At 46.0% G+C, this 124,347-nt stretch overlaps 1 protein-coding gene across 2 annotated transcripts; it reads right to left on the bottom strand.

Annotated features, from left to right (window-relative positions):
• Window positions 1-16,704: 16,704 nt before the first annotated feature.
• Window positions 16,705-120,903, bottom strand: MAPK4 (mitogen-activated protein kinase 4). Of its 2 annotated transcripts, XM_084832021.1 has the most exons (8): window positions 120,690-120,873; window positions 95,841-95,988; window positions 92,558-92,712; window positions 64,121-65,471; window positions 35,361-35,505; window positions 22,075-22,236; window positions 19,966-20,167; window positions 16,705-18,135 (listed from the first exon to the last, which is right to left on the bottom strand). In XM_084832021.1, the coding sequence occupies exons 4-8, from the start codon at window positions 64,664-64,666 to the stop codon at window positions 17,448-17,450; spliced, it is 1,743 nt and encodes a 580-aa protein (XP_084688147.1). In that variant the 5' UTR covers window positions 64,667-65,471; window positions 92,558-92,712; window positions 95,841-95,988; window positions 120,690-120,873; the 3' UTR covers window positions 16,705-17,447. The 2 variants fall into 2 exon arrangements, with proteins under 2 accessions (XP_084688147.1, XP_084688148.1); XM_084832022.1 differs by lacking the exons at window positions 92,558-92,712; window positions 95,841-95,988 and having other exon boundaries at window positions 120,690-120,903.
• Between the last annotated feature and the right edge of the window lie 3,444 nt (window positions 120,904-124,347).

Genomic DNA, 124,347 nt, shown 5'->3' with positions numbered 1-124,347 from the left:
TAAGCCTGGGTGAATTGCACGGGGCAGGGTTTTCCAGAGGGTGGGCACCGCCACCAAGAATGACTTTCTGTTTCCACATGCTCATCTATTTCCAATCCAATTCGACTTTGGTGATGTGTTCCCAGTGGTGCAGCTATGGCTGCAGCCCAGGAGGGGACCAAATTCCCCCCTAGAGAAAAGCAGGTGATGAGGGCATCAGCAAACAAGCCTGGCTTCGGCTCCTGGGCCAGCTGTTTGTCCTAGCAGCCTTCCTTAGTCCTTATTTTTTAAAAAAATATTTTATAATAATGGGGTGACCAGATGGGCATTTACATTACAGATGCTTGTTTTTTTTATTTTTTACTTTAAATAGATATTAACTGTTCCTGCAATGAAATGGTGCTCATTCCCAAATAAATGTGTTCAGCATCATGGTGGCAGAAGCAAACTCCAATTTACTCCCATAGTCATGATGATGCCATGGTTTAAGTGAGTTTAAAATGTGAAAAGAAACATGCTCAGAGTCTATCCTTTTTTTAAAATCACAGTTGGCAAACTTTTCTTCTTCTACTTTTGCTCTAACATATCAGAAATGTAAAAGCAGTTGTAAAGCATGGAATGGATGGAGCATGGATGGGGGATAAATGGCGTTGTGTACTTCACAACCAAAGGAATACACATGGTTGTCTAAAGAGGAGAGGGAAGAAGACCATTACGTCTTAGGAAACTATTTGGGGGATAGGGATCAGCACCTTGGATAGCTCCTTTATAGTTCTGGCTAGTCCTGACTAAAACCCAGAATGGAATCACAGCCCCTCTGAAACTGGAGCCACCAGCCTCACCTGGGTCTGCTGTCTGCTTTTTTAAAAGTCCCATGTGTATATTTATGCAATTCTATGTACATTCATCCCCTTCTATTACCACTCCCCAAAAATGACTGCTCCAAAGAAAGGGGGAAAGGTGAATGCCCTTTCAAAGCTTCTCCAACACTGAAGGTAGATCCTTTTAAGTGCCATATTATATATGCATTTGTTTGTTTGTTTAAAATATCTTTATGCCACTTCTCTGCCAAAAAGGCTTACATATAATCAATTAAACATGGCTGTTGTTGCCTGCAGGCTTACAATCTAAAAAGACATGACACACAAGGAAAAAGGAATGGGGAGGGAAGAGGAACCAAAATGAAGTCTTTCTTTGGGGCCCTGCTGTCTCTCTCACCTCTCTCAGCAAAAATTGCTGGAATAGCTGGAATGCCATCTTTAGAGGGGTGCCCAACCTACTCTACCCCTCCCCATACTAGCCTCCCCACTGCTTCCTGTAAAAGTGCACATGACCCCACTTAATCCTAAAGATCGCTCTCACCACTTTGGGTTTGACAGTTGTCAAATTCGAAGCAGCGAGAGCAATCTTTATGGAGAAGGGGAACTGCATGTGGGGCAGCCAGAAAAATGGGCACTGTGGACTAAATACAGGCTATCCCTGACTGCAACCCTGTATGATTGCTAAGCACAACATACAGGGCTGCAAGCGGGGCAAGCTGATATTCTCCATTAACCCGCTATTGCGCACGTGTGCACCAGCACAAAAACTGAGGAAAAAAAAATATCAATAGGCAGACATTAGCACACATTCCCAAGGAATGGGGAAGTGTGGGGGGAAATTCCTGGCTCCATTTTTGTGCAAAAACAGGGCTGGGAAAAAAAAAAATTTAAAGGTTCTGACCACAATTGTGATCAGAGCTGCGGCAGGGGGATCGGCTGGGGTGAAGGGGACACCACCATTGGAGGGGCTGTCAGTGGCAAGGGGGAAGGGACACTGGCAGCAGCTTGGCCACAATCACAAAGAGCGATTGCAGCTGCACTCAGCAAGAGCGGCAGGGCTTTCTGCTGCTCTTGCCAAGCGGCTCACTGCCTGATGCCCTCTACCCACGATGGGTTGGCCTGTCTGGGTTCGGATGACACACCGACCCACTGTAGGAAAAGCAACCCCTCCTGCGTATTGTTGGTTATCAGGGTGGCTTGTTTTGGAAAAGCAAACCTCCCTGATCAAACCGATCTGGGTTCGCACAACATGCTAACCCGCCATGGGCAGTCACCCACGATGGGTTAGTGATTCATGCGAACCCGGTGCCTACCTGTCCTCTGGGGCATCCAGTGCTGCTGACCAGTGGAAACAGATGGAACATTGGAAAGCAAATGTGAAAAGCAAGGGCTTGGCTGATGTCAGTCTTCCCCAACCTGGTGCTCTGCATGTGTGTTGAACTACAATGCCCACGATCTGCAGCCGATAACCCACCACCACAAGTAGCTGTTCCTTCTGAGTGCCCTTCCCCACAACACGGATAGGACCGGTCTGCACAAGTAATTCCTCATGGGTAAGCACAGCAGAGGCACACATACAATGGGACAAAGCATGCATGAACCCATAGGATCACTGCTGGCTCCAGGTTCTGGAGGACCCTTGGCCAAGACACCCTCAGTGGGCCTCCTCCCTCAGTGTGTCAACCTCCTCACCGCCATGGCCTCCAGCTGCTTTTGCTCCTCCTCCTCTTTCCCCTCATTGCTACCACTTGCTTGCTTGAGAGGCAGAGAGCCAGGGAACAAGGAGGCCGTGGCACCTTCCGCTCCTCCTTACCACCACCGATGTCTGGGCCAGAGCAAGAGGCAGGTGAACCAGCAGCTTGCAATGGTGAAGCGGAAGAACAACTCCAGGGGGACTCTTGTCAATGGTCCCCTGCTGCGGGGTGGGCCTTCAACAGGCGCCCAGCCATGCCTTCCTTCGACGCCAGCCCTGGCAGCCGGCTTGCTTAGGGGATGCGGAGCAGGCTGTGTGGCACATCCAGCGCTGTCCTTCTGAGTGGACTCAGGCGCAACAGCTGGGGCGACTGCCACCACTGCCCCCCATCCAGTATCAGCTGCCCAAGGAGGACACCTCCGTCTGCCTAGTTTAGAGGGTCAGCCCTCTAAACAGTTTCAATTCCTAGGGTGGCCATGTGCCCTACTTTACAGAGGACAGTCCTCTGTTTGAAGGTCTCCTCTAGTTTAAAGATAAGGGTCCATAAGAAGGGAGAGCTGGGCACAAGTCTCTTGGCCACAGTCTTCCCCACTGTGAAAAGATGCATTGCATTCCTATTTACCTTACAGTCATTATTTCGAGATCTGCATCTAAACATACAAATTAGCACACGTAAATCCTATATGAATCTGTGGCCTCTTTTGCCCCCTTTTTTGGTCATGAATTCTCTTCTTTTTGGTGATGCACAAATGGCCACTTTACTCCCCATCCTTGCCAAACCAAACTGCTTTTAAAAGTTACTACTTTTGAAAAGAGGGATTGCAGATTGCTATGGTGTGGGGAGAACTGCCAAAACAAGAATGAAAGCTGCACACCCAGATCCGTCTCATACGAACACTGGAAGCTGACTCATAGTGAGCCAGACCATTGGTCTATCTGGCCCAGTAGTGTCAACACCGACTGGCAGTGCCTCTCCAGAGTTTCAGGTGGGATTCTTTCTTAGCCCCACCTGGAGGTGCCTGGGGATCAAACCTGGAACCTTCTGCATGCAAAGGAGGGGCTCTTCCACTGAGCGACAGTCGCTCTCCTGGAGCTTCTTCAGATGGGGAAACATTTCCCTGTAGGGGTTTGCATGAAATTCACATACAGAACATCTCACTGCCCATGTATGTACATGAAATGAAATGCACACCACATCACAGAAATTAATACCTCCAGGGAAAGACTTCACCTTGCTTTAGCCATCAGGAGATAATGGAAATCATTGTATTATAGTGCAAATTACTAGAGATGCGAAGGCCTGGGGGAGAAAACCCAGAAATAGTGGGGGGGGGGGAACTAGAAAAATGTAGGGGGAAACGCCAAATTTGGGAGAAAAAAAATTGAGGGGGAAATAGGTTTCCCCCAATTTTTCCCTTGTGTATGTGTGTGTTTCCAAGTTTTTTCCAAGCCTTCACATCTCTACAAATAACACAGACTTGAAATGGGCTAACCAGTGAGTGAACACAACCAAAATTATGGTTTAAAATGGTCATTTACAACAGATGACCAGGAGAGGGCACTCATACCTTACATCATTCTCTGTTTAAGGGCAATATTTCAATATATGTATTTTTTCCCCTTAAAATTGCTTTCTTTTCTTGAACATCCAGGACGAGAATGAGTCCTATGCAATCCAAAAGCTTGCATGCTGCCTTCTGAATGGCGTCTGGTCTTAGCGAAAGCTATTATTTCACTGGCACTGCGCTTTACATTCAGCGGGGGCCACGTTCTTTTGATGTTATTCTTTACTCTGTGTTCACATCCAGTTAGTTTGTGGCAGAACTCAGAAGCGAATGAAGGCTTCCCAGCTCACAGTTCAGACGTCATTCTTAGCATGAGCCCTATGGAACAAGCAACAGCAGCATGAAAGCTAGCTAAGCCACATGCCAAATTCTTCTTTTGCAAGGGGAATCAACTTCTTAAGAGGGCAGTTCTACCATTCTCCATACCAATGCTGCTCTCTCTGCATGAATGGAATGCTGGACTAAATAGGCCTTTGGTCTGATGCTAATTAAAATGAATGGGAAAGAAAAGATTGGGTGATGCCTTTGCTCAAGTGTTTTTATCCAGCTTCCACAAACCTCCTCGGTGGGCCCCCTGACAGCCTCAGAGTCCCAGCAGTCTGCCCTACCATACCGCCTTCTGTAGTCAACCCAACTTGCAACTAGTGTGTCTATGTGCCCTACTTGACAGACGACTAGTTTCTGCAAATATGTGTCCTCTTTTCTCTCTTTTTTAGGTAATGCCTCCGTGGCCGGGGTGCTTATAACACTTTGTTGTGTTGGATTAGATATCTATTGAGAGCTCTCCCACTGCTTCTCCGAATAGCTTTTGGCTGGACCATTTGCATACTACCCACCCCCAGACCAGCCTTCCCCAACCCGGCGCCCTTCAGAAGTGGTGGGACTACAACTCCCATCATCCCCAGCCAGCACAGCCATTGGCTGTCCCAGACCAATGTATGTGGCACGCGTCTCTGTGTTACAACAGAAAACAACTTTTTTTTACAGAGAGGCGAAATTGCGGGCAACATTTTTCCTGCCCTTGCTTAAAACTATAATTTGCTAGAGTGGCCAGATCCAATTGCCTTATACTTGGGCTGCCATAGTATCATTCTGATTTCTTATCAGCAGACGCAAACCGTGACCTCAGCCCTATTATGGAGGAGATGCTGAAGAGATTGCCCATTTGGCAATGACTGTGCAGACCAAGGTTGGTGAACCTTTTCAGACCAGTGACCGTATTCCAACTTGGAAAGGGTCTCAGAGGAGGGGTACACATTCCAGCAGTGGGTGGGGCTAAGGGAGCGCCTTCTCCCCTGTGTAGCAGTCCGCCACCTAAGGTCCTCTGAGCGCTATCTGCTGCGGCTGCTTAATGTGAGACTGGCAGCCACACGCAAGAGGACCTTTTGCTTTGCCGCTCCTCAGTTGCGGAATGACCCGCCGGTTGAAATGCGCCTGCTGACCGCATTGAGGTTCTTTAAGCAGGCATTAAAGACGCTGTTATTTCAGCAGGCCTTCCCTGTTTGGAACTCTTGGGGTTTTTTTTTTTTTGCTGATTATACTGTTTTTAAGCTGTGTGGTTTTAAGCTGTGTGGTTTTATTGTTATTGTTTATTTTTATTGTTTGTTAAATTGTTTTTAGTTCAAAGTTGTTTTAGTTATATGTTGTTTGTATATATTGTCCTGTGCTTTTATGTAAATGGCTTTTAAACTTTGTATATTGTACTTTAATGTTTTAACTTTTGTAAACCGCCCAGAGAGATTTGGCTATGGAGCAGTATAGAAATGTAATAAATAAAATAAAAATAATAAAAAATGAGGGCACAGGGCGGAGCCAAGGACTGAGAAAGCAAAGAAGGCAGGGCCAGATGTAATTCTTACTAAACACAACTCACTTTTCTGGAACCAGCTTTCATGGCTGGAAAACACAGCTCCATTTTATGCAGGATAAGAGTAGCAGGATAAAATCTCAGTGAGTTTTTTCTCAGATAAAATCTCAGTGAGTAATCTCAGTAGCAGGATAAAAGCTCCGTGTGAAGAAGTCCATCATATAAAGCCCTCAACAACTTGGGACCAAGATATCTAGCTGGCCGCCTTCCCTTATATATACCCAGGCAACATCTAAGTTCATCAGAGGAGGCCTTGATGGTCATTCCAAAACAAAAGGAATGTCTCCATGAAGACCGTCAATGGCGGGCCTTCTCTGTAGTGGCACCCACCCGCTGGGAAACCCTCCCCTGTGCAGTTCGGGAGGCAGAAAATGTGGCATCTTTCAAGCGCCTCCTAAAGATGCACCTTTTCACCTAGGCTTTCCCTGGGCTGTAGCTGCTGTTGGGTTTTACTTTGGTTTTACATACTACTTTTAAACTTTTAAGTTCTATATTATGTTTTATTGTGCTGTATTTTATGGTTTTAATTGTTGTGAACTGTGCAGGGAGCCTCAGCTGTTGGGCAGTGTAGAAATGTAATTAATAAATAAATAAATCATAAATGTCTCATCTGGAAGCACCTGTTGCTTTTCAGGAAAGCAAGTCCATCATTTCTGTTCTTCTAACAGGGAAATCCCAATCAGCTTCCAGGGAGCTGCATGGAACATAGTTCGAAATCACTGGTTCATACCAAAGATATTGATCTGCAAACAGAAACAGTTATTTGTTTGTCGAGGAGGGAGAGGAAGCATCAAAAGGAGGAAGTCCAGGCTCATTTCAATTTCCTTTATTGTTGCTTATATACATGAGAAAATCCTGACTTGTGGTTTGCTGAAAACAATCAAGCGACCCATTAGAGCTTTCCGTTCTCCTTTTAAAATTGCTTTGATAATACTGGAATTTGAAACAGTGTGAACTGGTGATGTATCAGAGCAGAAGCAGAGAATCCCATGAAAATGATTAAGTATTATGAAATAAATAGATGGTGTTGTGATTCCTTTCTGGTCTGCCAACTGAATTTCCTCATCACAATGGCAGTTTCAAAGACAAAAACAAAAATGTTATCTTATTGACTGACATTCATAGCCACAGTGATCATTCTCAAGATATATCTATGATGACATTCAGACTGTATAATTGGAAGAAAAGAAAAAGCATAAATATTGACTTCTTGTTGTAGGCAGATTATTATTATTATCATTATCATTATCATTTTCCTAGAGAACTCCTCTAGGAGAGGAAGGGAAGATATAACTTCACATTGCATGTGACGGTGAACGTACGCTATCTTTTATTGTACTAATCCCTCAAAAGAAGGCAAGAGAAAAAGCAGGAACGGCTCTGTGGTTTCTCTCTGTTTTAAAGGCATACATCAGAGGAGGGGAGTTGAACCTCTTTCAGCCTGAAAGCTGAATTCAATTTTGGGGAAGGTTTTAGGGGCTGCTTTCCAGTGGTAGGTGGAAACAAAGGCAAAAGATGGGCAAAACCAAAAATACCAACAGTACCAGCATATTTTAGCTTAAAGCCCTCACTGCCAGTCACTAAGTCTCAGAAAAGACATTTCAACCTTTTAGAATTGGGCTGGGGGTGTGGGGTTGCACAAAAGCCAAGAAACCACCAAACAATTGGCCATCTGGGAAAAGGAGGCGTGGCCTGGGGAAAGGGCCTGTGTCAAGGGTAGGCATGGTTGGGTGCCTGCCGAGGGCCCATACACCAGCAGGGGCCCACTGACAACAACCCCCTGGAGTTGCTCTTCCTCTTCACCCTTGCAGCCTGCTTGCTCACCTGCCTCTCGCTCTGGCCCAGACAACAACAGTGGTGAGAAGGAGGAGCAGGAGATGCCATGGCCTACTTGCTCACTGGCTCTCTTCTTGTCAAGCAAGCGAGTGGTAGCAATGAGGAGAAAGAGGATAAGGAGCAACAGCAGCTGGTGACAATGGTGGCGATAAGGTAGACTCACTGAGGGAGGGGCCCATTGAGGGTGCCTTGCCCTAGGAACCTCAAAAACCTAGAACTGGCACTGTGCAGCCACCTGGGGAATCCAGGAGGGCCAGATTTGGCCCACGGGCCTGGGGTTCAACAACCCTGCATTAGAGCCAAAGCAAACTTAAATACACCCATTTCAAATCTGACAGCAAAATAATTCCAAATATTCACACGTCCACTTCCCAGGTGCAGATGTTAAAACATTAAAAATGCGGGATCCATTTTTCATATTTTGAATGTGACTGAGAAATCCCACAATGCGGCGGCAGATCTGAGATACTGGTCACTGGATGTTGGAACTGACAACATTTTAAAGACTCATGCCAACACACACTGACATTCTTCATTTATGCAATACGTTTCCGATGGAGGCTGGTGGCTCTGATGTCAGCTGGCTGGCAAATCCTCTCCGGGTTTCAGGAAGAACCAGTCAGAACTCTAGAGGAGATCTCCAAGGTGCGGAAGCACCTTGGAGAGCTCCTCTAGAGTTCTGACTGGTTCTGCCTGAAACTCAGAGCGGATTCGCCAGCCAGCTGACATCAGAGCCACCAGCTTCCACTGTACATTTCTACCCAACCTTTCTTCTTTGGAACGCAAGGCAGTGTTCATAGAGTTTTGAGGAAGGCGTCCACCCACGTGCTGATCAGACCCAGATCTACTTGCCTTCAACTATGTGAATTTGGTGCCTCCAGAGCATGCTTTGACACAAAAGGTCAACTGGGAAAATATGGTTTTGAAACTTAATTTGTACAAAGTTCCACTTAGGTTTATTTAGAACATTGCCCCTAACTTTGTGTTAATTGTATGCCTGCCTTATTCATTCTTCTTTTGCGTATTGCACAGTGATGTCCAGAAAGCCCAATGGTGGACATGGCTGGCCACAGAGACGGATGTAACACATCCAGGGGTTTCAAGAGGCCACCACATACTCAACAGTAGCTGAAATTGGCCTTAAGCCTAAGAGTACACTATTTTTACAGGGAAATGTCACTTTGAGGCGACAACTTACTATAACTTATTTGTGGTTATGTATGATTAGAAATAAGGGGCCAGCAACTGGACGCCCATGAGCCAAATCTAGCTCTCAGAGCTGTGCTATCTAGACCTCCGGTTGTCACTCTAGAAGCAAAAGATGGGTATGGAAGCTTCACTGGATATATAAATGGGATTTGCCAACAAGTCACTTTGATTATGGATAGGACATTGAGGCCTTCTCCCACCACCATCCACATCCTCATAGTTGCCACTTACAGAACTTGTTGTCGTTCAGTCGTGTCCGACTCTTCGTGACCCCATGGACCACGGCACGCCAGGCCTTCCTGTCCTCCGCTCTCTCCCGGAGTGTGCTCAAGTTCATATTCATTGCATCCGTGATGCTATCTAGCCATCACTTACAGAACTAGCTGCCAACAAACTATGGTGAAACAGCCAGAATCACATGAAATCCTCCCATTGTAGGTCCGTTTTTCATAGTGGTAAACTTTGTTTCATTTCACTGTTAATAAAGATGGGGTGTAATACAGAGCAGCCTTTCCCCAACCTGATGCCCTCCAGATGTTTTGGACTTCAACTCCAGTCAGCCCCAGCCAGCATGGCTAATGGTTGGGGAATGCTGGGAGTTGTAATCCAAAACATGTGGAGGGCACCAGGTTGGAGAAGACTAGGTTAGAGTGCCAGACCAGGACCAGATAGACCCAGGTTCAAATCTCCACTCAACCATAAAGCTGTCTGGATCAGGAGTCCCCAAACTTTTTGGACCTGTGGGCACATTTGGAAATTTGAGAAACTGCTGTGGGCACCACCACAAAATAGCTCCCACGGAGGATGTGGCTAGTCACATAAGGGCTGCTGTGGGAGCCTGGCTAGTCAAAAGTGAGCTAAAGAGGTGGATGGGGGGGGGAGAAATAGTGAGGCTAGAGGCTGGGAGGAAGAGGGAAATAGCAAAGTGAAGGGGTAGAGGAGAGAGAAAGAGCAAGGCTCGAGGCGAGAAAGGGAGAGAAAGAAGACCAATATTTTCTGAGGTTTTTATTAAAAAAAATATGTTTTTTGAAGAGGGCAGGGAATGGAGAGCTTCGCAGGCCCTTTTGGAGGTCCCTGTGGTTGCTGGAACACCTGCTCTGGATGACTCTCTCTAACCTACCTCAGAGGATGCTATGAGGATACATGGAGGAGGGAGAGAACCTTGTGCGCCACCCTGCGTTTCTTGGAGGGCAGAAGGGATTTAAATGCAACAAATACATCCCTCCTTCCTCTTAGCCTCTTATTTCACAAAGATGTCCTCTGTGGGCTCCTCTCTCTGAGTAGTTCCACCTTCTCCTTGCTGCTGGTCTCTTCCTCTAGGCCAAGGGTGCAGAACTTCAGGCCCAGAGGCCAAATTCTGAGCCTCCAGGGTTCCCTAGAAGGCCACGCCCCTCTCCCTGGCGCTACCCCTTCCCCTCAAATACCCATAGTTTGGTGGTTTCCCGGCTTTTTTGCAGCTTCCCCCCCCCCACACACACACACATTCTAAAACTGCCTCTCCTTAGGCTTGGTGGCTGGCTGCAAGAGCGTTAAACTAAAGTGTGCTGGCATTGGGGGGGCGGTGTCCTTCCCCTTTTGCCTTTGCCCCCGCCCACCACTGGAATGTGATCCTGAGAGCTTCTCTGAGACTGAATTCAGTCCTTGGGCTGAAAGAGGTTCTGCCTCCCTGCTGTGGAGCCAATCTGCACAACCCCCCAGAGAGAGAGAGAGAGAGCGCACAAGGCAAGGGAGGTATCCTGTCCCCATCTCCTCTTGTCACTGTTTGCATGCTTGGCGAGGGCAGCTGAACAAGCAGCACCAGGAGGAGAAGCAGGGGTGTGGGGCCTTGGTAGCTGCCCGGCCGTGCCAACCCAGGACAGACAAATGAGAACCACCAAACGAGCAGAGGAGGAGGAGGAAAGGGCAAGCAAGGAACAAAGCACGCGCATCAAGAGAGCAGTTGCCATCTGGTCTCGGATCACCATCAGATTCCTCAAAGAGGTGAAAAGGGGAGGAGCTAGTAGGGCCATATGTCCTTCGACCGATAGAAAAATCACAAAAACCATGGAAAAATCACAAATTCATTGTGGGTTATAGGTGAATAAATACATAAATACCGTTTTTAATGCCTGTCGCAGGGCGGTTTAAGGATATAAATATATACTGTTCCTAAGCTCTGCATAGGTAGAAGTCATCCTTTCATTGAATCAAAGCGAGACTAGGGCCTATTTCATCAAAGGCTCTTGGGCTCAAGAAAGTGCAGCACTTCTGCTTTTGTTGTAGCTGAGGTATATCAGTCGTTTGGAATAATTGTTTGTGGTTCTTTCATTCTGCCCTTTCTAGACAATAGTCCAAGTACCTGAAAGTACTACATTTTTTTTTAATGTTCCTTTACATCAAAAATTCCCTGTCTATGGAAAGCTAGCATGGCAGGGAGAAAGGAGACATTTAGATATGCAATTCTGCATCTTTCTTCATTAAAGACTGTACTACATATTGACCCAGTTCACACATCACAACAACCCACAGTTGACAAACAGCATGTTGTTGAAAAGATAGGCACGAGCAAGCGAGGGAGCAAGCATGCTGGTTCCTGGGAATGGTTTAACCACCTGAGAATGGTGTAACCATGGATTCTAGCTCTGGGGTGTCTCTCTCTGAATAACCCAAAGTTTCAGGTTCAGACATCCCTGGGTAGTTTAGCTCCATCTGGCTGCAGAAGGAGCAGGCGGGCAGGAACCAACACTCTCATTCACACTGCATGTTCCAGTGTGTAGCTTTTCTGAACACACAGTTCAGCTATGAAGGCCGGTGGTTTAAGTTTTGCAAAACTAAATGCTGTAGAAACACTGGTTACTAGTATTAAATAGCATAAAATGGTTTTGTTTGTTCCCCTTCGCTTACGTGAGTGTTATTTTCTTTTTCACAATATATAATGAGACTTTTGTTGTTGCTGTTGTTGTTGTTGCTGTTAAAAGATAGCAAATTATCTTGGGAGGCAAGATCTTGGGAACAGGTTAAAAAAAACAAAGTCACATAGCAAACCATCTTTTATAAGGACCCGCCAGTGTTCAAAATACAGTATGCATTTTAAAAGAGTTATGTGGAACTCGAACGCTTGCACACTTCATTTTGAACTCTCCTATTAAAGATACTAACTCAGTTATGGATGCAGCAGAAGTACTATACGAGCGTTTCAGAAGTTAAATAATAAGCAGGATACATTTTCAGTTGCAAGTGGAAGAAATAACATCATCCAATGATCAAAATGCTGCAAAGAAGGTAATACCTTTTTTTTTTTTTTAGAAAACCGCATACTATTTACACATTTTCAATATTTCCTTTAAAAAAAAACATTGATCAGGCAGATTAAATAGAAGTATATAACATTTCTTCTTCAATATAAATGAAACTCAACTGATTAATTAGTAAGGTGCTCAGAAATGTGAATGAAAATAGAGCCTACAGCAGAGCCATTGTGTGTATATTTATGTATTTACAATGTTTCTTTGAAATTTCACTTGATTCCTTTACCTTCCAAGGACACTTCAGTGCAAAATATCTGGCAAAAGAGCTTGAGTTGGGTCTTCGCTAATCCTGGGAAACTCTTATAAGTGGATTTTTTATATATATTGGTAAGCTCTAGAGCCGCTGTCTTGAAAGCAAAAATTATTATCATTCTTTTACAGGATTATTTTCCCTCCTGATATATGCGCAAGGGATCATTACTTACATTCATGCCCCTGGCTTAATCCAGCTTTTCCGAAAATGGTGCCCTCCAGAAGTTTTGAACTACAACTCCCACCATTCATGATCATTGCCAATGCTAGCTGGGGCTGATAGGAAGTCCAAAGCATCTGGAGGGCACCAGGTTTGGGGGGAAGGTCGGCTTAATCACTGATATTGAACAGCTGGTTCAGTGGTAGAGTCGAAATAACATTCCACACCAGTTCAAAATTTGGTAGCATTTCAGAGTTCAAATGCCATTTTTAAAAAGTCTCACCTCTTCTCATTTTGCTTTTGAAATCTGACTTTGCTGGATACTAGAAACAAAACAAAAAGCTAACTCTTGTTGATGAACTTTAAGGCAACAGTAATATCAACTTGCTATAGGCAATACTTGCTAAGGCGCTGGCTGGGAAGCATCTTGAACTGCGGTCCCCAGCAGTCAGATTCCAGGGCCTTACCTCCTAAGCACCGCTAGTATTCTTCCTTTGCTGTGAGCCTGGCAGGCTGCACTCTGAGCTTCAGGGGCACCATCTAAGCTACAATACCAGCCTGCCTGAGCATCCAATCAGCTGACCCTGGAAGCCAAACCCTGTTCACCAGACTCTATAATACCCCTGCTTCAAAGCTTCTTCTTCAACTGAGTAACTTGTCTCCTGGGTGAAAGTATAGTCCTGGTTCACACATAACCCAGAGTATAGGTTTCAGAATGGGCTGAGTATGGGCTCTTATTGAATCATGGGTTATCACTACGTGCAAACCTTGCACTATATTTTCACTATGGGTTGTTAACCAAGAAAAACCCAGGAAGAGAACCCATGGTTTGTTGTTAGGTTGTGAACTCTGGGTTATTCGCGGTTAACAACCCATAGTTAAACAACAGCGCAGGGTTGGCACATAACAACAATTCAATGACAACCCACGATTCAATGACAACCCATACTCAACCCATACTCTGAGGGCATCTCTACACCAGTCTAAAATCCTGCATTTAAAACGGGGCTTTCTGCTTCCGTTTTAAATGCAGGATCACAACGACTGCCTTTTTCACCCACTTCCTTTTCCCCTCCCCCTTTCCCCCTCCTTCTTCCCATATCTGAGTCTTCCATTATCTTTCATTGATTTCACTCCTCTTCTAGCCACTTTTCTTCTTTTCGGGGAGGGAAGTCAAGCAGAACACAATGGGGTAAATCGGATAGTTCATTATCTGCAATCTGTTTAAAAATAGAACAAAGGGCACTTAGTGTAGGAGATGCCTTGGACGTTCACGGCATCATGTGAAGAGCCCGCAAACTTCTGTGAAGGAGCCATCTCAATCGCAGGATAAAAGCTTCATGTGAAGAAAGCCTGAGTTGTCGTTACGTGCAAACCAGGCCATGGTTTGAACCGGGGATGGGCAGAAGGTAGATCTCCAGATATTTTGGACTTCAGCTCCCATAAGGAGGTCAGGAGTGCTGGGAGCTGAAGCTGAAAACGTCTGAAGGTCCACTTTCTGCCTGGTCTAAACATCTGCTCTCTTCTCTGATTTCTGCCTTTGATTGTGACTCCTGCTTGGTTTTAGCGGCACACCTGCCTCTGACCTGTCTGAGGTTTGTTTGCTCCTCTGGAACAAATTCAGCCCTTGACTATTTTGGACTTCACACCTGCTTGTGGCCCATTGGGACTGACAGCCAGCTCTTCTGGGGCCCAGAACCGGACAGCGTGGCGCCTGATCCTGGATAACCCTGATAACGTTTTACACCTTTGCCCTGATCCAACAAAGGAAAAAGGACGAAGAGGTTTCATACGTGCATTCCTTAGGGTTGGAACATACAAGCTGTTCATACTGTCTTGAAAAGCACCTATCATCAGTTCAGCGTGTGGGAGGGATGGTGACTTGACTAAGGCTGCACAGACTCCCAGGTTTTTTTTCAGCCCTGGTAAACATGTGCATGACATCCACGTTTCCTCTTGTTGGAGTGAGGCCCTTGTTTTTCCTAAAACCTCTAAATGCAACAGGATGTGTATTTGTGATCCAGTTGTTGTTTCGGTGGCAAAATGTAAGCAGAAAAGCAAAGAATGCCGCCCCCGCCCCCCTGGTGAAAAAGAACCTTGTGATCCAGTTGTTGTTTCGGTGGCAAAATGTAAGCAGAAAAGCAAAGAATATTTGCTTTTCACAAATACTGAAAATATTCAATATTTCACAAGTCTCCAGAATATTTTCCTCCAGAATTTATGTCGCGGTTCTGAAAAATCAGGTTTCAACATTTGAATGTGGAGTTCAGTTTTCGGTGACTTTGAATCTGGTGGTTTTAAATTCAGGAGACGTGTGGCATCATCCTTGCATTCTTACACTTTTCACAAGCCATGCTTATCTGGGGAGGGCTACTTTAAATTATTTCACTGACCTGGTTCACATGTAATGGTGAACTAATTTGTAGTTAGGTTAACTGTGGGCTGAATCGATCCGTGGCTGAAAATGCAAAATGGCCGTGGAATGTGGCTAGCATTAATTAACCCATGATTTCCTGCCATTATGTGTGAATGAGCACTTTGTTTCATTTACATCCTGCCTTTCTTCCTTTATGCAGCTCAAAGCAGTATACTTGGATTTCAGGCAGTCTCCCATCCAGGCACTGACCAGACCCAGACCTGCTTAGCTTCACCAAGGTGGCTGTACCTCGCACCTTCAAACTCACTGGTTTCAATGGGTTTTGCACCTGCAAAGCTTTGGGTAAAGTATAGGAAGCTGGTGTGTACCAGGTCAGACTATTTGTCCATTTATCCCAGTACTGTCTAATCCGGGGTAGGCAACGTAGTGCCCGTGGGTGTCAATGCCCCCTCAGACACCTTTCTTGGTGCCTGGCAAGGTACTCTACTCCTCTCACTTTATATATATATTGCTGTGAAATAGGTTTCTGATGATACTGAAAACCATGGGTTCAAACGAGTTCTTTAGTGTGCTGGGCAGGTTACTTTCCCTTTGCCATACTTCCTATGGCAGCCATTTTGTGGAGGTGCCCAGGACAGTTTCTCAAACTGCCAAATGTGCCCACAGCTCAAAAAGGTTACCTAACCCTGGTCTACTCTGACATGGAATGGCTCCCCAGGATCTGAGACAGAGCTCTTTCCCATCACCTGCTACATAATTCCTCCTAACTGAAGACGCCAGGGACAGAACCTGAGGCCTTCCGCATGCAAAGCATGCCTCTTCCACTGAGCTATGGCCCCTCCTAAAAACCAGTGTTGCAAGCACGAGTTACAGACCAGAAGTCCCCATTTCTCCCATACGAGCCTGCCCAGGTTTAAAGATCTTTCAGGGAGACCTTTCTTACATTTGGTGGGGGCACTGTTGGGAATATTGCAACCTTGCCTGCAAGTTACAGGAAGGGGGCAGCGTTGCAGTTAGCTATTTAATGCATGGGAATTTTGGGCATAGCTGGCCGTAGGGTCTCTATAGCTTACGTGTGGTTTCCTGCTCCTCCCCTTCCTTCCCCTGTCTTCTGCCTTGTCTGTTGCTGGAAGTGCACGTGCTCTCTCGCCCTCTCTCCTGCCAGTGTTATAGAACACAAAGAAATGGACTGAACAAACAAAGAAAAGGGTTTCTTTTGAAACCCTACGCTGTACCTGCATGTATATGCAAGAATATTTGTGAGTTGTGAGTGAATATTTTACCTTCTCTCACACTGAAGAAAAGTGTGATCTCTCTTTTATTGTGCGCACGTGCGGGACTGATAAGCGCTCATTCTGTTATACCTTTTGTTTTTCTCTGCTATCTGCCTTTTTAACAGGAGGCAGCAATACCGAATAATCCCATCAGGCGCAAGAGAGGTCCTTCTCCCTGGCTGCTCCCTGGCTGTGGAACTCCCTGCGGAGGGAGGCTAGGTTGGCTCCCTCTCTGCTGTCCTTCCGCCACCAAGCAAAGACATTTTTATTCAAGCTGGCATGTAAGCTGTTGCTGAAGCAGGTTCTATTGGGTTGGGCGCTGTTTTCATTTCTTTTACTGTTGTGTTTTTAATTGTGTTTTTATTCTAGTCCCTTTTTAATGATATATTTAACTAAGTTTGTTTTAATCTTGGTTTTTATGACTGTTAGCATCATTTTGTTTGGTGGAAAGGCTGGGTACAAATCAAATAAGTACATTTTAACTCTTGCCTCTGCCATCAACTAACAGCCAGGTGAAATCACAGTCTTGAAGTCCCATCCCCAGTCTGCAATGCCATGCAGGGAAAGTAATACCGCCCTGCCTTACCAACATAGTGGTGGTAAGAATGATGAAGAAACTATATGCAAAATGCTTTGGGCTCTTGGGAAAAGTGCCATACTAATGTGAATCACGATGTCACTAAAAACAGGGGTGCCCCATTATCTAAAGGAGGATTCCTCCAACCTCATGACTTGCAAAACAAAGCGGATTTGAATCCTCTCTCAGTTGAGCATCCTTTGAATCTAGGACTCTTCTGTACTGGAGACTGCTGTCCAAAACATACCGCTGAAGGTAAAAGGCAAGACTGTTAAGGCAGCATAAGAACCCCCAACATTTCATTCACACCTCTGGATTCCTTTTAAGATTACTTCCAAGGCATCAAAAGGGGATCTTGGTTTGTGCTTGTCCTTAACATGAAGGCATTTCACTAGCATCAGATAAAGAGCTGACGTGTTTCCTGTGTGATCCAACCTTGGTTGCTATTCAGCATTGGGTAATTAGTGTATAAAATCAGAAGAATTTTTAAGGAGATTACCACGAATACCAGAAGCCTGGTTCATTTTTCTTTTTTTCTTTTTTTCTTTTTTTACCACCTCTCTTTATGATACACCTCTGTCTGTACAATCTCATTTGGGTGTTCTGCAAGACATGCGCCATTGATGTCTTTGAGCTTGTTGTCCGGCAGATCCTCGGGCTTTGTGCAAAGCTTTAACGCCCTGGAAATGAAGACGTCCAAGTCAAACTGAGGGTCGCCTTTGCTGTCGACCTCCTTGGATTCTTTGTGGAGATGGTGAGGAGAAGACGGCAAACTCCGCTCTTGAATCTCCGGAAGGGGGTTGGGGCATTCAAGGCCTGTCTGGGTACTTGTCACCCACTGTGCTATTTCTAGGAAAAGGTTCGACGGTTCCTCTTCCAAAGCTAATTCTGCTGTGGGTGCAATGGATGCTCTTTTCCAGTGGGACAAGTCCAAGATGAGCTTGGGCTCCGAATAATGGTGGAGTTTGTTGTCTCTCCACAGCAGCTTGTCTAAGTAGGAAGGCGAGCCCACTTTGTAATCGCACGAGCGCCCATAATCCCCTTCGAATGCTCGGTCCATCGAAGAATGTGACTGTTCCAGGAATCTCTCCGAGCTGCTCTGGGAGTATTTGCGTGGATCCACTTGAGCTTCCTCAGCAATGGATTCCGATCCTGCACGGGGATCGCGTTGCACCTCGTCCAAATCGTGGCACTTCTCATGTCGCCATTCCAGATCCGAGGATAAGCTCACTTGGTACCTGTTTTGTTCAAAATGACTATGATGTTAGACACACAGTTAAAGATTTCATGTGCCAGTTACATCTTTCCATTATCAGCTGTGGGCCCTTGTCTTTTAATTCTTTATTTCAAATTTATTGTTTAAATTTTGCCTTATGTTTTCCAGAAATTTTCAGGTCACTTACATAAAAAGTATATCAAACATTAAGAATCTCTTAAATCAGTCTTAATAACAAGATCAGGATCTCCTGGTGAAGCTATGCATGTAACTGGACCTATAAATGGACTGAATGCATGTTTTTCCTTGCGTGCCTTTCTCTCCACCTTCCTTGCCACCCTCTTTTGGCTCTGCACTCCCCATGTTGAATTTTAGATTGCAAACCCCTTGGGGCAGGGAATTGCCTTTTTTGTTACTCTGTTAGGCAGCATGCACATTAATGACATATATTCAATAATAACTATTCACTCCTTCTGTTTTTTATCCTATCCTTCCTCTCCAAAGGTGGTTTGGAGAGGACAGCAGCTCCCTAACTTCTGATGACAGAAGATGACAATAATAATTCTTCTTATTCTGTTTCGTCCCCATCCCCTACTGCCTACGTACATATAACTAGACTGCATGCATATTCCCTTTACTTGCTCTGGGGAATTGGGGCATATCTAGATCTTGGCATAGCTCCACATCAAGAGAAAAAAAAATCAAGAGAAGCTGAATTCTGTGATCTGCATAAGTCATCTAAATTAAGCACATCTGCATACATGGTCTTGAAGAGTGCCAAAGAACTATGCAAAGCAACCAACCCTCAGGTTCTAACTACTGGAACTCCTGTTCTGCTCATGCTCTGGCTTCAGATCTTTCACTAGGCATTTGCAGCCTTAAGGCCTAGCAACTTTCTGAGGCTGATGAATTCGGCACTCTCAACCTAGATGGCAACAGAAACTTTGGCTGAAGAGTATGAAGTGGTGCCTCATCTTGTAAAAATTCAGACACTCAGGGTTGTTTCTACTCTGTGCTGAACAAAAAATAATTAAAATTCTGTATGAAACAAACCCAAGTATAACACTAAATGTTGTGACCACTCTACATTATGCAAATTATGCATGGTGTGGAGAATGTGAATAGGGAGATATTTTCTCCCTCTCTCAAAATACTAGAACCTGGGGTCATCCCATGAAGCTGATTGGTGGGAGATTCAGGACAGATAAAAGGAAGGACTCCTTTCACACAGTGCATAGTTAAACTATGGAATTTGCTACCACAGGATGTAGTGATGGCCCCCCGTTTGGATGGCTTTAAAAGGGTGTTAGACAAATTCCTGGAGAAGGCTACCAATGGCTACTAGTCCTGATGGCTATGTGCTACCTACAGTACCAGAGGCAGTGAGCCTATGTACGCCTGTTGCTGGGGAACATGGATGGGAGGGTACTGTTGTGTCCTACTTGTGGGTTTCCCACAGGCAGCTGGTTGGCCACTGTGTAAACAGAATGCTGGACTAGATGGACCCTTGGTCTGATCCAGCAGGGCTCTTCTTATGTTCTTAAATAGGGTGTTTTTGCATAATTTATCTTATTTTGCATAATCTAGTCTACATTGTTTACTGTTTGTTTTTGCTAGTCATAAAAGGGACAAGCCTAATTCTCAACCACTGGAAATCTTATACAGCAACTCCTTTGGCTTCTAAGGGTTCACCAGGCTTTGCCATAAACTTTTAAGCAAATTGTAGCATCAATAAGGACTAGAAACATTTTTTTAAACTCAACGCTTAAATTCTCAGGGAGTGGAATTCTGCTCCCACATTCTATGTTCCTACAGAATTGTGGTTTATAGACAATCTATTGAAACAATGTACCTCTCCCAATTGGACATCTGGCTTTGGTTGGCTTCCATCAGCAAAATATCATCAATCTCATCTTCAATTCGGAAAGGGTGTTGAGAAATGGGCTCATCTTCGGGACAATAATATGGACTCATATAAGGATGCTGCAGCCCCACCTCTGCAGTCAAACGGTCCATGGGATTGAATGTTAGTATCTTCTCCAGAAAATCGATAGCTATGAGACGCAGAGAATAAATAATCAGGCCAGCTGTATGTATGCACAAGCAGTTCTTGTTCCTAAAGGAAGAGTCTCGCAAGACTATACATGATAAGAACGGTCACCCCTGAAATCAGATAGAGACCTAACCTTTAAGCTCTCTTTCTATTTAATTATAGGCTGTAATTGTACTTGATTCAAAAGTAGAACTCTAATTATACTTAATGGGAATGACGTGCACGCTTTGGAAGAATGGTGAGTCCTATGAATTTTAGGACAGGAGTCAAAGCAGAGACAGGTAAATAGAGCCAGGTCTAGAAAACATGACTGGGAGCTCAACCCTATGCATTTCTACCCTGAAATAAGCCCTACTGTATTCAATGGGGCTCACTTCCTAATACATTGGAAGGGAACCTCTGGCTGGCAGACCGAATCCAGCCAGCAGGGGTTCGCCATCCAGCCCACAAAACCTTGGATTCTTCCAAGGGGTGAGGCTTGGTCTCCAAGCCACACCCCCTGGAGGAATCTCTGCTATTATCTCCAGTCTCATATTGGAGATAACAGTAGGGATGTGGGTGGCAGGGAACTCGTCAAGCACAGGGAGGAATGGCAGGGGGTGATGATGTCAGTGGCTATGGGCATACCCACTAATGTCAACCAGCCCTCATAGGGCCCAGTGAGAGGCAAATTGCCCCCTCCCCCCAAAACAGGTTGCCAACTCCTGCCCTAATAAGTGTGTTTAGGATTACATGCTAATTCTAGTGCAATCCTAGACATGTTTACTCAGAAGTAAATGGCACTATATTCAATGGGGCTTACTCCCAGGTAAGCGGGCATAGGATTCCAGCCATATCCTTCCATCTTCCCCAGCTACAACCAGACTAGCACAATTAACTTAAATCACAATTAGTGATTTAATATTTCCAAACGTTTTAAAGGAGCAAACAAAAATTTAGGGTTTTCCCTCTCCCCACAGGGAAAGAAAGGGAAATTTGAGGAGGGTGAGGGAGAAAATGAAATACTTCCAGTATTTGCTATTGACATCAACTATGTTTTTATTGTTAAGGCATACACAGATATAATGCCAAAAACAGATCTTTGCTTTCTGACAGGTACAACATGCAGACATAACATTGTTTTTAAGCAAAATAATTTTTAAGCAAAATAATTAGGCAAAAGAAATATATTCTGGTTTTGGTTGTGAAAGTATTAGAGAGTGGTTTCTTGTCCATTTTTGCACATTTGCCCAGGCCCACCAAAGCGTGAGTCAGTGGTTACCTAAAAATATATATTTCTTGTATTGATTTTTATCCCACCTTTCCTTCAAAAAAATCCTCAAAACAGCATGCACAGTTCTTTTTATCCTCAGAGCAACCCACTGAGGTAGGTTAGGCTAAGAGATTATGACTGGCCCAAGATCACCCTGTGAGCATCATGGCTGAATGGGGATTTCAACACCGGTCTCCCCAGTTTCAGTCTGACACTGTAACCACTACACCACCATCCATTTATCATATATTACATAGAGTTCCCAGTAGTCTCCCTTCCATAGGTGTGACCAGGTTCACACTCGCTTATCTTTAGCAGTGCTACAGAATGAGATTCACCTATACCAGCCTTCCCTAATGTGGTGCCCTCCAGATGTTTTGGACTTCAACTCCCATCAGCCACAGCCAGCATGGCCAGTGGCCAGGAATGCTGGGAGCTGCAGTCCAAAAAAGTTAGGCTGGGCAAGGCTGAGGTAGAGCAATCACTGGGCCCAGAATATATTCTTTATAGAAACTCAAATTACCTGGTTGTTGACTGGCAACAAGATGTATTGCTGATGTACAGAAAGGATACAACCTGATCTCCACTGAGTGTGATGCTTATGCAACCTCATATTTTCCAACAAAGGATCCCACTAGATGCTGAACTAACTGTACCTTTGCTGTTCACTTCAGGAAGAAGTTTCCGCAATGGCTTCTTCACCTCCCAGGTGCTGTTGACAAATGTTGGCATCACTTTCAGCAGTTCCTCTTTGTCCTCTTCACGCAAAACAGGGATGGTCTCCAAAATGAGCTGCATCTGTTCTAGCTCGTGGCTTCCTAAACAAACGAGGACAATGCTGTTTATGGAGGTGTCTTTCGGGCTCAAAGAGCTTTAGACCATTTCTATACGAGGCTGTTAATCAGATGTATCTACTTTGAGATTCATTGCAGAATTGAGATCCGAGTGCTACAGGAGGAGTGTTTCCTGTTCTGCTTTTCCACTACGTAACCTCTAAATGGTACTGTGGTATACTGGAATGGCACAAATACACAAGTGAAAAAGCGGGGGGGGGGGGGCTTTCACAATTAAATGCTATATTTTCCCTGCTCTAAAAGGACTTTTCTACACAAAGCTTTTATCATATGCTTGTCATTTCCTACTTCTGGTTGTTTATGAGTTCTTTAGACAACATCATGAGCCTCCAGTTTCGTTCTGTATCTAACAAGCACTTTCTGTGAGTTTTTTGAGAGCAGAGAAAATGCAGAATTTAATTGTGAAAGCAAAAAAAACTGCTTTTTCACTTATGCATTTGCACTAATCCACTGTACCACACTACAACCTAGAGGTTATGTAGTGGAAAAGCAGAAAAGGAAATGTTCTGCATAGTGGTTGGTTATCAATTCTGTAACGAAACCAAAAGTAGATACAGTGAATTAACAGCCGATTAACAGCCTTGTATAAAAAAGCTCAAAAATCTTGCCAAAAAGTTAGATGCTGAAGTGAAACTGGAGGGTCACAATGTTGTCTAAAGAACCCATAAACAACTCCAAGTAGAGAATAATGAGTGCACGATAAATGCCACATGTAGAAAAGCCCCAAAGCTTTGTTCATTCATGCATTTCATCACAGTTATGGCATGTGTGAACGAGCCACCACAGATCAGACATGACAGGATTTTATCTCCTCAGAACACAGTGCTTTCTTCAATTAAATCATCAAATGATGGGCAATCAAGCGATGCACATGTATTTGTGAGCTGGCCTGGCACTGATCGTAGGCAATAGGGTGGCTACTTACACATCACCACAAAAAAGGACAGATATTCATACAATTTGCACATGCTAATCTATATGTATAGATGCAAGCTTAGACATGATTACTATAACTCAAAAGAGAAATACGATACAGTACCAGAGTGGGGAATACTGTGACCAGTTTGACCTGTGTGCCTGGCCACCGTCTGCTATTTCAGTGCTAACTGTTGATGGGCAACTTCAAGGCTTCTGCTCTCCCTTCTGAGGGCTATTTGGGCAGTATCCAATGGGGTGCTTTTGCCCCCACTGCTTCTCTTCTGCCCCACCAATTCTGTCCCACTAGCGGTGGATCCCGCCAATTCCGCTTACACAAGGGAGATTTAGCACTTCCTAGAGGAAGCCCCAAAACAAGGCAAAATGCTGATTTCTGGAAGGAGGCAGGTCAGCAGAGCTCCCTTATGTGAGCTCTGTTGACCTGCCTCCTTCCAGAAATGAGCATTACTGCTTGTTCAGGTTGTCTCCAGAAGTGCTAAATCGTGGTTCTGCAAGTGTTGCGGGCCGCTCGTGCAACGAAATCGGCAGGGCGCAGGAGAATCGGCAAGGGTGTAAGTGCTGCCTTGGATACTGGCCTTTATCTTATAGTCAGGTTTGGACTGGACAGCCATTCATAGAGAGGATGCTTAGAATAGAGGACTGTCCTCTGTGAGCTAAGATGTATGGCCACCCTATTAGGCAAGTGTGATGTTTTCTGGGTTGAGCATCTGGCTAGAGCAATAGCTGCTTCCCCATACATAAATGCAAGGGGCAAAAGTGTAAAGCAGCTTTCTGCAATGTGATGCCCTCCAGATGTTTTGGGCTTCACTTCCCATCACCCCTAGCTGGCATGGCAAGAGGTCATGAATGCTGGGAGCTGTAGTCTAAAATATCTGGAGGGCACCAGATTGGGAAAGGCTGGTGTATACCACCACGTGTGAGAATCATGCTGCATATCGATGTATTTGGGAACCACTGCTCACGCCACTGAAATGAATGGTAAATCCTACTTGCTCAGTCCCTTATGGCACATCTACCCTGCAAACATAAAACAGATTTAATAGTGATTCCTTCTCTCCTGGGAACGGTAGAACTGTAAGGGGGTGGGGGGAGAGGCTGGTAATCTCTCAGAGAAAATCTTCAGCAGCCCCACCACGGTACAACTATCGAGATACTTGGGCTGGGGTTCATGATGGTTAAACTGGGATAAATCAGATATAAAACTTGTGTAGATGTGCCCAAACCTACAGTGTTAAAAATGCCAAATTTCACCACTAGGTGGAAGAAGCCTTTCATGCTCATGATAATAGCCAACAGATCTGTTCAAATCCCCCAGTTGCCCATACAATTAAACTTTCCCTAACAATTCACTGAATGACTTGTTTACTGGGATGTTTCTATGATAAATGGCAAGCTGCACAGTGAGGTTGGCAGTGAGTTAAATTTCGACTGGTCAGCAGTTTTTATAGTCAAACACTAAGGGCGCAAACCTGTGCATGTTTAGACAGAAAAAAGTCCTACAACTCCCAGCACTGGGTGGCTGGGGATTGCTGAGAGATGTAGGGCTTTTTTTCCTATCTAAACATCCATAGGATTGCACCCTAATATGGGATGGTGGCAGGTCTGCTCCAGTCTCAAAATCAGTGGGTGCAGAAGGGTCTATTTTTAATAGGAAAGGGGGTGGATGGGTAAGGAATACAGAAACAGCTTCCCATCTACAGCTTACCCTCCTGTGGGAGCAAAGGGCGGGGAGAAAGGCTGTAGGATGATAAGCCACAGGCAGGGGTGGGGGCTCTGCATTCCTCACCCACACACTCCTGCTATTAAAATGAACCCCCATACCTCCTTTCTAAACATGTAGAACTGCCATTGTCATGTCTGGTTTGGCTGAAGACAGGATCAGAGAAATGAATTCATTTTGTTCAGATCCTTTTTTCCCCGGTCTTGGGGGGGGGGTGGATTGAATCTTTTGCAGAGGGGATTGGAAATATCTGGGAGAGGCCCTTCTTTCGCGACTGCCACCTTCAGAGGCTTGTTTGGTAGAGACACAAAAGAGGGTCTTCTCGGCAGCTGCTCCCAGACTGTGGAACTCCCTGCTGAGGGAGGCTAGGTTCGCTCCTGCTCTGCTGTCCTTCCGCAGACAGGACAAGACCTTTTTATTCAAGCAGGCCTTTGGCATCTAAACAGGTATGTTGGGTCAGATGCTGTTTTTACTCTGTGGTTGTTTTATTTTTAACTGTTTTAGGGCATAACCCTATGCATGTTTAGACAGAGAAAAGGCCTACAACTCCCAGCATTCCCCAGGCAGCCTTGCTGGAAGTTGTAGGCCTTTTCTTTGTCTAAACATGCATAGCATTGTGCCCTTAATGCATTTGTTCTATTACTGTTTTGATCAACTTTAATTCATGATTGTAAACCGCCTTGAGTGCCATTTTTCTTGGTAGAAAAGCAGGGTACAAATCAAATCAATTTCAGATGGATGTCTTCTTCTCCAATGAACCCTCACTTCCTTTTCGGGTGATTCCTATAACCTGTTAAAGAGCCTATACTGACAGCTGACGTCCAAGTTGGGGAGTGAGAATATGGCCCATGGTCAGCCACCACCTTTAAAATAGTCCTCCTGTAAAACTAGCTGCTAACCAAGACTATAGGCAGAGCTAATGACTGGAGTCTGGAAAATGGTGCTTCTCTCTGAAATCTGCTATCTGAGCTAAGGCCAAACTAAACATGAGGTTAATTGCATGAAAGCAATTAAGATGCACTTTAAAAAGAAGAAGAAAATAACTACCCCGGGAGGAGGGGGCATGACTGGGACAGTGGCATGTGAGTTTGAGTCTTTTCCCCCATGCCTGGAACCATATAAAAAGTCATCCCCTAGAACTGCCATGAGTTCCGGAAGTAAAGGCTCCATACTGAGCTTGGCTGAAGGTGGCTTTAAAAGGGGGGCTTTGTTAAGGGAGATGACAAACAGGGCATGGGTGAGAGGAGGTCCCCCAGGCATACTCCCCACCAAGCTTTTCAAATCAGCTCCCAATGCAAATAAATAAGAATCATAGTTGAAGGACAAATGTAAGGCAAGGAGGTTTCATTAGTCTTCTTTATAGTTATTTATTTCTGAGGACCATTAGCTAGAGATGTCCTGGGTTGACTGAGAGGAGAACTATGACAATAGGGTTTTGTTTTTTGCTAAAATCTCATTAATGTTGTGTAAATAATTAACAAACTCAGATCTGCATTCATGATTATTTTAGCAGCTGAAATTGCCTACTTCTAAGAGCTACGCAGGAATTAGATGGAAGTTTCATCTCTTGGAACTGGCTCACCCCTCCCAAATGCTGAGACATGAGGACTCAAAAACAAAATGGATTGTATGGCTTAACCAGTTGTGGAGCACCAGAGTCTGAAGAGGGGATTGGAACTGATAATCTTCTAGTCCCTTCAAACTCTATGATTCCATGGGGCTCATTCAAAAGCGCTTTAAATTTGACTCATTTCCATAAGCTGTGAGGGCGGGACCTCAAGGCTGAGGTCAGTGGGCGCACCTAGATAATTTTAGACCCTGGACTTAATGGTCTTATGGGAGGCTCTTTAGATGACCATGGCTGAGTTCACACAACACGCTAACCCACACTCAGTGGTTGAGTGCGTGTTGTTGTTGAACTGTGGGTTATCGTGTTGTCTGAACACAGCACACTTTCCACTGGGTGGTTTGTTGACCATGCAGTGTGGCTTATTTTTCTCTAAACAAGCCACGCTGAGAACCCATGGGTTGTTCAGGGTGGTTAACAAGCCACACTGCATGGTTAACAAGCTACCCTGTGGAAGACGCGCTGCGTTCAGGCAACACGATAACCCACGGTTCAACGACAACCCACAGTTCAAGTGCAACCCACACTCAACTAATGAGTGTGGATTAGCGTGTTGTGTTAACCCAGCCATTGTGTATTTCTTCAGTTGTGACATACGCAGCTAAGATTTCTCTTCTTCCCCTGCCCCACTGCCATTTCATGCCTTATAACTGCCTCTGCCTGCTGGATATCATAGAATGGTAGGGTTGGAAGGGGCCTATAAGACCATCAAGTCCATCCAGACCACTGAGTCCAACCACTATGTTAGCGGAAGGAAAACTGCCACCCCTGATTTTTAAAATAAATATTCTGAGCAGGTGCAGTTTTGCATTTTAAACTCACTTAAATCACAGCACCATCATGACTGCAGGAATACAATGGAGTTTGCTTCTGCTGCCCTAATGCGAAACACATTTACTTGGGAATATGTCCAGTTTTGTTGTAGAAAAGATAATATATTATTAAAGTAAAAACAATAGCATTAGCATCGGCTACTGGGGCAATTAGGGCTGAACTTCAGAGCATTAGCACCTTATAGTGCCTTTGGCCAACTTTGGCTAGTTTGCCAGCTGTCGCCCTTTCTGGACAGGGATAACCTGGCCACAGTGATCTGGTCATCTCCAGGTTAGATTACTGCAATGAACTGTATGTGGGGCTGCCCTTGAAGACAACTAGGAAGCTCCAGCTGAAACAGAACGCAGCCACCAGGGCGTTGGCTGGTATGGCCAAGGTTATGCATATAACACCAATTCTGAAAGAAGCCCAGTGACTGCCTATTTGCTTCCAGGCCCAGTTTAAGGTGCTGGCACTTAGTTTTGGAGCCCTAAACGACTTAGGACCCAAATCCTGTATCAACAGGCCCACGCCAGGAGATCTTTCACTATAACCCTCCTTCAGATGCCTCCTTTACTGGAAATACAGTATTTAACCACAAAAGAGAAGGCTTTCTCAGTGGTGGCCTCCAGCTATGGAATACCCTCCCTAGAGAGGTCCATTTGCAGTGGCCATGCTGGCTGGGGATGATGGGATTGATAGCCCAACATCTGGAGGGCACCGGGAGGCTGATTTACACAGTCCCAGGATCCAGCCAGTTCATCGTTTTGGTACATAAGCTGGTGCTTTGCCTTGTTATGTCCTGCATTCTTTCCCCTCTTGTTCACAGGAGGAAGCCAATGTTGTGTTCAAAGAATCATTTGACTCCGTATGAAAGAGCACTTTCCATCCCTACACGCCTCCCCCCACCCTCCTTCCCATAGCTTACTTGGGTGGAGAAGTGCATCCTCAGTGTGTTTTGAAAGCATTTCACTGTTTATTTTAAAACAACAGCTCTCAGTGTACAAGTCCTAGTTGCTGGGAGAGGTATGGAAGAATGCATGCACATGCTGGGTCCCACTCCCCGAGAGGCCCCAAACAAACCTTCCCACCCAAAATTGAGTCAGCGGCAATTTGTTTTTGGTCTTTATTCCCTATCTCAAAACCATGTAGTCAAATTGGGAAGTAGCGAGGCAGTCACAACTCTGACCTACCACTCCAGAAGCCATTGTCACCTGTGCTGCACAGAACACTGCTTCCAGTGGTGTGTCTGGGCTGCACCACTTAAAACAGCGGGGTTTATATGACTGAACATTCCTTCATACAAAATAACCAAGATCCCTGCACACAGAAAATTAGATGTCAGGGGAAAGGGTTCTAGCCTAGCTGCAAAGCTACTTTTCTATGTGCAGGTAATTTTTGTATGAAGACAGATGAAGTTTGAAATGGTATAGTGCAGACACAGATTTACTACCTGAGTGAGAACTGTACCTAAGAGGGAGGCCTTCCAGGGTATGGGTTTTTCTCCCAGACAGATGTAGCTTTCTGTAAAAGAAAGATGTAATTGAGGCCTATTTCTCACTGAGGTGGTAAACTTGAGTCTGGGCTATATCACTTCAAACTCACATGACTGAATGTTATACAAAAATCATTTTTTAAAAAAATCCCTGTACCTGGAAAGCTAGCATGTCAAGGAGAAGAGTTCTTCTCCCTGACAGGCTAGTTTTCTATATTTAGGAATGGTTGTTATTATTTTATATGAGAGCATTCCATCATGTAAGCCTCCAGCTGCAGATTGAACTGGTACAATTGAGATTCAGGTTTACCACCTCATTGAGAACTAGACCTATGTTTCAGGCAAACCAAGCAGTCTTCACCTTCCCAGCCCTGATTGCTCCAACAAGAAATTCCCCATTTTCCTTTGTGTTAATTGGCAGTGCTTGTCCAAGACATTTTGGCACCTGAGGTACCAGTGGATCAGTGGCAGAAGGTAGCTTCCCGTGAGGTTGAAAACAATCTTCCCACCCAGGCAAAGAAGGTATGAATAATAAATGTGGAACCATGCTCCTGGTGGTTCCACATGGACCTATGGCCTGACTGGAGTCCACTCGAGAAGAGCCTTCAGTGTGGTGGCCCCTTTTCTTTGGAACTCCCTGCCCCTGGAGGTCAGGCAGGCGCCAACACTGTGCTTCTGGTGCCTCCTGAAAACAGTTCTCTTCCAAGAAGCATTCCTTACATGACCAGCCATGATTTTAATCGGTGCTCTGTTTTTAATAATTTTAATATAGTGTTTTAATCTTTTATCTTTTTTTTTACTATCGTACCTCTTACGTTCGCTGCTCCAGAATCAGTTTTAGATGGGGAGCAGTATACAAATGTTGTAAATTAAATAAATAAATAAGATAAATGACCATTTTCCCCATTTATTCCAAAATCTGCTGTGTGAGTCAGCTCTTCACTCTGCTCAATGGTAGGTCCAACCTTGCTAATCTATGAACAAAATAGAGAGAAGGACATTTTTCTCCCCACTCATAATACTAGAACTCAATGTCTCCTAATGAAGTTGACTGGCAGTAGATTCAGGTCTATCAGTGGGCAGAACAGGGCATTCTGCATGGCCAAGCCTAATCGCTGGAACTCCCTGCCAAGAGAGGTTTACCTCCCCCCACTTTAGCTTCCACCATCAGGTGGAAGTTTTTCTCATCCAGGGAGGTTTCCAAAGCCTCTCTTTGCTGATGGCACTGGTGCTCCGTGTTTCTGTTTATCTTCTTGTTGGTTTTATGGCTTATTGTAATTGTCTGTGTTTTTTAAATGTAGCTATTGATTTCTCTCTGTACTGATTTATGTCGCTCTGGGCGCCTTTTAAAACTGAGATCAACAAGCCAGACAGAGAGCGAAAGGAAGTGCGTTAGTAACTTACAGAAATCCCTGTCACAAGATGCAGTGATAGCCAGTAGCTTAGACAAATTCATGGAGGAGAGGCTTTTTGACAATTATTACCCATGATAGGTAAATAGAACCTGCATCTGGAGGGCACCAGGCTGAGGAAGGCTGATCTAGAGTGATGGTGGGCTCTCCTTCATTGGAGGTCTTCAAGCAGAAGCTAGACAGCCATCGGCGGGGGGGATGCTCTAGCTCTGAATGTCCTGCCTTGAGCAAGGGTTAGACTAGCTGGCCCTACCATGAAGCAGATGTCAGGGTGGACACTGAGCCCATAGAATCCCAGAGTAGTTCTGATTCTGAGGAAGAGGAGTCGCTCCTGGGAGAGGAGCGCGCTCCTCTTTCCCAGGGCCAACAGCTGACGGAGATTCCTCCCACCAGCATTCCTAGCTTAGATAGCAGTCCTGGGAGTGACAGAGCGCGGGAAGCAGACTTGATGGATGCGCGACACCGACGCAGAGAGCGGCGCCAAATGGAGGGCGCAGAAAGGAGGCGTAGTACCCGGTTGGCGGCAAACAACGGCTGCACCCAGAGGATCCAAGGGAAAAGGGGAGGGACTCTCCCTAGTCCTTAAGTTCAGGGGTCTGCCAGTAATTCCCTTTCAAACGGGGACCATCTGTTCCAACGTAGGGCATAGGTACTCTGCTACTCATATCTAGTTGCTAACGGTAGAGTTATTAAGTTATAAAAGAAGAATAAAGCTTTGAAAAAAATCCCTTTGTCTGTGTCTGGACTTGGCTACTGGATTAGACTGAGAAAGGCCTCCAAGGAGCCCTTGACAGCAGCCTGATATGGGCACGTCAGGCGGCGGGATATGGGAAGAGCGGCAAATTGCACCGCTCTTCCCCTCCAAAGTTCCCGCTGTGTCTTGGTCCTGCCTGCGCCTGCCAGCCTGCCAGCTGATCTGCCACTCCCACCTTGTCCCCAAGCCATGGGGCTCTTGGAAGATGTTGGGCAAAGTATTGCAAGAGTTCCCGAAGTACCGCAGGAGTGCCGGGACCTCTAGCAAGAGTTCCGGGCCTCTCACGATGCTTCAGCTGACATCTTCCAGAAGCCCTGCAGCTCGGGGACAACGTTCACTCGCACCTGCCTGCCCAACCTGCAGGCCGATTTGCCACTCCCGCCTCATCCCCATGCTGCGGGGCTTCTGGAAGATGTCAGCTGAGGTATTGCGAGAGACCCAGAACTTTCGCGAGAGGTCCCAGCTCTGTTGCGATACTTAGGGTACTCCCATGATTGTTTTGCCGAGCGCTCTCAGGTGCCCTGTGGGTCCTGTACAAAATGGGATCAGCAGGAGGCGAGTGGGCTAGGTTAGCTGGCCACCAAGCAGGTCAGGTGGGAGGGTGGGTATGAAGTGGCAGCAGCACAGCTGCCACCGCCAGAAGAAAATAGTGGGGCAGCGGCGGCTCACTTCAGGTGGCAACATGCCTCGGGTCGGGCCTGCCTACAAGGACCCCTCCAACTCTATGATTCTATGTACAAAGACAATATTACTCCCTCTATTTCTGATGTTCAGGTGTGAGTGCCATTCATTATGTAGCCAAAACAACACCTACATACAAGACAGTGGTATCAGCAGAGTCAGGGGGAACTACTTGCAGAAGTACAAAAATCTTGACCAACACCCCCCTCCCCGGGCAACAGAATATTGACTGGCTGTTTTGGTGTGTGTCTGTGGGGGGAGAGAACTGGGCAAGCGGGGGGGGGGAACGGAATGGAGTATCATGGACAAGGGCATGGCTGATTCAGTAGTTAATGGTGAACAGAAGTACTGTAGCACTTGGCTGCAGGCCCTACATGTAACCTGAATCGCAGATGGCCATCACAACCGCCCATTGTGTTCTCCCATTTTCTACCAGAAGAGGCACCAAACTGGAAAGCTGAGCTCTCTTCTTTCCTAGGGGGCAGGGGGAAACTAAGACCCCCAAAGAGCTTGTCTTGGGGAGAGGGTGGCTAAAGATGTTGGCCATCACTGGCCTACAAAGAGGTGATGCTACCAGGTCTTCTTGGGTGAAATTAGTTTTGAAGTCCAATAGTTAGAATCCATTATTAATTATGCTGATTATTTATTGAGAGAAAGCTGTGCACAGCCACTTTCCAGAGTGTCAGAATCCTGCAGTCTTGCAAAATAAGTAATGGGCAATGATGGTATAATAATAATAATAAGAGCAAAGAAGAAAGACAGGCAGTTGGGTCAAACTGAAAAGGAGGGATGCTTATTTGTTCAGGAGCATCAGGGGGTGCGCTTGCTTCCTGAATAAATATTCGCGGCCCCTTTTCCAGCTGTTGCTGAAGGTCTCTGCCAGCAGCCATCCAACAGGTGAGACAACCTCTTGTTCTTGCAGGCATATTCTTTTTTATAAGCGCTTTAAGAGAAGATGCTATGCTGAACATGCATCGGGATGTTTTCCCAGGCTTTTACTCGGATAAGGTTTCTCACGGGAGGTACGAAATCCACAGGTTTTGTGGCCTCCTTTGTCTTGCACCTTGATATTTCAAGTAATTTCCTTCCCTGGCAGAACTCAAGGGGCTGCTTTGCTTGCAGGTGCTGCGTTCGGCTTGCTTGTATGGAAAGGCACACAACAGCAACGTCAGCAATAGGCACAGGGGAGAGCGATACGGATTGGTGAGGCACTGTCCAAGATTTCTTACTGAAGCCTCTGGCGTTTGAGATATCCTAATTCAGAGATGGATGCAGTATGGAATAGGAGTCCAAGCAGGAAAGCTCGTGAGTCAAAAGGCAATCAAGCTGGCCGGTGGGTTAGAAGGGACAGTCATTCTGTACATGAGTGACAAGTTACTCAGACTGAGGAATCAGGCCAGAGATAGCAGCTTTATAGGATCAGGTGGCGCCCTGATTGGCCGCTTGTGTCACCTGTCCCTCGTAGCTGCAGTGACGCTCTCCGGCCATCTGCACTGGTGGGGCTGCAGTGCAGCAAAAGGCAGACCAGCAGCTCCCTTCTCTGACAAGCCATCGCGATGGCCCATGAGATTCACTAGTCTGAGACATCCAGCACTTTACACTCAGCCTAGGTCAGGGATGGGGAACCTCAGGCCTGTGGGCCAAATCTGGCCCTCCTGGGGTCTCCAGTTCGCCACACTGAGTTGCTGAGTTCCAAACCTGTTTACAAAACACATTTCAACAGTTCAAGGCAACTCTCTTCCACTAACTGTTTCCATTGCACACCACCACCATGGGTTTGTGTTAGCGATGCACATTTCTGGGTGGACTTGTGACTATTAAAACACCTGCTTCAGGCCAACAAACGGAGCAGCATCCACAGAGTATGCCATCAGCATTTTTAATGTGCCAATGGACATCTTGATTGCTATGCATCAGCATTATAATCCTCAACATGGTGGTGGGCAGGTGGAAAGTATGAATACTGAGGAGCAATGAGGGTAGCAAATGGGATCAGAGGTAGGAGCAGAAGTTATGAGGGCAGGTGTGACGTATCACCTTCCCCCACCAGTGATTATTATAACATCACCACTCCTCATAAATATGTTTACAACACCATGTACTGATTCTAGCTCCAGAATTTCAGTACTTCTATAATCTCTCAACCTCTTCCTTGAGGTAATACCTTAGACCAAGTATGTGTGGAAGGAATAAATCAGCTATAACCTAAGCAACCACTTTATTAGGGCGCTGCCACCACCCTCCTCCTCGTGAGGAGAGAACCTTCGATTTCTTTGTGTGTGTGGGTGTAGATTCAAAGACCATGGCTTACTTCTTTTCTAGCTTCATATAAACCTTTTACTGGTAACAAATGAAACCGAGAATGGCGTGGTTTGAAAGAGCAAATTAAAAATGAAACTTTATTTACATGGTACAAAATGTTTCAATGCAGTGTGCGTTTTATGTGGTAAAATTCTTGTTTCAGGTTTTTATTAATTTGTTACCTACTCTACCCTTTCTAGTAATAATACATCAAAATAATAAATATGCCTTCCTCCACCAACCAGGGGAATCTAAGCACCCCCAAAGCTAGAGCCCAGTGCCCTAATCCTACCCCCCAGAACGCCAAACTCTCTCGCCCCCGCTAAAGAAAACCGAGTGGCTCTTATTCCCTCTCTCTCCCAATGGAAAAAGCAGCAGCCAATCAGGAGACACCATTTAAAACTGAACATTCTAACTCCCCCATCCCCACTACTTACTATAGCTTTTAGGAGAAAGGCTATGTTAGAACACATCAATCAATCAAGGAAACACCAAAATATACAATTAAACAACAGAACAAAATACCATTTCATCACAGCAGGCCTCTGTCTTTTCGCATTTGACTCTGGCTATATCAGCCGCGCTGAATAACCTTGTTACTCTGCAAACTTTGTATTGTAAAGGACTGATTTTATGAATCAGTGCGTCTGCTGTTGAGAAGCCTAGGACTGGGTAAACATTCCTCTATTGCCTCTTAGGGCTTTTCTACAGGAGGCTTTTAACCCACCACTTTACTGAGGCTTCTGCTTCTGGATTCTTTGTGGGATTAAGATCAGTTCCTTTACATGTGTTTTTTTCTGAGGGTTTTCTTTCTCTGCATTTCTATATGATCCATTATACAACCACTAGGAGGTGCTGTGGTATGGCAGAATTGCACAAATACACAAGGGTTTCATGCTACCATTGAAGGAAATACAAGACTTTCCTCGTTAGAAAAAAAAATGCTATAACGCTTGCCAAGGATGGGAGACGCCCTGGAGGACGACGATGTTGTGTAAAGCACCTGCAAACTACCATGAGTGAGGAATCACAAGTGCACAATAAATGCCTCATGTAGAAAGGCTCTTAGTTTCTGAATTTATTTCCAAAATCATGGGGATCAAAAAATTGCTTTTTGATTCCTTTTTTTTTTTTAAACAACCACCATAAATAGGATGTCAAGATTCCTAGCAGTGCCTGCAGGCCACAAACAAACAGATTGCAGGTTTGCAGAAGGTTCACTTCACATCTTCCCTGTTCCCGAGTACTGTCTTAAACAAATACGTGTATATAGAGGAAGCTTCCACAAGCATTTAAAGCTCTATCAGGGAGAGAAGTAAAAAAGGGGGGGGGAAGACTTGGAGACATACCAGCAAAGAGCATCTTTCCCGTAAGCATCTCTGCTAGAATACAACCAGCTGCCCACATGTCAATCGCTTTGGTGTAGTTGTTAGGTGAGAGGAGCAAGCGAGGAGATCGATACCATTTTGTTACCAAGCCTTCTGAGAGGTAACCCTGAAAGAGAAAAAGAAATATTTCCGTTATCTGTCATGTCCATATTTGCATAAATAATTATGGAATTGAATTAATGCCTTGTACATACAATGTACCCATAACAGGAGCCTGCAGCCAAAGAATTAGCTAGCTCAAATCCATATGTAAATTACATCTCCACCCCTCCATCTTGGCCTTTTAGCCCTTTTAGGATTGCTAGCTCACAAAGCTGAAGTGACAGTAGAAACCATAGCTGGAAGGATTCCCCTTCTATGCAATGCAAGAGTCTTCCTCTAGTGCTGGCCCTTCCATTAGGCACAGTGAGGCAGCCACCTTAGGCAGCAGATGTTGAGTGTCTTGAAATCCTAGGGTACTATGCACCTTAAATTTCGGGATGAGCCTGCTCCACCTCAGGCTCTGTCCTCTATCTAGTATTCCCTCAGGTTTCTGTTTTACAGTCCATTGCCTACTCTGCACTCTTTCTTCAGCTCGACATCTTAGTTTCCCTATCTCTTGAAGCCTCTGCCCAATCCTCAGCAAGCCCCCTAAACCTGGCCTTATCCCTAGGACCTGGGCACGGTTTCCAGCCAAACTGAGAACTTTTCTTTCTCTCATAGAAGCTCAGCTACAGACATTCTGACAGCTTTATTCCTTGAGCAAATGGAATGTTCATGAACTTTCCATGACATAACACCAGCTCAGCCAACCAGTGTTAAAGGCTTCAGTATCACAAGTGCAATCTGATTATCTGAAGGTTATCTGAAGGATTGTCTCCTCCCATATGAATCAGCCAAGACCCTAAGATCATCTTCAGTGGTCCTTCTCCGGGAGCCCCTCCCAAAGCAAGTGAGGCAGGTGACTACCAGGAAGAGGGCCTTTTCTGCTGCGGTACCCTGGCTGTGGAATTAGCTCCCCATAGAGAGGAGCCTGGCATAGCCTGGCACATACATTGTGCTCTTTCCAACACCAGGTGAAGACCTTTTTATTTTCCAGGCATTTTAGCCTTGTAGCTCTGTTGTTTTAAATCTGTTACTGTATTTTAAATCTGTGCATTGCTGCTAGGTTTTATTGTGGGTTATACTTTATATAATAGTTTTAAGCTTTTACATTTTATATTGTATTTTATTATGCATTTTGTGGTTTTCTGTGAACCACTCAGAGAGCTTCAGCTATTGGGCGGTACAGAAATGTAATAAATAAATAAATGAAATGAAATGATGTGGATTGGATATATTTTTAAAAGGATAATTCATTCGCATAGAGTTGGAAATGCATCACATACAGAATGCTTACAACATCTCACTCTAAAGTACATCAAGATAATCATCCCCGTAAGGGAGGGGGCACTGAGTGTCTGAGAGCTTTCCGAAGGCCATCTCCATGGCAGAAGCTACATTTGAATCAAGGGCCTCTTGATTCATAGTCTATGAGCTACAGTGCTACACTAGCCCTCCAGAAGACAGAAGATCGTGTAGATCTCAGTCTTGTAGCACCACTTTTCCCATATTTAGCTTTATATACCTTCTCTTAAGAAACTGACATTTCAAGTTTCGGGCTATTTAATTCCCACATAAAATATTTAGGCTCAGCTTAGGTCTAATTTCTACATACAGCAGAATCAAGAGATGGTTAATGTTTTCCTTGGATTGTCTCACTTCAGACCAGGGCTGGCCCAAGACATTTTGCTGCCTGAGGCAAATAACAAGATGGTGGCCCCTCCCATTCCATGTACAAAAACCAACTGGATTGGTAGATGAACCTGTCTTCAGCACTGATGATGGGACAGCATCCTCCACTGCACCTGAAGGCAGCAAGCTAACTCAGGCGGTGCACAGTAGGCTGCATGGCACACAGGTCTCTCCTCCAACACCTTGCTGCCACCTCCCATCTGCCGCCTGAGGCAACTGCTTCACTCTGCTTAACAGTAGGGCCAGCCCTGCTTCAGACTACAGATGGGAGATGCATTAAAAAACAAACACCAGCACACAAGGGAGAAGGCTAGACTGAACCTTATATCTGACACAGTTGTTTCCTACCTGCAAAGGGGTGTGTGTGTTTGAGGTGGGCATGCGTGCATGCGGTGAAACATTAAAATATACAATTCCTCACCTGCAGCTTGAAGTGGCACTACTGTCCTGAAACATTTGGTGCTCCTTACTTTATAAGTTCAGTCACTTCCAAATTCTAATGAATGTCTCAAAAGCATGGGCTTCACACAAAATGCTCTGAAAGGTCTGTAAGGGTAGGAAGCAGGGCCCTTTCAGCTGTGGCACCCTGACTGTGGAATTCTCTCTCCCTTAGAGAAATTTATAGCTCAGCCTTTGCCTCCTGTGCTAGCTTGTTTATTTCCAGGGAGTTTTCGCCATTACAAAGGGCCATTACAACTGAGATCATCTCTGCAGTCTGACGGGGTATGTTCACTACATTCTGCCACCTTATTCTGCTATATGTGTAGACCAGGCCTCAGAAGGTGGACATAAGTAAGCTACTTGTGTAGATAGTGTCATACAGTTTACTCCAACTTTCTCCAACCTGGTGCCCTCCAGATGTTTTTGGATGACAACTACCAGAATTCCTGATCATTAGCCATGCTGGACTGGATTGATGGGAATTCAAGTCCAAAACTTCTAGAGGGAACCAGATTCGGGAAGGGTGGTTTAGCCCCTAGGCAGCACTGGACTTAGTTATATCTGGATAGAGTCTCCCCCAACCTGGTGCCCTCCAGTTGTGCTGGACAACTCCCATAAATTCCAGCCAGCATGCCCATTGGCCATGCTAGCTGGGGATTATGGGAGTTGCAATCCAACACATCTGGAGGGCACCAGGTTAGGGAAGGTTAGCTGCTCTGATCTTGTGATAGATCTTGTTGTAGAGAGGCAATAAAGTTCTTGTCAAACTTCCTGACTGGTGTGTCCTCTAAAAGGCTTCCATAACACCGCTATTCTATTCCACTCCTACATTTGGAGATAACAATAGTGACCATCCTTACAGAGTCGTTGTAAGATTTACCAGAACTGCTTTCAACACTCAAAAGCACTAAGTATTATTATTATTATTATTATTATTATTATTATTATTATTATCTTTGTTGTGTTGTTGTTGTTGTTGTTGCTGCTGCTGTATTCATTTGGGTACAAGAGTAGGTGCTCAAATAAGATTTTCTCCTTCTGTTCTTCCACAAAGCTTTAGGGCATCTGCTAAGATAATACCTCTTGTATCTTTACTTTCTTGCAGAATTATAATGATTATTCTAGCGTGCATAATGCCCTTTCGTTATTAATTGCTAAACAGCATGGCTATCTGTTGTCTTATGATGAATAACTAATTCAGTTCAACGGCTGGCTGGAGGCATCCTCTTTCACGCACCAGTGCCTTCGCAAAAGGAGCAAGTATAGTCGGACTCCTGACTCATACTAGATATCAAGTCCGTAAAGGAACACCGACACAGCTTTAAATGCAGGAACACTCCAGCCCAAGAGGATCTTCTCAGCATGCGCTGAGAGATATTGCGCATCAGGGTCCAGCTCAGCCATTGGGCAAGTTAGACAAACTATCCTGGGAAATTTGTCATTGGCAGGATTAGAAAATGCTGCCAAAAAGTTGAAAGCAACTATTGCCAGAGCTCAGCGGCAATACCATCTTGTGGCAACAAGGCAGGTGGGGGAAAGGGTGTCTGAAGCAGCATCTCCCTTTCCATGTTTGTTATTTTTTAAAACGTGGTGCGGTGGTTAGAATTTTGGACTGAGAGTCGAGAGATCCAGTTCTAGTCCTCACTCAGCAGTGAAGCTCACTGGGTGACTTTGGGCCAGTCACTGACTCTCAGCTTAACCTACCTCGCAGGGTTGTTGGAAAAGAAGAGGACCACGTAAGCTCCCTTGGGTTCCTTGCAAGAGGGAGGAAAGGTGGGATATAAATGTAACAATAAATACAATAAAAATGTATATCCCACATTTCTTGGAGGGGGGGGAAGAGAGAGAGAAAGGGACTATAAGTAGTAAGTAAAAAATATTCAAATGTTTCAAATAAAACAGATTAAAGAAACAAGGATGCAGCAGTAATGAAACAAACAAACCCACAAACAGCCATTACAAAGGCAACCAGCCATCAGCAAAAGCCTTCCAGAAATTCCAGGGCTTCACCATGTGATGAAAAGTGGGCAGTTATGGGAGTAAATGAAGGTATTGTCACTTATAATGTGTCGGACACCGAGAGAGGGCTTGCACATCATAATGTATGAGCAGCGTGCTTGTAAATGCTGCCCCATCACTCCCACTGCGAGCAGAAGCGGCTAAACAAACTGCTTGAATTTGGGTGCAGTTTCTGCAGGAAAGGGCCAAGGAGGTTGAGGGCATAGGGAGGGACGAGGCAAGGATCTTTTTGGCACCACAGTTCAAAGTGTAGAGGGGAGAGGGAAGTATGGCGGCCAGAGTAGAACATTCCATTATGGGAGAAGGGAAGCTAGACGCTAGAGTTCTGTCGGCCTAGCTGTAATAACTTGGGGTCAAAACAGTTGTGATCTCAAATGCATGAATGCATGAATGCATTTACTATGTCTGTTTTTCCACTTACCAATATCAGCCATGGGGGGGGGGCAATGGGCAGGATTGGGGCTAGGGCACCTGGGAAATGAGGTTTAAGCCACATGCCAAGGTCCAGCCCCCCCCCCCCCATCACCCTGCAAAGCTGCTGTTAGCCCTGGGAGGGAAGCTTCAGCAGAACCACGGGGTGGGGTGGGAGATGGGGAAGGTTTAACCTCCTTCCCCATGCACTATAGTCCTAATTCTGCTCCCCCACCCCAAACTGCTATTGAGTGGGTTCATATAACACGATAAGCCACAGTGGGTTGTGAGCCATGTTTGTTTCAGAGTGGCTTGTTGTGTTGTCTGAACCCAACAGGGTGGCTTCAGCGTAGTTTGTTAACCACACACAAGCCAGCCTGAGAACCCATGGCTTGTTGTTGGGTTGTTCAGGGTGGCTTGTTTTCAGGGTGGCTTGCTGTGATGTTCAAACCTGGCAGGGTGGCTTCAGCATGGTTTCTTCAAAAGGGCTGCAGTGTCACCTGGCAAGAGCGGCGAAAAACCCGACTTCCCCTCGCGATCTTGGTTGTCAAACTCCGCCTGGCAACAGCACGTGCTACTGTTGCCTCCGTCCCTCCCTCGTCAGTGCCCTCTGCCCTCTCCTCCTCCAGTTCAGCAGTGACCAGCTTTTTCCCCTTGTGAGTCAAGGTGATCCTATTCCTAGCAAAGCTGTGTGTGTGTGTGTGTGTGTGTGTGTGTGTGTGTGATTGACTTACTTTTTGGGTATGCGTGTGCAGCCCCAACTTGAGACTATGGCAATTTGGGAGGGGGGATTTAAGCTCCCCCCTCCAGTTTTCATGCTGAAATCCCCCACCACACACACACCGGGGGCGGGGGGATTAAGAAAGGAAAAGATGTCTCAAAACACGGGAGGGGGGGAAATTTGTCATCTTGTACTACTTAAACTGCCATGACCTGTTCATGATACTATATTAATACTAATGATGACGTAAAACACATCCCCAAGCCCTGATTCAAGAAACATAGACGCACACACACCCACAGTACCAAAAAGCAATACCCTTTTGTGAGGCACAGCCATTCAGGCACTGGCTATCTGCCTATGCAATTGAGATCCGAGTTTACCATCAGCAGAGAGCAGATACACTGCTTAAACAGCCAATAGCTTAAGATCACTCATATAACAGCCAGGCTATTTGCTGCTGGAAAAGGTACTCCTCTCTGCTTTGCTTCTAACTCTGAATATAGAAAATAGCTGGACCCTGACCAAAATTATCATTTCACCAAATCATTTGAAGGGAATTTCAGTGGGTAAACCTGAGTTCTCCACACCTGCCCTAGACTGTGATAATCCTGGGGAAACTGGCAGGGGGAAAGCAAGATATTACTATTTAATACATTTTTATCCCACGCATCCTCCAAGGAGTTCAGGCTGGGGTACATGATTCGTTCACACACATATATTTTATCTTCACAACAACCCAGAGAGGTAGGTTAGGCTGAAAGATAATGACTGACCTAAGGTCCCTGCGTGAGCTTCCTGGCTGAGTGGGGATTTGAACTCAGGTCTCCCTGAGTCCAGCAAGACTCTCTAACCACTAGACCACACTGCCCTTCAATAAGCAAAAAGGCAAAAACTTTTTCCTGAAAGGTTGATAACAGAAATATCCTGAATTTATGGCAGTTTAATGTCCACTTGTGCCAATTGTTCTCAAATCCTTTTTCACAGATAGCAAAGCTACAAGTGTCTGGATTTCTGCTGCACAGAAGAGCCCACCACGTTCTGCATGCAGAAGGAGCAAGCACGCAGGTCTCGTGGGAAGAGAGCGTTGGCTGATGAGCAAACAGTCACCAATCTCTCGCTGCTCATAGACAGTGTTGCAGTTGCTCTCGAGAGAAACTGGTCCCCAAGCTAATGCAAACTGCCAGTTGCTATGTGACCCAACCAATTGTTGTTCAGTCGTTAAGTCGTGTCCAACTCTTCGTGACCCCATGGACCATAGCACGCCAGGCCTTCCTGTCCTGCGCTCTCTCCCGGAGCGTGCTCAAGTTCATATTCATTGCATCGGTGATGCTATCTAGCCATCTCATCCTCTGCCGTCCCCTTCTCCTTTTGCCTTCAGTCTTTCCCAGCATCAGGGTCTTTTCCAGAGAGTTTTCTCTTTGCATTAGGTGGCCAAAATATTTGAGCTTCAGCTTCAGTATCTGTCCTTCCAATGAGCGCTCAGGGTTGATTTCCTTTAGGATGGACAGATTTGACCTCCTTGCAGTCCAGGGGGCTCGTAAGAGTCTTCTCTAGCACCACAGTTTGAAAGCAGACCCAACCAATACCATTGGTAAAAAAAAAAAATGCGTTGAACTTTCCTTTCCCTCTCTCTGTACTTTTCCAGAATCCACAGCCAACTCCCCAATGGTATCATCATACTGGGAACTGAGGTGACACAGTAAAAAGCACCCAGCAACTGCAGCACACTAATACCTCCCCATCGGATTCTCAGTATGATTATGGCAGAAGACCATATGCCCTGCTGGATCAGACCAAGGATCCATCTAGTCCAGCATTCTGTTCATACAGTGGCCAACCAGCTGTCAATGGGAAGCCCACAAGCAGGGCATGAGTACAATGCACCCTCCTGCCCATGTTCCCCAGCAACTGGTGTCCATAGGCTCACTGCCTCTGGTACTGGAGGGGGCACACAGCCATCAACTATTCAATAGCCACTGATAGCCTTCTCCAGGAATTTGTCCCACCCCCTTTTAAAGCCATCCAAATTGGGGGCCATTACTACATCTTGTGGAGGCAAGTTCCATAGTTTAACTACGCGCTGTGTGAAGGAGTCCTTCCTTTTATCTGTCCTGAATCTCCCACCAATCAGCTTTATGGGATGACCCCAGGTTCTAGTATTATGAGAGAGGAGGAAAAATGTCTCCCTCTCCACATTCTCCACATCAAGCATAATTTTGTACAGCTCTGTCATGTCTCCCCTTATCCTCCTTTTCCCCAAGCTAAACAATCCCAGGTGTTGTAACCTTCCCTCATAGGGGAGATGTTCCAGGAACCTGATCCTTGTAGCTCAGGAGTGCAGAACCTCTTTCAGCGCAAGGGCTGAATTCCATTGCAGCAAAGCTCTTGGGGGCTACATTTCAGTGGTGGGTGGGACTGAAGGCAAAAGGGGCGGGGCAAAAATCCCAACAATACCAGAATATTTTAGCATAAAACTCTCACTGGCAGTAATTAAGCTTTAGGGGAGTAATTTCAGCCTTTTATAATGTGGAAAAAACTGCACAAAAGCCAGGAAACCACCAAATGATTGAGCGTTGAGGGGGAAATGGGAGGGGCCAGGGGGAACTGGCATGGCCATCTGGAAGACCCAGGAGGACTGGATTGAGACCCCAAGAGGGTCAGATCTGGCTCCTGGACCTAATGCTCTGCACCCCTGTTGTAGCAAGATTTACAAATTAAAATGAATTGAAGCCCTACTTTAGGGGCTTGTCCACATGGGGCTTTTATCCTGCTATTGAGATTGGTTACTCATGGAAGTTTTCAGGTCCTTTCCACGATGTTGTCAACCCCCATGGCATCTGCCATGCTAAATGACCTTTATCTCATTTTTTTAAAGATCGGAGATAATGAGCTATCAAATTACATCGTGTTGAGTTCCCTCATAAAAAGAGGAAAACCTGCAATAAGAGGAGCTAGACCACAGCACCATCTAGTGGCTGTATAATGAAACACATGGAAGGCTCAGGTAAGAGGGGAAAGGGTGGGCAGAAGGGAAGCGCATGTAAACGGAGCCTGTGATGATCCTGCATTTAAAATGGAAGCAGGAAGCCCTGGTACAGTTGTGGGATTTTAGCCTGGTGTAGAAATGCTCTAGGTCTAGTTGGGCCCAAAACTTTACTGCAAACTCGGAGTGGCTGAGTGTCTGGTTCCTCCCTCAACTGCAAATGTGTATTGTCTGAATGTAGGCCATATGCTCAGAGACCGCTTTCAGCAGACAAACAGAATCCCAAATCCCAGCTGGTTAGGATCTATTTGTTCTGCAGTGATCAGCAATGCTGGTTACCTCAAGGCTGGATTACCTAAGACAACATTACCAGAATATATAACAGAGGGAGGACAGAAACTGAAAACTCAAGTGTTCTTTTCAAGTGTTCTATTTCTTTTAAGCCATCTCTCTGGCCGAAATTCTAAGCCACTTAAGGGATGCTTTTCACTTGACCTTTGATACCTGGGCACACAGATACCCGATACAAACGCCATGTACCTTGCATCAGTTCTGGATGGCACCTGCATGATGAAGTAGCTGCTTTTCTTGACAAAGTGCACAGAAGCACCAGTGCAAAGCGGGCCTTCTGTGGCCATTTTAACATGTGTGCGTCAATCAGAATAGATGTGAAGAACATGGATTTCGCACTGTGAAGCGAACAACTGAAAAAGCTGCATATGAAGAGAAGATTAAGGGGAGACATGGTAGCTGATATCTGAAAGGCTGAATATCTGAAAGGCTGCCATGTAGCAGATGGAGCGGAGATGTTCTTAGTTGCTCCACAGGGGAGGACTAGAACGAATGGATTGAAACTGCAAGGAAGCAGATTTGCCTAAAAATTAGGAGAAGCCTCCTACTGGTGAGAGCTGATCAACAGCAGAACAGACTACTTTGAGTGGTGGTAGGCCAGTGCCAGTTCCAGGTTCCTGAAGGCCCTTTGGCAAGGCCCCCTCCATGGGCCCCTCCCTCTGCAAATCGGCCTTCTCACCACCATTGTGACCAGCTGCTATTCTTCTCCTCTTCTTTCTCATCATTGCCGCCACTTGTTTGCTTAATAGGCAGAGAGCCACTGAGCAAGCAGACAGTGGCACCTCCTGCCTCCTTCTCACCACCATCGTTGTCTGGACCAGAGGAAGAGGCAGGTGAACATGCCGTCTGCAATAGCGAGGAGGAGCGGCACCTCCAGCGAGCTCTTCAAGTGCCCAATCATGCCTACCCTTGACGCCATCCTTGTGGTGGGCTCTCCTTCGCTTGAGGTATTTAAGCAGAAATTGGATGGCCATCTGTCATGGATGCTGTAGTTGCAAGATTTCTGCACTGAGGAGGGGGTTTGGTTCATATCTGCCAGGGTCCTTCCAATTCAACAGTTCTATGATATTTGGCCACCTGTATCCCTGTGGTTCACACAGCAAGATGCACTGGGGACAAATAACTGAAGATGGCCAAGTCCTTCCCTTCACGCCCTGCTTGCAAGGTTCCAGGAACACCTGGCTGGTCACTAGCAGAAACCGCATGCTGAACTATTATTTATTTATTTATTGCATTTGTATCCCACCTTTTTCACTCTTGCAAGGAACCCAAGGCAGCTTACATTCTCCTCCTCCTTCCCTCAATTTTACCCTCACAACTACAACCCTGTGAGGTGGATTGGGCTGAGAGTCTGTGACAGGCCCAAGGTCACCCAGTGAGCTTCCATGGCCGAGTGGGGACTAGAGCCCGGATCTCCCAGCTCCCAGTCCAGCACTCTTGCCACTCCACTATGCTGGCTCTCCCAGAGGGACCTTTCCCTGATCTGTCAAAGACCATTCAAAGATGTGTATCTATACTACGAACTTAGACCATATCTTCTCACGCAGTTTAACTGGAATGGCTTCTGCAGAAAAGCAGTGTGGTGAGGGCACCAAGACTTTGTCCTTAGGGATTTCTAGCTCTCCTCACAGTAAAATCCTGATAGGCAAGGGCATGGCTACTACACTTGCTTAAACCTGTAATGTAAACATGCCCCTCAGGCAGTTCCTAACAGTAGCTTGTAGAGAAGTCATTCACCCTATAACAATGGAGGCTGTTGGCTCCAATGTCCATGGGGCGGTGAATCCACTCTGGTTTTCAGTCAGAACCAGTCAGAACTCTAAAGGAGCTCTCCAAGGTGTGAACTGAACTATCCAAGATTCTGATTGAAACCTGGAGTGGATTCACCACCCCATCACCAGCCTCCACTGCCCTATGATCATTATAGGGGGAATTACTTCTCTAAAAGCTACTGTTAAGATTCTTGCAAATCCCATCATCCGAGACCATTGGCCATGCTGGCTGGGGCTGATGGGAAATGGAGTCTAACAACATCTGAAGGACTGCAGGATGCCCACCCTTGCCATAAAGTGTGGATGCATTATGTTGTTGTTGTTTATTCACTCAGTCGCTTCCGACTCTTCATGACTTCATGGACCAGCCCACGCCAGAGCTTCCTGTCAGCCGTCGCCAACCCCAGCTCCCCCAAGGTTGAGTCCGTTACCTCCAGAATATCATCCATCCATCTTGCCCTTGGTCGGCCCCTCTCCCTTTTGCCTTCCACTTTCCCTAGCATCAGCATCTTCTCCAGGGTCTCCTGCCTTCTCATTGTGTGGCCAAAGTACTTCAGTTTTGCCTTTAATATCATTCCCTCAAGTGAGCAGTCTGGCTTTATTTCCTGGAATATGGACTGGTTTGATCTTCTTGCAGTCCAAGGTACCCTCAGAATTTTCCTCCAACACCACAGTTCAAACGCATCTATCTTCCTTCGCTCAGCCTTCCTTATGGTCCAGCTCTCGCAGCCATAGGTCACTGCAGGGAAGGATGCATTATACCCATGGAAAAAACTGGCTCACTCTGCTCTCTTGCCTCAGCTCCGTTCAGCTTGGAAAGCAGACGCTCTTTTCAATCATGAGCGTGGGGAGTGAGCCTCCAGCATAAGTCAGGATTGGAGCATTCTCCCTTCCCAAGTACAATTATCTTAATTAGGTGGCTGATCCCTGTAGCTTACACATATAAACAATATGCAGAATGCCTGTTATTAAGTCTAATATGACTTTTTAAAACGAAAACAGAAAAGGCACCAGCAGCCTCAATCAGAGCCAGAAACCTCCTTTCAGTCCCAAGGCATCACCCTGGAGAAGAGAAAATGTTCCACTAAGAACAGAAGCTAGCCTTCCCATAACCTTGTGTCCTCCAGATGTTACGGACTACAGCTCCCAGCAGCCTCAGCTAGCATAGCCAATGATCCGAAATGAGAGCTGTAGTCCAAAACATCTTACGGGTGGGCGCTGGGTTGGAGAAAGCTGATCTAAGCTGTTTCCAAAGCTTGTGGCAATTGTAATTGTAATTGTAATTGTGGCAAAATAGTCAGAAGAGTGCACAGAAGTACACTTCTCTCTCGCTAGGCAACTCAGAGTATGGCGGGCCAGGTTTGCAATCTGCCCTCCAACATGGCCAGGGATTGCAAGAGCAATGAGGAGTCTTGTGGAACCTTAAAGATGAACCAATTTATCGTGACATGAGCTTTCATGGACACTGTCCACAGTGGACAATCTCCATGAAAGTTTATGTCAGAATAAATGAGCCAGATTTGGTCTGTGGACCTGAAGTTCAACATCCCTGATCTCAATTATGTTATTTATCTATCTATCTATCTATCTATCTATCACATTTCTATACCGCCCAATAGCCAAAGCTCTCTGGGCTGTTTACAAAGATTAAAACATTTAAAAATACAATATACAGATTTTAAAACCGATTCCATTAAAAAACACACAGACACTATACACAAGAACATATATCTAAAACAACTTCAAACAAGCCATTCCAGGATCAATTAAACTTATCATATGCTGCCAAATGCCTGGGAGAAGAGAAAGGTCTTAACCTGGCACCAAAAAAATAATAATGTTGGCACCAGGTGGGCCTTGTCAGGGAGATCGTTCCATAATTTCGGGGCCAACACCAAGAAGGCCCTCTCCCTTGTCTCCATCTTCTGAGCTTCCCTCGGAGCAGGCAGCCAGAGGAGGGCATTAGATGTTGAGCACGGTGTATGGGTAGGTTCATGTCGGGAGAGGCACGCCGTCAGGTATTGTGGTCCCAAGCCATGTAAGGCTTTATAGGTTATAACCAGCACCTTGAATCGGGCTTGGAAACATACAGGATAACATACAGTTGTTTATTATTTTTATTCTTATTATTATTCCATAAACACCCTTGATTTATTCAGCATTTTAAAATACTAGGGATGACATGTCTTTTCTCAAATTAAGCAAGACAGAAAATTGGGACACCCTCTTGCTAACTTGGTACATCTGGCTGTGTAGGAGGGAAAGAGCTGAAGCTACAAACTGGGAACTCCCCTGCCAGATGGCAAGAAATGTATTCAGAGCTGCACCCTCCCCACACTCTACAGTAACAGTTCCCCCTTGCATTCCTTGTGCCCATTACTCACATCTCCCATATACTTAGCGGGTGGTGGTAGGTGTTAAAGGTCTTTGCTAGTGACTCTTTGGTGGGTGGATTAGTAATGCTCAGCATGGTTAAAGTCACGAATATTTGTTTATGGGAGCATGGTTTTCTCAGGTTTCACATGGGCGCCTCCCTCACAACCCCCATTCCTCATTTGTGCTTTAGACTCTGTGTACTGCAAGCTATGTGCAACATGTAACCTTCTGCTGTTCTGGAGTCTTGCTTGATACCACCCCTCAGACAACTATGCTGAGCAGTTCACTTGTATAAGAGGATCACCAGTTGGACAGAACTGCCACCAAAAACGTCTCATCATAAGGAGGCAGTTGACAAAGGGAGAATTTTCAGCTGTGCCCCTGTGTAGTGGCCATTTTGTACACACAAGAGGCTGTTCCATGCTCCCCGATTTTAGGAATACTGCCAGACCAAACACCGATAGTTTCATGGTTCCAGCTATCATCTCCAGCAGACATTAGGCCAGGGGTGGACAACTTATGGCTCTTCAGATGTTTTGGCCTAAAACTTTCATCGGCCCTAGCCAGCATATAGGATAGCCACTTAATGAACAATGGCGACTGGTGGCTCCGATCTCAGTGGGGCAGTAAATCCGCTCCAGGTTTCAGTCAGAACTCTAGAGGAGCTATCCAAGGTACTTCACATCTTGGATAGTTCCTTTAGAATGCTGACAGGTTCTGACTGAAACCCGGAGTGGATTTACCACCCCACTAACATCAGAGCCACCAGCGCCCACTGCTCACGAATCACCCAAAAAGGAGGAAATGCAACACCAAAGCAGTGGACAGTGATTTGCATAACATTTGTATTTACTAATGAAGAGGTATATATGCACATTTAGAAATAACTATTATAATTTAAATAGAACTACAGTACATCTCACCATAGTGTAGAAGACTGAGAGAGGAAGGCCAGGATCTTCCACAGAAAGGAAGGCCAGGATCTCTTCTCAATCATCCCAGAGTGCAGGACATGGAATAGTGGGCTCAAGTGACAGGAAGCCAGATTCCGGCTGAACCTCAGGAAAAACTTCCTGACTGTTAGAGCAATACAACAATGGAACCAGTTGCCTGGGGAGGTGGTGGGCTCTCCCACACTGGAGGCCTTCAAGACGAGGCTGGACAGCCATCTGTCAGGGATGCTTTGACTTGGATTCCTGCATTGAGCAGGGGGTTGGACTCGATGGCCCTGTAGTCCCCTTCCAACCCTACTATTCTATTCTACTGTGACCAGGTGACCTGTGTCTGTCTGCTGTTCAGGTGCTAACTGTGAATGAGCAACTGTTCTTATGGGTCATTATCTTTAAACTGAAATTGGACAGGCCAGACCTTCAAATAGAGGATGCCTTCAAATAGAGGACCGGCTTCTGGCAGCCCTTCAAATAGAGGATTGTCCTCTGTAAAAGGGGACACCTGGTCACCCTACCAGCATAGCCAATAGCGAGGGCTGATGAGAGTTGTAGGCTGATGGATTTAACCACAGGATGCACAACCTTTTCACAATAAACATGCAATGCAAGGCAGGTGGTGGAGGGGGAAACAACACAGTCCAGGACCGACTGCATTCTGCAAAAGGTGCCCCCCACATCCGGTTGGCAGCAATTCCTGACCATTCCGAGCTGACTTCTCTCTTGCAGCACTAACAGTTAATCCAATGGACAAGCACCCTGGAAATAGCAGTAATTTCCTGACAGGAGTGGGTAGATATTTCCTATCATTATCTTGTCCTCCCTGATGAGAAGATGATATTCTTTAATGCCATTATTTTCTATGCCCCATGCAGCAAAGTTGGGATTGTTTTGCTGCTGTTAAAAAAAACAAAACCCTTTACTCTTCCGACTGCTTTCTTAAGAAGCACAATGTGTGCAGCTGTTTTCTGAATTATGTGACAGCTCCACCTATATACTAATTCATTCTGCAAGTGCAAATTCTTATATAGCCAAAACAGTACCATTCACACACAAGAGGGAGGTAGTAGCAGCGCTGGGAAGCAAAAGCCTAAGGAGGCACAACCCCCCACCCCCATGCGCACACACAGACAGCCCAATGAGCAGAGGAGTAGAGGTGAATTCTGAAGTGCCGGCGCTCTTCATTACAGTCCCCATAGGCACACCTCCAAGGAGAATCCAAAACTGCAGGCAACTGAGTTGATCCATATCAGCAAAACAGCTCTCGCAGTTTTTCACCTGCTACGAGCAGGTCTTTTGCAAAGTTACCGGGTCATCATTTCCTTTTCAAGACCAATGAAGCCCCGGTTAATTTTCATTCCAACAAAGAACAATATTTTGTTGCTGGGAAAATCCCTTTCACCCCAGCTGCTGTGACGACTGCAGCTAAGCTCAGAGGGAACAGGGGACTCTGAAGGGGGTGGCAGAGGACGTGAGCGTCCCTGCTAATAAAAGAGCGCCAGCACTGTGTACCTGTGAGCCCTGACTCCATCACACCACGGCTGATGAGGACTGAGCATGCTCAATGGCTGCGGAATGCTGTGTGTCTATTGGTGGTGGTGGGAACAGGTGTTGTTGTTGGTGGTGGAATGGAGCGTCCTGAAAAGGGGCAGGTCCAGCACCTTGAACATGAACACTCTGCAATATCACATGTTGTTGTGGGTCCGGGTCCCACTAGTGTGCTCTACCACTGGGTTAACCCAGAAAAGGCATAGGGAAGCAGTGGCGTCATTTTGCTTCTACTGTGCCTCAGGTTGACACTGAGCATTCATAGCTTTTTGGTGTGTGTGTTTTAATTAAAGGATTAGACATATTCATAGAGGATAGGTCTATCAATAGGCAATAGCCAATATAGTTAAAAATAGAGCCCCCATGTTCCAAAGCAATCTGTCTCTCATGATTAGATGTCGAGGACCAGCAATAATGGATGGCCATCTTCACCAAGCGTTTGCTTGTGACCTTCCGGCTGGCCACAGCGGGACCTTTGGGCTGACCAGCAAGCCAATTCTCATGTTTTAAAGTTCTTCAAATGATTGCAGGATGTCAAACTGAACTCACAGAATGATATGGCCAGCCTGTTTCTGTGCTCCTCTGAAGAAATGTGTGTCTTGTCAGAGGAAATAATGAATGGAAGGTACATCTTGATGTACTATCAGGGGAGCAAAAGTGGAGTAGCATGTACCATACAGCCCACGCAAACTCAGCAGCAATCAGCAACCAAAAATCTGATCGCTCAGCATTTCAGAAAGCAAACGTTAATTAGGCTTTACTGGAAGAACAACAGACTTCTGACAGAGTTGGGGAAAAACACCAAAGCAGACCTAGTTCCCACTGAAATTAATTAGCATGGTATAGTAACCACATCACTCTAGCAAGTGCCTCGTGTTGTCATTCGACTGCAGGACGACCTCAGCATTCTGTGTGCAAAAGGTAAGACGAGCATTAATTAGAAAAAAGAGGCCAGGCTTTGGCCATGCAGAGTTGCAAATCATGCAGCAGATCTACAGAACCACAAGGGAGTCTCTATTTAACAGCATTAAGTGGAATCTTATCTTATAATATTAAATATTTACTCATATTTTTCTCTTTTTAAATTTGCACCAAATTGGCAGCTGTGTGTTTTTGAGCTCTTCTACTTGTTATAACTGCACTCTGCACTTTAGTACACTGATCTGTCTTGTTGTTGTTGCTGTGCGATTCTATATGTGTGATATGCCAGCTGAATCACATAGGATATGGCGGAAGCGCCACTATGCCAATGGAGTCAAGCGACATCAGTGCAACGGTGAGCACACACTGATGCACCCCAATGCCGGCCTATCTGCTTGGCGCTGCCTGCATAAGGCCAAAAAGGGGCAGAGAACTGGGCAGGACAAAGGAGGAGTGGGCTTACAGCAAATCTTATCCCTCTTTGGACTCCATCCCCACCTCCAGCAATGCCACAACTTTACACCGTTGACAGAGCTGGCGTAAGGAAAACATAACATTTACTGGAATGAAAAATTAATGAGAAAACCACTGTTCCCTCACTGTCCCATTCTGTGGTCTCTTGAGGCTGGCAGGGGAAGCTGGTAGCAAGATCAAGGCAGGAAGGAACTGGGACCTTGGATAGCTCTGAAGGCCTTTTTTATTTTCCCAGGCGTTTCAGGAACTGTTTTTCGTGCTTTTAGATCTGTTTAAAACAGGGGTACTGTTTTACCCCTGTTGCTGGTTTAATTTTTCATTTTACCATTTTCTGCTGCTGGTTTTATCCTGTTTTTATCTGACTTGTTTTATTATAATTGTTTTACTGTTACTCTGTATGTTATGTTTTTAATGTGTGCGTGCATTACACCTTGGGTAGCTCCTTCGCACCTTGGATAGCTCCTTTAGAATGCTGACTGGTTCTGACTGAAACCTGGAGCAGATTCACTGCCCCACTGACATCGGAGCCACCAGCCTCCACGGCCCAATCCTATGCAGACCACAAGGGATGAAGAGCCACTGCATGAATGGCAGCAGTGCCAGCTGTTCCCCTGTGAGGTTCTTCCAAGCAGGTTCCTGCACCTTTGCAAGCTCTGTGACAGAGTTACGGAACAGGCAATGGTGTGATGGAAGACATTTGCTTTCTGTTGCAACTGAGATGGGACACAAACCCATGGGTACCAATCACAAGAAGGGATTTCAATGAAATGTTTGGAAGATGGATAGATGGATAGTTCATTTAAAATGACTCCACAGACCACTGGAGGCATTCAAGATGAAGCTGGACAGCCGTCTGTCAGGGATGCTTTGACTTCAATTCCTGCACTGAGCAGGGGGTTGGACTCGATGGTCTTATAAGCCCCTTCCAACCCTACTATTCTATGATTTATGTTTCTTTACCCATAAAAGGAAAATGCACACACAAACAAAACTACACACTCTAGGAAGAACTTTCTGATGGAACAAGCTGCTTGACAGGGAACAGAATGCTTCAGAAGGTGATGGTCACTCCTTCATTAGAGGTTTTTAAGCAGAGGTTGGGTGGCAACCTATCAGGGTTGCTGTAGTAGTGGATTTTTTGCATCGGCAGGGGGTTGGACTAGATGACCTTTGCAGTCCCTTCCAACTCTATAATGCTATGAGAATGTCCCCAGCAGGGAAAGGGAGCCCTGAAGGACACTGCACCTGGTACCAACTGCTTTTCATGTAACCATCAAAGCACAGGAACCCTGCAGGGATAACTGGCTGGCAACCCCCTACATGTCTTTTTTACTTTCACAACTCACTCCATGCCTGATACTGTTCCGTGAAGGCTGAAACTGTGTCTTGTCAGAAAAAGAACAACGGAAAATCAAATAAAGGCAACAAAAGTTGTTTCATTTCTTGTCAAGCCATTAACTAGGTTCTCTGATCAAAATCACTGTTTTAAAATGGCTCCTATTGCAAATGCAACAGCTACATTTGATTTTTCTTCCCGTTCTGAATTATTTCCTATATGAACAGAATCTGACCATGACACAAAAAGTGTGAGAGAGGCTCAAAATATACTAGTGTCATTCATGTATACATATGCCTTCTTGGCTACTCTTTCTTTCTGCAGATTCTTGTGAAAAATCCATTGGAATTCAGCAATAATTTGATAGATCAGAAGATAAAATTATACCATTACAGCAGAGATCAGGATCTAGGATTGCTACCCACCGGGACAGCTTACCTGCCAAGATACTGCCAGGCTGAATTAAGTGTGCCTGAAGCAGAAACGCAGCCGCAGCTTCCCCCAAGTGCTGCATTTTTGCCCAAATACGGGATGAGCTTCAGTTACCTTAAATAAAAATTACTACGCCTAGCTGTAAACATAGGTTTGTGAACAGAAGAGGTGCCCCCAGCATTGCTTTATAACAGGGAATGGACATCTTGGAGGCCCTCAAGGTGTTGCTGGACTGCAACTCCCATCTCCCTAGCCAGCGTCGCCAAGAATGAGAAATGATGGGAGCTGTAGTCCAACAACATCTGGTCGGCCACAAATTGCCCACCCCTGCTTTATAAGAACAGCCTCGCCCCAACCTGGAGCCCTTCCAGATGTGTTAGACTACAACTCCCAGCATGCTGGCTGGGGATGCTGGGAGCCATAGTCCCATCTATCTGGAGGGGCGCCAGGTTGGGGAAGGCTGAGAAGAACAAGGTATTGTGCAGTTTGCACCACAGAAAGAGGCAAGGGTTGGATACAAGGAACCATTGGAAGACAGTATCAGGAGCTGCCTGCAGTTGCCCTCTGTGTCCAAGCACCAAAGTACAGGTGGCAGCTTCCCCCTGAAATGCCTTCAGGCCCTGGACTGACTCCACCCACCCAGACTGGCCATTGGATCCTCCTAAAGAAGGAGGAATATAAGAGGGCTCCCTATTCCATTTCAGCATTACTTGAGCAAAGATCTTCCTGATGTGTCCCTGTATCCTTGGTTATGCTTTGGTTCTGGCTTGCTCCTCCCTCCTGGTTTGTCCTTGGGCTCCATTTCTCTCTTTGGTCCTGACTACTGGTTTCTCCCATGCCTCCTGGTTACCGGCTCCTGGCTCACCTCAGACTGCGGCTGCCCAAGTCCCAGCCCTGGCCGCACACCAGACAGCTTGCTGCATCCGTATCTGAGGGGGCTTGTGTACCTTCACAAGTTGCAGAGAAGCGAACATTGCACCAGGTGGGCCTTTCCCCAGCACTAGCATGGGGACAATCCAGAACTGTTGTCATTCTCATTGCTTGTGCAACTCTTAAAGGCACAGAGAGCTTTTATAAGGCTCTGGACCTAGTAGGTAGGAACGCCCACGAAATGTTGAAAAAGAAGCTGAATTTCATAGAGTGGTTCCAGCTAGAACTGCTGTGAAAGCGGGGAAGTGCAGTAACGTGGGCTAGTACGTTCTAGGGAGGTTCTCAATACAGGAGCCAGCAGAATGGCTGCTGCCAGAAATACCAAACATTGCTTCACCCAATAGCAGTGATAGCATTGTCTTCTGGGAGATCAAAGCCTCTCGCTGATAGTATGATGTGGTAATGATGCCTCCTGTTAGAAAAGCAATTAGCAGAGAAAAGACAAAACAGAATGAGCATTTACCAGTCCCACATGCACACAGTACTTAGAATAAAGGAGACCACACCCTTCTTCAGTGAAGGAAATAAAACAGCTTTACTCACAAATGTTCTTGCATAAAAATGCAGGTACAGCATAGCGTTTCAAAAAAGAGTTTGTTCAGCCTATTTTGTGTTCCATTACACAGGCAGGAGCAAGAGAGAAAACACAAGTGCTCCCAGCAATGAAGGAAGTCCAGGGGGTGGGGAGAGGAAGGGGAGGAGCAAAAGGAAGACATCACAGGAAACCACATTGTAGGCTATAGAGATCCTAGGGCTAGCTGTGGTCAAAATTCCCATAAACTAACTGCAACACTGCCCCCTTCCAGTAACTTGCAGACGAGGTTGCAATATTCCCAACGTGCACCTCCCTCTGGCCCACAGACATGCATGCGAACAGATGAAACTGGCCATCAGTCCACCTAGCTCTGTAGTGTCTCCTCTGACTGGCAGCAGAAACTCAGGATCTTGGGCCTTTCCATCACCTGCTACCTAAATGGAGCTGCCGCCGGGGACTGAACCTGAGACCTTCGTGCATGCGTAGCAGCTGGTCTGCCCTTGAGCTAGGGTCCTGCTCATAAGCCAGTGGTTGGAGCTATGCCAAACACTGAGATGTCGCACTCTCTCAATAGGTTTGGTGCGAGAGCTTAAAGATTTGCTCCCCCAGGGTTACGACTCTGCAATGGCATCTTTCATATTCCTTGTGCACCTCATCATTGCTAACCAACCGGGGGGGGGGAAGTGTCCCAGGCTGGGTTTTTTTTCCCCCAACCTTGTCTCAGAAGTCAGTCCACTGGTTGACTGAGCTCAATATTGCCTACAAAAGCCTTCCCCAACCTGGTGCCCTCCGGATGTGTTGGAGGCTGGGGGATTCTGGGAGTTGCAGTCCAACACATCTGGAGGGCACCAGGTTGGGGAACATTGGCCTATACTGACCGGCAGCCGCTCTCCAGGTTTTGAGACATGAGTCCATCCCAGCCATGTATGGAGATGCTAGGAACTGAATGTGGAACCCAGAGCATGGGAAGCATATGCCATACCACTGGGCTCCTGCCACTCGCCTTCTTTAAATAACGTAGCCGGTGCCTCCATCATCAGGTACAAGCTTGGCCTTAGTTTCTATAACCAATGCGAGGGGCCACAGCTCAGTGACAGGAATCCTGAACAAGTCCCAGGTTCCATTCCCAGCATATCAAACTAAAAGGATCTCTAGGAGAAGGACTGGAAAAAGGCCTCTCTCTCTCAATCTCTCTCTGCCCAAGATTTTGGCGAGCCACCACCAACTGGAGAAGACAACACCAGCCTAAATACACAGAACGATGGTCTGATTTCGTTTCACACATTGCCTCAAGGGAGACTTCTGATGTCATAATGTGTGTCAGGGGTGCAGGACCTCAGGCTCACAGGCCAAATCTGGCCTTCCAAGGCTGCCCCAGATGGTTCTTCCCTGTTCCCACAATCACGCTGCAATCATTTGGTGGCTTCCCAGCTTTTGTGCAGTTTCCCCCCCGGCCCCCATTCTAAAAGGTTGAAATATCTCTTCTAAAACTTAGTTCCTGGCAGTAAGAACATTAAGCTAAAATATGCTGGTATTTTAGCCCCTGCCCACTAAAAGCTTCTCTGAAATGAAATTCAGCCCTTGAGCTGAAAGAGTTTCTGCACCTTTGATATATGTGGTTCCTTTAAAGCCATACTGATGGGATTATTTAGTATTGTTGATGCCTCCTGTTAGAAAGGCAGTTTGCAGAAAAAACAAAACAAAAAAGGCAGAACAGAATTAGCATTTACCAATCCCACATGCACACAGGCTATTTTAGCACAATAAAGGGAGACCACACCCTTTTTGGATGAAGAAAAGGTAAAATGATTTTACTCATAAATAATCTTGCATATAAAATGCAGGAACAAGGTAGAGTTTCAGAAAGGGTTTGTTCAGTCCGTTGTGTGTTCCATTACACAGGCAGGCGCAAGAGAGCAAACAGAAGTGCTCCCAGCAATGGTGAAAGTCAGAGAGAGAGAGAGAGAGAGAGGAGTGGAGAAAGGGAAAGAAAGAAAGGGAGGAGTAAAACGAAGATGATCAGGGGACTGGAAACAAAGCCCTATGAAGAGAGACTGAAAGAACTGGGCATGTTTACCCTTGAGAAGAGAAGACTGAGGGGAGATATGACAGCGCTCTTCAAGTACTTGAAAGGTTGTCACAGAGAGGAAGGCCAGGATCTCTTCTTGATCATCCCAGAGTGCAGGACACGGAATAATGGGCTGAAGTTCCAGGAAGCCAGATTCTGGCTGAACATCAGGAAAAACTTCCTGACAGTTAGAGCAATATGACAATGGAACCAATGACCCAGGGAGGTGGTGGGCTCTCCCACACTGGAGGCATTCAAGACGAGGCTGGACAGCCATCTGTCAGGGATGCTCTGACTTGGATTCCTGCATTGAGCAGGGGGCTGGACTCGATGGCCTTGTAGGACCCTTCCAACCCCACTATTCTATGATTCTATGAAATCACAGCAAACCACAGTGTAGGTTATAGAGATCCTAGGGCAAAATTCCCATGAATTAACTTCAACACTGTCCCCTTCCAGTAACTTGCAGATGAGGTTGCAATATTCCCAACACATACTCCACAGACTGCTGGCCCAAGGAGGCACCGTGGCCGAGCTGTGAAGATTGCTCTCACATTAACTTCCAACTGTAGCCCTAGTCTTGGCATGTTCATGGGTCTGCTCCTCAGCCCTGCCCAGCTAGCAAGATTCACAAAACAAAAGCAGCTGGCAATTGTCACCCTTAGTGGTTGCCCTGTTCTGTTAACATCTCCTCCCTTAATCCCGTCTGGTAGGCTAGGACAAAGAAGGTGATCTTGACCTTTTGTCGGTCTTGATCCCCGCCTGGATGGTGTAGATTTAGACTCCTCTGGTTTCAATTCATCTTAAGCCAGTTACAAAAGAGACAGATTATTTGGGTTTTTGTAGTGCAGTTCAAGACAAATTACCCTCAGCTGCTCAAGTGGAATTAACTCCCCCTCCATTCACCTGCAGGGCAGCATCATGCAATGCCAAATAGGTATCCTTTATCTGATTCTACAGCATATCACCTTTAAAAAAAAACACCAAGAGGAGTGGAAGGCTTTAAATGTCACTTAGCCCTTAACCTTAAGACCCTGTGCAATTGGATCAAAACAGAAGCACCAGAAGACTCTCCCTTTTGCTGGAGACAGATAAAAGTTTGTGAGAGTTGAAAGGAGTTTGAGAGAGACATCACTTCCCGGCACAGTGTAAACACATTTCTTTAGTCCTTCTGTTGCCTCTGGCCAAACAATACAAAGACCTTAAAAAGCCTGTTTGCCAGAGTCAAAATGGCACAAAGTTGCAGCACTTTTACCTAGGATTAACACCTACAGTTCTGCATATGGTTATGCAAACAACTCAGCAAATCAGTTGTACATTTCACACACATCACTCTGCAAGTCTGCATAGAATTGAACTGAACATTCGTGCTCAAAGTTTCGTTTGGATAGGTAAGAGGGAAGAATGACATAAGGACATAAGAAGAGCCCTGCTGGATCAGACCAAGGACCCATCTAGTCCAGCATTCTGTTCACACTGTGGGGGACCAGCTGTCAACCAGGAACCCACAAGCAGGGCATGAGCACAAGAGCACCCTCCCACCCATGTTCCCCAGCAACTGGTGATCAGAGGCTCACTGCCTCTGGTACTGCAGGTAGCACATAGCACATTTGGGGTTTTGGCTGGTTCTGACTGAGGCCCAGGGTGGATGTATAGCCCCACTGAAGTCGGAGACCCCAGCCTCCACTGGAAGGGTGGTGTGTCCCTACTACTCCTGGAAGGGCATCTGGTGGTGTGAGTACACCGTAAGATCCGTCACTGCTTTCTCCTTGTTTTCTACATCATTTTCATGCATCTAGTCCAAGGGTGGGCAAATTGGTCTGGGGGCCAATTCCCTGCCCCCAGAACCAACCTCCCCGCCACCACAGGAATTGACACCACCACCTCGCTGCCAAAGTTGCTACAGAAATTTGCCAGCATAGCAGCAGCAAAAAAAAGTGATTTCTCTTTAAATCATCCTGTTCCCATTTTTTCACCACCACACAGTAGAATTTCATTGGCAGATTTGACAGCATGGGCAGTGGTGAGGGCTGCAAACAAGGCCAAGGGGGGCCCATGTAATCCACAGCCCCCCCCCTGCTCACCCCAAAACTATTCCTTACATTAAAGAAGCTGCTTCTCTGGGTACCCTCCCCATCAGAAGAAAAGTGGGGAGCAACCAGGGAGAGAGCCTTGAAATGTTCTTCCCTGGCAGGCTTAGCCAGTGTCCACTTTCTTCTAATTTTGGTGCCAGGCAGGGATCCTATTTCTTCTTGTGCTCCTTTCGGCACCAGGTGAAGACCTTTTTATTCTCCCAGTATTTTAGCATTTTAGCTTCCTAGTCCTTTAGCTCTGGTGTTTTAAATCTGTATTTTAAATTTCAGCATTGTTGCTAGGTTTTATTCTGGTTGTACTGTTACTCTGTGGTTTTAAGCTTCGTATTTTATATTGTTTTATGCTGCACGCTGTGGTTTTAATTTTTGTGAACCGCCCAGAGGGCTTCGGCTATTGGGCGGTATAGAAATGAAATGAATAATAATAATAATAAATGAATACAGCCATCAGGACTAGTAGCCATTGATAGCCTTTTACTCCGGGAATTTGTCCAACCCCCTTTCAAAGCCATCCAAATTGGTGGCCATCACTATATCCTGTGGTAGCGAATTACATCTGACATCTTTCAAATCTCTCTTCAAAAGCCTCCATTTGCACAAGTTGTAGGCTCAGCTCCCAAGTTCTCAAATGGTGGATTACAGGCCAGACACCTACAGTCTAGGAATGGTCCACTGCTGATGCTGAAGGACAATGTCAGAGACCAGGGATGCAAAACTGCTGGCCCTCCAGAGATCCTAATCAGGCCCTCTGGGGTTCCCAAGAAGGCCACACAGCCTTTCCCTGTCCCCGTCCCCTTTCCCACAACCACGGATCGTTCGGGTGGTTTACCAGCTTTTGCGCAATTCTTCCCCATTCTGAAAGGTTGAAATGCCTCTCCTAAGGTGGCAGTAAGAGCTTTAAGCTAAAATATGCTGGTGTTTTTTAAATGTTTGGCCCCACCCCTTTTGCCTTCAGCCCCGCTCACCTGGAATGCGGTCCCCGAGAGCTTCTCTGAAATGGAATGCAGCCCTCAGGCTGAAAGAGGTTCTGCACCCCCGATATAGAAGTTATGGCAGCACTGTGCAGACATTTTGAAAAGGTTCTGCCTTGTCCCCCAATGATTTGTTCCACAGGGCTGCATGGAGAGAGTCTCTTGCACAGTTACATGCACGTTGCTGCTGCATGTAAGGATTTGTGGACTGAGGTATTAATCCATTACTGCCATTAGAGGAGGGAAAAGTGGGACCTGCGACAAAATGTTCGGATCTGGAGTGCTCCTGTTCAGGGTTCCAGGTGCCACTCATGACCTTGTCCAGAACACTCCATTCCATTCATCCTCCACCCCGGTTTTCCATTTTTATTCCCCAATACATACTCAGCATTCTGTGGTTACTGAACATGTTGAATGAATGGTCAATGGAGATGTTTGGGGAGGAGTTATTGCATCTTAGGCTTTCCCCCCTTAAATATTTTTCTACTTCAAACCTTCAGCTTGCCCCCAGTATGCTGAGACCTCCCCCTCTTGCTTATCAGTGTTGCCATTTTGGCTACATAGCTGTTGAAACTCCGTACCTGGGTTTGCTATTAGAGAGAGGGAGATAACAGGACACCAACAATATCCTCCTAAACCACCCACAGGCTGGGTTCACACAACACGACAAGCCAGAGTACAGGTTGAGGGTGGGTTGTTGTGCTGTGTGAACCCAGCTGTGCTGTTAACCAAGAACAACCCACCAAGACAACCCATGATTTGCTGTTGGGTTGTGAACTGCGGGTTGTGATTAACAAACCATGGTTTGTTAGCGCAGCTGGATTCACACAGCACAACAACCCACAGTTCAACAACAACCCACACTCAACCCATACTCTGGCTTGTCATGTTGTATGAACCCAGCCTGTGAGTGGTTTAGAAGGACATCATTGGTGGCCTGTTATGACCCTCTCTCTAATAGGTGGGTTGTTTGTGATTAACAAACTATGGTTTGTTAGCACAGCTGGGTTCAGACAACACAACACCTCACAGTTCAACAGCAACCCACACTCAAACCACACTCAACCCATATGGGAAAGTCAGCAGCCAGCAGAAAAACACTGCCTCGTTTTCTGATGCTTCAAATGCTGGAGCGCAGTTACCCAAAAATAAACACTGCCCCTTTAAGAATGCTGGGTTTTACATGGTTTTCTGACTAACTTTCCATAAGCAGGAGACTGGTATCTCCAAGAATTAGGGGCCGGGGTGGGGGATCTCTCTTATTATTCATGTTAGACAAAAATCCCAAATAAACTACTTGCGGCCGGGGGGCGGGGGGAGAAATGCCACAGCAAAATTTCTGAACATACTTTAAATTCCTCCTTCTGTCCATCTGTTCCTTTTATCTGGGGAAATCACGCATGTGAGCTGAACCCATGCTTAGGACACAGCTCTATTTGATGGGGTTGGGTGGTCAAAGTTTTCCGTTACAGGGCATTTTTTCTGCAGAGGCTTTCGCAGTGGAATTTTCCATGCTGCAGGTAAAACAGTCCCAATTCTCTCTCCTTCTTACTGCTAAGTTAGGCGAATGCTATGATATGCTGTTCTTGAGGAAAGGGGCACAGGATCAGGTGTAAATGTCTTTGTTGCAATCCAGCAAAACAGACTGCAATCCTATGCACACTTACATGGGAGCAAGTCCCATTGAATTCTGTGGATCTCAGGAAACATGCTTATGAACCACTTCCTGCAGTCCAATTCTATACGTGCTTACTCAGAAGAAAACCCTAATTCTAGAGAACTGACAACCAAGTTTTTACTTCATTTATTTATTTAAAAGTATTTTTAGAGCTATGCCCTCACAGAGCGATGTACAACAGGAGTGTGACAAGGTACAGTAGAAAGCAGTATGTGTAAAACAGAAACGTACGCAGTACTTGATAAAGGTGGTCTGCACAAGCAAGTGACTCATGGTCTCAATTAAGAGCAGCACTGAAAAGGAAGGTCCAACGTCTATCTCAATGCAAGTACAGAAGGGGGATTGGTGTAAGTCCATTTGGGAATTTCACAGTTAGGGATGGACACCCCCCACCCCTGATCTTGCTAGGCGCCCACACAGCCCCTGTCTCCACTCACATGCTGCTGGACTCACGCTCACCCCCACCCCCCGCGCTAACTAAGCTGTCGATACTCACCTGGGAGACGTCGGCGAGCACCATTTTATGGGAAAAAATAGATATGCGCATCTTTTGCAAGCACCATTTTTTCATAAAATGGTGCTCACGATGCTCGCCGACAGCTCCCAGGTGAGTACGGGCGGCTCAGTGTATTTGTGGCAGGGAGCGAGTGGGGGCAGGGGCTCGGTGAGCATGGCTCAGTGGCACGGGCAGGGGGGAGTCCGTTGGACTCCATGACCCAACTGGGTGCCCGCACCATCCCTATCCACAGTGTTGGGGCCACCACCAAGAAAGTCGTGTCTCATGTGCACACCAACATTACAGATCTTATTGGCAGGCACTCAAGAAGAATCCCAGAGGAAGACCTTTGTGTATGGACAGGCCTGTATGGATTGAGAGGTACTTCAGATAACCTGGTCCTCAAGCTGTTCAGGGCTTTAAAATTTAAGACCAGCATTTTCAATTCGGTCCAGAGACTTACCAGTAGCCAATGTAGTTGGTGAAAAATCAGAGTTATGTTTTCTGACTTTCCAGCCTCCACCATCATCTGGGCAACTACATTTTGCTCCAAATGTAGCTTTTGAACCAGTGGTTAGGGATGTATGAACCCCCCCACTGTCTGGCCTGGGGGTGCGGGTCCATGGAGGGGCAATTCAGGCTGCTCAGGGCCACACAGAATCCCCCAGAGCCCAGCCTTGTCCACCAGAGTTGGTGAAGCAGGTCTCTGGCTCCCTATAAGACGTGATACGCTAACAGCGGCTGCCATTAGCCTATTGCGGGAAGAATACAGCCGTAAATGGCGTATTGTATGCCAGCGGTCCCCAACCTTTTTGGCACCAGGGACCAGTTTCGTGGAAGAAAATTTTTCCACGGACTGGGGGGGATGGTTAAATGTAAGCGCATTACATTTATTCTGTACTTTATTTCTATTATTATTATTACTACCTCTCTGCCACCCCCCAAAATCCCCCCGGGATGGAACCTACCTGGTGGCAGCTGGTCCGGGTCCGTCCGCTGCTGTCCACCCGCTGCGCCCGGACTGCGGATGCAAATGGCGTCCAGCATAGCCGACGCCATTTGCATGCATGTTCTTCAAGTAATAGGCTACGTAAATCTTTATGTAGCCTACTACTGAAAAGAACAGGGACACAAATGGCACCCGCTAGTCTTCAGGGACAGAATTGTTCTCCAGGTCTGAGGCTCTGCACCCCTGCTATGCCTATTTACCAAGGCATGAGCTCAAATGAACTCAATGGGACTTTGCTCTGAGTAGACATGTACAGGATTGCTCTCTAAATGTGCCCGTAATATATGTAACACAGTGCCTTTGTGTTTGGATCATTGGTTTGAACTAATCTCACAAAGCCTAAGAGTGATTTGAGGTGGGAAATCTGACTTGAGATGCCCCAGTCTATGGAAACCAATATGAATGAGGTAGGAAAACAAATGTAGGGACATACCTTGTGCGAGTAATGTTGGTCCACAACCCTTGCTAGTCCAAAGTCACCAATCTTCAAGACCAAATCCTCTGTGTTAATGAAGATGTTGGCAGGCTTTAGGTCCCTATGCAACACATTGGCTGAATGGATGTATTTCAAGCCTCTGAGCAGCTGGTACATGAAAAGTTTGGCATGTTCCTCGGAGAGTGGTCCCTGCTCCAACAGACGGGCCAAGTCGGTCTCCATATATTCCTGGATGACATACACCATGTTAAATTTGAAGAGGTTCCCTTGAAGATCTGCTCCTTTAGGCCCCAATACCTCGTAGACTTTCACAATGTTGTCATGGTCCAGCCGGCGGATTATCTTAATCTCCCGGAAGGCATGTTTCATGCTCTGTGCATCACTGATGGTGATCTTCTTCACAGCCACCTTGCGGCAGCTTTTGCTGTCAACTGCCGACAAGACAAGCCCATTCACACCAAAGCCCAAGGGCCTAAAGTTGATGAAACGGCAGCCCAGGTCATAACCGTATATGCTCGCAATGTACTCACACTTCTCCGCCATGGTGAGCTCAACTCCCTCTTTGTCCCTCTAATAAAAATCCAACAGAGGAACCTCCAAATCACCAATGTGGCTTGAAATAAAACAGCCCAACGTGTTCATGAACGAAAAACTGTTGGTTTCCTTGCTTGGAGCCCATAGTTCCAAAGGAGAAGACTCAAATGCTCAAAGGTGTGAAAAGAGATACAAGCACATAGAGTTGATTCAAAAATACTTTCCTAAACAAGCTTGCAAACTTAAAACATTGACTCATTCGTTTGGGCAAGGGCATAGGGGAGACAAATAAAAAAATCACAGATGGACCGTACTTTAGTAAAATGATCTAGTGAAGGTTTTTGCTGCAATATGCTGATAGACTAATAGGCTCATAGAGTTTTTAAAATCATCCTTATTTCTTTTGCTTCTAAGAGTATGAAACATCAATGTGTAAACCCAAGAGCACTTAAAACTATGTTTGTTCCCAAGGCATGGACCTTTTGCCACAGATGTTGGAAGTCAACATTTATATCAGATATGGGCTTAGTCATTGTTCACTTAGCATTTTTCTGTGTGAGGCCAATAGTTCCATGAGCCTTTGGTGAATTTTCTGCCACACGTTGTTAAACACAGGGCCAGTTTGCCATTCCATCATCAGAAGATGTGTTAAGGGGCAGAGGTGTTTTTCGAACAAATGTTGTTCCTTGTCAACTGAGCTCAATGCCACAAATTTCCATACTCAAACTCTTCCCACTTCTCTACTTCCTTTGTTTTTGGACATTTGCATCATTTGGTCTTTATAGCATCCATCTTCTCCTCATAGCCCTTCCTCCTGCAAGGAAAAGGAAACATAAGGGATTAATTTGATAATGTAATTCCTTTTATTTAAATCATTTCTTCCTAACATGCCTGAAAAAACAAATGGAAAATATAAATGATAACCTTTTGAGAAACTCAAGACTTTTCCTCACTAAAAAGACACATCACCTCTTGGCTTTCTCTGCTCGCCACACCAACTCCTTGACTATGATCATACAATAATGAAACCATTTGCCTATATAAAAGCCCACACCCAATCTTTTGTCAGACTCAAACATGACAAAGAAATAGACTTCAGAGCAGAGCTATGCAGATTCGAAGGGATGGGTGGGCAGGGAGACTAGGCAGAGTAAAGCAGCAGCCTCGGGGAGCTGATTTGGGGTGTCATGAAAGGCAGCAAATTGCTTGTTGTTGTTGTTGTTGTCATTGTTGCCCGGGAGAGGGGCTTGTGGGATTTTCTGCCTCAAGTGTCAAAATAGCTTGATAGAGGTCCCAGCTTGGGAAAGGCTGATCTAGGCCGACTAATAACACCAAGCCTAAAAAGTCTGCCCACAAGTTAATATTGCTGGGATGTCTTTGCGAATTGTACAACACTGCAGTCCACACATAGCAGTGTGAGAGTCGAAGGGCTGAAAGTTACCTAGCTGAACAGGAGGCTGGCCAACTAGCGTAGGCAAAGGAACACGCCGCTACAGTAAGAAGGAAGAAGAGGGGGGAGGCAGCAGCTATAAAACTGGCACCGCTTGCTCACTCACTTCTTCACCCACCCACTGCTGGATCCAGGTTTTGGAGGGCCTTTGGGCAAGACACCCTCAATGGCTCTCCTCCCTCAGAGAGTCTGCCTTCTCACCTCCATTGTCACCAGCTGCTATTGCTTCTCATCTTCTTTCTCATCATTGCTACCACTTGCTTGCTCAACAAGCAGAGAGCCAGGGAACAAGCGGGCAGGGGCATCTCCTGCTCATCCTTCTCACCAGCACCATTGTCTGGGCCTGAGCGAGAGGCAGGTGAATGAGCAGGTTGCAATGGGGAAGAGAACGAGCAACTCCAGAGCGCTCTGGTCAGTGGGCCCCTGGGGTATGAGCCCTTGGCAGATGCCCAAAGATGCCTACCCTTTACACCAGCCGTGGACTCACCCGTCCTCTCTCTCTGGGTAGTCGTGGGGATTGGATCCAAAAGAAGAGGATGGGAGAGCGAATGAATGGGTGGGTGGATGGGTAGTGATGGCAAGAGCTGCATGAGGCCTTGGCAGGTACGAGCAAAGGGCTGGATGTGCCCGATCTCGGCTGATCTCAGAAGCTAAGCAGGATCAGCCCTGGTTAGTACTTGGATGGGAGACCTCCTGGGAATCAGGCTTCCTGCACTGAGCAGGGGGTTGGCCTTGATGGTCTTGTAGGCCAATTCCAACCCTATGATTCTATGTCTATGACCAACCTGGTGAAGACCCTTTGACACACCTTCAGAGAGAGGTCTGTCCTCTGTTAAGGAGGAGGACACATGGCCAACCTACTTAGGAGGCGCTGGCATTCTCTCTTTATTCAGGCTGCACAGAGGTGTTCCTTTGAATTATACAAGAGATACATTAAATAATTGAAACGGAGGCATTTTTTGCAGATTCTGGTAGAAAATGAATCATGCTACTTAACGTTTGTTTTTATTTTTAAAATTGCAAAGTGCTGCGATCTGAGATTTGTGTATGCATGTGGGGTATGTGCCAAGGGCATGTCTTCCAGCTCCTGAGAGCACTGAGCTGCTTTGAATGTATGGAAACAAGACACAGGTTTCACCTTTCTCATTAAGGGTGTTCATTAAGCAACCCCGCCCCCCACAAAAATCCACATCCTTTCTAGAGCTTCCTGCTTTCGGTTTCTTTGCAGGATTAGGAAGGGCTCCTTTACACAGCAGCGACGTGGTTTGAACTGAGGGAGTGCTGTCCTCCCTCCCTGGCATGTGCGCAAGTGTTTTTGTAGCTTCACTTCTGCTGTACTGTTTTCTCGCAGCCCCCAGGAAACCTCTGACTTACTTCTGAGTAGACATAAAATGTAAGATTGTGCTGTAAGGCTGCAACCCTTGGCACACTTACTTGGGAGTAAGCTGCATTGAACTCAATGGGACTTACTTCCGAGTAGACATAAGATCACCCTGTAAGTCTGCAACCCTCGGCACACTTACTTGGGAGTAAGCCCCACTGAACTTAATAGGGTGCTCTGAAACAACAGAGGATGTTGCTTCTGAGCTTGGTTGGGTGGGGGATCAGATGTGTCTACCTTCGTTGCAGGGAGGCATTTTACCCTCTTCTCCCTCCAACTGAGAAATGCAGAGGCAGGAGATGCAATTGGCAGGTGATTCTTGCCCTTGCTCCTGTCAAATCTCATCCTGACCATGCCCCCAATGACTGAAAACAAACGCCCACAGCAGGCAGACACAGCAGTTTCTTCCGCTATGGGAGAATTTCACATGGAGGTCATGGCGCTCCTGTTCCATGGGCTGGGAAAAATAAATTTTTTGCATTTGGGGAAAACACGGGATAGGCTGGGGGAAATGGCAGGAGACGCCCTGGAGGGTAACGGCATCATCTAAAGAGCCCACAAACTTCCAAGAGAGCCATCTCAACAGCAGGATAAAAGCTCTGTGTGATGAACCCCCAAGACTTCAATCCTGCATAGTTATGTGTGGATAAGTCCCATAACTATTAGCGGAACATATCCTTGCTGGACTGACTGATACAACCCTTCTTCACTATGCTCCATCCCAAGCCGGTTTCGGAACAACTTGCTAATAACAAGCAGAAGGTGACACTGAAATGCAGGTGATACAAAGTGGAGAAAAATCCATCATGGCTGAACCGGAACAGGAACCGCATTACATGACATGCTGATTCAACTCTTTATGTGCTTTCCCACAGCTCTGCCACCAAGTTGTTTCAGTGTGTATGTTCTACTCAAGTGAAGGCAACTGGAAATCTGCCTCCAATAAAGATCTTGCATTTCTGAAATGCTGGCTGATCACAGGCTATATTTAACAACCGACTCCTGTGCCAAATGAACAGAGGCCAACAGTGGGGTGAAAAAAACGCAACAGTTATTTAGCAGTAGAAAGCAGGACTGCAATGGAGACATGCTGGGCACAGTCTCCAGTTCTTAGGCAGCACATCAGCCCTCACGCCAATGTGCTTCATGTGTTCCAGCGGGTTGGACATCCCGACAGTGTCTCACTTCTCCTTAAGTGCTGCTAGCATTGCAAAACAAGCCTGCGCAAAGGAAGTAAAAACTCCTATACCTTTCATATATTTTGGCAGATGCAGCTTCTCAGACAGGAGCAAGACAAGCCACACTATGGTGAAATGTTCTCTTCCAAACAGCCACTTAAAGGTACAGGGGATGTGACCTTCATGTGTGGGCCACCCTGCAAGTGGGAAAGGGAATGGGTCATGCATGGTATCAAAACAGGGGAAATACTCTGGCAGAGTCTCCCTAGTGGATTGGATGTCAGATGTTGAACCCATGAGCCAGACTTAGAGATGTGAAGGCTGAGGGAGGAAAATTGGGGGGGGGGGGAGGATAGAAAAATTCAGTGGGGGAAGGATATTTCCAAATTTCCAAAACAAAATCCCTAGAAAAACCTGGGAAAATTGTTTTTTCCCCCAAAACATTCACAGTTTTTTTTCCATTACACACACACACACACACAAACACACACCATTTTTTCTGGTTTTCTGCTCTCTAAGCCAGATCTTTGATTACAAGACTGTAGTGCTTGCATTCTAGTCAGGCAACAGTTTAGCTTTAAAGCCACTGTGACATGAGGGTAGTAAGCTAAGACTCCACGTCCCACACCACAAAATGGCCTGCTCACGCCTCGGTTTGCTTCCAGAATTGGCAGTGGGGGCTTAACACCAGTCAAAGGGCCAAAGTTAGCACAAAAGACACCATTTGGATGCCAACTCCCATCGTCCCTGACCATGCTAGCTGGCTGATGGGAGTTATAGTTCAGAAGAGCTGGCGGCCGCGAGGTTGGGGAAGGCCTTTTTTTCCATTCATGAATAGAAAAGAAACATCTCAGGATGCTGAAACAAAGATGTTATTTGTAAAGAAGTCCAGCGTGTTTCAGCCTATTTGTATTTTAAGGCCTTCTTCAGGGGGTTATAAAAACATCTGGAGAAATTCTTATAATAAATATCTCCTACTAAAATTCACTGGCAACTCTGAAATAAGCAATGACAGAAACTGCTGGCCAGTGTTTCATGGAGGCAACGGTCCATTTCCTAGACATGAACCCAGCAAATGATCTCCTTTCCACATTTTCACACTTCCAGACAGCTCTACAATTACAGGTAAGATTTATGTTTACAGACATGGTTTCATCGCAAGCAGATTTAACTAAGGAAGGTTTGACTACATTTTAAATCTCCTGTCTTCCTTGCCTGTAGACTGCTGTGGTGAAATTGCCATAGAGGTTCAAACCCCTAATGCAGCCTTCCCTTACCTGGTGCCTTTCAGATGTGTTGTACTGCAATTCCCATCATTCTCAGCCAGCATGGCCATTGGCAGATCTATCTAATGGGCTGCTTTTCGTCTAGCTTTTTCAAAGGGTGTCTGACCTAATACATTGCTGGCATAATCGGGCAGAGTTTCCACTGAATTCAAGATCTGGCAGTAAATCATCCAAAACACGACACTCAGCTTTCCTCTTGGCTGCAAGCCTGCAGGCTCTGGCAGGGAAGTCAACCCATTACGTCGTGCAGATAAGCCATTTATGAAAAGACAGGCTGGATCTGATGCGTGTTTGCCAAGAAAACTAAAGGGAAACCGAGACAGGACTGCTAATGAGGTCACAGCTGATGGCTTTGCAAGAAGGGATTCTGGGAAGAGAGCCTTTTGCTTAGACCTCTGAGCTTCCATCGCACGAAAGCCGGGGTGGATATTCTCTTGAATGTAACAGGGCATAAGCAGCCATTTGCAAGAAACATTGGGTAAAGAGAGGTGGGTGTTTTAACACCCAAAACATTGTACATGGAATTCTGCAACGCATATAAATTGTACAAATTAACCTAATGTTTATGTAGATTTCTCAGGTTTACTTGGTTTCTGCTAATAATGGCCAAACACAAAGAGCTTACTGATGCCTGACTCCAGACTACTGGAAGCTTTTCTGAGCCCCAGGCCACTTCTGATATTTTGTCAGGCATTGCCCATACACTTTCAAGCCTATCTTTATAATCATAAGTTCTAGAAACCTGGCTTTTTAAATGAAAGCTGCAATCCTCAAGATGCTTCTGAACCCAAGACCAAATAGGCTGCCTGTGACTGTGCTTGCACAGATGGAATACACACAGTTCTTGGTAAGAATCAAGGGTTGCCTTGAGATTGCAGACAGAAGGACTGAGGCCAAGATATATCGGGGCCACCTAAGTAAGTCTGTGCCCTGTTTAAACTAGGGACTTCTGGTGCACCATTCAGGCTCTGAAGCACCACACTACATCTATGTTCACAGTTCACTCAATGGTATGGAAGCCTAATTCACATGTATCTGAGGAGCAAATTAGACATGATGGTCACCTGTCAGGGATGCTGCAGTTGCATCTTGCATTATAGATCCTGCATTGATTAAGGCTGGACTAGGTAACATCCAAGGTCTCTTCAAACTCTATGATTCCATAAGACCCATGTGTCAGAAGTGGGTCATTATCAACTAGGGATGAGTGAATGAGCGATGTTCAAGATCACTAGGATTCTCTGAACATCATCTCGCCACTCATCTCATGCCTGATTCCCATTTGTGTTTGCGATCACTACTCATTTTGCACAAGCAGGAATCTTGCGCAAATCAAGCAGTCACCAAATGGGAGATTTGCGCAAATCTCCCCAAATTTGTGCAAATGTCCTCCAAAGATAAAAGTGGGGCTGATTCAATCTACTGAGGAAATTTGCGTACATTAGGAAATTTGTGCAAAGTGAACTGGGAATCAGGAGCGTGTGTTCGACAATTTGTGAATATTTTTGGCAGACACATGCTCGCACTTGCACTTGGAGCTTCAAACAGGGCATGCTCACATGTTTGCAAGCAAAGGCAAAATTCTCACATATCCCTGCTATCCACTCAGGGCCTTCTCAGTGGTGGCCCTCCATCTGTGGAACAAGATTCCTGATGAGGTCCGCCTGGCACCATCCTTATTATCTTTTCGGCTCCAGGTTAAGACCTATCTCTTTTCCCGGGCATTTGGCAGCACATGATGAGTTTTAATTGGCCCTGGATGTGTCTTTAGTTATGACTGACAGGTCAAAGTTGTTTTAGTTATATGTTGTTTGTGTATATTGTCTGTGTGCTTTTATGTAAATTACTTTTAAACTTTTTATATTGTATTTAATGTTTTAACTTCTGTAAACCGCCCAGAGAGATTTGGCTATGGGGTGGTATAGAAATGCAATACAGACATAAAAAGGTAAAGGTGTCCCCAACCAGTCGTGTCCGACTCTAGGGTGTGGTGCTCATCTCCATTTCTAAGCTGAAGAGCCAGCGCTGTCCGAAGACGCTTCCGTGGTCATGTGGCCGGCATGACTGAACACCGAGGTGCACAGAACGCTGTTATCTTTTCCGCCGAAGCGGTACCTATTTATCTACTTGCAATTTCTTGCTTTCAAACTGCTAGGTTGGCAGGAGCCGGGACTGAAGACGGGAGCTCACTCCGTCACGCGGCACTCAGGTCTCGAACTGCTGTCCTGCCAACCTTCCAGTCTGCAGTTCAGCGTCTTAACCACTAAGCCACCGTGGCCCCAATACAGACATACGTACACACAAAAATAAATAAATAAATACTGCCTATAAACCAGGGGCAAGAGGGAAGTTCTGAAACTTTCCCCTGCCCATCTGTTCCCCCACAGCCACTTCTCCTCACAGGATTTTCTCCCAATGGGACTTGCCTTTGGTCTCAGAGGCCTGCTGGCATTAAAAACAAATGACCAGGGAGGAGCAGTTTCAGGTGGGAAAATTTAGGAAGGTTTCAGAAACCCTCCCCCCCAATCCTGCCTGCTCATACAGCACTGTAAATCCCACCCACTGCTTTCTATGAAATAAGCACCACCCACATTTTGCATCATCCTGCCAGTTTAGTTTGCCCAGAGAGAACCCCCCAAAAATACACACAAGGAAAAAATGGCTATCCCCTCTGTCATGCAAAGCAGTATGTGAAAATAGAAAATGCCTTTTTAATTACATCTTTAGTCCAGACAAAACTCAAGGTACATAAAAGAGATGAAGCTACGCAGGTTTGGCCTTCTACAAGGCCTGGCTAGAAAACCCACCTAGGACGCATGTGTAAACTACCCTGACTCTGCGCTTCTTGGAGAAAGACTGGGTTACATGTGCAATTAACAAAGGGTGCAATCCTATGCATGTTTGGACAGAAAAAAGTCCTACAATTCCTTGCTGGGAGTTGCAGGACATTTTTTCTGTCCAAACATGCATAGGATTGCACCCTAAATCAGTCCTGAAGCAAAGCTTGCCTTGAAATAAATCTGTTGGAAAATCTGCTCCACTTGTTTTATCACTGACGTTTTGGCACAATTACTAGATTGTGTATATCACACCCACCCACACAGAGAGTGTGCGGTACAAATTAAATTGGTTAAGAGCTGCTTTCAGCAGCAACAGCAGCAGCTTTGCTGGGAAAATGTCCTTTATCAGACTTACAAATATTTCTACAAATGGCCACGATCTCACAAAACCTTTTCAAAGCATCACACGTCGTGGTGGTTTGAAATCTCCTGAATGCAAGGTTAGGAAATATCCATTCTTGTTCATCTTCTTTAAATGACTGGCTGCTTCAATGAAACAATACCTTTTAATACACACACACACATACACAGCCTCTGCTCCATTTCCAGTTTGATCCCAACAGTGGGTTTATGAAATACATGAAGCCCCTGACGGAAAATATAGCTAGAACCAAAAGTGTTCCACTTCTTTATTATTCATTCATAAAATGACTTGTTTGAAGCTGGGTTATCGACTTTTGTATTCTCAGTGCTCACTCTTTTCTGTGGGAGAAGTACAGAAGGACGTAGGATGAGCCCTGCTGGATCAGTAGCCAACCAGCTGCATTTGGTACACTTTTGGTTCTAGCTTTCTCATCACTGCTACCATGTGCTTGCTTGACAGGCAGAAAGCAGTAGGCACCACCACCATGGTCTTGGCCAGAGCGAGATGCAGGTGAACAAGCAGATTACAACGGTGAAGAGGAGCTATTCCAGGGGGCTCTTGTCAATGGGCCCCTGCTGAAGTGTGGGCCCATGGCAGGTGCCCAACCATGCCTACCCTTGATGCCATCCCTGCTTTGGGAAGGTCCCCAAGCAAGATCTGAGTGCAATCACACCCTTCTGTTCATGTTCCCCAGCAACTGGTATTCAGAGGCCCAGTGCCTCTGATACTGAAGACAACCTATAGCCATGAGGACTAGCAGCTTTTATATCTGATTGTCATTTTAATTTTGTTGGCATTTTTTTTGTTTAATATGCTTGACAGTTTTTGTTGGGATTTTATTTGTGTTTTTGTGTTGTTGTTATTATGTTTTGTACATCACCTAGAAAAATTAATTTACAAAGTGTTTTAATAAACAAACAAACAAACAAACAAAATAGCCTTACCTTCCTAAAAAAGAAATGTTTTGCTGGAATGGCTTCTCATGTTCTAGTAGCCCCCACCCATCCCACTTAAGCCACACACACTTAGCATGATCCTGGACCCTGTCTCCATGACAATGGAAGGAGAAGCGAAGGGAGGCTTTCCCAGAGTTTTTCAAGGAATCAGTTTCGGTGTGTTTTGGTCCACACAGGACTCCATGAGCAAGTGCACCAGCCCAGTATAAGTCGCTTCACAGAACATACTTCTGGGTGGGGTGGGGGGACTGAAGTAAACATCATCAGACTGGCAAGGGCTGCTCAACCAATAGGAAAGCCTCGCCACCCCCCCCCATCCAGGCTCTCCTTTTTCTTTCACCTGATACTCCTGTAAAGTGATGGATGGAAGCTTAGCCTCATTGACCGCAATGGGAGTTACTTCTGAGGAGTCCCAATTGTTTTTTATTTCTCCCCCTCTAAAACCACTATCTCACTTCGTCACTATCGCGGGATAGCGCTAATGCGCAATAGTGGCATAGTGAGACATAGGGGACATAGCTGTTCCTAGACAAATGTGTGATAGTGACCTAATCACATTAAAAAACCCCTTGTAGGTGTGATTTTTTCAACATTCCTTTCTGGATGGGTGATTTCTTTCATGTCTCTATGCCTCTATCACCCATTTGCTCTATCACGCATTTGCCCTATCACGTGATAGCGCAGTTGCGTGATAGAGCTATCGAGAACTTGCGTGATAGAACAAATGTGTGATCGGGGTATAGAGACTAGGGATGTACGAAAGTTACTTACCGTTTCGCGGATCTGTTTCGCGGTGGGGGGGGAGGCGCTCCATCCCTCCCCCCGGAATCCTCGACGGGGGGAGGAACTCCGTCCCTCCCCCCGGAGTCCTGCCCGGCCAGCTCCGCTCCGCAGAGATTCCGCAGAGCCACCAGCCAGCTCCGCCAGCAGCTGGACATCCGACTGCTGGGTAGCAGGGACGCAAATGGCAGCTGCCGTAGTCACCGCCGTTTGTGTCCCTGTATTCAACCGTGATAGGCTACGTAAAGATTTACGTAGCCTATCACGTCTGGGTAAAAAAAAAAACGTGTACGCAAATGGTGGCGGCTACGGCGGCTGCCATTTGCGTTCCTTATTTTTCGCCGTCTTAGTCTACGTAAATATTTACGTAGACGATTACGGCGAAAATAAAGGGGAACGCAAATAGCGTAGTGGGCGCTAATTGCATTCCTTTTTGATTTGCCGTTTTAGCCTACATAAATATTTATGTAGACTAAGACGGCTAAAAATAAGGAACGCAAATGGTGGCTGCCGTAGCCGCCATTTGCGTATGTGTTTTTTTTTTTAACCCAGACGTGATAGGCTACGTAAGTCTTTACGTAGCCTATCACGTCTATGTAAAAAAAAAGACCAGACTGCAAATGGCGGCGGCAGCGGCCAGTCAGAAGACCAGCTGCCACCACCACAGCTGCTGCTGGAGCCGCCGCTGTCTGGAACATCCGCCCCAGGTAAGTCTCGTCCTGGGGGGGTGGCAGGCCATTCCGCCACGGATTTCGGGGGGCCGAATGTCAGTGCATTCAGCCTCACTGAAATCCGTGGCGGAATTCTCCGCCATCCCTAATAGAGACATGAAATAAATCACCAATCCAGAGAGGAAGAAGTTAAAGAAATCACACCTACAAATGGGTTTTCAATGTAATTATGTCACTATCACGCATTTGTCCAGCAATAGCTATGCCCCTGAACAGTGGCATAGTGAGGTAGTGAGATAGGGGATATAGGTATTGCTGGACAAATGCGAGATAGAGACATACTGAGATAGAGACATAGGAGGGAGGTGTAGGTACTGCCGACAAAAGCGCTATTTTGTTTAATGCTTTCATTTTTTAAAGGAAGTTAGAGGCTGCCTGGAGCACACCTATACTTTGCGGGGATGGCCACCAGAGTTTAGTGGCAGGCAAGGTGAAGTAAATGTCATGAGGCAGCGCAGAACTCTGACGGCCAGCCCTGAAATGGCGGAAACAGCGGGTAAACACAGGTGGGAAAACACTGGGGAAACGCCCCTTGACTGGGATCAGTGAGGTGAAAGGCATACCCTTGGGCAGGGCTATCATGCTGGAGTAAATGCTGAGGGTGGTGCGCACCACAACAGAAGCAGACAAGCCGAATTAAGGAAAACAATCGGAGTAAAAGCAGTCTCAGAAGAACCAGTTTTTCGGCACAAAACCCTGGAGTGGCTGCGAGATGGCCATGATGTCATGATCCCGAATGATGTCCAAACGCAGCCAGCTCAGAGTAAGTCGCTGGTGTAGACAACCCCCTGGCCAATGAAAGGAAATAATATTATGTTTGGCAAGCAAAGGGAAGCAGAAATGTCCCTTTGTTTCCCATCATAAGTGAACTGAGTAGTGAGAGCATGGTGGATTCTTTCTCATGGACTAGAATCCTAGAATCATAGGATAGTAGGGTTGGAAGGGGCCTACAAGACCATCGAGTCTAACCCCCAGCTCAATGCAGGAATCCAAGTCAGAGCATCCCCGACAGATGGCTGTCCAGCCTCGTCTTGAATACCTCCAGTGTGGGAGAGCCCACCACCTCCCTCGGTAATTGGTTCCATTGTCATATTGCTCTTACAGTCAGGAAGTTTTTCCTGATGTTCAGCCAGAATCTGGTTTCCTGTCACTTGAGCCCATTCTTCCGTGTCCTGCACTCTGGGATGATCAAGAAGAGATCCTGGCCTTCCACTCTGTGACAACCTTTCAAGTACTTGAACAGTGCTATCATATCTCCCCTCAGTCTTCTCTTCTCAAGGCTAAACATGCCCAGTTCTTTCAGTCTCTCCTCATAGGGCTTTGTTTCCAGTCCCTTGATCATCTTTGTTGCCCTCCTCTGAACCCTTTCCAGCTTGTCTGCATCCTTCTTAAAGTATGGTCCCAGAACTGGACACAGTACTCCAGTTGAGGCCAAGGCAAGTGCTGAGTAGAAGGGGACTAGTACTTCCCAAGATTTGGAAGCTATGCTTCTATTAATGCAGCCCAAAAGAGCATTGGCCTTTTTTGCAGCCACATCACATTGCTGGCTCATATTCAGCTTGTGATCTACAACAGTTCCAAGATCCTTCTCGCTTGTAGTGTTGTTGAGCCACGTATCCCTCACCTTATAACTGTGCATTTGGTTTCTTTTTGCTTTATCATCTGTTCCAGAATTTTCCCTGGGATTGATGTCAGACTGACTCGTCTGTAGTTCCCAGGTTCCTCCTTTTTACCCTTTTTGAAGATAGGGACAACATTAGCCCTCCTCCAGTCATCTGGCACTTCCCCCGTCCTCCATGATTTCTCAAAGAGAATAGACAGCGGTTCTGAGAGTTCTTCTGCCAGTTCCTTTATTACTCTAGGATGCAGTTCATCTGGCCCTGGAGATTTGAACTCATTCAAAGTAATTAGGTGTTCCTTGACCATATGCCTATCGATCTCAAGCTGCAATCCTGCCCCTTCAGCCTGCACTTCGCTGAGGTACAGGCTGAAGGGTCACGGGGTCACGGGGTCGCCAGGGGGGTCACGGACCCTCTTTTGGGAGAAGACTGAGCCAAAGTAGAAATTGAGCACTTCTGCCTTTTTCTTTGTCATCTGTTATCATTTTGCCATCCTTATTTCATAGCTGAACCACCATTTCTTTCCTCTGTCTTTTACTATGCATGTAGCTGAAGAAAGCTTTTTTGTTGCTTTTAGCATCCTCGCTAACCCCAGCTCATTCTCAGCTTTAGCCTTCCTGACGCCATCCCTGCAATTCTGTGCTATTTGCCTGTTCTCTTCCTTTGTTGCTTGGCCTTCCTTCCACTTCCTATATGTGTCCTTTTTTGTTTTCAGGTCATCACTAATCTTTTTGTGAAGCCACATTGGCTTCTTCTGTTGTCTTCCTCCTTTTTTTCTTGTTGGAATTGTTTGTAATTGTGCCTTGAGAATTTCCTTTTTTAAAAAACCCCACCCATCTTGGACTCCTTTTCTCGTTAGAGTCGCTTGCCATGGGACCTTACTTATCATTGTTCTGAGTTTATTATAATCGGCTTTCCTAAAATCCAGGATACACGTTTGGCTACACTCGGCTTTTGCTTCCCTTAGAACCAAGAACTCAAGTACAACATGGTCCCTTTCCCGCAGAGTTCCTGTAACGGCTACTTTACCCACTAAGTCATCTCTGTTGGTTAGGATCAAGTCAAGGATAGCCGATCTTCTAGTTCCTACCTCTGCTTTCTGTAGGAGAAAGTTATCTTCCACACAAGTCAGGAATTTCCTCGAGGGGCCATGTTTTGCAGAATTTGTCTCCCAACAAATATTGGGGAAATTGAAGTCCCCCATTACTACTGCATCATGCTTCCTTGAAACATTGCCTATTTGCTTTTCAAAAGTTTCATCCTCATCTTGTCCTTGATTGGGTGGCCGGTAGTAGACTCCGACCATCATGTTCCTTTTATTCTCTGCTGCATTTATTTTAATCCAGATACTCTCAGTGGGGCTACCAAGCTCATCCTCCTATATTCTGTGCAGAGATAAGTATTTTTAACATATAGTGCAACCCCACCTCCCTTTCTGTTCCTCGCCTTCTTTTTGAATAAGTTATATCAACAATTGACTGGAATACTTCAATTGCTGTATTCCACTCATGAGAGTCATCCCACCAAGTCTCAGTTATATCTATCAAGTCATAATTTCCCTCCTGTATTAAGAGTTCAAGTTCATTCTGTTTGTTTCCCATACTCTGGGCATTAGTATACAGACGTCGATGGTGTGGCTTTCTTCCTACATGTTTGTGAAGACTATTATTGGACGCTATTAGAGCTGTTCCCTCTGTTGTGGTGCATGAGCCTTCGTCTATTGTTACCCCCAACTTTACATCTCCCTTCCCCGTAGGATTCAGTTTAAAGCCCTTCTAATAAAGTTCTTCATGCTGTGGCCAAACACATTCTTCCCAGCCTTCGTGAGGTGCAACCCATCCCTAGCCAACAGCCCATCTTCCAGGAAGTATAGCCCGTGGTCCCAGAATCCAAATCTCTCTCGTCAGCACCACCTTCATAGCCAGTCATTCACCCGGAGTATTTTTCGTTCCCTTTCTATCCCTCTTCTAACTACTGGAAGGATGGATGAGAAAACTATCTGGGCCCCAAAGTTCTTGAGTTTCCTTTCCAAAGCTTCAAAATCTGACATGATTTCTTCATAGCTCTGTTTGGCGGTATCATTTGTTCCCACATGGATGAGAAGAAAGGGAAATCTGTCAGTGGGCTTTATGAGTGCAGGCAACCCTTCAGTCACGTCTCTAATCTGTCCTCCCGGGAGACAGCATACCTGGCGAGTCCACGGGTCATCGCGACATATTTGGGTTTCGATCCCACGCAGCAAGGAGTCTCCCACTATTACTACTCTTCTCTTCGTGTAGCTGTAGGCCTTGGTTTCATCGCCTCTGCTTCGCTGACCTTCAGCGGCCCTCTTGCTCGCTCTCATGACGGTTCCCCTGTAATTCTTCCTCTGCAGGCTGTCCTCCAGTCTCATCCTCAAGTACCTGGAAACAGTTCCCTAGTTCCACTGCCTCCACTGGTGCTGAGTGTCTTCTAGCTCTTCTGCTCCTAACTGTCACCCTTTTCCAAGGAGTATCCTCTACTTCATTTTTCCTCAGCTCAGCAGTTTCCTCTTCTGCCTCAGCTTGCTGTTGCTCTTCTAGCTTCTGTTCTTCACTTTGCTGCTGTAGTTCCACCGTTCTGTCCTAGAACTCTTCATGTTCTCTTATTCCCTGGAGGGTCGACACTCGCCGCTCCAGTCCTCTTACTTTTTCTTCCAGCAGCGTGATCAACTTGCACTTGTTGCAGGTGTAGGCCATGTTGTTCTCAGGCAAGAAAACAAACATGGCACACACCTTGCAGGTCACCACCACTGGAGAGTCTTGTCCTTCCATAGTCTCTTTTCCCTTTTTGTGTCTAGCTTCCTGGTTGTTCTAGAATAGCCTGTGCCTGGTCCTCTACTCACTGCAGGTTAAAAACTGAGTCCCACTGGTATGGAAGTGTGTGTAACAAGACAAATAAAGTTTTAAATGTTAGGGGCCTCCCCCTTAGCCTCCCCTGCCGAACTCCCCTGACCAACTCCTGTTTGCTCCCCCTGTTCGCTCGCTCTGATCACTCGCCCTCTGGAAGCTTGCTTGCTTCTGTGGTCCCTAGACCAGCTGGAGCAGCTTCCTCTGCTCTGCTCAGCTGGGAGGCAGGAAACAGACTGAAGCTTCCTGCCCACTCAGTTGCTGGGAGTACTCAGGCCACACACCCCCAATTAACTGAAGCTCTCAGGGGCACCTGGTGAGCTCACAGCCACTCAGCAGGAAATGGACAGCCCTCTGAGCTTCCTCCAGCTTCCTCCAGCCCACTTATCTCTTTGCCTTTGTCTCCTTTGTCTCTTCTGCCACTGCCACTAGAAGAGTGAAAAGGTAGGAGGAGAACATTCATGTGTATGATGACCTCTGCATTTTCTTGTTTTTCTCTGCAGATTTGCAGCTACCTTCTGGAAGTCTGTAATGCAGCTGCTTCACTCTGCCTAATGGTAGGGCTGGCTCTCCTGGGTACCATACACTTTGACTTGGGAATAGGGGCACTATTTGCTATTCCGCCTCAGGCAGCAAAATGTCTTGGACAGGCCCTGTAAAGTCTTGTTCCCTTTGCCTTCCTACCCATCCTGAACAACTTTTCTCTCCAGAAAACACTTTGAAACATGTTTCTATGGTAACTAAATGGCACTGTTATTAAGAATACCACAACAAATGCTAAGTTTATAATATTTTCTCCCCTACATAATAAATGTAGCATTTGATATTGCTTGTTGCTTTCTCAAAGTCTGGTCCAACATACTTCTGAAGCCCAATACAAACAAGGTGAAAAAGTCAAATTTTTCAAAAGAGAATTCTCTGCTTGAACTAGAGCAAAGCAAATACACATGGTGAGGAATAAAACCCAGACTGGAAAATCAGCCATAACATCAGTCATTGAGGGCTCAACAAGGTGATGTTAGCAAACAGCCTTTCTTGGATCGATTTCCTTCAGGCATGGGAAGGAGAACCTGCGAGGATCTGCTTATGTGGTATGCAGCGGCGCTGCTAGGCCCATATGTATATCAAAGTGGAGAAGGAGTGAGTGGGAAGCGGCAGGCAGTGGGAAGCCTCAAAGCAGAACCAGCACCGCCTCCAAAATCCAACAAGCTTGGGACTGCTTCACACATTACCAGGAAAGAACGTGCCAGGGGCAGGTTGAGCTATCTGCAGCTGTTCCCGAACCCAGACCTGGTGTGCACTTTTCCCCCAGCCCAGCATCTCTGTGGTCAGTTGGTGAAGCTGGAAGTACAGCATCAGTCTTTTTGTGGAAAGGCGGGGTTTAAATCAAATAAATAAATATGTAGGAAATGGAAGTAAAAGCTTCCAAGCTCCTCCTCCTCCTCGTGGCCGCACCAGAGGAAGAGAGGGCAAATCATGAGCCCAAGGCTCTTCCACATAATGCTAAACTGAGTTCCATTTTCCTTTTGCTACTTTTGGAATCTAGAAGGAGTGGAGGGAGCAGGTAAGAGGATGATGTCAGGGTGGAAACTGAGCCGATAGAACCCCAGAGCAGTTCTGATTCTGAGGAGGAGCAGCAATCCGTGGGAGTGGAGCCCACTCATCCCTCACAGGCACAGCAGCTGGCAGAGATTCCTCCTGCCGGCATTCCTGAGATAGATAGTGACCCTGGCAGCAAGAGAGTGCGGGAGGGGGGCTTGCTAGACGCTCGATGCAGACGCAGGGAGCGACAAGCGATGGAGGGCGCGGAAAGGAGGCGTAGCGCCCGTTTGGCACACAAGCAACGGCCGCCTCCCGTGGACCCAAGGGAAAGAGGGAGGATCTCTCCCTAGTCCATAAGTTCAGGGTCTTCAAGTGACTCTCCTTCAAATGGGGATCAACTGCCTACTTGGCGCATAGGCCACTCTGCTGTTCCTTGCTTAGTCGCTGGTGATTAGCATGTGAAAGAGTCATTAAGTTGTAAAAGTATTAAAGCTTTGAAAAGAATCCTTTCATCTGTGGCTATTGGAGTCTACTGAAAGAGGCCGCTAGGGCGCCTCCTGACAGATGAAAATGCTGCTATAGCTGCCTGACCACACAACCTACCGTTGCCTTTCTAAAAGCTAGATTCTGTTGCTGCTGAAGACCAATCAACTAAGCCTTCCCCAGCCTATTGCCCTCCTGATGTCTAGGACTACAACTCCCATCAGCCATAGCCAGTTGAAGGGATAAGCCAGTCCTGCAGGCTTCTGTGGCCACAGCGAACTGTACTGCCTTCCATTCTAGGTTTCAAACCAGGCTGAGGGGGAACTTGAATACCAGAAAGATTAAGACAGAGTGCAATTAATCAATCAACTTCAGAGCCTCAGGTTTAGAAAATCCTCCATCTCAGATGACGTAACCACTAACCACATGACTGAGAGCCAATCTGTGTGTTCAGAAGGTGTGTGGCACAGTCTTCCTGGGATACAGCAAGCTCTTTCATGTTAAAAAAAAGCAACAATAATTCCCTGTACGTGCAAAACTAGCATGTCAGGAAGAAGGCAAGCTAGGATCCATCTTCCTGACATACTAGCTTTCCCCAGGCAAGAAGGGTCTGTTTTGTTTTTTATGTGGGGAAATACTCTATCATGCAATGCCCCACCTGCATTCCGAATTGGTACAGTCCAGAAGAACTGTACTCCAGTGCCTTCCTTTATCTGACTATGCATAATCGCTCCAAGACCATTTTGTTTGGGTAGCACACAACAAAAAGTACAGGGAAGCTGTGAAAAGCACAAGCACGTCTTCCATGCGGCCCGCCCGTAAGTAACATCATCGGGGAGCGGGCCACATAGCCTATGCCAAGGCCAAGAGTGGGAAAAGTGGAGAAGAGCTGAATTGCTTAAGTGCCTTCAACTGCGAAAAGAAGCTCCTCGCCGATGTACCCGTAATTAACTTAAAAGGCTCCCTATCAATCAATAGGAGCCCAATGTGACCTCTTCACTTGCAGCCAGAACAAGGGAAGTAATGCTCACAAGCTATTTATGGCAGACTTCTCTTGGCCGTAAAAATAGGCCATATCGCATGAGGAGCAGAGTACTCCGAGAAAGGGGTTTGGGAAGGGGGGGGGTCTCTTGGGCAACTGTAACAGCAAGATCAATCCAATCAATTGCAACTTAGATAGACTGCACGTACAAATCACCATTTGCAAAATGTCACGAAGGGTAAGTGGATCCTGACCTCTGTTCGAGGCAGGCATCTAGATTTGCCAAGGGGCTGGTTGTTTCTCAGTATCCACTGAAACTTTGTCAATATGCCATGTACCAGAGTGACAAACAGGCACAGTGCAAGCAGCCAAGCAGAACAGGAAGAACCAATAATTTAGCCTCTTTCCTGGTGCCAGGAAGCTGGCACACAGAGTCAGACAGTTGGTCCATCCAGCTCAGTGTTGTTTCTGATGGGTGGCCACTCTCCACGGTCTCAGGCAAGGGTGTCCCCCAGCCCTGATACCCACACTCCCTTGCATGCTGAAGGGACTGAACATGGGCTATAGCCCATCCCTTCAAACGTGGCCGTGATATTAAAATGCAGCAGGTTTTACAGCAGCCCAAGAGGAGAAAGGGAAGCGCAGCTTGGACACTGCTCAATGCAGCTCTGACAGCAAACCCCAGTTGAGTTGCATGCTGGGAACATGGTGACTCTTGGCTCCTCCTCCCTGGTCCTCCTCCCTGGTATTGCTGCTGTCCATTCACTTGCCCTGTTCCTCTGGACCCAATGAATGCCACTGCCCAGAGGGAGAGGGCAGGGTGTGCACAGGCTGCTGCACACTCTCCTTGCTCCCGTCCCTGGCACTTTTCACTCACTCGGAGAGGACAAATGGGTAGGCAACAGCAGCAAGGAGGAAGAGGGGGCTCAGAGGGTTCTGTGGGCTTTGCAGTGGGCCCCTGGATGGGGTGTTGGCCTCAGCAGATGCCCAACGATGCCAACCGGTTCGCCTTGTTATGGACTGAACAAGTCGGCTCAGTGACAAAAGCCATGGACAGAAACTTTGAGCTGCTAATGCAAACAGAGAGAAGCCAGCTGTCTTCTCCTGCAGAGAAGTCAGAGAGTCTATGACTTGATAGGTATAACTGAGACTAGGTGGGATGACTCTCATGACTGGAATACAGCAATTGAAGGATATAACTTGTTCAAAAGGAACAGGAGGAACAGAAAGGGAGGTGGGGTTGCACTGTATGTGAAAAATACATATCTCTGCACAGAAATACAGGAGGATGAGCTTGGTAGCCCCATCGAGAGCATCTGGATTAAAATAAATGGAGCAAAGAATAAAAGGAACCTGGTGGTCGGAGTCTACTACCAGCCACCCAATCAAGGAGAAGACAAGGATGAAACTTTTGAAAAGCAAATAGCCGATGTTTTAAGGAAGCATGATGTAGTAGTAATGGGGGACTTCAATTTCCCCAATATTTGTTGGGAGACAAATTCTGCAAAACATGGCCCCTCCAGGAAATTCCTGACTTGTGTGGCGGATAACTTCCTCCTACAGAAAGTAAAGGAAGGAACTAGAGGATCAGCTATCCTTGACTTGATCCTAACCAACAGAGATGACTTAGTGGATAAAGTAGCAGTTACAGGAACTCTGGGGGAAAGCAACCATGTTGCACTTGAGTTCTTGGTTCTAAGGGAAGCAAAAGCCAAGTGTAGTCAAACACGTACCCTGGATTTTAGGAAAGCTGACTTTAATAAACTCAGAACAATGATAGTAAGGTCCCATGACAAGCAACTCTAACGAGAAAAGGAGTCCAAGATGGGTGGGAGCTTTTAAAAAAGGAAATTCTTAAGGCACAATCACAAACAATTCCAACAAGAAGAAAAGGTGGAAGACAACAGAAGAAGCCAATGTGGCTTCACAAAAAGCTAAGAGATGACCTGAAAACAAAAAAGGACACATATAGGAAGTAGAAAGAAGGGCAAGTAACAAAGGAAGAGTACAGGCAGGTAGCACAGAATTGCAGGGATGGCGTCAGGAAGGCTAAAGCTGAGAACGAGCTGAGGTTAGCGAGGGATGCTAAAAACAACAAAAAGGCTTTCTTCAGCTACGTGCATAGTAAAAGGCAGAGGAAAGAAATGGTGGTTCAGCTATTAAGTAAGGATGGCAAAATGATAACAGATGACAAAGAAAAGGCAGAGGTGCTCAATTCCTACTTTGGCTCAGTCTTCTCCCAAAAGGGGGTCTATGACCCCCCTGGCAAAGGCGAAGTGCAGGCTGAAGGGGCAGGATTGCAGCTTGAGATCGACAGGCATATGGTCAAGGAACACCTCATTACTTTGAATGAGTTCAAATCTCCAGGGCCAGATGAACTGCATCCTAGAGTAATAAAGGAACTGGCAGAAGAACTCTCAGAACCGCTGTCTATTCTCTTTGAGAAATCATGGAGGACGGGGGAGGTGCCAGATGACTGGAGGAGGGCTAATGTTGTCCCTATCTTCAAAAAGGGCAAAAAGGAGGAACCTGGGAACTACAGACCAGTCAGTCTGACATCAATCCCAGGGAAAATTCTGGAACAGATGATAAAGCAATCCATCTGGAAGCACCTTGAAAACAATGCCATGATTACTCGAAGCCAACATGGATTTGTCAAAAACAAATCCTGCCAGACAAATCTGATCTCATTTTTTGATGAATTAACCTCCCTTGTAGACCGTGGGAATGCTGTAGACATCATATACCTCGACTTCAGCAAAGCTTTCGACAAAGTGCCCCATGATCTCCTGATGAGCAAACTAGCTCAAAGTGGGCTAGATGAAACAACGATCCGGTGGATCCACAGTTGGCTACAGAATCGGACTCAAAGAGTGCTTATCAATGGGACCTTCTCAAACTGGGGAGAGGTAACGAGTGGGGTACCGCAGGGCTCAGTCCTGGGCCCAGTGCTCTTCAACATTTGTATTAATGACTTGGAGGAGGAGGTGCAGGGAATGCTGATCAAATTTGCAGATGACACAAAATTGGGCGGGATAGCTAATACTTTGGAAGACAGAAACAAAATTCAAAGTGATCTGGATAGACTGGAGCGCTGGGCAGAAAACAACAGAATGACATTTCATACGGATAAATGCCAAGTTCTGCACCTAGGAAAAAGAAACCAAATGCACAGTTATAAGATGAGGGATACGTGGCTCAACAACACTACAAGCGAGAAGGATCTTGGAATGGTTGTCGATCACAAGCTGAATATGAGCCAACAATGTGATGTGGCTGCAAAAAAGGCAAATGCTATTTTGGGCTGCATTAATAGAAGCATAGCTTCCAAATCCCAGGAAGTCCTAGTTCCCCTCTACTCAGCACTGGTTAGGCTTCATCTGGAGTACTGTGTCCAGTTCTGGGCACCACACTTTAAGAAGGATGCAGACAAACTGGAGAGGGTTCAGAGGAGGGCAACAAAGATGATCAGGGGACTGGAAACAAAGCCCTATGAAGAGAGAACTGAAAAAACTGGGCATGTTTAGCCTTGAGAAGAGAAGACTGAGGGGAGATATGATAGCACTGTTCAAGTACTTGAAAGGTTGTCACACAGTGGAAGGCCAGGATCTCTTCTTGATCACCCCAGAGTGCAGGACACGGAAGAATGGGCTCAAGTTACAGGAAGCCAGATTCCGGCTGAACATCAGGAAAAACTTCCTGACTGTAAGAGCAATATGACAATGGAACCAATTACCGAGGGAGGTGGTGGGCTCTCCCACACTGGAGGTATTCAAGACGAGGCTGGACAGCCATCTGTCAGGGATGCTCTGACTTGGATTCCTGCATTGAGCAGGGGGTTGGACTCGATGGCCTTGTAGGCCCCTTCCAACCCTACTATTCTATGATTCTATGAGAACCTGCTAAACTCTGGCCCTGTCCACTCTCCATTATTTAATGAAATGTCTGTCTTTAGAAAACCTTCATCATGCCTCTCCTTCAGCAAAAAACCAAGACTTTAGAAGCCCACACTCATGGAGATAGGGGGAGCTGAGACTCATCATAGGAACATAGGAATTTACCTTTGCGCAATCACCGCAGCTCACAGTGGCTTGTTTAAGCCACAATGGGTTGTGTGCATGCTAGCAGCCATTTTGAATATTCAAGCCGTGGTGGGTGGTCACCATGGCTTATCGTGTCATCCGAACCCTACAAGGGTAGGTTCTTGCCATGGTTAACAAACCACCCACAGCCCTAGAACAGCCCATGGCTTTTGCCGAGTCAGATTATTGGTCCATCTAGTTCCAGTGTTGTCTACTTCAGCCTTCCCCGATGGAGGGCCCAATCCTATGGGGATAGTCGGACTACTCCGAACTTGGAGGCGACCGACTATCCAATGAGGGGTGGGGGGAGCGCAGAGGGGATCTTCTCCTCCATGCTCCGACTGTCCTGCATTTGCAGCTAGATGGCCGATTTCGGCTGTCTAGCTGGGGCGCCTCAGAGTGGCGGGTGGTAGGCCAGATGGCACATAATAAGTGTCATAACGGCACTTCCGCCATCCCTTCCCCACCCTGCCCCCAGGAACGCCCCTTTTTCCTCCGCTTCGCACTGCTCTTATGAGTGTGGAGCCAGGGACAAACTTCGCCAACTATGAGGCAGCAGGGGAGATGGCACGGAGGTGGTTTTCTGGGAGCTTACCTCAGAGTGCTGGCTTCCAAGCTTGGTTCCCAGAAAACAAAAAATCCTATGACTGTCTAGTCACTGTCTAGCGGCCATAGGATTGCGCCCGTAATTCAGTTTTAAAATCTAACTTGATTTTAGCTTTTTTTTTATTTGCTGGTTTTATGGTTTTTATGCTTTTGTTTAATTTGTAGAGTTATAGTCTATTGTTTTTCTAATTTTATGTACACCACCCTCAGATCACCTTGGGTGATAAGAAGTAGTATAGAATTTTTAAAGGTAACAAATTTCTGTTAGCCAGGATGGGTGAATTTTCTTTTAAGTGCTGTTATCAGAGTGAAACGGCTACCTTCCTTTGGAATCCTCAAAAATACTTTTTATTGAGATATTGCAATATGTATGAAAGTTTATTAATCTGTCAAAAAGCGATACAGTTGACTGCAGTCCTATACCCACTTACCTGGAAGTAAGTTCGATTGAATTTAATGGGACTTATTTCTGAGTAGACAGATTGTGCTGTAAACACACCTTTAATCAGCCAACTGCCATATTTTTTTGAACTTTTTGTGAAATATGATAACTTGTGAAGACACAACAGTAAAACAGGTCTTGTCACCTTGGTTTTGCAGATTGGGGCGATTGGCAAGAGAATAGCACTGAAAGCAACGAATTATTCAAACTGCTTAACCAAGGTTATATGATGGGGAATCCTGAGCCAGAATTCTTGAGCAATCAATGTCTAAATAAGGCCTTTCCCTCCTTCCCCAGAGTCCCAAGCTGTTGCCAAGATGTCTGTGGACTCTCTCTTAACAGACAGGTTTTCTGTTCATCACTTCATCTGAGGACGAAGAGAGAAGCAAGAGAAAAAAAGAAATGTTGGATCTCTCAGCTGCAAGGCAAGTGTTGAGTTTTGACAGATGCACATAGCAGTCTACCTGGACAAATACTGGTTGACAGGGCCGGCCCTACCATTAGGCAGAGTGAGGTGGTTACCTGAGGTGGCAGCTAGGTGTTTAAGGAGAGAGCTGTGTGCTATGTTGCTTGCACTGTGACTCACTGACAGTGTTGAAGAAAGATTCAACCATCAATCCAGTTGACTTTTGTACATGAAATGAGAGGGGGCATCCTCTTGTTCTTTGCTTCAGGCAGCAAAACGTCTTGGGCCAGCCCTGTTGGCTCAGAAGTTAAGAGTTGGCCCTCCCACCAGGTTCCATGAGCATTCAGTCATTTGACCATTCATTCATTGCCAGACCAGTTCTTTTGTTCAAAGTAAACTTTTACTTTGTAAAAAAGTTTTACAAAGTAAACACTGTCTAGCGGCCATAGGATATGCTCATTTCCGGGAACTGCCTGCCCCTCTCGACTGCGCTGCCTCCAAGGCAGCACAGAGAAGCCCTGTCATGCACACTTGCAAGAGGAGCGCGGAGCGACTGAAAAGGGGTGGGGAGCATTCCAGAGGGGGGCGAGCGGACCTGCGCGTACGACACATCCAATGTGTAGTATGGCAGCTTCCTCTCCTGGTTGGGCTCCCGCTGCTAGACAGCCAAAAACGGCTGTCTAGTGAAAAACAGCAATCCCCCCGCCCCTGTGCCTCTCCTGCCTTGCTTTGGATAGGCAGTCACCTCCGAATTTGGAGGCAGCCACCTATCTAGTTAGGATTGCGCCTTAAAAGTATAAAAGTGCTCCGGCAATTGCAGGAGAGGGGAAGTTTCTTAGTTTCTCCTATGCATACACACACTTCCCAGTCAGTATGGGGACAGCCAGCTTCTGTGTAAACTAACTTGGAGAACTGGGGTTTCTTTGTTTTCTAGAGCGGGACTCTAAAGAGGAAAGGTACATTTGGACTGAATGAGGTGAGGACTTTTGCAGATTGTCCATGTCACTTTATAATGTCCTGTCTCTCTCTCCCTCACCCCACCCCACCTGCTCCCAGGTTTTATGTAAAAAGGTAACTGGCCCCAGTAACATGACCATATCTTCACCCCAAACTGCAATCTTTTCTCTAAAACACCTCTTTCCAGGCTGGTGAGCCATTTTCGGCTTTTGTAACCTTGCCCACAGCTTTTACATAACAGCAGCAGCTGCTTCAAATAGTTCAGCACTGGGAAATTTTAAAGACTTCTTTACAGGAAAACGTGGCATTTGTATTGTATAAATATATATTTCTGGGAAGACAGAGCTTCAGAGTGTGCCATTACCTTTACCTACTGTGAGGAAGCTTAGGAGCAAACGGAATGTTACAAAAGGTGCCCACAACTGGATCTCCCAACTTTAAAAAGATGGAAAGAAATGTAGCTGGAGTTTGCAGAGGTAAGAAGAAGGGGGTGTTTTAATCCTTTCCCTCTGCATTGCTTTCCCCAATCAATATAACCCACAGGCTGCTTTTTGGCCTGCATGGGTTGGGGGGAGTAGAAAAAGGGTTAGACCTGGGGTCTCCAATGTGGCTCCTGCCAGGCTCCCCGCCCTCCTAATTTTTTAAACTTTTAAAGATTTTTTTTAACTGGCAGACTATCATGCTGTAAAGTCAGTGCCAGCCTCTAGTGCTGCTCCATCTTTATTTCCAAGGACAAAGGGCCTTGTAGGCATTCCTAGAAAATAAAAATGGTGGGTGGCTGCAGTCCAGTGCTTTATTTTGAAATATGCCTTCTGTCAAATGGGTATTGGAACACAAAACTGTGGGTTCAAAAGAATAGTTTTGTGTTTTGGAGTTCAGAAACTCACCTCTGCCTTGTACTTGGGTTCTTGAGTAAGTTAAGTTTCTTTTAGCTTCAGCAGTTTGCCCCCTGGAAAATGGGTGTTTTGTGACTGGCCATGCCCATCCTGGCAGCCATTTTGTAAATGGGAAGCCAAATCATGATAGCCATTTTGTGAGAGTGCCCATGACATGCTATCAAAACTTCAAATGCACCCACCAGCTCGAAAAGTTTGGAGACCCCTGAAAGTCTCAGTCCCTATGAGCAAATACACACACACAGTAGTTGGTCTGAATAGTTTTGACTTCTTTGACAAGTAGGTTTGAATTTTCCTTAGTGCGTTACCATCCCCAAGAACCTGGGCCTTTTAATAACTTATGATGTGCTTGCAGGTTTGGCACTTTCAGGCTTCTGTACAGCAAAGCTCCGATCACTGGAACACCAGCTCGTGTCTACCTGGACATATGCAACCCTGGAACTCTCCCCAAGTAATGGTGGTGGTACATGGTCCTGCTTTGGCAACACAGAAGCAAAACAGAAATGCTTTAAAAAAAGTGGCTTCTTCTGACCATCTCCACCGATGGTACCCAGGTGTCAGGAGCACCCTAGCGGCCTCTTTCAGTAGACTCCAATAGCCAACTCAAGACACAGACGAAAGGATTCTTTTCAAGGCTTTAATCCTTTTACAACTTAATGACTCTTTCAGATGCTAATCACCAGCGACTAAGCAAGGAACAGCAGAGTCGCCTATGCTCCGAGTAGGCAGTTGATCTCCATTTGAAGGAGAATCACTTGCAGACCCTGAACTCATGGGCTAGGGAGAGATCCTCCCTCTTTCCCTTGGGTCCACGGGAGGTGGCCGTTGCTTGCGTGCCAAATGGGCGCTACACCTCCTTTCCGCACCCTCCATCGCTCATCGCTCCCTGCGTCGAGAGTCTAGCAAGCCCCCCTCCTGCACTTTCTCACTGCTAGGATCACTATCTATCTCAGGAATGCCAGCAGGAGGAATCTCTGCCAGCTGCTGTGCCTGTGAGGGATGCGCTGGCTCCTCTCCCACGGATTGCTGCTCCTCCTCAGAATCAGAACTGCTCTGGGGTTCTATCGGCTCAGTTTCCACCCTGACACCAGGTAAGCTGTAAGGGTGTGGTAGGCAGGGAGTGAAACAACTGACCTAACAACTCAAACGGAACAAAAGGGTAGGAACCCATGATCAGAGCTTAATTTGACATCTACCCTGGAAGTTGTTTTCAGAGCCGAAGTTTAGCAGCATTGACATACATGAAGTAACAGAAATGAGAGTGCCTCCGAGAACATGAAGATGAGTAGCCATGGCCAACCCTCAACATCAGGGATTAGATACCAGAGATGTCAAGTCCCAAGAATGAGTTTTTTAGCAGGTCTTGCACCCAATTAAGAAACAAAGTTGTTCAGAAATATCCTAGACCAGATCTCCAGAAATTCCTAGGCCCATTAACATGAATGCAGGATAATGTACAATGCATCTTCCCAAAAAACATTATCCCCTCCACCAGCCTCTTCCTACATGTGACATGCATTTTAAAAAACAATGCAGCCAAATCTCCTTAAAGAATTAACATTTTAAAGAAAAATGAAATGGGCTACATCTTAAGTCCAAGTCCTAAAATAGCACAGAGCAGAACACAATGTATATCCAATGACTCTTAGCAGTTCCCATGTCACACTGAAAATCAAAGGTTGTACCATGCTTTAGCAGTCGCCCAGGACAATCATCTACAGCAATAATGAGATTAGGTGGATTAACCTTCAGGCGGAAGGTGTGGGGGGAGAAAAATTAGGAAGGAGCATCGCTAAAATGGGTAGCCCATCTGTGCTGCATTTTTGGTGCTATGTGGGGAGCAGGGGAGACAAGATGACTCCAACCAGCTGTCTGAACATAGGGGAAAACCTCTGAATAACCTTATATACACACGGTGGGAAGATAAGCAATGACCTCTGAGTAGCATACCAGTCAAGTGCGTGCCCAATGACAGCTCCTTGGTCTTAATCAGGTTGATTAGTGTCAGTTCTGCCAAAAGTTCATTTTGGTCCTATTTCTGTAGCAGTATACCTTTAGCAAAATGCCAGCATTCCCAGTTGCAGCCTCTCTCCTCTCTCTCTCAGCAGCCAAGTGCACCAACTCTTCATTGCAGTATAGAGGAGTGTTGAACCTCTTTCAACCCAAGGGGCGGATTTCATTTCAGAGAAGCTCTCGGGGGCTGCATTCTAGTGATGGGTGGAGACAAAGGCAAAAGGGATGGCACCAAAAACCAAAAATACCAGCAGAATGGAATGGGCAAAAAACTGCACAAAAGTTGGGAAAGCACAACTCTCCCTGGTCAGGGTACAGGGGTGGGGCCAAGAGAAGGGAGTTTTCACACAGCCTCCCTTGCTTTTCAGATGAGGGCCTCCAATCAGATTCACTGCAGCAGCAGTTGGGCCTATCTATATAAGGAGGCCTGCTTGCAAGGGAGCCAGCTCTCTGAGTGTGAAGAGCCCCAGTGACAAAGCGTCAGCAAATAAACAAGTTAAGCAACTGTGTGGGTTTAGCAACAGGGCGAGGAAGCCAGGGTGGGGAACTCTTCCCTCCCTAATCCATATTCACAGTACGTAACTGTAAATAAATAACTATAAATCATTTCCCCAACTTCTCATAGTAAACAACTAAGTTTTCCAGGGAAAGCACACCCAAATAAAAAAAATCAGTTATCGAGGTAGAAAGCCAGCAGTGGAGAGGGGGCTATTTGTTCCCTTGAGGCCAAGGTTGCTGACCTGGAGAAGCTAAGAGAGGCAAAGAGATTGGTGGAAGAGACCTTCAGGGACCTATTAGCTGTGTCCCACTCTCAGGGTGACAGCTCCTCTGCTGTCATGGAGATTGCAGGTCTCGGGGAAGGAGGGCATCATTCTGAGGAAAAGGGAAATGATCTCTTAGAAGGGACTCATTCCTTGGAAGACAAACAAATATCTTCTTGTACCGAGGATGTGCTTCCTGGGGGAGGGGGGCTTGAGGTAGTGGGAGATTCAATCATTAGACACATAGACAGCTGGGTTTGTGATGTGCGTGTAGACCACATGGTGAATTGCCTGCCTGGTGCAAAGGTTGCGGATATCACGCATTGTCTAGGTAGCCTAGTAGATAGTGCTGGGGTGGAGCCAGTGGTCGTGGTCCATGTTGGTACCAACGATGTGGGAAATGTAGTCGTGAGGTCCTGAAAGCCACATTTAGGTTGCTAAGTAGGAGGTTGAAATCAAGGACCATCAAGATGGCTTTCTCCGAAATGCTACCAGTTCCATGTTCAGGGCCAGCTAGACAGGTGAAGCTGCGTGGATGAGACAGTGGTGCAAGGTGGAAGGATTCAGATTTGTTAGGCACTGGGGAACATTTTGGGACAAGCTGGGCCTGTACAAGAGGGACAGGCTCCACTTGAACCAAAATGGAACCAGACTGCTGGTGCTAAACTTAAAAAAGGTGGCAGAGCAGCTTTTAAACTAAACCCTGGGCGAAAACTGACAGGAGCTGGGAGGCATCCGGTTCGGGTTAAATCATCCCAAAGGGATGAATATGACAATGATTTTGATTGCCCAAATATAGAAGGGGAGGAAATAGGCCAGGAGTACATAGTAGAACATAATAGCCAATCAAAGGAGCCAATGCCCCATAGCAAAAGATACACACACCAAAGGCATCTGGGGAAGGATACTGTGTACAGGTGTTTTTATGCAAATGCAAAAAGCCTCCGAGCCAAAATGGGAGAATTGGTGTGCTTGATTTTAAAGGAAAACCTGGATATAGTGGGCATTACAGAAACCTGGTGGAGTGGAGGGAACCAGTGGGAGACGGTCATCTCTGGATATAATCTCTATAGGAAGAACAGGGAAGGGCGTACTGGGGGAGGTGTTGCACTGTACATCAAAGAGGGCATAGTGTCGAGCGGACTAGAACACCTAAAGGGGTAGGCACAGAAGCACTGTGGGTGACAACACCAGTCTCCAAAACTAATTTAGTGCTAGGAACATGCTATCAGCCCCCAGACCAGAATGCTCAGAGTGACCTTGTGAAGGAAAATGAAATCAGGGAGGCTTCCAAACAAGGAAGTATTGTAATAATGGGCGACTTCAATTACCCCCACATTGACTGGATAAATGCATGTTCCAGCCATGAGAAAGAGGTTAAATTTCTAAATGCCCGAAATGATTGTGACCTGGAACTGTTGGTCATGGAACCAACCAGAGGGGAGGCAACCTTGGATTTAATGCTAAGTGGTGTCACCCAGAACCTAGTACATGATGTAAATTTTGTTGAACCACTTGGAAACAGTGATCACAGTGCTATCAGATTTAATATATCTTTGAGTGGAAAAGTGCCCAGGAAGTCCGACACAGTCACATTTGACTCCAAAAAAGGAAACGTCTCTAAAATGAGGGAACTCGTGAAAAGGAAGTTAAAAGGGGGAGTCCAGAGGATTAAATCTCTTCAGAATGTTTGAAGATTACTCAAAACCACAATAGAAGCCCAGCTAAAAATGTATACCACAAGTTAGGAAAGGTAGCACCAAGTCCAAGAGGTTGCTGGCGTGGTTAATGAGCAGTGTTAAGGGAACTATTAAAGTAAAGAGAGATCCTTCAGAAAATGGAAGTTTTGCCCAAATGAGGAAAACAAAAAGGGGCACAAGCTTGCACAAAGGTGATGCAAGAGGACAATAAGAGATGCAAAAAAGCATTTTGAAGAGCATATCGCTAACAACATCAAGGCCAACCATAAAGAATTCTTTAAATGTATCAGAAGCAGAAAACCAGCTAGGGAGGCAGTTGGGCCACTGGATGACAATGGAGTTAAAGGAGTACTGAAGGAGGACAAGGAGACTGCAGAGAAGCCGAATGAATTCTTCTCATCTGTCTTCACTGCAGAAGATATAGGACAGATACCTGTGCCTGAATGGATGTTTTCAGGAAGGGAGTCTGAGGAACTGAGGCAAATAGTGGTGACAAAAGATGAAGTTCTCAACTTTATTGATAAATTGAAAGCAAATAAATCACCGGGGGTAGATGGTATCCATCCCAGAGTTCTCAAAGACCTCAGATAAGAAATTGCTGATCTTCTAACCAAAATATGCCAAATGTCCCTAAGATCAGCCTCTATACCAGAGGATTGGAAGATGGCCAATGTAACACCAATTTTCAAAAAGGGATCTAGGGGGGATCTGGGAAATTACAGGCCCATTAGCTTAATGTCTGTTCTGGGTAAATTGGTTGAAGGCATTATAAAAGATAAAATTACTAAGCATATAGAAGGACAAGCCCTGCTGAAAAAGAATCAACACAGCTTTCACAAAGGTAAGTCTTGTCTCACTAACCTTTTAGAGTTCTTTGAGACAGCGGTGATCTGGTAGACATTGTTTACTTGGACATCCAAAAGGCTTTTGACAAAGTCCCTCACCAAAGACTCCTGAGCAAACTTAGCAGTCATGGAATAAGTGGAGAGGTCCTCTTATGGATCAGTAACTGGTTAAAGAACAGAAAGCAGAGAGTAGGAATAAATGGTAAATTTTCCCAATGGAGGGAAGTAAATAGTGGGGTCCTGCAGGGATCTGTATTAGGACCAATGTTTTTCAACCTATTCATAAATGATCTGGAATTAGGAGTAAGCAGTGAAGTATTTGTTTGCGGATGACACCAAATTATTTAGGGTGGTTAAAACAAAAAGGGATTGTGAAGAGCTCCAAAAGGATCTCTTCAAACTGGAGGAATGGGCATCTAAATGGCAAATGTGTTTCAATGTAGGCAAATGTAAAGTGATGCATGTTGGAGCAAAAAATCCCAACTTCAAGTATAGCCTGATGGGATCTGAGCTAGCAGTGACTGACCAGGAAAGAGATCTTGGGGCTGTGTTGGACAGCTCGATGAAGATGTCAGCCCAGTGTGCGGCCGCTGTAAAAAAGGCAAAGTCCATGTTAGGCATAATTAGGCATTGAGAATAAATTGCCAATATCATACTGCCCCTATACAAATCTATGGTACAACCACAATTAGAATACTGTATCCACTTCTGGTCACCACACCTAAGAAAAGATATTGTAGAGCTGGAAAAAGTACAGAAAAGGGCAACTAAAATGATCAAGGGGCTGGAGCATCTCCCCTATGAGAGAAGGTTACAATAGCTAGGCTTGTTTAGCTTGGAAAAAGGAGAGTTAGGGGAGACATGATAGAGGTGAACAAAATTATGCATGGTGTGGAGAATGTGGATAGGGAGAGATTTTTTCCACTGTCTCAAAATACTAGAAGGCAGGGTCACCCTATGAAGCTGATTGGTGGGAGATTCATGACAGATAAAAGGAAGTACTTCTTCACACAGCGCATAGTTAAACTATGGAATTCACTTCCACAAGATGTAGTGAAGGCCACCAATTTGGATGGCTTTAAAAGGAAATTGAACAAATTCATGGAAGAGAAGGCTATCAATGGCTACTAGTTCTGATGGCTAGATGTGTCAGAGGTAGTCTGCCTATGTACACCAGTTGCTGGGAAACATGGGTGGGAGGGTGCTGTTGCACTCATATCCAACTTGCGGGTTTCCCATGAGCGGCTGGTTGGCCACTGTGTGAACAGAATGCTGGACTAGATGGACCCTTGGTCTGATCCAGCATGGCTCTTCTTATGTTCTTAGAAGGGGTGTGGCCCCTTGGGGAAGTCAGGATTTGGCCCGAGGCCTGAGGTTCTGCTCCCCTGGGTTAGAGTGCAGAAAAGGGCAACTAAAATTATCAAGGGGCTGGAGCATCTCCCATGTTCTTGTGTTCTTATGAGTGTCAGACTAGTTCTGGAGAAAACACAGTTCAAATCCCTGTCCAGCCATGATGCTCACTGCGTAATCCACCAATGCCTTTCTCCAGGTGCCCCCACCAGAGGTGGGATGGAGGTCAACTACAGAGAGAGGGTTTTTTTGGCTGTGGCGCCTCAGTTATGAGAGTCTCACCTGGTACCAATGTTATATTGTATCAGGAGGAAGATTTGACCAGGAGCAAATTTGGTAAGATTAAAACATCTGGATGCTAACATTTAGCAAGCCCCAAGTGACTGCAATCAGTCATGCATTCTAAATGTTTGCCTCACTATTTTTAGGGATGTTGGAGAAATCCACAATGGAACCAAATGAGTTCGGATTTTAATGAATCTTACCCCTGGGTTCCACACCGAACCAGCTTTTCCCATCAGGCAAATTCCATGGACTTGCAGAGCAGTTTTCTAACTTTCCTGAATTTTGCAGAAATTTCATTGTAGAAAAATAAGCAAAATTAAAAAAAAAAAACCAGACAAAAATGCACATTTACCCCATAGGCTAAAGTGTGAAAATGCGCATTTGAGGGAGAATTTGCGCATTTTTGCACATGTAAAATTGCACAACTGTGTATTTGTGCAAATGGAAATTTGTGCAAATCCAGAAACAAAAAAATCCAACTCCATCAATTTATTATTATTATCATCCACCTTTTTCCCAATACTGGGACTCAAGGTGGCTTACAGCATTAAAAACGTTTACAGTTCAAACATATAAATAGAAATATACAAAATTTAAAAATATAATTAAATCATCAATAATATTAAAATTGCATAAAATATCAAAATTTGAAAAGACAGTAACAATTTAAACAATAGTATCAATCCATCATATTCTCACTGCTCCGGACTATCTATCCCCAAAGCCCTGCTGGAAAAAAACAGTTTTTGCCTGCCTGTGGAAACATACCAAGGTGCCACTCTCGCCTCCCTGGGAAGGGAGTTCCAGAGCCTTGGGGCAACCACCAAGAAGGCCGGAGGGCACACAATGGAACAGAAGGCACCTAACAATCATGAAACACAGATGGAACAGATTTTACACAATCTATACATCCCTAGTTATTTTGCTATCTTATCTTAAAAATATCTCTTTCCTTGGAGTTTACATAGTTTCTGACAAATGGTCATTGAAGCACTCCAATTGTATCAAAAATTCCTTTTCAAGTTCTCAGGTAACAATCTAAGGTATAAGTAAATTTATTATTATTAATATTTACTTTAGACTCTTGTGAGAGTTATTCTTTGTCTCTCTATCTTGTTTCTTCAGAACTGGGTGAGGTGTTTGAGAGGAATACAGTCTGGCTACATATTGATTACACAAAAACAATCGTTCCACTTTTCTGATGAAGCACAGAAACTGCATTAAATTCCAAAGTTGTTGTCGGATAACTTACTACTGCTCACTATTATTATCATTTGTTCAAAAGTGATATTTATGAACTCAATCCCTTCTTGTCTGAGCATATGTACTACTGTTAACCATTACCATCAAGAGATATTTTTAATTGTGATTTTACTTGCAGAATAGACGTAAATTACTTATGTTTACTATCATTAGTATTTATTAAAATGACACATTTTTGAACTGTATTCATTTTTGTATGGTAGATGTTTGTATGGTAGATACACCATTTCGCATTCCTGAAGATAACTAAGTGCATATTATCATTTGAGACTCTTTTGCATCATTGTGCTATCTTTCAAATGCCGGGCAAAACGCTTCTTATTCACCCAGGCATTTTAAAGACCATTGTTTTACTTGTATCTGCTGTTTGTCCTAATATTTTTTGGAATAGTATCCTTTCATAGGGATATATTTTTAATTATTTCTCATTTATTATAAACTGCCTTGGAATCCATTTTGATGAACAGCAGTATGTAAATAGTTGAAACTAACAAACCAGGCACAATCACTCTCTCTAAGCCTGATCTACCTCATAAGGTTGTTGTGAAGATATAATAGGGCTAGAAGACCATATGCCACTCAAAACTCATTCAAGGAAGGGAAGAATAAAAGTGTTATAAATTTATCTGGGAGAAATTAAATAAATCCCATAAAGCTGATACGCGCTTGACTACTTTCTTCAGAATGCTGGTATTTACCACATCAGGTAAAAGGCTGGAGAACTATTTTTAAATTGTTACTGCCAGTATAATATAGTGACTATATGAAGCTTTTAGTATAAAAGCATTCTCCTCCATTCAAGGAAAGAGAAGAATCCACAGGCAGTTCCCCCCCCCCCCCCCCGCTTACGGACTTCTTTTTTATTATGTTAATTCCCTGGGCACAATCTGAAATATGCTAAAATTGTGGTGTTTAGAGATGAAAGAATGTTGTACGTACTGCAAGAGGCAGCTGTCTCTACCTACTCTGCTTCATTTGAAGAGCAGAGGGTTACTTAGCTTTCAAGTAGGGTTTGTGCTCTTTCTTCCCCACCACCACCTCCCTTCCTCATCAAAAGCCTCTTTCTGTAGCTTTCCTAATGAATTTATGAAACAGCGAAAACACTGGGAGCCGTTATCATGGAACATCTTCAAGACACAAAGGAAGCGTCTCGGGACATGTAATGTTTTAAGAATAGCAGGGCTAGTTTGAAAGCACCCATCACCACATTCAAAATGAATGCAGCTTTTTTTATTGTCCCAGGATGAACTCTGAAAATAAAATGTTTGTTTGGTTACCTTTGGGTTGTTTAACCCCCCGTACAACCCAGAGTTCAGGGTTCAGACCTCACAATAATAACCCAGTTCCTGTGTTATTAATTGAAAGTGGAAGCAACAAGAACACAGGAGGCAGCAGGGCTCGCTCACTCTCACTCAGCCACTACAATTCCTATAATTAATTAATTGTTAATTACAATTAAACAATCCAGGAATTGCTGCTTTGTGCAAAAATGTCTACATTTTTGCCACAGTTTGAGTTTGAACCCAGGAAGAGCCACACTGGCTAGTGCCCATGCCATCACCAAGGCACCTCTTGCTCCAGTCCTAGCGGAGTCTTGCTATTATTATTACTGTTGTTGTTGTTGTTATTTACATTTCTATACCACCCCATAGCCAAAGCTCTCTGGGCAATTTACAGAAGTTAAAACATTAAATGCAATATAAAAAGTTTAAAAGCCATTTACATAAAAGCACACAGACAATATACACGAACAACCTATAACTAAAAACAACTGTGAACAGTCAAACATAACTAAAGACACATACAGGCCCGATTAAAACTCATGATGTGCTGCCAAATGCCTGAGAAAAGAGATAGGCCTTAACCTGACACCGAAAAGATAATAATGTTGGCACCAGGCGGACCTCATTGGGGAGCTTGTTCCACAGATAGGGGGGCCACCACTGAGAAGGCCCTCTCCCTTGTTGCTGCCTTCCGAGCTTCCCTTGGAGGAGGCACTCGGAGGAGGACCTTAGATGCCAAACATAGTGTACAGGTAGGTTCATTTCGGGAGAGGCATGCCATCAGTACTGTGGTCCCAAGCCATGTAAGGCTTTATAGGTTAAAATCAGCACCTTGAATTGAGCTTGGAAGCATACAGGCAGTCAGTGCAAGCGGGCCAGAGTTGGTCTTATATGTTCGGACCTTCTGGTCCCCATTATAAATCTGGCCGCTGCATTTTGCACAAGCTGCAGCTTCCGAACTGTCTTCAAAGGCAGCCCCACGTAGAGCACATTGCAGTAATCTAACTTGGAGGTTACCAGAGCATAGACAACTGAAGCCAGGTTATCCCTGTCCAGATAGGGGCATCGCTGGCCCACCAAGCGAAGTTGGTAGAAGGCACCCTGTGCCACTGAGGCCACCTGAGCCTCAAGTGACAAAGATGGTTCCAGGAGGACTCCCAAGCTATGGACCTGCTCCTTCAGGGGGAGTGCAAGCCCATCCAGAAGAGGTTGAACACCTTCCATCCAGTCAGCAGAACCACCCACCAACAGCATCTCAGTCTTGTCTGGATTGAGCTTCTGTTTATTAGCTCTCATCCAAAAATTAGCAATTATTTTAACATGTTTGTAAAAAGAAAACAGTATAAATATATACCACTTTCAAAAGAGAGAGAGAGAGGAACAGAAAATTAAGGCAAAGAGCCTGCTTGAAGGATCAGTGGAGAGGCAAGACTACAGGGCTGAACAGGTACCAGAGGCAGTGAGCCTATGTATGCCAGTTGCTGGGGAACATGGGTGGGAGGGTGCTGTCGCGCTCGTGTCCTGTTTGTGGGTTCCTGGTTGACAGCTGGTTGGCCACTGTGTGAACAGAATGCTGGACTAGATGGACCCTTGGTCTGATCCAGCAGGGCTCTTCTCATGTTCTTATGTTCCAGCATCGACTTTGCCATTACGTATGCAAAGCTGGGATAGCATCACAGTGAAGGAAAAGGCAAGACTATAATTAAAGAGAAGATCAAACCCTTTGGTAGATGCAAGTGCACAATTCTGTAACAGACTTTTCTACTCTGAAGATAAAGTTCAGGAGTTGGGTCTTTGCAGAGTGACATCCATTACATCTTGTTAATAAGTGGCTGATATTTACCACAGAGTCACTTAACCCTCTGCCCCAGCTCCTGAGGCACCCTGTCAGCTCGATGCAGTGGTAATATCAAAGTGGAAATGCCAACTCAGAGAACAACTGTGTCTATTAAAATCTCCTTTAGAAATAATCAAATGACAACTCCAATGTAGTTCAAATTTGATCCACACAATTAAAAAAAAAATAAAAATTCCACAACTAAGCTACCACTAAACCACCAGGACAGGGAAAGGCCACTCGGTACCTATACTATAACTCCCACAATCCTTGACCTTTGGACTATATCTCCCACAATCCTTGACCTTTGGCCATGCTGGCTGGGGTTGATGGGAGTTGAAGTCCAAAACTTCTGGCGGGCACCAGGTTGCCTACTCCTGCACTGGGAAGTACAAGAGAACTGCCTAGTCTATTAAGTCTAGGGATGGATGAAAGTCACTTACCTGATCCCGAAGCTTGCTTCGCGGTGGGGGGGAGGTGCTCCGTCCCTCCCCCCAAAATTCTGGCTGGGGGGGAGGCGCCCCATCCCTCCTCGCCGAAATTCTGGCTGGGGGGGAGGCGCCCCATCCCTCCCTGCTGAAATTCTGGCCGGGGGGAGGCGCCCCGTCCCTCCGGCCGCGAAACGTCGTCTCCTGCTGGGATGCAAATGGCGGCGGCCATAGCCGCCGCCATTTGCGTCCCTGCAGTCAGCCGTGATAGGCTACATAAATGTTTACGTAGCCTATCATGGCTGACTTAAAAAAAAAAGAAAGCACGTATGCAAATGGTGGCGCCCATGGGCGCCGCCATTTCTGTTCGTTATTTTGGCACGTGTAGTCTACGTAAACATTTACGTAGACTACGGCGAAAATAAGGGCAACGCTATTTGCGTTGCCCTTATTTTCGCCGTAGTCTACGTAAATGTTTACGTAGACTACACGTGCCAAAATAAGGAACACAAATGGCGGTGCCCATGGGCGCCACCATTTGCGTATGCGCTTTCCCCCCCCCAAAGTCAGCCGTGATAGGCTACGTAAACATTTACGTAGCCTATCACGGTGTTTTTTAAAATCTAGCCATGATAGGCTATGTAAATCTTTACATAGCCTATCATGTTTGCTTGTTTTTTTGTTTTCTTTTACTTGGAAATGGTGGCAGCGGCGGCAGCCAGTCGGAAGACCGGCCGCTGCCGCCGCCCCGCCGCTGGGGCCGCCGCCGCCGCTGCCGCCAGGGACATTCGACCAAGGTGAGTCCCGTCCCGGGGAGGGCAGACCGTTTCTCCACCAATTTCGGGGGGCCGAATGCGCTGGCATTTGGCCTCCCTGAGATTTGTGGAGAAATTCTCTGACATCCCTAACAGGGAGGAAGCCAAGGTCCGTCGCCACTCCAGCAGCACCACCAGTCTAGCATAGGAATAGCTTCCTCCAAACCTTTTCATTTTATCCAAGCCCAGGCTCCCTGGTTGTCTATTCTCCCTCATAGCACTTAAAAGATTTGGGGCCAGGTCCATAGATACAAATCTGCATACTCTAATATATTCATGCAAATTTAGAAATAATTCCAAGGATTTGTTTAGATTTCACAGGAGGCAAAGCCAGCCCATTAATTTCTCAATAATTTCTCATCCAAATCATATCTAATAAAATAAGGTCTTCAGTTAATTTGCACCCAGCCTCAGATCATCCCAAGCCAATTACAAAAATCCCCCCAGCCAACTTTTAATTGGAGAAGATTGGAGGGGGGGGAGGTATTGCAGCATGTGGGGAGGGAAGGGTTAGCCTTTCCCTTCCCAGCAGCAATCTACTTTGGAAATTCCCCTCTGCATGGCAATGGGGCTGAGAAAAAACACTACTGTTAGCAGCAATGGACACTCAACTCTGTGATGATGTTCACTGGGTGACTTTGGGCCAGTCACTGACTCTCAGCCTAACCCTCCTCACAGGGTTGTTGTGAGGATAAAACAGAGAAGGATCATGTAAGCCAACTTGGGTTCCTTGCAAGAGGAAAAAAGGTGGGATATAAATGTAATAATAAATAAAATAAAAAATAGATCTGGGGTGCTGCAAAATAGATTCAGGGCAGGAGCCCCAAGGTCCAGGCCTAGCAATGCCCCTGCTGTATGAATTGTTCTAGAGGGCCTCTTGTTTACACTCACCGTTAGGTTCTGCTGCCCGGCTGGTTGTATCAGTAGAAGCCATTGTTCTTCCCCTCCTTGCACTGATGCATATTTTGGCCCTCAGCTGAGTGAAACCAGATTGGGCATTAGCCATGTCTTTAGACCTACATATTTTCACTGGTCAGGCAGAAACTAATTTAACCCAGCCACTGGGAGTCTGTATTATCTCCTTGGCGGCACATATCATTTTGGAGGGTAACACATCCTCAGAGGAAGGGCCAGCGTCAATGGCAGGCATGGTTGGGCACCTGCCAAGGGCCCACACCCCAGCAGGGGCCCACTGATGAGAACTCCCTGGAGTTGCTCCTCCTCTTAATCATTGCAACCTGCTTGTTCACCTGCCTGTTGTTTGGCCCAGACAAGAGAGGAGGAGGAGAAGGAGATGCCCCAGCCTACTTGCTCACTGGCTCCCTGTTTGTCAAGCAAGGAAGTGGTAGGGCTGATCAGAAAGAGGGGGAGGAAAAATAGCTGCAGGTGACAATGGAGGTGAGAAGGAGGGCGCCCATTCTTTGCCCACAAGCCCTCATAAATCTGGAACTCAGAGGTGCAACAGGGATGAGCTTCCAGTGGTGGGAAACACCACTGAGAGAACAGTATGGTGTTTAGAGGGATGATCGGTTTCCTTAATCCTAGTTAATCCATTGGTCTATCTAGCCCAGTACTCTCTGATCTAACTGGCAGCAACTGCCCAGGGTCCATATCTGCTCACACATACTCCCCCCCCACACACACACACAATGAAGATTTTTTTACCTGGTTACCTGGGGCCATGCATACTCACCACAGAGGACCAGGTGAAAGGCTATTTACAAACCAATTTTTGGCCCCATTTCCTCCACAGAGATAGGCTGGATGCAACAACAAACAAGGAAACTCGAAAAATTTTTGCAATCCCTCACTTTGTCCCTTGTTCTGTAGACCTAACAGCAGGGGTTCTTTTTCCAGTGATGCAGCCTACATTTTTTTACATTCCTGCAGCCAGACAGTTTTGGAGAGAATTTTTTTCTTCTTCTCGGTTTTTAAATGACCAGGAAAAATAGCGTCTGACCCTAGATGAACGGAGAGAAGGAACGGAGAATGCAGCAATAGCAACGGACAAAAGTTCCAACCCATTCCGCAACGTATGGCACCGATGTGAATTTATTTTCCCCAGCCTTGGACAGACATAACAGCTCTTTTATTTTATGCTTTGAGAAGGATATGTACAGCTTGCCATGCTACTTAAAGAAATATAATTGCCTTGGATTTGTCTTGTGTTGCTCATTTCTTCGCTGTGAACAAAAAATGAGGCATGTCTTTCCACTGAGTTTGGAGATCAAACATTAAATTTTTACTTAGAAGCAAATTCGGAAGAGTAGCTACCATACTGTTCTCCCGCTACAATAGAGCCTTGAAAATGGTCATTCCCACCCCCATTGGTATTGGGGAACCTCTGAGTAAGTTACTCAATCAGACAACACGCAGCTTGAGATCCCAGTGTGCATGATCAATCATGGAAGAACACACATTGCTTTTGCCAGACATCTTAAGGATATAAAAAAACATTCTGGATCAGACCAAAGGACCATCTCCTCCCGTGTCTTGATACCTGCAGTGGCCAAACAGCTGCCTCCAGGAAGCCCGCAAGCAGGGATTACAGTCCCTAGCCCTCTCCCTTTGTTGCTCCCCCATAATTGCTTTTCAGGCATATGGGGCCAGAAAAGGGCAACTAAAATGATGAAGGGGCTGGAGCATCTCCCATTTGAGGAAGGGTCACAACAGATGGGTTTGTTTAGCCTGGAAAAAAGGAGAGTAAGGAGAGACATGATAGAGCCATACAAAATTACTCATGGTGTGGAGAATGTGGATAGGGAGACGTTTTTCTCCCTCTCTCACAATACTAGAAGCCGGGGTCATGCTGTGAAGCTGATTGGTGGGAGATTCAGGACAGATAAAAGGAAGGACTTCTTCACACAGCACATAGTTAAACTATGGAATTCGCGACCACAAGATGTAGTGATGGCCACCAATTTGGATGGCTTTAAAAGGGGGTGGGACAAATTCCTGGAGGAGAAGGCTATCAGTGGCTACTAGTCCTGATGGCTCTATGCTACCTCCAGGAACTGAGGCAGTGAGACTATGTACACCAGTTGCTGGGGAACATGGGCAGGAGGGTGCATTATGCTCATGCCCTGTTTGTGGGTTCCTGGTCAACAGCTGGTTGGCCACTGTGTGAACAGAACGCTGGACTAGATGGACCCTTGGTCTGATCCAGCAGGGCTCTTATGTTTCCCAGGGCTATATGGACCAGCAACCAGGGACAATTCTCTATTAAGTGGCACTTTTTTGCCCTTCCTTTTTTTTCTGCCCTGGGTTTTTCCAGAGAATTTTTCCAGAGAATAAATAGATGAGTTTTTGGAAGAGGTCTCGTGTATGCTGCTGTTCTCACATGTACAACAGCCCACCACCACAAGCAGCCACGCCTTCCGAGCACCCTTCCCCGCAACATGGATAAGACCAGTCTGCACAAGTAATTCCTCCTGGGTAAGCACAGCAAAGGCACACACAAAACGGGACAAAGGATGCATGAACCCACAGGGCCAGTGCTGGCTCCAGGTTTTGGAGGGCTCTTGAGCAAAACACCCTCAATGGGCCCCCTCCCTCAGTGAGTCTACCCTCTCACTGCCATAGTCACCAGCTGCTATCGCTCCTCATCCTCTTTCCCATCAGTGACCACTTGCTTGTTTGACAAGCAGAGAGCCAGTGAGCAAGCAGGCTGCCGCATCTCCGGCTCCTCCTCACCACCATCGTGGTCTGGGCCAGAGCGAGAGGCAGGAGTACAAGGAAGGTGCACTTGGAAACAGGAGGAGGAAGTCCAGGAGGCTCTTCTCAGTGGGTCCCTGCTGGGGTGGGCCTGACCATGCTTAACCTTGCCGACACCCATGCACTGTATTATTTATTTATTTATCTCTTTATTTATTTCATTTCTATACCACCCAATAGCCGAAGCTCTCTGGGTAGTTCACAAAAATTAAAACCAAAGAGCACACAATAAAACAATACAAAATATATAAAACATTAAAACCACAGTAAACAATGCAACCAGAATAAAACCTAGCAGCAGTGCAGGATTTAAAATGCAGATTTAAAACAGCAAAGCTAAAAGTCTAAAGAGCTAAAATGCTACAATGCCTGGGAAAATAAAAAGGTTTTCACCTGGCGCCGGAAAGAATACAATGTAGGTGCCAAGCAAACCTCACTAGGGAGCTCATTCCACAGCCGGGGTGCCACAGCAGAAAAGGCCCTCCTCCTACTACCTCATAGCAAATATTATCTCTGGCCCTTCCTCTGTTCTTGGGCATTTGGGGGCCCGGATCTTTGGCCCCATGGGAAGGGGAAGCAGGTGGCATAGCACCGTGGATTATGTTTGCACTACCTGCTGATCTGAAATAAAATGTTCCTTTAAAGCCAGTTTGCGCCTTTCCAAGGGTACTATGCACTTTGGCTTGGAGGGGAGGGACATTTCCTGCCCTTCAGAGGCAGCATCAAGTGGATGCAACGGAATCCAGATAAAATGAATGCAGTAGCAGGAGACAGGGCACTCTGGTAGGAATGATTTCACCTGCAGGTGATGGCTTTGCTATTAGCAAGGCCGACCCTACCATTAGGCAGAGTGAGGCAATCTCCTCAGGCAGCAGATGCTGGGAGGTGGCAGCAAGGCATTGGAGGGGAGAGTTGTGGCCCTGTGGCCCCTAAGCTAGCCTTCTGCCTTCAGGTGCTGTGGAGGATGCTGTTCCATTGTCAGTATTTAAGAAAGATTCAGTTACCAGTCCAGTCAGTTTCTGTGCACAGAATGGGAGTGGGTGCCATCAGGCAGCAAAATGTCTTGGGCCGGTCCTGGCTATCAGCCCATCAGATGACAGCCTGGAAGTGTTCCTAGAATCAGCAGTATTGAGGTGCAAGTAGTGACTATATGTATTTTAAAAAAATATGTATTAAGGAAGTATAAAAAAAGGTAAAGGTGTCCCCAACCAGTCGTGTCCGACTCTAGGGTGCGGTGCTCATCCCCGTTTCTAAGCCGAAGAGCCAGCGCTGTCCGAAGACGCTTCCGTGGTCATGTGGCCGGCATGACTGAACACCAAGGTGCACGGAACGCTGTTATCTTTCCCGCCGAAGCAGTACCTACTTATCTACTTGCAATTTCTTGCTTTCGAACTGCTAGGTTGGCAGGAGCTGGGACTGAAGACGAGAGCTCACTCCGTCACGCGGCACTCGGGTCTCGAACTGCTGTCCTGCCGACCTTCCGGTCTGCAGTTCAGCGTCTTAACCACTAAGCCACCGCGGCCCCTTAAGGAAGTATACCAATACCAAAAAAAGTTGTGCTTTTTATTGGCTATGTCATTTGTACCTATGGAGTGGCCGTAGCTCAGTGGTAGAGCACCTGCTTGGCATAGACAAGGTCCCAGGTTCAATCCCCAGCAGCTCCAGGTAGGGCGGGAAAAACGGCTGCCTGAAACCCTGCCGAGCCACTGCCAATGGCATAGTGGAGCCAGGGCTCGCGGGGACACAGTGCCGGCACTTTTTGATTAGCCCTGATGTCACCTGCCCCCTGCCCCCGCCCGCCCCAGCTTCCCTGTCCCCTCTCAGCTTAGCTGCCCTTCTCACAGTAGCTGGGGGAAATGAATTCTTCCAACAATTCATTGTTCCCTGTTGCAATACAAAGTATTTTGTGGTGGCTGGGTCTTGGATCAGCAATTAAGACCGATGAGCTTTACAAAAGAGCTGTTCCTGGTGGAGATAAAGTGGCAAGAACTGTTTTGTTGATATGGGTCTACGCAGCTGCCTGCAAGTTTGGACTCTCCTTGGGGGTGTGGCTATGGGGACGGTCATGAGGAGTGTCTGCACTTCCGAATTTACCACTATACTACTGGCTGCTGCCAGTCGGTGTTGACAATATTGGGCTAGATGGGCCACTGGTCTCACTCAGTATAAGGCAGCTTCCTATGTTCCTGTGTTCTGCACCCTTCTTTAAGAGAAGAAGGATCTTGTAATTGTAAGACTGTTTGTGCAGGGTGGGGGGAGAGCCCCACTTTTTAAATAAAATATGTCTGCAAACCTCAGGGTCCTTGGAAGCCTGCTGATACCTCCTTTGTGTGTCTAGATGGTGCTGTTTTGGCTACACAGGGACCCACGCTTGGAGAATGAGTTCCCTATTAGCGTATAGCAGCCTCCCCCAACCTGGCATCCTCCAGATGTGATGGACTACAACTCCCATCACCCACACAACTCCCAATGGCCATGATGGCTGGGGATGATAGCGGTTGTAGTCCAGCATATCTGGAGGGCGCCAGTTTGGTGAAGGTCGCCATTTAGGACGATGATGAGTAGTGTGCTCACCTTCAGAAGCAACTGATTAAGACATTGTTAGCAGATGCAGATAGTCCTGTTTGCATTTCAGTAGGAAGGAGGAGAGCTAACCCAGCTATCAAACAGTCCATTTCAAAGGAGCTTCTGGATAGGTAATTGGGTATGCATTATGCATGGGGGAACATATTTCTCATCTCCAGCCTGCCATCGAACCTTGCTCTGTTCCGTCACCCTAAATTGCTCTCTGAGCAAACAGAAAATAAATGCACTAGCTTCTGGGATGGTATGTCAACAGCCTCCTCTCAGCAACATCAAAGAGCGCCAGAAGCCAGAGAAAAATAAAGGAGATTGGTAGGTAAATGCCTCTCCTAATCTCAGTGAGGCACAGCACACGACTTGGGAAATCTTGGGAGAGGTGGTCTCTATGCACTAATGTGTTATAAAAATGATTAAAGATAGAGGTTCAGGTAGCAATCAACTCGCTGAGCAGACTTGGGCATCAAGGAACGCTGCCTTTAGACAGTTTGCATGATCACAGAGGGGGAAATGAGCCATGGTGGCTTATTTCTCCCTCTGTGTGTGGTGGTTGCACGCTGGGGGGATTAGCATAATTTCCTCGGCAGCACAGCATGTTGTGTCATGTGAATCTGGCCAGGGTGGCTTGTTGCCACTGGTAACAAGCCACCCAGAACCCTACAACAGCCCATAGGTTCTGGGTGGCTTGTTACCCATGGCAACAAGCCACTCTATGATCGTTCAAACCTGGTATCTCTCACCCTCAGTCTTCCACCATTGAAATGGACGTATCATCACAATCACTTCAAAGGGTTGAAATATGGCTGATAACACAAATTTCTGAACAACAACAACAGAATCTGTTGAATATAACTGAAATGTTGTCTGCGGTCTTATGCTGTTGCTCTCATTTTTAACTGTGCGTTACCAATCAACACAGCTCTTGGTTCTACAAGTGTGTTTTATTTTCTTACTCCCTGAAACACGCAAATAATTGAGTTTGAGTAATTGAGGATGGTGGCGTGCACGCACACACACACACACAAAGGAAAAGGCACGCTGCAAGATGAAACCAACCATGTTTAGTAGTCCTGCTATCAGGATACAGCTTTTAGATTCCTGTTCCCTTTCTCACCTGTATTAATTTATTTTACCCTCATATCAACTCATCATTATTTTGCTGCGGCATGGTTACTTTTTGGAAAATTCATGTTGAGCAAGGGGGAAAGGAATCTTTAGACATGCTGGTAAGCATTCCAGCTGTCGGAGAAATTCACTTAATGAGTAGCAAAAGTCATGGCAGGTGCCAAGCAAAAGGAGATGAAACAAAATCATGGGTACAAGAATCCCATACTTAACTGAGCAAAGAGATAGGGAGAAAGTTTCCAATAATAATTAATCCAAATGAATACTCCAATAGGCTTGGGCAAGTGGTTTCTAGCAATTTCTACCATTTCCTCCTTGTTGATTTTCAGTCAGCTTTGCACACTTGTATTTGCAAAATTAAATGTTTGCTATAGGCTCATCTCATGCATGCAATCAAAGGAAAAATAGGAACAGCATATAGAATTGCAACTACATTTTATCCAGCTTCTTTGATATGTTATCAAATACAGAAGAAACGTTACGGCTTAGATACAGTGGTTCCATGCTTGGGGCCCCAGATGTTCTTGGACTACAACTCACACCATCCCCAGCGGTCATGCTCAGGGATGTCTAACAGTGCCTGGGGACCCACGATCAGGAACCACTGATAAAATCATGCTGGGGGGGGAGGCTTGAATGAGGGACTCAGGCAGGAGCACCAGGGCAATGTGCTCAGTGTAACTTACTTAGACAATAGTTGTTGTGGGTCAAACTGGAATGATTTTGATGGTTTTCCAGGTTAGCCTCAGGCAAGACACCTCACTTTCCAAAATGTCTGTAAAACAAGGTTTGCAACACTGACAGCTGTCATGGTAGCCTTGTTGAGAATCGATGTTCGCGCACCGCTCTGAAAGCATGAAGCACTGCTATGCATTAATATGTAAGCGCCCGCGCCTCCTTTGTGAAAGCGGTGATGTAATGAGCTTTCTTAGAAACTGGGCTTCGTGTCCTAAGAGACACCAATGGAGATTTATTTAAGAGGATTTGATCACTAGCTTTGCATATCCAGAAAAGACCAAATAAGTGAAGCTGAAACCAAATCACTCAGCTTAATGTTAGCAACAACAACAACAAAAACCCTGAAGTTAGGCAGCTTAGAGCAGTTGGCTAGAACTCCATTTAATTTCAACCTCATCTGCCATTTTGTTGCCTGTCCACCCAGTCTGGACAGATATTCTGTTGGGCACTTGCAAACTTAGGCTGCTTCCTGATGACAACAGAAAAGGAGCAATGTTTTGGCCAATGGTATAATAGTGCTATACTAGTGCTGGAACTTTTCTATGCCAACTGTGCAGAATCTAGCTCCAACTCTGGACATGTTAACAAAAATAAATCGTTATCTGGCCAGTCTTGAGGCAGGAAGCTCTAGCTTTGGGGGTCCTTGGAGATCACTAGGGCTGTACAGATTTTGTTAAATCTGTTTTGTCTGTGTTTTGTGGATTGTCAGGCGTCTTTCATTCCATCGTCCACTCATTGGCAGAATCGGAATTTTTTTAGGGATAGATGAAAATTTCATTCCACTTGTGTTAATGTGCATTAGTGCCACTACAAATTAGCACTAGTACAAATTAGCACAAATCCCCCCCCCCCCATAAAGGTCCGCGGAATCCCCGTGACTCAGAAAAAGCAACTCGCTGCAGAATATGCAGATCGGATTCATAGAAATCCAAACTCATTTGAATGCAATGCAGATTTCTCCGACATCCCTAGACATTAGCATTGGGAGAGAAGAGGAAGCCTTGCAAGGAGACCATGCCTGGGAATGTTAGCCCAACCGCACATGATAAGCAGAGGCATGAATTCCTTACCACTCTAGACTCATTATAGATGGTGCGGACCCTGCCATCCCATTCCCAGTTTGGAGAGCAGCAACCCTGGCAGCAGTGGAAGCAAAGTAGATACAGTGGAAGCAAAGTAGTTATCATTGCAGAATTGGGGCTTCTCCATGATGTTTTTTTTTCTAATTCAGGCATGATCTTCGAAGTTGTGAAGCTTCACAACTTCAAAGCCTTGAAGATCATGCCTGAATTAGAAAAAAAAAACTTCGCGGAGAAGCCCTGATTCTGCAAGGATAACGCCTTAATTTTTTAAAAAAACATCCGGAGCGGGGGATAGGAGGGGGTCAAACCTAATCTCATTTGAAGGGATAGAATAACCCCCTGCTCAGTGCAGGAAGCCTGATTCCCAGACAGTCGCCCATCCAACTACTGACCGGGGCTGACCCTGTTTAGCTTCCAAGATCAGACAAGCGCACGCACATCCAGCCCTTTGCTTGTTGCTGAGGAAATGGGGGCTGCTGAGGAAGCTATGAGATCAGTAGCCGGAAGAAGACATGGGGCCATCGAGAGCAGTGATTGGACAGGAGCGAGATACAAACACTGCCATATATGGACAGGCAGGGGAGGAGACTATGACCAGATATGGTAGCGAAGGCGGAAAATCAGAGCACATTAAGGGGAAATACTGGGATATCAGGGTATTGAAAGCAGGAGGGAAGTGGGAAATTCCGGTTCCAATTCGAGGCGGGTACTGTGTAGTGTGAAAGGCGGGCGGTGAAACCTCATTGGAAGACAAAAAAGGCGGTAAGTGTAGATCCAGCCTTGGCCTCTAAAATAATAATCACAATAAACCAGCACATTCTTGGTGCAGGGGAAAGAAACAATGAAATGGAAAACACAGCAGTGCAAGAGTTCAGGTTGAATCATGTTGCCTGGATTTTCAGGTATAAATGAGTAAGTATGACGCAGGATGGCAGCTTCCTCTGAACACTACCAATGCCATAGAAGGAGGCTAACATGGAAGCACCGTTAACTGCCTCCTCCTTCGTGCTCTTCACCTTCAGTTCATTTGTAGGTTAAATAGCTCTGGTCCCCCTTTTTTTTTAACTAATCCATTAGAGGGGTCTGTCTTATAAACCCCTGGCAAGCACCTTTGACCTAAGTTCCTTGACAATCTAAGGTTCCAGCAATCCCACCCCCTGCCCCATTTCCATTACTTTTGCAAAGCAGAGGCTGCTTCGGTCCTTCCAGCATCATAAAGGCAACATAACAATCCCTGGCACGTGGAAGGAACCCATAGATAGCTCATCCCACATGGAAACTTGAGCAATTCCACAGTGGAGAGGAACTGCAGAGGTGCAGTGTGGGCTCCTAAGGTTACCTCTGCAGTACAAGAAGGTGCCATCTTGCATCAGCTCCTGTCCACCAAAGTAAGCCTTAGGCTGTCAGATTGCTCCGATCCATATGCTTCTCAACAGTCAACATCCTCGTTGTAAAAGGGTAAAGACACAGAGTTTCCCTTTTCCATGAAATGCGACTGGTTGTAAAGTTATTATTAGCGATTTCAGGATTCACATAGGGATGATTAAGGTTTCCAGATTCCATTTCTAGCTCCCTGTGTAAATAAGGAACGCAAATGGCGGCGGCCATAGCCGCCACCATTTCTGTACGCGTTTGTTTGTTTTTTCCTTACCCAGAGCCCTCCGCGGCCGGAAATCCGGCTGTGGACAGCCCTGGCCTGGGCCTGGCCGGCTGCTCTGCGGAGCTGCCGCGGAGCACAGCCGGCTTTCAAGGATTCCAGGGGGGTGGACTGGATCGCCTCCCCCCCCGTTGAGGATTCCGGGGAGAGGACGGAACGCCTCCCCCCCCACACCATGAACATAATCTGCGGAAAGGTAAGTGACTTTCGTACATCCCTAACCAGAACTATACACAATATTTCAAGTGTGGTTGCACCATAGATATGTATAGAGGCACTAGGTTATTGGCAGTTTTTTTTTCTCAATTCCTTTTCTAATTATGTCAGACATGGAGTTTGCCTTTTTTTACAGTGGCTGCACACTGGATTGACATTTTCATCGAGCTGTCCACCCCAACCCCAAGGTCTCTTTCTTGGTTGGTCACCGCTAGCTCAGATCCCTCCTATGATAGCAATCACATCCTGACATGTAGAAACTATACGAATGTTTTCCCCCATCACCTTACCACCATGTCGGGAACAGTTTCATCCTGTTTAATTTCTGCTTGTCAGGCTGTTGTTAAAAGCGCAGGAGCAAGGCCAGTTAAAAAGATGGTAACAGAACTCCTATACTAGTTCTACTCTCTAGGAACTGATTTCTTTCTCACCCACCCCACATTATAGCATGGCCAGATGCAAAAGAGGACAGGGCCCCTGCACCTTTAATAGTTGTACAAAAGAGGAAATTTCAGCAGGTTTAGCTTGTATGCCACATCCAAGACATTCAAAGCAGCACGCATGGTTCTTCCCCCCACCCCAGTCCAAATTTTATCCTCACAACAACCCTATCAGGTAGACTAGGCCAAGAGATAGTGACCCACAGTCCCATGGTCACCCACATTCACCCACAGGAACATCAGAAGCTTCATTATACCAAGACAGTCCATTGGTCCATCTAGCCCGGTATTGTTGACACTGATTTGCAGTGGCTCTCCAGGGTTTCAGGCAGGATCCTCTCCTAGCCCTACCTGGAGATGCCGGGGATTGAACCTGGGACCTTCTGAGTGCAAAACAGGTGCTCTATCATTGAGCTGTAGCCCACCCAATAAGCTTCATGGAAAAGAGAGGATTTGAACCTTAGTCTCAAATCAGTCCATCCTAAAGGAAATCAACCCTGACTGCTCATTGGAAGGACAGATAATGAAGCTGAAGCTCCAATATTTTGGCCACCTAATGCGAAGAGAAAACTCCCTGGAAAAGACCCTGATGCTGGGAAAGACTGAAGGCAAAAGGAGAAGGGGACGGCAGAGGATGAGATGGCTAGATAGCATCACCGATGCAATGAATATGAACTTGAGCACGCTCCGGGAGAGAGCGCAGGACAGGAAGGCCTGGCGTGCTATGGTCCATGGGGTCACGAAGAGTCGGACACGACTGAACGACTGAACAACAACAACAACAACAACTCCCTGGTTCTAGTCTGACACCCTAACTGCTACACCACACTGGCTTTCATAGACTTTAGTCTTTAAGGGTGCCACAAGATTCTTTTGTTTTGTTTTGCTGCAACAGACCAGTGCAACTACTCTTTTAGAATTCATCATAAAATGTGTGTATCACGAATGAGATGCACTGTGAGTACACCTTTAGGATTAGCATGCTAATCATTAACTTGCTACATTTTTAATTAAGCAGCAAATCTGCATGTAATTTGCATGCCAGTGAGCACCGACAACCATCAATAGATATCAATGGCTACTAGTCATTATGGTTATATGCTACCTCCAGTATCGGAGACAGTATGCTTCTGATACCAGTTACTGGGGAACATGAACAGGATGCTGCTGTTGCACTCAGGTCCCACTTATGAGTTTCCGAAAGGCAGCTTTTTGGCCACTGTGTGAACAGAGTGCTGGATGAGATGGACCCTTGGTCTGATCCAGCAGGGCTCTTCTTACATTCTTAGCAATGAAAGTTGCTTGTAAAGAGCTGTGCACCAGCCCTGGTGCCTACAAAGGCATCACGTTCTGTCTGCACAGCTCAGAATTCACTACCCGGAAACCTATCTTTCATATACCACACAGCAAACAAAGGTATTCACATACCCACAACCAATTGGAAAAGCTCTAGGTACACTTATGGCTTAACAGAATCCATTCATACAAATGCAGATCAGCTTTTTGCAAGTGACACATCGAGAAGCATTTTCTACTCAGTAGGGTCAACAAAGAGGCATCGGGCTGGATCTTAGGAAAACACGGGCTCTGAGGGTGTAATGGGGCCAGCAAAGGGAAACAGACCTGCAGGTGAGACCAGAGGAGCACACTCATCGCATGAGCAATATGATTAGGTATATTAAAGGCATGGAGCAGTGGAGTGAATGGTCTGGGAGCATCCAATGCCATAGTTCCATTGAAGCCAACTAATGGCAAAAGCAGGTATTCAGGAGTGAAGACATCAGGGAACTTTGTGCAAGCTACTCTGAGCTTTCTGAAGGAAGAGGGGGATTTATCTATTATTATTATTATTATTATTGCCTCACATTTATATCCCACCCTTCCTCCAAGGAGCTCAATATGGTATACATAAGAAGCGCCATGCTGGATTAGACCAAGGGTCCATCTAGTCCAGCATTCTGTTCACACAGTGGCCAACCAGCTGCCCATGGGAAACCCACAAACAGGACACAAGTGCAACAGCACCCTCCTGCCCACGTTCTCCAGCAACTGGTGCACATAGGCATACTGCCCCTGATACTGGAGGTAGCATAGAGCCAACAGGACTAGTAGCCATTGATAGCCTTTCTCCTCTAGGAATTTCTCTAACCCCCTTTTACAGCCATCCAAATTGGTGGCCATCACTACATCTTGTGGATACATGGTTGCTACCCCTGTCCCCTTTATCCTCACAGCAACCCTGTGAGGTAGATTAGGCTGAGTGACTGCTCTAAAGCCAACCAGTGAGCTTCACTCCCTGACTGGGGATTCAAACCCATGTCACCCCAGTCGAAGTCTAACACTTTACCAGGCAGAGAGATGCCCTCCAGCAATACCTTTATTCTGATTCAAAAGAGAGGTTTTGTATTTTGAAGTTGAGACCCCACCTCTGTCCTATACTTAGGTTCTTAGGGAAGTTACTTTTAGTCTCACTGGTTTGCCTTCTGGGAAATGAGTGTTTTGTGACCGGCCATGCCCACCATGGCAGCCATTTTGTGAGAGGCCTCACAGCATTCTCTCAAAATTTCATGTGACCACTGACCCAAAAAGGGAGGGGGACCACTACTGTACCCACTATGCCACACTGGCTCTCAATATTACAGTAAGGTAGCAAGAGGCTTGCAGTCAAAGAACTGGCCAATTAGTTCAGTCAGTTCATGGAATTCAGTCCAAGAAGTACGCATCACTTATTTGCCCTTGGTTGTCTGTTTAAGGTCTGTTTTGCCAGGACACAATGTAGAAGTAGAAGCCCAAACTGGCAGAATTGCCCTATCAAGGGCCAGGTGAGTCAGTGCATAATCTGTCCCTCCCTCCCTCCCTCCCTCCCCCTTTCTTTCTTTCTTTCTTTCTTTTTCTTTCTTTCTTTCTCACAACCAAACTCTCTAACATTCTTCTCCACATAGTCCTCCTCATCATAAGCACAGTGAAGTTTCTGTGCTTATGCTTTGCCTCAGTTCATTGCCTTCTCTGCTCTTTGCTGCTAACCCCATTCTCTGTCTTCAATCAGGTTCTTCTTTCTCCACCCATTGCCTGTTCTGCACGGTGCACCCTTCCTTCAGCCTTCTTCCCTCAGGGTTCCCTATTCCTTAGCATCCCCAGGTCTAAGGACATTGTCCCAATCCTTAACCTGCTCCAACGTGCAATTTAATCCCAGTCAAACTGATGCTACTCCTCATCCCAGTCCCCAGCCTGCTTCTGTGAAAGATTTTGATCCCAGCCAAACTCTCAATGTTCCCTTTCCTCACAGATGCTTCACTACAAGCTTCTTTTGCTCCCTGAACAACTAAATAGTCCATGATTCAACACCAGCTCAGCCAATCAGTATCATAAGCTTCCCCTTTGCATCACAGTAAAGATAACCAGAGTCCCCCATGGTTTAAAAAGCTTTTGCAATAGATTTGAAGGTTTCTTAAGGCAGTGGTGGTCTGCATTCTATCCTGTGTTGTCTACTTTAAAAAAATAGAATCCCCATGCAGTCTACTTATGTATTTTAGTTAAGAACATAAGAAGTGTTTGCTGGAGTAGACCAAGACCACCAAGTCCTACATTCTTGGTAAATATCTCAGCAGCCTTGAATGGACCATGATCTACTGTGTCAGCCCATCTGAAGGTAACAGGGAGGTAGCCTTTTGTATGTTGGAGCCAGAACAACAGATTCCTGTGTGACATCCTAAGATCTGCTGTGGCAGAAGCTTTCATGGATGGAAGATACTTTCATCAGATGCATGAAGTATTACCCTTGTCGACAGATAGATAGATAGATAGATAGATAGATAGATAGATAGATAGATAGATTCAGAGGTAAATAAGTTATGGGCCATGGAATGCAAGAAGTCCAATAGGTCTGTGATCTTTCCATGCAAAACTCAGCATTGCACAGGAACAACCTGCTAGATCAGACCAAGCAATTCATGCAGTACAGCATCCAGATTCCACAATGGCCAACCACATGCCTATGAGAAGCCCACAAGCAGGACACATGGGCAATAGCACCCTCCCACTTGGGTTCCTCAGCAACTGGGACTCGAAGGCATACTCAGCTTTTATAAATCTCTGCCACAGCCTTCCCCCAAGCTGGTGCCTTCCAGATGTGCTGGACGGCAACTCCCATCATTCTCAACCAGCATGGCCATTAGCACCAAGTTGGGGAAGGCTGCTGTGTCGCATCCCACCTTAGCCACCTTTCCCCTAAACTAGGAAGCCCCCGAGGCTTCCGCCTTTCCTCCTATGGAAAAGTGCTTCAGCCCCTAATCAGTTTGGTTGCCTCTTTTCTAATGCTCAGTGCTAACACGCATACTCATACTTAGTATGCATTGAGTGCAACACTTTTCTTAAGGGCTCAAAGCACTTCTTGTTCATTATCACCGTAATCCTCATAAGAGCCCTGTAAGGTAACCCTGTATTATCCCCATGTCGCAGATGAGCAGTTGGGGCTGAGCATCTAAGGCCATCGAAAAGGCAAAGGCTAGACTGGAAACAGCAGTTTCCCAGCTGCTTAACTACTGAATTACTGTATTACACCAATGCAGAGGTAGGCAACCTGGTGCCCTCCAGATGTTTTGGACTACAACTCCTATAATCCCTGATCATTGGCTATGCTGGCTGGGGCTTATGAGAGTTGTCATCCAAAACATCTGGCAGGCACCACGCTGGCTATCCCTGTGTGAATGCTAACTCTCAAGTCATAATAACCCTTCTTCAGTCTGGCAGTTTTCATTTATCCTGGTCCCTAAAATGCATTGTTTGTGTGCCCAAAGAACTAGCCATCTCCTTGCCTTTAGTAGTCCTAGGGGAAGTGCTAAAAGAGGCCAGCTTTGTTGTGGTTTCTATTAAAGGGCAATTTGGAGAGGAGGAGGCAAGGGCAGGCAAAAAGGATGTTGCTCATATCTCTCAGCGCTCCTAGTATGCATCACACACACTCCCCTTCCTCGCCTCTTTCCCACCAGCAGATCCAGTGCTCAGCTCAGCCAAGCAGCCATCACCACCTGAAATGGACAATGCCAGGGTCCCTAGCGAACCCTCTCTGCCTTTGCACATGGCTTGGCGAGCTTGATAACACAGCTGGTGCAATGCAATGCAAACAGAAGGAAGAAGAAGGAAAAATGCAGTGTCTTTAAAATGCAACAGTCCTTTCAGCCAGGTACAAGAAAAGTAATCCCCAAAAGTGCAGTTCGATGCATGCTTAGCCGGGGAGTTCAGACCAGTGGAGGCTGATGGCTCCGATGTCAGTGGGGTGGTAAATCCGCCCCATGTTTCAGTCAGAACCAGTCAAGATTTAGTGCCCCACTGACATCGGAGCCACCCGCCTCGACTGGTTCAGACCCATTGATTTCAGAAGGACCCCCTTCAACACACACAGGATCGGGTTTGCGTAGCTCTATTCCTGGCACCGGGAAAGGGTGCCTTCCCAGCCCAACTCATGTCATCATGCATTCTTTAATGCTCTCTTCCTTTCCACCCCCATCCCTGTCCTGAAAGAACCCCAGGCAATGCAGACAGTGTCATACCAGCTTCCATCCATTCCCCTGAAACAATCGGTCTGGGACTCAACGGCTCAGCACCAGTTTTGTTGCCCATGATGCCAGGACAATGAGGAGGGGATCATTCTTTCTAGGACTAAAGGAGCTGCAGAGATCAGGAAAGCCACGATGGAACTCCTTCCCGCTTCCTCCAGAGGGAGAGATTCTACTGATGATATTGTTGTTGTTGTCATGATCAACCTCATCCTCATTATCATTATTGCCCATGATGCCAGGACAATGAGGAGGGGATCATTCTTTCTAGGACTAATGAAAGGAGCTGCAGAGATCAGGAAAGCCACGATGGAACTCCTTCCCCCTTCCTCCAGAGGGAGAGATTCTACTGATGATATTGTTGTTGTTGTCATGATCAACCTCATCCTCATTATCATGATTTCTTCCTGACTGTGGATCTCAGTCAGTGAGGGAGTCGGCTTCAAACTAATTGAGAAAGAGTATCCCTGATGGGGAGAAGAGAGAGAAAAGGTACTCACCCATGGATGAACCCTGCCAGCTAATGAGCCCAGGAAACCTGGCAGTCTTTCTCGTGCAGCTGCTTACTTATCTCCCTTCTTGCAGTGAATCCTCGCCTAAGATGCATTTCATACTTGAAACCACCAAGGATACACACACACGGTTCTGTTTTTCTCTCCCTCCTTCTACACACAACTGTGTGCTGATCAGCACCAGTTCTCTCTCTCCCCTGTCACGAGCAGCCTCTCCAGAGTCATACAAAAAGAACGCCTCCCGGCGCCCTGCCCACCTGCATGACGTCATGGAAGGGCTGTCAATCACTGGGCAGCCACCTGCTGTTAGCTCGGACTGGTTGCAACCGCAGCTGCACCCCGGGGTGGGGTGGAGCGGGCAGCTGGTTCAAGTGTGCAATAATAGTGAGAGACGCCGTGCTAAGGGGAGGCAAAAGTGACAAGCCTGTCGGCTTTATGGCTGCCCAGCTATGGCCAGAGAGCAGCTTTTGTTCCAGAAAACTGAATGTGGGAAATAAATAAATAAATAAATAAATAAATCTCCTCTTCCTCCTTCAGCAAGTGTTTTAAGGGAAGAGCAGAAACACAAAATAGAAGCCCAAGGCAGAAAGTTGCACTGTATCACCTTATGTCATCTTTCTCCGAACTGGTGCCTCCCAGAAGTGCTGGACTACAACTCCCAGCATCCCCAGCCAACTATTTATTTATTTATTAAATGTATTACTCATCCATCTGGCTGGTCACCCAGCCACTCTGGGCGATGTACAATAATAGAAACAGTTTAAAACAATAATATTCTACATTAAAAACATCATATTTCTAAAAATACCCTAACCCACCCAAAATGCCTGCCTGAACAACCACATTTTTAATGCGTGGCGGAAACTCATTAAAGAGGGGGCATGGCGGAGTTCCCTAGGGAGGGAGTTCCACAGAATGGGGGCCACCACAGAGAAGGCCCTCTCCCTCATCCTCACCAGTCTAGCTGTCCTGGCTAATGTGACAGAGAGAAGGCCATCCGAGGCTGATCTTGTTACGCGGCCTGGCTGGTGTTGCTGGAGGTGCTCCTTAAGATAGGCTGGGCTGGAACCATATAGGGTTTTAAAGGTCAAAACCAACACCTTGAATTTGGCCCGGAAAACAACTGGTAACCAGTGTGCAACTCCTTTAGCACTGGAGTGATGTGATCTTGCCAGTGGCTGCCTTTAATCAGGTGAGCCGCTGCGTTCTGTACCAGCTGCAGCTTCCGAACCGGCTTCAAGGGTAACCCCACATGGAGCGCATTACAGTAGTCTAAATGAGAGGAGACCAGGGCATGTACTACTGATAGCAGAAGACCATTTATTTATTTATGGATGCTGGAAGTTGTAGTCCAAAACATTTGGAGGGCATCCGGTTGGGAAAGGTACCTTATGTTTTGTTTGTGTTTCGGTAACCCTTGATACCTGTCCAAAAACACAGTGGGTTACTGCTACCATTATCATCGCAACCAGTGCACATTGGGCTCCTCCGAGGTGGTTCTATATTGGGGGCAAGTGAGGCAGTGACCATCCACCTCCCCCCCCCCACTTGTGGCAGATATATCCCCCACCAAGGTAGATGTGCAGCCAGCTACTGAGTTCATATTGAACTCCTGATCCATCCCATGTTAGCTGGGACTGAATTGTGGGGTTAATTGTCACTGAGGGGGTAAACCTGTGTCTGGGCTTCAGGGCTTTTGAAAAGGACATTTTGGTCCTGCATGGTGGTGCGTGATTGTAATTTGTGCTCACGGTGCGTGCTGCTGAAACTCACCTGTGCATTTTCTGAGCCTGTGCACACTTGGGTTGTGGCTTAGAGTCACATTCCATGATATTTAGAAGCCTACACAGAGTAGGAGAAAATCCTCAGAACTGCCAATTTGACAGCACCAATGCAGAAGACTGTTATATTCAAACTTCACATTGGGGACCAGGTTGACCACTGTTCTGTGATGATGCTTTCAAACTCAAACGTTTCATGTAGCTTTGCCCCAGTAAGGTTCCTGTTGGAAATGTCATATTGGATATTTTCTGGCATCACCACCCTTATCCTAACATTGACGACTTCACATGACTTGACAGGAAGGGGATTCCATGAATGATTTCCTTCAACTATGAAACATTGGTGAAAATAGTAGTGAAATCTGTGGGGAGTGTCGTTGGCAGGGACAGAAGAAATGGGTATGCTTGATCATTGTCTGGGATTCTAGATGAGCTGGGTATACTCACTTTACTTTTCACATTGTTATCAGTCATTTTTTACATCAGCTAACATACTACAACTTTTGCATGGCTTGAAGTTTTTAACTGTACAGATGTTTTTTTGGATTGGAACTGCACTTCCCCCCCCCCCTGGAACTGCACGTATGTTTCATTGCACATTACAAAAGAAAAAAGAAAGCTCTTCAGGACTGTAACATTTCAGATTGTAGGTGGGGGAATATTCCTTCATACAAACATAACATTAAAAAATATATTCAAGCAGACCTTTGGCATGTAAGGTGGTCTATTGGGTAGGGTGCTGTTTTATACTGTTATTTTTGTGTGTGTTCAACTGAGTTTGTTTTATTATTGTTTTACCCACATTTTTAGTGTTGCTGTTTTTTTACTTCTTGTGATTGTTAGCCACCTTGAGCTCCATTTTCTTGGTGGAAAGGCAGGGCACAAACCAAATAAATCAATAAACATGGAATTAAACTCCTTCCACAGAGGAAACTAGATGTCAGAGAGAAGGATTGTAGCCTGGCCTCCTCCCTGACATTCTAGTTTTCTGTATGCAGGGAATATTTTTGTATGAAGGTGCATTCAGTCTTGAGCCCCCTCCCAGCCCAGACATAGGCTTACCCTCTCAATGAGAAATTTGCGCCATTGCTTTCAGTGGGAGGTGCAGCACAATCCTATGCATTTTTATTCAGAACTAAAACACACTGAGTTCAATGGAGCATACTGTCAAGTAAGGGCTTCACCATACCAGGCTTTTTATCTCGCAACTTACCAGGGCTTCTGCTTCCAGATTCTTTGTGGGATTTAAATACATTCTTACACAGCTGGTTTTTCTTTTACTGCATAATGCTACCTGCCATTTACACTGGTGTGTGGAGACTGGTGGGATGTTATCAGATGTCAGCAGCATTGTACGCCCAGTGTCCACCCCCTCTGGGGTAGTCCCTCTCCCCTCTTGGCATGAACTTTTCCATTTCAACTTCCTTGCCTCCCCTTTTCACTTCTACTACCTCCAACCCCTACCTTGGCAACTTCTGTATTCAATCTGCAGTACATCTGCAACTTCAGAACTCTGCTCTCCCCCCACCCCAATGTGCACAAGTCAGTATTGTCCCTGTAAAAGCAAGCAGTAACACTTGTCTTGTTTGAGTATACAAATCCACAGTATGATCACAACTTCAGAAGTCTGTTCTTCCCCTCACCCCACCCATGTTCACATGCACAAGCCAGTATTGTCCTTGTATACGCAAGCAGTAACACTTTTCTCATTTGAGTATACACTGTGAGAGGGGACTGAGTGGAAAGGGGTTGCAACACTGCAGGCGTTTGGAGCAGCAGCGGCCTCTGCCATGCTGTACTAGTGAAATGCCAGTATACTCCACTTCCAAAGTTCCCGGTGTTGTTCCCAGGAATGGAATGGCAAA

This window comes from Heloderma suspectum, chromosome 2 (genome assembly GCF_057233095.1).
Source record: "Heloderma suspectum isolate Gila_16-S chromosome 2, 16-S_ref, whole genome shotgun sequence".
Classification (NCBI taxonomy): domain Eukaryota; kingdom Metazoa; phylum Chordata; class Lepidosauria; order Squamata; family Helodermatidae; genus Heloderma; species Heloderma suspectum.
The sequence above is the reverse complement of the archived record's forward strand: the minus strand, read 5'-3'. Positions and strand labels throughout refer to the sequence as shown.

Excerpts from the sequence above, each read along its gene's own strand:
- MAPK4 (XM_084832022.1), bottom strand. The coding sequence starts at position 64,666 with ATGGCGGAGAAGTGTGAGTACATTGCGAGCATATACGGTTATGACCTG. Across the intron at positions 22,237-35,360 it reads GGGAAAGATGCTCTTTGCTG|GAAGCCACGAGCTAGAACAG; the intron begins GTATGTCTCCAA and ends TCGTTTGTTTAG. Across the intron at positions 20,168-22,074 it reads TCCTGAAGTGAACAGCAAAG|CTATCGATTTTCTGGAGAAG; the intron begins GTACAGTTAGTT and ends TGCGTCTCATAG.